Source organism: Physella acuta, unplaced genomic scaffold (genome assembly GCF_028476545.2).
Source record: "Physella acuta isolate Inbredline_101_S28 unplaced genomic scaffold, ASM2847654v3 ptg000175l, whole genome shotgun sequence".
NCBI classification, from domain to species: Eukaryota; Metazoa; Mollusca; class Gastropoda; family Physidae; genus Physella; species Physella acuta.
In genome coordinates this window covers 201,608-345,786 of record NW_026731694.1, presented here as the reverse complement: position 1 = coordinate 345,786, position 144,179 = coordinate 201,608, and the positions used below count along the sequence as shown (strand labels likewise).

Genomic DNA, 144,179 nt, shown 5'->3' with positions numbered 1-144,179 from the left:
AATTGTATATAAGTATATGTATATGTATAAATGTATATGTACATATAGGCCTATATATATATATATATATATATATATATATATATATATATATATATATATATATATATATATATATAAAGTAAAGCGACATAACGCTAAAAAGCACAGTATAATAACGGCATAAATTACTTATATGTGGCCGAAAATGAATTACGTATGTGTATTAATGCGCTTTACTTTGTATTTGTAACTACGCGAGTACAACGAAAATACACATTTACTACAGTTTGTCTCTTATCTACAACAAATCTCATTAACTATGTGACACTTTTACTATTAATTCATTCAAATATTTGTCTGGTTTTTACAACAAACCTCATTCAATATTTCACTCACTTTTACAATTAAGTACACCTACACCTGGATGAGTAATGATTAGAACGAGTAATACAAGAGAATGAAGTAATGTAGGTCTATATAGGACAATAGAGTTCTCTACATCGGAAACGGAATAGGCAAACATTCAAGTATCTCTGAATAAGGAATAGGCAAACATTCAAGTATCTCTGAATGAGAAATAGGCAAACATTCAAGTCTCTCTGAATAAGAAATAGGCAAACGTTGATGTCATATGAGTTAAAAGTTTTATTTTATTTCCAGGCAAAGATGCAACACAGATGTGGTACGCCGAGATTAAAGATTACAAAAGTTATGCTGATGCATCAAGTGCATCTAGTAATACAGGTAGGTTCACATCTGATAGATGTAGTGGTATAGGTAGGTTCACATCTGATACATATAGTGGTACAGGTTGCTTCACATCTGATAGATTTAGTGGTACAGGTAGGTTCACATCTGATAGATTTAGTATTACAGGTAGGTTCACATCTGATAGATTTTAAGGTACAGGTAGGTTCACAACTTATATATATTGTGCTACAGGTAGGTTCACATCTGATAGATTTAATGGTAGAGATAGGTTCATATCTAATAGTACAAGGGAAGCTGGTAGAGTTGGTTTGTATTTATAGATTGTACATTGGGTGTGGGGTGCACATTTGCTAACATTTTTACAGTGGAATATATGTTTATATTAACGTGATAATAACTGTATTTTTATATCTCTATCATTTACATTTATCTCTAATATAATTTAATTAGTAATTTAACTAAGCTCGTCCTGTTAAGACTTTGATTCCGTGGCTTCTTCCTTTAGGTCACTTCACGCAAGTGGTGTGGAAGTCAACAAAACAGCTCGGCATGGGCAAGGCCAAGACCAGTGACGGCAAGGTGTTCGTGGTGGGGAGCTACAGACCCCCCGGGAACTACGTGGGGATGTACAAGGAGAATGTGCTACCCCCCAAGTAAATGCCGCCACCGCCGCCCCTGATGAATGTAGAAGAATTGACTCTATTTTGGCTCTTGTAAGATGGTCGGTCGGCTGGACGTATTGATGCTTCGTACCTTAATTATGTTTTCATGTCTGTAGTCCTTACCCTGGGTATAAACCTTTTCTATTTCTAACACTGACTTTAAACTGTGATACTAAAAAAAACGGATACTATACTGTGATACAATATTGCCCTATCAGTAATTATTAGAGAGCCAGTGTTCACAATATTTATTTAAATCTGTAAACTAACAAGAAATAAATTTGATGCTAAATTGTACATTCACCCCCCCCCCCTTTTCCTCCCGCATTGTGATTTTCTTTCAATAGATCTATCAGTTTATGTATATAGAGTGGGATAGTATAAACTGGGGTAGATTTTATTTTGCTACAACTCGCATCCATTGAATTTCATAATATATTATTCTTATATTGTTATTATTCCAAAAACTGTTCTTGTACGATATCCAACAATAAGCCCTGTAGTAACGACAATTGTAAGATTTAATTTATCATTTAGATTCCTGGTTTGACATTGAATAACAAGGCTTAAATTTGTTCATAATATACCATACTAAAATATCGAAAATATTTTTTGCATTTTTTAGAAGGGAGATAAGGATGTCAAATGATATCAGTGTAGTATTTTGGTTATTTCCCTTCTATTACCAATATGAGAATATTTTTTTTATATTTATTAAGGGCGTATTTTTCAAATTCTCTTTAAGGATTTCTTTAAACTTCTGGTGCTATACATATTGTAAGAATTTTTTGTTGACTTAAACATTCCGCTTCCCTACAGATATGTGATTAACATTTTGTTTTATAATTTGACTTTTTTTTTCCCTTCTGATGTGAAATTGTATGTTATTTTTATTGCGAACACCCTGAAGAAAATAAAAATAAAGTAAATATAATATCCATCTTGTTTCTAACAAAATGTGCTGGAAAAACATTCGTACCGAAAAAATGTTAAGTAGACCTTCTAAAACGTATGTGTCTGTGTATATGGTGTACAACTAAATGCTCAAAATAAAACAATGGTTATAACTTCACTCCCCTTTTCTTGTTGCCTGGATTATTTAATTATATAAATTGGTGGTTTTGTTACCACTTGTTTACAATTAACATTATATAATACTATGAGAAGCTTTGTATTTGTCAATTTCTGTTTTATATATATATATATATATATATATATATATATATATATATATATATATATATATATATATATATATATATATATATATATATATATTCTCTTTTGTGTGACAGTCCTTTTTATAATTTTGAATTGACCTTATCCACATCCTTGTACAATCGTAGACGATTGATCGTAAATTTAAACTCCATATGAAATGAAAGAAAAAAATATGACGAAGTATGATGTCCTTAACTTCATAATTGTTGTGAGGCCTGAAAACGATTAAAGACACTCAAGTTTTTGAAACAATCTGTTAGGGTAATATCCTAACGTTTCAAGACGTCCTTTGATTATTATTTTTTTTTAGATATCTTTTTAGAGAAAGCGAGCACATCTTTTGAGACATCGAGACCCAAAGCTCAACTAATCCAACATATTCAGGTAAGGGGGTCATCCATTTATAACGTCCACACGGAAGGTGGAGGAGGGTCCTTTCGAAAAAAAAATGACTTTTGTGGAATTCCACATGTTGAATTTAACATAGAAGTGCTTACAATTCAAAACGAACATAAATCATATCCTGCATGTAAAATTAAGACGGCAGTACTCGTGTTAAAAAAACAACAACAATGTGAAAATAGAGCACTGGATTTATACCTACACCTTGTCATTCATATCATAAGCGACGTCAAGATTTTTAACGCCTTAACAATTGTTACATCCCCTCCCTCTCCAACGTCACTAATCTTCACAATAAACCAGGACACAGCACCTAAATTGACGTCACGCTTCAGCCTACCACGCCGCTTATAACTGTAACTTGAAAACAATACTTTAAAGTAGGCCTCGATTGATTTTTATTTTCAAATTTTAAAAAAATATCTATTGAAGGATCCTAATGAAGAAAGCGGGGTTGGTCGCTAGCCTTTCTCGAATATTCTTTTATAACACTACGGGGGATAGCAACTCGGGATGTAGACATGATTTTTAATCCAGTTTTAGTTACTTAAACTTTTTAAAATGGAAAAGAATCGTGTAGAAAAAAGAATTGCGCACCAAGTGAACGACAAACAATAGGTGTATAATAGTGCGGAATATTATTACTTTATAAATTCACGTGACTTATTGGCCTATATACTATAGGCATTTTGATTTTATACTTGTTTAGAAAACAAAAACCGAGATACAGTGGCTAACTTTATTGGAGAACTGGACTAAACTGAGGCAATCACACACGTTCACACACACACACACACCTTATATACCAGTAGACGAAACAGGTACAAACCCGACTGACACAACTCATCACACGAGGGTTGAACAGGGACGAACGGGACAGGGTACAACGTATAAACAACATTCACCCCTATTAACCCCCTTCACTCATTCATTTATAACACGTTTATTGTTGTATCGTACTATATGTCGTGAAGACGGACACACTTTTACAGGTGATCCAGCGCTTCACGCAACATATAAGACGAAACTTCCTGAAATACCTTGGCCTTATCTAGGTTTATCGTGGCCCCGCTATTCTTCCCATAGTCAAGGAAGTTGTTCGGTATTAATTGCTTTATTGAATTTTCTGTCCATAATGTAAAGGCAGTGTCTTTCGCGTAATGTAAAAAAAATATTTTGTCAGGTTCCGTATGTTTAATCTTTTAATGTCGCTGTTTCGTCAGATACATTCCAGTAGGGGTTCTAGTGTCAGTATGTATAAATTGGGGGAAAGGGAGCATCTTTGTCTGAATGACTTCTCTAACGCGAATGGTTTGGTTATGGTATTGTTTATTGTTTATTATTAGCTGACTGCGGGCATCAGTGTGAATGATATATATCCTTGTTGTGAAGTTTGCGTGTGGTTGTCTGGGATGTTTGATTTCAAAAAATTTATTTTTTTCCACACAATGGCGCTTGTTAGTGTTACTGTAGACTGTAGAACACTTACTGCTATAGTATAGTAGACCTGTTTGTTTTTTACAAAACCACTATCAAGGTGCACGAAACTTATTTTTTATGAAAAAGAGTTAATTGCTTCCACTCCCCCCCCCCCCCCGCTCTTCGCATAGTTCCGCTCCTGATATGAAGGTGCAAAGATTTTGTTTTAGACAAATGTATCGAAATTGTGTGTGGTTTTGTAGAGAGACACATTGGTGCAATCTTTGGAAAACCGCTACCTGATGTATCTGCTATGGGGTACTTTTAACACCCCTCCCCCTCGCCAAATATATAACTGTATAGGCGAATGGCATCTTTAACACACCCCCAGATACGTCACAGTATAGACTTAGAGCGTTCTAGCCTTGCGGATACTTTAACTCGGCTCTTATTACCAAGGGGTGACTGAGGAAAATATAAAATTATCACTGTTATAATTAACATTCTCAATTAAAAATAACTAATGAAACAAACAGTTAATTGATTGCATCATCTATTGATCAAGGTAAAACTAAATACCTAACGGAGTGATCTGCCCTTTAGACTAAATCGATAGTATATATGCGTTCAGAATTTAGTAATCTATTATTAGAAGTTTTTATTTGTGAACTTTTAGGTCGATATATAATCGAACCATGTGTACGTATGTATGCCCTAGATTCTTACAAGGTATTGGAAAGGGGTCAGCCAGCTTATAAACAGGAATAACTGTATAGCCGTGCTCCGCCACGGTGATTCTTTTTTCAATGTACCAACTTGAGAACAGAACAAAACTAAACACAAACACAAAAGAACACAAACTCAACTCAAAGACAAATACAAACACAACACAAACACAAACATAAACACAAACGCAAACACTAAAGCAAACGCAAACGCTAACACGGACACTAACATGACATTTAAGAGCGAATTCTATACTAATTATTGATTAAAAATAATAATTAGTAAACAGTACGTTCAGTGTATAAAATATACATAAAAGTCAGAATTTAAAATATCCTTGTTTTACCTACCATATCAAGTCATGCTAATTATATTATTCCAACAATAATGCCCTCACTGACTATCGGGGAATTTGCATTCACATTTTTACTTTCTCGTATATACGTAGTATAGAGAAAGTATTGTAATCGTGCAAAAAAAAAAATCGAGATTTTTACAAATCTCGACGTTTTACACCTCACTGATACGGAAAAAATTAATTTTGCAATCTTGTCCGTATGTCTGTGTGTGTGTCTGTGTGTCTGTGTGTGTGTCCGTGTGTAAACACGTTAACTTGAGTACCGTTACAACTAGGTTGATGAAATTTCATATATAAGTATTATATCAAAATCGTAGATCCGTATCAACTTTTGAGCGATTTCCGACAACCGGAAGTGGTACTTTTTCTACTTTGAATTTTTCAAAAGCCTATAACTTGAGTACTATTTCAGATAGATAAATGAAATTTCACATGTAAGTAAAAGATCTAATTCTCTACCTTCTGTTAAATTATGAGTAATTTCCGTTGACCGGAAGTAGTAATTTACGCTACTTCCGATTTCTCAAAAAACTAATGTAAATTTTAAAAGTACTAATAATATTGCGCACTATTATGCGCTTTTTTATTTCGCGTTCACTTGGTGTGCAATTAATTTGTCTACGAGATTTTATTCTATTTTTAAAACTTTAAGTATTTAAAATGGATTAAAAATCATGTCTATAGCCCGAGTTCCCATCCCCTGTTATTTTATATAAAAATATTCGAGAAAGTTTAGGGGAGATCACTCCCGGTTTATTTTTTATTAGCGTTAGTTTAATTTCTTTTTAAATACCCTCCTTGTGATCATTATTGAACATTTTAAGTAATTACAATTTTTGACCCTACTGTTATTAAAATGATCCATTTTTTCTAGGAATCTAAGCGAAAATATTATTTGACAATGATCCGTTTAATACATTTTTAGAAATGTGCGTGCATTTAATATTTTCTTCGCGATATGCAAAAGAGTAAAAACTGTGCTATAAAAAAAACCTATAGAAAATGTAAGTCGTTACATAAATAGACTTTGAAGACTTATAATAAGACACTGCGATGCAAGTAAAAAGCACGGCATAAGTTGTTCACTTTTATGGTTCCAAAATCTATAGCGATGACTGAATGACGGACGGACTGACTGACACACTACCACCAGCCATATATCATAGATATTGGCATTAATATGTTTATCTTAGTGACACACAGCTATACTAGATAGTGATATTCACAAATGTGATATGTTCAACTAGAGTACTGACTGTTACTTTGTTGTGTATCCGGTACCCATAGATTCAGACAGCACGTTGGGCCTGTAAGTTTGTACGTGAAACTTTGGATCTTTATAGATCCATTGTTGGTCTTACACTCAGGCCATTACACGCGATCATTACATAGGTGTGTGTGTAATTTGATTCAGGATTTTGAAAAGGTTAATTCTACGGGAGAATGGGCTGTAATACGGTGAGTTATTCACAATGGCTAGACAGAAGACATTTTTGTGGCATTGATATTGCTAGTAAAATCTTCGTTGCTTATTCGATTTATATTTTTTTCAGGTTAAAATATCTTGACGGAATAAATTGTTCAGCCTTCTTTCTTTAAAACGTTTGTTTTTAACTTGAATCATCAGTCAATCTCGGCCATTTTTTGCATTAGGGATCGTCCATAAATGATGTCACTCTCGTAGGGGGGAGGGGGGATCCGTAATTTTGTCACGGTGTGTGATGAGGGGGAGGGGGGGGGGGTTCAGATCGTGCGACGTCACACTGTTAGAAAACGAATTTTAGACGTTATTTCGCGTTTTAGAAAACTGTTTTAATAGGAATTGATTAAAATACTCTATTTTGACAGAGTTCAGATAAGATTTTGGAAAAATATCGATATTTTAAGAAAAATTCAACTGCAATTTTGAGGGGGGTTGTAGGCCGAGGTGTGACGTCATTTTAGGGGTGGGTCTGGCTTTTTGTGACGATGTGTGATGGAGGGGAGGTGGGAGGTAAAAATCGTCAAAAAAAGCGTGACGTTATTTATGGATGACCCCTTACGTCGAAAATGAAATCCAGCAATCAATTTTTCACCCATTTTCACAATGCGTGATTGTTTCAAGCTTAACATATAGGTTGATCTCTCTAACAAATCATGTAGGTTTATCTAAATGGTGACAAAATACGATGTTTTTAAAAAAAAGTATTTACATAATGATGTTTGGGAAGCAAACTACAGATCATAGCTCAACAAGTCGATGGTCAATTCTTTTACTTCTAGGCTAGAACCAATTATTTTCAATTCAAGAGCGTTTAAAATATTATTACTTCTGTTCGAACGTTTCATTCTACATTATAACATTAAGGTTGTGTTGTAAAATCATTATCGTAACCAAACATTATGGTCCTCAGTTTTACGCTTAACCTCATCAAATTTTTATTTTACTTTTAATTCTGATCACACCAATTTTTTTTCTCACATTTAAAACCGATCAAATAAAACATTTGTCTCACTTTTACAATCGATCACACCAACCATTTGTCTCACTTTTACAATCTATCCCACCAAACAAATGTCTCACTTTTACAATCGATCACACCAACCATTTGTCTCACTTTTACAATCGATCCAACCAACCATTTGTGTCACTTTTACAAAAAAAAACACCAACCATTTGTCTCACTTTTACAATCGATCCCACCCACCATTTGTCTCACTTTTACAATCGATCACTTCACCAGAGCCGGTCAGTGGTGCCAGCAGACGACAGTGACGTCACCAAATCCAGGTCAGAAGCTTTAGAAGCACACAATGAGAACAGGGCGAAACACCAGGCTCCCCCACGTTCTATAAGGTGAGATGTCACCTAACACCTTTTTTTACACCTTTAATTGACAACTTTAGTTGACACCTTTAGTTCACACCATTAATTGACACCTTTAGTTCACACCTTTAGTTCACACTTTTAGTTCACACCATTAGTTCACACCATTAGTCACTCCTTTAGTTGACACCTCTAGTTCACACCTTTAGTTCACACCTTTAATTCACAATTTTAATTCACACCTTTAGTTCAGATGTGCCAGCAGACGATAGTGACATCACCAGATTCAGGACTGAAGCTTTAGCAGCACACAATGAATTCAGGGCGAAACACCAGGCTCCACCACTTACTCTAAGGTGAGTTGACACCTTTAATTGACACCTTTAGTTGACACCTTTAGTTCACACCATTAATTGACACCTTTAGTTCACACCTTTAGTTCACACTTTTAGTTCACACCTTTAGTTCACCCTTTTAGTTCACACCTTTAGTCGACACCTTTAGTTCACACCTTTAGTTCACACCTTTAGTTCACACCATTAGTTCACACCATTAGTCACTCCTTTAGTTGACACCTCTAGTTCACACCTTTAGTTCACACCTTTAATTCACAATTTTAATTCACACCTTTAGTTCAGATGTGCCAGCAGACGATAGTGACATCACCAGATTCAGGACTGAAGCTTTAGCAGCACACAATGAATTCAGGGCGAAACACCAGGCTCCACCACTTACTCTAAGGTGAGTTGACACCTTTAATTGACACCTTTAGTTGACACCTTTAGTTCACACCTTTAGTTCACACATTTAAGTTACACTTATAGTTCACAGACTTATTACACACCTTTCATGGAATCGCTACAACAATCGTTCCTTTTACATCACGTGATATTTTTATCGTCGATTACATCGATTTTTTTCTAAAACGTGTCGGCATGTGGTCTCAACTACTTAAACACTATTGAAACGTTGTTAAACCTAGGGGTTGTCATTCAATTACGTCAAACACTGGGGGAAGGGGAGGGGGTGGAGAAATGAAACATGTGACTAGGCTAGTGTAGGGGTGTCAAAGAAATGTAAGTAGCAGTAATATTTTATACGAGCCGACCCCCGGCGAATCATACGCGTATCATAGTTGTTTTATTTTCTACTTTTCAGTACTTCATAGTTAGTGAATTCGACACTACCCTCCCTTCCATACCTCCCGCCCCCCCCCCCCCCCCCCCCGCCACCGTATAAGCAGCCGTCCGTGACGACAGTTTACGGTTGACACTGAAAAGATCAAGCAGAACTTCTTACCTGTCCTTGGTTTCAAATCGTTTAAATGCTAAATTATCTGCCCCTAAAAGCCGTCACTAATTCGACCCGGCGCTACGATTGTAAACATTCGGGGTGAACCTTATCTCACCAGAATGGTGGGGGTGGGGGTGGTAGCTATATGCCTAGAGAGCGGGGGAGTAACGGCGTGCATTTACGTGGTGTCTCGCATGGTCCCCATGTAGAGAATTATATATATAGATAAGTCAAATAGACAAAAGTACTTAGAAACTTGTCTGTTCTTGATTTAAAAAAGTTAGTTGTAGGTCCGAACTTTTTGAGGTCGTATTTTTGTGGCGACATTGAGGGTTAGGGGATTGTAAGCTTATCAAAAAACTGTGTGGCAGGGTTCTCAGAAGTGCCTACATGGTTCTTGGAATTGAAATGCTGAGCGTAACACTAGCACCCACAGAAGGGAGAGAGAAATCGGGTCAAGGGTTTCAAAATCTGGGTTAAACAGTCTAATGTTGTTGGTTTTTGCCTCTGTCTATACACCAATATCTGAAGTCTACGCGAGGGTTATGAGCTCTAGAGTTTCAATTGACCTGTTGACCAGCTGCTTCATTTCAACCCTGCTCCAGAAACTACCTCCCCCCCACCCCTAATTCCATTTATAATTATTTGATCCGGTCACTAGCTCTATTGTTGTTAAAGAATGAATAAAGATAATAGTTAATGAATATAAAGCTATTAAGCACTATATTTTCTGAATCTAGGTAAAATTCAGTGATGGATCTCAAAATGAGCTTTTTTAAAGAAATAATCCCTGCTGGCGCCCCCAAAGGTTTGGCGGGCCACCAGCGTCCACCCCACACGACATCCTCTTGTTACGCGTCATGCTTTGTCTCCCCCCCCCCCCCCTCTATATTCAGTAAATATCTTTTGCTACACCCTTCCGTTCTTTGATGTTGACTTCCCACCTTATCTCTGCCTCTAAGCCTGTAGAAAACTCACGATTAAAACAAATGCTTCTTCCAGCGATGACCTCAACGAGTACGCCCAGAATTATGCGAACCACCTGGCCAAGATAGGCAAGATGGTTCACAGCGATTGTGATATGAACGGGGAGAGGCTGGGAGAAAACCTTGCCTACAAGTGGACGTCTGCTCCAGGGGGAGCGGACATGACAGGTGAGAGGTGTCAGGGACGTAAAGGGGTACTCAAGGGAGCCCCAGGTTACACTTCCTGTGCGGTCGCTGAAGCGTGTTCTACCTCACTTTTACGTAGAGAAATTATCGTACACTCAAGGCTTTCATACACCACGCTCTGGTGCGTGCTGGGCGGTAGTGTAGACAAACCCCTGTCTCGACAAATATGATCCAAGAAATGAAGCGTAGGCATTGTTTACATTTAAAGAACTCAGTTTTAGAAAACAAGTTCACACTTCTAAAAATATAGGATTGGTACGCATTGATGAAACCCTCTTGAAATTTTTCGTCAGACTTTATTCTATCCCCGCTGCAACGCGCTGGGACGGGCACGCTAGTAGGTCTATAAAAGGCATTAGCGTTGTCTACAGTCCAAACTAAATAGGCATCATTCAAATCTCTCTGAATGAAAAAAAAACTAAATCTTCATGACGGATGAGTTTAATTTTTTTTTTAATTACAGGCGCGGAACCAACGGAGATGTGGTACTCAGAGATTGAAGATTTTAAAAGATATGGAGATGCCTCAAATATATTCAGTGGTACAGGTAGGTTCACATCTAAGAGATCTAATATTAGAGGTGGGTTCGCCTTATAGATGTAATGGTACAGGTACGTTCACATCTAATAGATTTAATATTATAGGTAAGTTCACATCTATCAGTTGTAACGGTAGAGGTAGACTTTCCAAATAGGTATGTTGGCACAATTACCAATCGCACCAATTACGAACCGTATCTGTCAAGTAGAAGTGACTGCAATTTCGCTCCGGCGTTTCGATCTAGACATACTGACGACTGGCAACTGACGACTGACGACTGACGACAGACTGACGAGGAAGTGAGTTAAACAAAAGCTTGTAAAAAAGTAGATGTTTTTAAAAAGACAGAAACATGTAAGCTGAAGTGTGACTTCTTTTAGATGTGAATGATAAAGTTGCCTTCCGCGACTTGGCGGGACACGGGGCAGGTGGACGAGAGTTCATCTGTTTCTTTGATCTCAGCAAATGAAAGGATAGTTTGGTCAGACCCGTACTCAGCAGATATTGGTGTTTTCAAAAGATAATATGTTGTCTGAGGTGTGACATCTTTTGAAATGTGAGGTCTGGGTTTTTGTGACGATGTGTGACAGTGGGGAGAGGGATGGGAAAGATAAAAATCGTCAAACAAACGTGACGTCATTTATGCAGTGATGCGGGGGAGAGGAAAGATAAAAAAAAGTTTTTAAAAAAAAACTTATGTCATATAATGATGACCCCCGAAATCCACAGTTATCCAAAGGATAACGGGTAGTGTAGGGGCTTACATAATTTAATTCATTATTTAACTAATATCGTCCTGTTAAGATTTGAATTCTGTGACTTGTACCTGTAGGTCACTTCACACAAGTCGTGTGGAAGTCAAGTAAACAGCTCGGCATGGGCAAGGCCAAGACTAGCGACGGCAAGGTGTTCGCGGTGGGGAGCTACAGACCCCCCGGGAACTACGTGGGGAATTACAAGGAGAATGTGCTACCCCCCAAGTAAATGCCGCCACCGCCGCTCCTGATGAATGTAGAAAAATTGAATCTATTTGAATCTTGTAATATCGACATGGTATATCAAAGCTTGCTACCCTAATTATGTCTTTATGTCTATAGTCCTTACCCTGGGTAAAAGCCTGTTGCTTTTTACTTTCTCGGATACAATTTTGTCCTTATGTCTGTGTGTTTGTATGTGTGTATGTATGTGTATTTGTGTATGTGTGTGTGTGTGTCTGTGAACACGATAACTAGAGTACTGTTACAGTTAGGTTGATGAGATTTCATTTGTAAGAGTTATATCAAATTTGTAGTCCAGTATCAACTTTTCAGCAATTTCCGGTAACCGGAAGTAGAACTTATTCTACTTTTTGGTTTTTCAAAGCCTATAATGTGAGTACTGTTTCACATAGATAAAGGAATATTCACAAATAAGTAAATGATCTAATTCTCTGCCTTCTATCAAATTTTGAGTAATTTCCGTTGAGCGGAAGTAGTACTTCACGTTATTTCCGATTTCTAAAAAAATAAAAAAATAAACGCATATGAATTTATAAAATACTAATAATATTCCGTACTATTATACATATATTGTTTGCCGTTCAGTTGGTGCGAAATTTTGTTTACGAGATTCAATTCTATTTTAAAAACGTTGAGGTAATTAAAAATTGATTAAAAATCATGTCTATATCCCTAGGTTCCATCCCCGTAGTGGTATATAAGAATATTCGAGAAAGTTTAGGAGAGCTTACTCCCGCTTTATTCTATTTCTAGCACTGACTTTAACTGTGATATCTGGAGCAACAAACACGAGATACTATACTGTGATACGATATTTTCCTGTCCGCAATCAAAAGAGAGCCAGTGTTTACGTTATTTAAAATAAAACTATAAACTACCAGATATAATTGTGGTTCTAAAATTATATCCATTTGTACATGTTTTTTTTTTTTTTGCTTCCTCCCCATTTTTCCCCTCCCGCCTACAGAAGTAAACGCATTGTGATTTTCTTTAAATAGATCTATCGGTTTATTTATATAGAATGGGATAGTATGGACAGGGATAGTGTTTATTTTGCTACAACTCGCATCCATTGAATTTCATATTTTATTATTCATTACGAGCTGACCCGCTGCGTATCATACGCCGCTATTTAGTTTTTTTTTTTTCTACTTTTCAGTAATTTATAATTTGTGAATTCGACAGTACCAATGCTGCCATTGAAAATATTTGCTTAAAAACACTAAACCCCCCTTCCCCCCCCCCCCCCCCACGTGAAAGCAGCCTCCTCTTAGTTACCTCCTCTAAGTTTAAAATCTTTTCAAACTAAATTATCTGCCCCTAATAGCCGTCACCAAACCCGTCTCTATGATTGTAAAATGTAAACCGAGTGAACACCGCTCACCATATCATGTGGGGGTGGGGTGGGGGTGGTAGTGATAGTGATAGAGAGGAAGAGAGAGGACTGCAAAGGCTCGCTTGCAGCTTGTTTTCTAACTGATCCCAGAAGAGAATTATATATATAGATATTGTTTTTATTCAGAATACTGTTCATGTCTCTTATCCATCAATTAGCCCGATTGTTACGAAATTTGTAAGATTCAATTTAGCGATTAGATGTTATGTTTGACAAAGAATGAAAAGGCCCTAATTTGCTCGTACTTGTTTAAATATCGTAAAACACTTTTGCATTTTTTTTTTGAGAAGGGAGGTAAGGATGTCAAATGATATTCGTGTTTTATTTTGGCTACCTCCCTTCTATTACCAACATAAGAATTTTTTTAAATTTATCTAGGGAGTATTTTCAAATTCTGGTTAAGGATATCTTTAAACTTCTGGCGTTATTCATATTGTAATTACTTTTTTTGAATTAAACATTCCGCTTCCCTACAGATACGTAGTGTTGTAAAAAAAATATTTTATAATTTGACTTTTTAATCTGATGATAATGTATGATATCCATTTTCTTCTAATTATGTTCTGTGATATTGAAAAGTTTTCGTAAGAAACATTTTTAAGTAGACCTACTAAAACTTGAGTGTCTGTGTACACTTAAATGCTCAAAATAAACTAAAATAACATAATTCTCCTGATCTTGTAGCCCAGTTTATTCATTATATAAATTAGTTGTTTGTTACCACAAACATGTTACCACATGTTTATAATTACCATTATGTAATACTATAAGAAGCTTTGTATTTGTCAATGTCTAAACACAACTGAAGGTCTAAACAAAACAAAAAGTGTATGTTAAAGATACTTGAATTAGGAAACAAAAACAGCACAATCTATACGTATGAAATCGAGTGTGCAGCTGTGATTAATTAAAACAGATATTTCTCCTAACTTAAGTGCGACAGTTTATCTACTTCAGTACAATGGCTAGACATAGTTTACGCATCCGGAGTGTGAGAGATTATTAATTACCATAGAAACAGAATTGTTTTGTTCACGTTATCAGTACAATAAAAAAATAGAAACTTTCTAAAGTGAATTCACTGAAGGTCTTCACCAACCGGAACTAACTTAACACACGGAAGTATGTTGCAGTTTTGTTATTTTAAATAAAAACAACTCGAGTCGTTAGTGGCCTGAGGCAATGTGTGACCCGAACACAAGGCAGATGACACACGTTCAAGAGGCGCACGTTCAGTCAGTCAGGGAACACGGTAAATCTTGATACGGAACGTGACCGCGTCAATACGATCACGTGACACACGTAACATGTAAACATTGTTGTATTGGGAGTGAACAAACAACTTCACGCGTCGTCACTACACGTGAGTTTGTATACATATATCTATATCTATCGATATATATATATATTATATATATATATATATATATATATATATATATATATATATATATATATATATATATATATACATATATATATATATATGTATATATTCAATATATATATATATAATATCTTTATATATATATATATATATATATATATATATATATATATATATATATATATATATATATATATATATATATATATCACATATATTTATCATATATTTATCTACAGTATAGGCATATATATATATATATATATATATATATATATATATATATATATATATATATATATATATATATATATATATATATATATATATATATATATATATATATACAGGCCTATATATATGTTTATTTATTTAATTTTTCTTTTTATGCGACTGTCTTTTTTTTGTGTTGGCCGTACCCACCTGTTGTACAATGTTTGAGAATATGATTAATTAATTGTTAAGTTAACTGTTGCTGATAAGGTTATGATTACGTTCATGGTAATAGTACTAATGACGTCCTCGCCCCGTGTACTCGTTTTGTTGTACGGGCAGTCGGTGAGTAGCTTAATGTCTATCTGTCTACAGTAAGTAGTTGAACGAGGATATGTAAACCGAGCTAATGATGACAAAATGATGTGGCGTCTTAGTGAAGCTTCGAACAGTCGAAATAAATGAAAAATATGTATAATTTCGAACGTAACGGTCCATGGGCTGGTGAAGCAGAGTTCACCTTTTTTTATCACCTCGGTAAATGAATGAATAGCATGATCAGCACTATGCACTCCCGCCTTTACTTTCCATTACGTTGGCTTTGGGTTGACTCAAGGCGTCCTACGGACTCAAGCACGGGATCCAAACTCGAGATGTGTTTAACAAGACGTCCACAACATAAACAGGGCAACTTTTTTAAAAAATTCGGTCAAGTATCCTGACTGAAATCAGTGTGACAAATTTATTAGCCTGCTATTTTATCTTCAGGTTAAAAAAATAGAAAAGTCGAAAAAATGAAGTCATTTTTCCAGAAGTAAGTTTTAAAATTTTAATTCTATGTTTCAAATATTTTTTTCCTGAAATCAAAATACCTTTTGTTTTCCATTTTAATTGCAAGCTTGAATTTGTTTGTTATATCTTTTCATAATCAAATGAGCGTGTATATAACAAGTCCCGTAGCTCTCAGTAGCAATGATTCAATACACATAACTAATACGGCCGATAACTTCAGATGATGTATACACAAGAACGATAACCACGATTTAAAATTCCACCAGAAACAAGGCCGAGACTGTAAGGTCCTACAGGAGTGAAGAAACTCACGGCACCCAGCGGGTTGTCAGAACAACCACGACAACCACCACCACCAGCGCTGGGAAGACAACCACGTACAAGACAGAGACAACCGTGAAAGAGGTGGTGCCACAGTCCACGGGTGTAAGTGAAGCCGCTGTAAGGGGGAGGGGGGGGGGGTGATCAACTGTGGGCGAGGAAGGGGAGGGCTTTTTGTGTAGAGGGGTGATCAAGAGTGGGAGAGGTACGGGGGGGGGGGCTGTGTGTAGAGGGGTGATCAAGAGTGGGAGAGGTACGGGGGGGGGCTGTGTGTAGAGGGGTGATCAAGAGTGGGAGAGGTACGGGGGGGGGGGCTGTGTGTAGAGGGGTGATCAAGAGTGGGAGAGGTACGGGGGGGGGGGGGCTGTGTGTAGAGGGGGTGATCAAGAGTGGGAGAGGTACGGGGGGGGGGGGGGGGCTGTGTGTAGAGGGGTGATCAAGAGTGGGAGAGGTACGGGGGGGGGGCTGTGTGTAGAGGGGTGATCAAGAGTGGGAGAGGTACGGGGGGGGGGCTGTGTGTAGAGGGGTGATCAAGAGTGGGAGAGGTACGGGGGGGGGGCTGTGTGTAGAGGGGTGATCAAGAGTGGGAGAGGTACGGGGGGGGGGGGCTGTGTGTAGAGGGGGTGATCAAGAGTGGGAGAGGTACGGGGGGGGCTGTGTGTAGAGGGGTGATCAAGAGTGGGAGAGGTACGGGGGGGGGATTGGCCTGTGTGTAGATGGGGTGATCAAGAGTGGGAGAGGTACGGGGGGGGCTGTGTGTAGAGGGGTGATCAAGAGTGGGAGAGGTACGGGGGGGGGGGGCTGTGTGTAGAGGGGTGATCAAGAGTGGGAGAGGTACGGGGGGGGCTGTGTGTAGAGGGGCGATCAAGAGTGGGAGAGGTACGGGGGGGGGCTGTGTGTAGAGGGGGTGATCAAGAGTGGGATAGGTATGGGGGGGGGGGATTGGCCTGTGTGTAGATGGGGTGATCAAGAGTAACTGATGTTGGTGCTACCCAATGATATATAACAACATAATTTAAAACTATCCTTAACACTTTCTTATGGACGATCGATTAGAGTTAGAGTTATTAATTGATATCTAAATGATTACGATCAATGTTTATCATCTTATTACGACCACATTCTAAAGTTTGGTATTTTAATTTGCTGTTATCTATATTGAAGTATTTAATCATTAAGCTGGGGATCAGCATTAATCCTTTCCTGGTTCGCCTGTCTTAATAGCCTTACTAAGCTCGTGATTAAATATCTGAAGATTAGTTAAATCCTTGTTATGAGCCTGCATTATTTGAATACACAAACAACGATTGTTGTTGACATGTTCATAATGAAATGGGCGGAGTTATTTTGTGACAATAACTAAAAAGAAAGCTTAGTGATTAAAAAATATTTTAAAATAAATTCACATCTATGTGAAAATCAAACAAAGTAATCTCATTACTCCTCTGGTTTAATTTTAACTGATTTAGAAGTTTATTAATTAATGCTGAAGTAATAATCGAAGTCCTTCTTAATTAAAACTTCAAATAAAATCAATGAAAATAATATGACAAAGTATGATATCAGGAGGTCTGAAAATGTTTTCAGAATACAATATATTTTGAAATTCGTCTTCTTCCTTCTTAATGTTCAATGAGGGAAGGGATCCCCTCCAACACAATTAAGTGGTACTTGTCATCGTGTTATGAGTCATGTAGGCCGCTGACTCTCATGTCAGCTGCTTCTCTTTTTGGATTTGCTGCCATTGCCTTTGTCCAACCAAGAACAGACTACAAGGCAGCAGTTCTTTGATTTTGGAGTTGTCTCTCCTAGAAGAGTGGCTGTCCCCAGCTATCGAGCCGCCACGGTCTAGGTTTTTTTAAACACTCTGTTATGGTGAAATCCTAACCTTTCAAGGTGTGTTTTTTTTTCCAGATATTTTTGGAGAAAGAGAAAAAATCTTTTGAGATATCCAACCCAAGAGCTCAATCAAGCAAATTTATTCAGGTAAACACAAATGAACTTTTGAAGCTTGTTACTGACCCGGCGTATGTTGGTATAATGTTGATTTAACCTTTTCTTTCATATGAAGTGTTTCTTTCAAACGTTTTTCTTCGTGGGGGGCACTTGATATTTTTTGGGGGACTACATTTTCAGGGGGGGGGGGGGTAATTTTCAGGGGGGCGGACACTGGTAAAAGTTTATATTTATATAGAAATTCCAGTTCGTTCCAAAGGGGGGGGGGCGGTAGAGCGCCCCCGCCCGAAGAGATGCCTAGAAGAAACTCTGTTCATATGTGCTGTCGGATTCGACCGTGCAGGCCTTTAACATGGAGTAATCTAAAATCTATTACATTGAGAGCCGTAGGATTCTTAGACGTGACTTCTCGTAAAGTCTATTGTAGCGACCATAAATAGATAAACTGACTTTGGGGACCAATTCAAATTTGTGAAAAAGAAGTTGACTTTTTTGTTAAATAAAGAAAAACTTTTCCAACAAAATCCAATGAAATAGGTGGTATTCTATTCCCACTTCCTACACCCCTCTATAATTGCCTTTGTGTGCTTTTAACAGAAAAAAAAACACTTTCCAACAATGCAATGTAAACAATTCTTTTCCTCCAGATTTCTAAAGGAAGTGATTCAAGATCGACGCAAGCATCGGAGCCACGACCACAAACATTCAAAGAAACTTTCAAAGTACTTTTTATTTTCGTTGTAAATTTACGGTTTCTTAAGTTTACAATAAATACCACGTCACATCCTGTGCTATATTTAGAATGAAATAACGATTAGGTGTCCAGATAAAAATATGTTTTTCTAACTAACCATGTGTAAACGTTATTAGCCCAGCCAAAACGCTGACAAGATCTTCTCAAGTTTATTTTTTCTTACATTAGTTTGTTTTCAACATTCACTTCGTGGGGAAGCCCTCGTCATTAAATTAGGTTTGATTTGATTTCATTTTGATGGTTAGCTTCGTGGATTGACTGCTGTTCAAAAATTAGGTTCACATGAAATGAGATGAAATCTTAGTTACATAAATCATATATATATATATATATATATATATATATATATATATATATATATATATATATATATATATATATATATATATATATATATATATATATATATATATATATATATATGGGGGGGGGGGCGCCAAACGGAAAGTTCGCCCCGAGCGCCGGGAAGGTTCGCTACGCCTCAACTTTGAGGGTCGCTCTTCGACAGGCGCCAAAACGGTAACAGAATATAATGCAAAAAAAAAAACATTTATATAATTGTAATTTAAATTTTTTAATAATTAATATTCTAATTCTACACAACAGTGGCGTAGCGAGGTGCGGCACTTAATGTTGTCACCCCCCCCCCCATACGGCGTAGCGACCCTTCCGGGGGACAAACTTTCAATTTTCAATTTGCATCCCCCCTTCCTCCTCAAACTATCGATTTGCACCTCTTAAAAGACTATGAGGTCGTCCATAAATGACGTCATACTCGTAGCGGGAAGGGGGGTCCGTAATTTTGTGACGGTGTGTGATGAGGGGGAGGGGGTTCAGATGGTGCGACGTCACACTTTTGCATTATAAAAAAGCAATGTTAAAAAACGAATTTTAGACGTTATTTTGCGTTTTAGAAAACTGTTTTAATAAATTCTAATAACAATTGATTAAAGGACTCGATTTTGACAGAGTTCAGAGAAGATTTTGGAAAAACATAGCTGTTTTAAAAAATTTCAACTGCAATTTTGAGGGGGGTTGTAGGCTGAGGTGTGACGTCATTTTACCGGGGGGGGGGGTCTGGCTTTTTGTGACAACGTGTGACGGAGGGGAGGGGGGAGGTAAAAATCATCAAAAAAAGCGTGACGGCATATATGGATGACCCCTATTTAACACGCGAATTAATCACTTAATTAGGTGGAATTGTCATTTTTCTATAGATTTTTTGCTATTTTTTGCCTTGGTGTCACCCCTCTAAATGGTGTCACCCAGTGCGGTCCGCATCCCCACCCGCCCCCCCCCCCCCCCCCCCCCACTATCGCTACGCCTCTGCTACACAACAACATTATTCATTTTAGACCTAATTACATATTTTAAAATATTATTACAAATGTTCAATTTTAGATTGTGATTGTTAGTTCCCTTTATTACAAAAATCGAAATAGATAAGGGGAGTAACATGCAAATATCTTCACAAAAGCTGTTTTTTTTTAAATTCAAAGGAAATTAATATAAACAGAAAAAATAAAAAAAGGTTATATTTTTTCAGATAAATATACCTATCAAACAATGATATTAATTATTATGTTTAATCTATATGTTAATTAATTATAAAATCATTCTTTATTTATATTTTAATTTTTAAAAGTTTAGCTTTATTAAAAAAAACTTAACGTGTAGACCTATGTCAATATATTAAAGTGTATTCGGTACGTATTTTCTAAAGCGGCTTTAATACTCCAGCATCATCTATAAATTATATTATGTGTACACTAGTCGAGCCATGTGTCGGTTTGAAAGCACTGTAAGAATCAACAAATACATATCCTACGCTTATTTGCGCAACATTTTAGAAAGCTTGTATTGTATTCCTAAACAATCAGATTCTTATTAATTCAGCTTTATTTATTGCATTTTTTTGCCTTAGTGTTATGTAGTATGGGCTATAAAATCAGATATCTAACACAAGTGGTTTTTTTTGGGGAGGCGCCAAGGTTTTGGGGGCAATTATATGAAGGTGCCGAGATTTTGTTTCATACAAATGTGCCAATATTTTGTGGGGTTTTATGGAGTTGATAAATGTTTGGAAACCGCTACATTATGTTTCTTCTAGTCCTTTGTTACTCTCAGCCTAACAAAAATACGTTTTTCGTATTAGTTTTCATGCTTTAATCGTCCTGCGTGCAGAGGCGCAGCGATGGGGAGGGGGGGGGGGGCAGGGGACGACGACATATGTCCCCGGGCGCCGACCTTAAAATGTCATTTTAGCTGAATTTTTGCAGTTTGAGGGGGGGGGGGGGGATGCAAGTCGAAAGTTTGAGGGGGGGGGGGTGCAAATCAAAAAGTTAAGGGGGGGGTGCAAATTGAAAGTTTGAGGGAGAAGGTGCAAATTGAAAATTTGCTCCCGAGGGGGGCGCCAAATTGAAAGTTTGTCCCCGGGCGCCGGGAAGGGTCGCTACGCCTCTGTCTGCGTGTTACGAAATATGTTTTAATCAATGGAGTATTTTAATATATTGTCTAAAAAATATTTTTTGTTAGCCGACAGTCATTTTAACTCCAATAAAAATATATTATTTTAAATATTGAAAATGTACTTTAGATTTTTGCAGAGAAAGACAAAAAGTCAACACCCCAGCCTTCAACAACATTGCAGGCGAGTTAATTATTAATTACTTAATATTTTTTTTTTCTAACTAAACCTGCCTTTTGTTTTACTCGTATATCGCCTGAACAGAATGCACACAACTTAATGATAGACTGCAACATAAATTGTTATTAGAATTTCTACTTTTGTACAACTATTTAGGCAGAATTTTGTTTAAAAATACCAGTGAATATAGATAATTAATTATGTTAAAATATGCAGGTTCTTCTGGATAAAGACAGTAAAACAAAGTTTCAACAGAGCCCTACATTCTCTCCACTCAGGGTAGGCCCTTCATTTTTATCTTAACACATGGCAACTGAATTTAACAATTTTACAAATAGTTTTTCTATATTTATCTTAACATATGGCTACTGAATTTTACAATTTTACTAATAGATTTTTTATTTTTATCTTAACACATGGCAACTGAATTTTATAATTTTAAAACTAGTTTTTCTATATTTATCTTAATTCATTGCAACTGAATTTTACAATTTTACACATATTTTTTTTTATATTTATCCACAATGCAATTGAATTTTTTGTAATTTTACAAATATTTTTTTCTATATTTATTAAATATCAAGATTACTGTAGTTTAAAAAGAATGTGACTACCGAATATTTCACTATCTGCATGATTGAGTTCCATGTGTTTTGTTGATAGACTACAGCTTCAGCGATCGTACAACCGAAAGTTCGAAGTTTGGAGCAGTTCAGACAAGATGCTTTGAGGGCTCATAATGTGCGGCGGGCTAGGCATGGTGTGCCCCCGCTTGTACTTAAGTAAGTTGTCACACGTCTTACATTAAGGTAACTTGACACACCTGTTATATGTAGGTAACTTGACGTACATGTCATATGTAGGTAACTTGGCACACCTGTCACATGTAGGTACTTGAAACACTTGTCACATTTAGGTAACTTGATACACGTCTCACATTTAGGTAACTTGAGACACCTGTCACATTTAGGTGACACACCTGTCACAGTTAGGTAACTTGACACACCTCTCACATTTAGGTAACTTGACACACCTCTCACATTTAGGTAACTTGACACACCTGTCACATTTAGGTAACTTGAGACACCTGTCACATTTAGGTAACTTGACACACCTGTCACATTTAGGTAACTTGACACACGTCTCACATTTAGGTAACTTGACACACGTCTCACATTTAGGTAACTTGACACACCTGTCACATTTAGGTAACTTGAAACACCTGTCACATTTAGGTAACTTGACACACCTGTCACATTTAGGTAACTTGAAACACCTGTCACATTTAGGTAACTTGACACACCTGTCACATTTAGGTAACTTGACACACCTGTCACATTTAGGTAACTTGACACACCTGTCACATTTAGGTAACTTGACACACCTGTCACATTTAGGTAACTTGAAACACCTGTCACATTTAGGTAACTTGACACACCTGTCACATTTAGGTAACTTGACACACCTGTCACATTTAGGTAACTTGACACACCTGTCACATTTAGGTAACTTGACACACCTGTCACATTTAGGTAACTTGACACACCTCTCACATTTAGGTAACTTGACACACCTCTCACATTTAGGTAACTTGACACACCTCTCACATTTAGGTAACTTGACACACCTGTCACATTTAGGTAACTTGACACACCTGTCACATTTAGGTGACACACCTGTCACATTTAGGTGACACACCTGTCACATGTAGGTTACTTAATGCACCCGTCACTTTACTTAATAACTTGATTTACGTGTTAAATCTAGTTACTCCAACTCAAATGATACATTTAGGAACGTTAAATTCCTTAACATCTAAATAAGTTTACACCTCTTATAATCCAATAACTAGACGCACATCGTATATTTAGGTAAGTTGACACAACTCTTATATTAATGTAACTTGGCCCACCTTATATTAAGGTAGCTTGACTTATACTAAGGTGACTTGGCTCGACTTATATGAAGGTAACGTGAATCGATTTATATTAAGGTAACTTGGCCCGACTTATATTAAATGTATATATCTCTCATGTTTAACTGAGATAAATTCTGACAACCCATACCTATTCCACTGAAGTAACTCTCTGTCCCTCAAGTAAAGTAACTCACCAGGTCATGTATACAGTAAACCACACCTTGCTTAATCTGCCGGAAGTTGGACGCAGCGACCTGCGTCTTCATTGTAACATTTAACACATATTATCTTACTGATCGGGAAGTTGAACTCAACAATTCTAATCTAAAACCCTCGAGCCTACTCAGCTGTAATGGATACCGGTCTATAGTAGAGAATAGAAAAGGCCGGTGGTTACTGTGTCCTGATTACCCATGATACCATAGACTAACATCACAGACAGACTCTGCTTCACCTGTACTTTTTTCTATGTCGCTCCGCTTCAGACCAGACCTCAATGACTACGCCCAAAACTACGCCTCCCAGATGGCCAGAACCAACAGCTTCCAACACAGCGACTGCCGTCTGGGTGGGGCTAGGATCGGCGAGAACATCGCCTACAAGTACTCCAGTGCCGGCCTGGACTACACAGGTACCACCTCAGCTAGTGCTAGACACGTACAGCATCATTGCATGTTAGACCCAGCTGCCTCATCACGTTTTATCAGCAACTCATTATCTACTGCGGCCCAATTTCCAATCACCTACTGACAGACCAATCCCAAATCACCTACCGCTATGTAGTTCTACAATCACCTACAGCTACCTAGTTCCACAAACACCTACCGCGATCTAGTACTACAATCACCTACATCTATCTAGTTCTACAATCACCTATCGCTACCTAGTTCCACAATCACCTACATCTATCTAGTTCCACAATCACCTACAGCTATCTAGTACTACAATCACCTACAGCTATCTAGTTCCACAATCACCTACAGCTATCTAGTACTACAATCACCTACATCTATCTAGTTCCACAATCACCTACAGCTATCTAGTACTACAATCACCTACAGCTATCTAGTACTACAATCACCTACATCTATCTAGTTCCACAATCACCTACAGCTATCTAGTACTACAATCACCTACATCTATCTAGTTCCACAATCACCTACAGCTATCTAGTACTACAATCACCTACAGCTATCTAGTACTACAATCACCTACAGCTATCTAGTTCCACAATCACCTACAGCTATCTAGTACTACAATCACCTACATCTATCTAGTTCTACAATCACCTACAGCTATCTAGTACTACAATCACCTACAGCTATCTAGTTCCACAATCACCTACAGCTATCTAGTACTACAATCACCTACATCTATCTAGTTCCACAATCACCTACAGCTATCTAGTACTACAATCACCTACATCTATCTAGTTCTACAATCACCTACAGCTATCTAGTACTACAATCACCTACATCTATCTAGTTCTACAATCACCTATCGCTACCTAGTTCCACAATCACCTACATCTATCTAGTTCTACAATCACCTACAGCTATCTAGTACTACAATCACCTACATCTATCTAGTTCTACAATCACCTATCGCTACCTAGTTCCACAATCACCTACAGCTATCTAGTACTACAATCACCTACATCTATCTAGTTCTACAATCACCTATCGCTACCTAGTTCCACAATCACCTACAGCTATCTAGTTCCACAATCACCTACAGCTATCTAGTTCCACAATCACCTACAGCTATCTAGTTCCACAATCACCTACAGCTATCTAGTTCCACAATCACCTACAGCTAACCAGTTCCATTATCTCTTTCTGACATCGGTTTACTTAATCAACTACTGCTACTTAGGTCACCTATCCCCTACTCTTACCCAGTTCCACAATCACTTAATGCCACACATTTCCACAATCACTTAATGCCAAAGCGTTCCACAATCACCTACTTCCATTCAGTTCCTTAATCAACTACTGCTACTTAGGTCACCTATCCCACACTCTTACCCAGTTCCACAATCACTTAATGCCACTCAGTTCCACAATCACTTAATGCCACACATATACCCAATCACTTAATGCCACACATATACCCAATCACTTAATGCCACACATATACACAATCACTTAATGCCACTCAGTTCCACAATCACTTAATGCCACACATATACCCAATCACTTAATGCCACTCAGTTCCACAATCACTTAATGCCACACATATACCTAATCACTTAATGCCACTCAGTTCCACAATCACTTAATGCCACACATATACCCAATCACTTAATGCCACACATATACCCAATCACTTAATGCCACACATATACCTAATCACTTAATGCCACACATATACCCAATCCCTTAATGCCACACATATACCTAATCACTTAATGCCACACATATACCCAATCCCTTAATGCCACACATATACCCAATCCCTTAATGCCACACATATACCAAATCACTTAATGCCACACATATACCCAATCACTTAATGCCACACATATACCCAATCACTTAATGCCACACATATACCCAATCACTTAATGCCACACAGATACCCAATCACTTAATGCCACACAGTTTCACAATCACTTATTGCCACACCGATACTTAATTACTTAATGCTACAGTTCCACACTCACTTAATAACACACCGTTCCACTATCACCTACAGCTATCTAGTTCTACAATCACCTACTTCCATTCAGTTCCTTAATAAACTACTGCTACTTAGGTCACCTATCCCCCCACTGTTACCCAGTTCCACCCAGCTCCACAATCACATACAGATACCCAATCACTAACCCTAACCCAGTTTCACAATAACAGCTACCCAAGTAGGCCTACCCACTCACCTACTGTTCCTCAATCACTCACAAAAAAGTCAGAAATTCTCTACTTCCCCAACCCAGCGAGAATCTGATGGCTACATCGTGTTACACTAAAACAAGCCAATCATTTCATTTCATCCTTGGATTAGACGCTTTCACTGTGACTTAACATTTGTAGGTGAAGAGGTGACAGAAGGGTGGTACAGCGAGGTCAAAGATCACAGCTATATGTCCGAGGGTTCAACGTATCAGCGCACAGGTAAAGTGCATCATCATGCATGCACATCGTAATCACATCTTTGCACAATCAGCTCTGATTGCCAACATGCAGGATAAAATCTATTGCATATACTGAGATCCATGTCCATTTCTTGGCGAATGACTATGCATTAACGATAACCCTGTGACCAGAAGTAGCCTGGACCCCGACACTAAAATAGAAATTAATGGTGGAACAAATAGAAGACTAGCTAGAAACCAGTGATAAAGAGCACTTTTTTTTCTTTAAAAGGAGAGGAAACTTCATTGACTATATCAACTGATTTGTGTTACGCATGGCTAATAAAATGCACGGTTATTGACCAATTAGCTTTATCGTATTAAATGCTCTTTTAGTATTTAAGTTTGAGAATTGGGGTGGGGGGGGGGTGCTAGAGACAGAAAATTAACCGAAGCCGTTCTTTTGATGATCCTTGTGTAAATTATTGCAGGCCTCCATTCCAGAGGCGTAGCAAGGGGGGGGGTACATATGTCCCCGGGCGCCGACCTTAGGGGGCGCCAAAATGGGTTGGAAAAACAAATTAAAATCACATTTTAGCATTATAAATATAAAATAATATATGGGGAGGAGGGTACAAATGGAAAGTTTGAGAGGGTGGGGTGCAAATTGAAAATTGAAAGGTTCTTCCCGAGGGGGGCGCCAAATTGAAAGTTTGTCCCCGGGCGCCGGGAAGGGTCGCTACGCCTCTGCTCCGTCCTTATCAACGACGACTTCCATTCGGCGGAGATAGGCATTTTTTATCTTTAATACCATGCCAAGTGAATTAATTCGAAGTCTATATCTTAATATCTTAATTTTCATAGCAAGAACACCCAATCATATTTTAGTCACCGAGTCTATACTTTTGTGTTCATGACCGACTAAAACCTCAAATAGAAACATTTCTATTTTTCCAAAATATATGTTCAATTTTCTGACTTCGTTTTGTTTCAAAACAGGTCATTTCACTCAGGTCGTTTGGAAAGACACGAAGGAGCTCGGGATTGGTCGAGCTACAAGCCCAGACGGCAAGGTCTTTGTTGTTGGGAGTTACAGACCCGCCGGAAATGTCATAGGTTCCTTCCGGTTCAACGTTTTCCCGCCAAAACGTTAACATACAAACCAAATGTTGAAAAATTTACGATTGTTGCATTTATTTTAAATCCATGCTTGGTTTTAATCATATAATTTTCATTATTATTTTTTAAATTTCAAAATAAAACTAAAAATTAACATTTCATAACATTCCCAAATATTAGTGTTGTTAATGTTGTTTATTATCTCGTATCAGTAAATTAACGAAATATCTTCTCTTTTTTTTTTTCAAAAAATGTATCTTAAAATGATTAATTCAAAAACGAATTAAGTCAAATTTAATGTCACATTGCATTGTTATCGGTTCTCGACCTCTTGGAAACAATCGGTTCAGTAGAAGCGGTTAACATTTTTCGAACTATGACAGAAAAAAGACAAAAGCTTTACATTACGTACGTACGTGAGAAGTAATTAAATACAAGCTTGTAGAAAATGTTTTATTTCTGGCCATACGGAAACTTCGAAGTTATAGTTTTGTTCAGACAGCTACACACCGATAATAATTCAGACAGCTACTCATAGACAACAACTCAGCTACACACCGACAACTCGTACAACTACAACAGCTCACACAGCTACTCACCAACAATATCTCAGACAGAGACTCATAGACAACAACTCAGACAGTTACTCACAGAGTTTCTTCCAGGCATCTCTTCAGGGGGGGGGGGGGTCCTCCGAAGAAAGTTTACCGCCCCCCCCCCCCCCCACCCCCGAACGAAATAGAATTTGTATAGAAAATATACACTTTTAGTGTAGAAATTTTAGTCTCCCCCACCTCCCGAAAATTTCAGGTCCCCCCCCCCCCCCTCCGGAGAAAAAAATCTGGAAGAAACACTGGTTACTCACCAACAATATCTCAGACAACTACTCATAGACAACAACTCAGACAACTTCTCATAGACAACAACTCAGACAGCTACTCATAGACAACAACTCAGACAGCTACTCATAGACAACAACTCAGACAGCTACTCATAGACAACAACTCAGACAGCTACTCATAGACAACAACTCAGACAGCTACTCATAGACAACAACTCAGACAGCTACTCATAGACAACAACTCAGACAGCTACTCATAGACAACAACTCAGACAGCTACTCATAGACAACAACTCAGACAGCTACTCATAGACAACAACCCAGACAGCTACTCATAGACAACAACTCAGACAGTTTCTCATAGACAATACCTCAGACAGTTACTCAACAAAAATACCCCAGACAGTTACTCATAGACAACAACTTAGACAGCTACTCATAGACAACAACTCAGACAGCTACTCATAGACAACAACTCAGACAACTTCTCATAGACAACAACTCAGACAGCTACTCATAGACAACAACTCAGACAGCTACTCATAGACAACAACTCAGACAGCTACTCATAGACAACAACTCAGACAGCTACTCATAGACAACAACTCAGACAGCTACTCATAGACAACAACTCAGACAGCTACTCATAGACAACAACTCAGACAGCTACTCATAGACAACAACTCAGACAGCTACTCATAGACAACAACTCAGACAGCTACTCATAGACAACAACCCAGACAGCTACTCATAGACAACAACTCAGACAGTTTCTCATAGACAATACCTCAGACAGTTACTCAACAAAAATACCCCAGACAGTTACTCATAGACAACAACTCAGACAGCTACTCATAGACAACAACTTAGACAGTTACTCACAGAGTTTCTTCCAGGCATCTCTTCAGGGGGGGGGGTCCTCCGAAGACAACAACTTAGACAGCTAGTCATAGACAACAACTCAGACAGCTACTCATAGACAACAACTCAGACAGCTACTCATAGACAACAACCCAGACAACTACTAATAGACAACAACTCAGACAGCTACTCATAGACAACAACCCAGACAGCTACTCATAGACAACAACCCAGACAGCTACTCATAGACAACAACTCAGACAGCTACTCATAGACAACAACCCAGACAGCTACTCATAGACAACAACCCAGACAGCTACTCATAGACAACAACTCAGACAGCTACTCATAGACAACAACCCAGACAGATACTCATAGACAACAACTCAGACAGTTTCTCATAGACAATACCTCAGACAGTTACTCAACAAAAATACCCCAGACAGTTACTCATAGACAACAACTCAGACAGCTACTCATAGACAACAACTTAGACAGTTACTCACAGAGTTTCTTCCAGGCATCTCTTCAGGGGGGGGGGTCCTCCGAAGACAACAACTTAGACAGCTAGTCATAGACAACAACTCAGACAGCTACTCATAGACAACAACTCAGACAGCTACTCATAGACAACAACCCAGACAACTACTAATAGACAACAACTCAGACAGCTACTCATAGACAACAACCCAGACAGCTACTCATAGACAACAACCCAGACAGCTACTCATAGACAACAACTCAGACAGCTACTCATAGACAACAACCCAGACAGCTACTCATAGACAACAACCCAGACAGCTACTCATAGACAACAACTCAGACAGCTACTCATAGACAACAACCCAGACAGCTACTCATAGACAACAACTCAGACAGCTACTCATAGACAACAACTCAGACAGCTACTCATAGACAACAACCCAGACAGCTACTCATAGACAACAACTCAGACAGTTTCTCATAGACAATACCTCAGACAGTTACTCAACAAAAATACCCCAGACAGTTACTCATAGACAACAACTCAGACAGCTACTCATAGACAACAACTTAGACAGCTACTCATAGACAACAACTTAGACAGCTACTCATAGACAACGACTCAGACAGCTACTCATAGATAACAACTCAGACAGTTATCAGCAGTAAACAAACACGTCAAACATATCAATCAACATCAAATTATTCCTATTCATCCCACAAACAGTCCTACAGACTGAAGTATATTGCAAGCGTTGATTTATTTTTCAAGTGTCGTAATTTCGTAAAGTGATGCATCGTAAGTTAATTTATTTTAGAAAACCATTTTACCATCTGTCAGAGTGATGCAGTAATTTTTTAGATAAAGTTACTAATGTTATAATGGGGAGGGTAGTAATGATAGGTTAATATTTCGTGACGTAATCATGTAAGGACAGATTCCTAACCTAATCATGTTATATAATATCTGCACTATCTTTACGTAATGGTTCATTGTGTGATTTATGTCTTGTCACCATTTTACTAATTATCAGAAATAAAATATCATGTAATGACGTCATTACCTTATGTTATATACAGACACAGTATGGTGTAAGCTTCACCAATTATTATAATTTTATTCCGAGTAAGATTCAAACAAGTCGCACTAAACCAAAGTACCGTTTATTAAAATAATATTTTTTTTATATTTTAAATGATCACTGTATAGGAGTTCATCTGCTGATCTTTACATTTTAGCTGCATTTGTTGTTCAGTTGTAATACGTTTTTAAAAACAATTATTAAAGAGCTATCAGAAATTTCTGTTAAAGAACCTCTCGCCCTCACATTTCCGTACCAAATAAAAACTTAATAACAATGTTTTTTTGTTGTTGTTGTTTTATTGATCTTATTAAACATGTTTTGCCTTCATAAAATTTTGAATATTTTTTAATGAACGAAATAACTGAGACAAGATCAATGTTTTTTTAAAGTTAAATAACACCGTACTTGTAATATTGTTGATTTGCTCTAGTCAAACTTATATCTTGTCAAAACTTTAGATAAATGTTTTTGTGTAATGAATAAAAAAAACTGAAAGAACTAAAATCTGATCATTTGCTTTATTTCAGTCAAATAACATTGGTTTTGTTATAAGTTATTTCATCTAATCAAACATAGTGTTTTATTGGGTTTTTATTTTTGTAATGTAATGAATAAAAGAATTATGATCAGATAATTGGCTTCGTTTCAGTTACATAACGCTGTTTTTATGTTATTTTATTTGATCTAATCAAACATATATCGTGTAATTACACTTCAATTTATTTATTTTTGTTGACGTAATAAATCAAGATCTAAGATCGGACCAGTGGCTTTATTTCAGTCGTTTATCTCTTTCTGATGCAACCTTGCCGGATAAACAAATTCATCATTTGATAAACTCTAGCAGACTGATCATGGCCCGCCGAATGGCCACCGCCTTTAATGACAACCTGGCAGAGGTTCCCAACCCGGGAATAGAACCCAGACAGCGCGCCATCACCGCCCCACCAAACAGAACGCTTCGAGTCCTGGTATTCCTGCTGCCTCGACCACTCCATAGACAGCAGGCCCGCGTCAACCATTGCAGGGCTGATCAGAGCGTCTTGATCACCGGTGTAGATCAAAACTTTGTACTCCTCCAAGAGTTGAGCCAGTTTGGGTTTTGTGCTGGTTAAGAAATCTTGAACCATTCGATTTCGGAAATTTGTGTTCATGTTAGACAAAAACACAAACTCCCTATTTCCAACGTGAACTAGAGATTTCAAATACTTAGAGTCCATTACTGCTTGCAGTTCGTCATACCGTGGATTTACACCAGAGTAATAATTGTTTAAGAAGAAACTGATTTTCATGATAAAAAACCTATCGAATAAGTCGTCGAAACTATAGTTTAATTTACCGCGTTTTAATTCTTTGAAAAGCTCAAGGATTGATTGCTTATGCTGCTGCGCTTCTTTTGTTGAAATGGCCCCGACGGCAAGCAGATAGTCAGGTACGGCAAGACCTTGCTCGTACGGGTCAAAGAGTGGTCCTTCAAGATAAATACCTGCTAAAGGAAGATTTGATCTTCCTTCTTTGATTTTTAAGTGCAAATAGTAAGCAAAAGCCGGGACGTACTTTCCGCCATAAGACTTTCCACCTATGTATAGCTCTCGTTTCTGGTATTCGGGAAATAACAGATAGAATTGTTCAATGAACTCGTATAGATCTTTAGAATAGCCATCTTGATCTGTTCTGTATCCAGCGCTCCCACTGTCGGAATAGCTGTAGCCGACGCTGACGGGGTTGTCTATGTACAACATTGACATAGTCTCTGTCCACGAAATGTTGCTACGCTCGTACCACGCATCCGTAAGTCGCATCGGTCCGTTCTCATAAAACAACCCCAGTGAAGAAGGAGATCCCGGTCCCCCATTTAGCCAAACCACGAGTGGAGATTCAGATCCGGATATTGAAGGAAAGAGCCAGAAAAACAAATGGTTTCCGAGCTTCTCGTCCACAGTAATGAACCCAGCGTGGCTTGTCGGTATGATAGAATTTTTATCTTCAACAAGGCTGAGTTCCTGCGCCTGTTTGATATGACCCTTGCAAATTAAAGGTGATAACATCAGTTTCTCATTCGGTAGACCGTAAGATGGTAACAGGAGATCAAGCAAGTAAATCAAAATCAGCCGGATTATCTCCATATCAGAAAGCTGAAAACAAGGTGGAAAATTTTAACTAATTACATAATGACACTGCTTTTAAAATTCAAAACTGCCCATTAATGAAATATATAATAATAAGTGTACGGCTTGACTATATAGGATTATTACCAATAAATATTTGAAAAAATAATTTTTGTCAAGTATATTTTCACGTAACACTGAAAATTCTAATACGGCAGTCGGGAGCGACCCCTACATGCCTTGCAAACCAATATCTTCATAAGCCAGTTCGTTGGAGTTTGTTGAGGCCTGCCTGGCTAATAGAAGACGCCTCCTGAGCCAGTTATTTCCATAAAGAAAGAAGAAGATACAGCAGTCTAAGGAAAATACATCAAATAATGTTATCATTTAATTTTAAAATATGTAGTAAAATTAGATCGTTTACATGTTCCGTTCAGAAGTCCGTTCCCTCGTTGGAGCAGTGTGAAAAAAAAAGTTTCTGCTAATGTTTAAATAGATTTACTGCTGGTAAAATGTCTGGGTAATTCGCTTGGAATTAAATACTAATTGGCTGCACGTGGGTATACAACGGGCATAAACTGAAGGGAGATACAGCAAGTGAGGCTAGTAAGTGTAACACTTGATACTAAAATGGGCGCATCATGCAATTTTAGAGTTATTAACTGGTAATAGGGAATGGCGGTTGTTTTATTCTCTCTTATTAACACTTTCATGGACCACGTAATATCCAAGTGTAAACTATATGACATGCTATAATCGAGATTATTGGTGGTACCGAACCGCAGACGTAGCGGAGTGGGGCGGGGGGGGGGGGCGGGGCCACCGGGTGACACTATTTAGGAGGGAGAGGGTGACACCATGGCAAAAAGTAGCAAAATATATAGAGTAAAAAATGATCTTTCCAGTTAAATGGATGATTAATTAGAGTTAAATAGTCTTTTAAAAGCAAAGTAGACAAATCCCGACAAGAGTGGGACGGGGAAGGGTGTGTTGGGGATTGACAACATAACGTGACGATAGAGAAAACAATGCCACATATAGCTGTATTAATAGACGACTATAGATGAACATCGTTAGTATTATCAATTCCCAGTTTAAAGCTGTTACGGGGGTGGGGGTTGAAGACACCAGCAATTCGTTGTAACATTTGCCCAAGGAAAAAGGTTATGTTTAATATGTCAATCGACTTCTAGGGTGGGAGGGGGTGACACCCCATTTAATAATCTACTACAACAGCAATTATTTTATACTTGAATTAATAACTGTTAGAATTAGGCCCATATATGTTGGATTAATATAAATTGACGCAATTAAAAAAAACGTTAGCGGGGAGGGGGGGGGGGGAAGAGGTGACACCAAATACATCGTTTACCGAAGTGGATTGGGATGAAACTACATTGGAAATCTACATATCAATACACAATAAAAAGCGAGCAACAAATAAATAGAACTAGTTGGCTTGCCACATAGACATACTTCGACGTTTTTCGTCATTCGTGAAAAGATTTGCCGAACGGTTTTGAAACAATTAATTCACAACTTAAATCAGTTTGATTTTTACATTTTGTATATTTTGCAATGGAACGTGTAAAATATTAGTAATTTGATTACAAATATAATTAGTATACCCTTAATATGACATTGTAATGAGCCTCTAGCGGATTTGTAAAAATAACTACCCGTTCACTATAATATGTTACTCATTAAAAAAAGAGGATGAAGTTCAGCCCAAAAGTGCGTAGCTTAAAAAAAATAAAAATACATAAAAAAGATATAATAAAATACATATACATACGTATACACACACATGCACACACACACACACATATATATATATATATATATATATATATATATATATATATATATATATATATATATATATATATATATATATATATATACACTTTTTTCGAGGGGGGGGGTGAGACCATTAGATGCCGCACCGGGTGACACCCGACCTAGCGACGTGGATAACATTAGGAGTCAAAACAAAAATTTGACTTCAAAGTTGATGTGTGGCTAGTTAAAAGCGAATTCGCTGGCCTAAAACCATCAGAAATGCTGTTTGTGATGACGCAAGGTTGCGTCGAGCTCAGGTAGATAGCAGAAGCAGGCTATATCAAGTTGGTTAGACTAGTCAGAGAGAGAGACCAATAAAAATACGTGAACTGACCGGACACGTGGGACGGTCAGCTGACCACTGAGGCGTGGGTCAGTAGTAGAGAGATAGGACAGCAGTTGATAGGTAGCTAGCGAGGAGTAGAGAAGGTGTTAGGAAGCGGTTAGAGACGGTTGTAATATGTAGAGCTAGGGAACAGAAAGTTAGTGTTAGGATTGGTCATGGGAGTGCGTAGTTAGTAGTATAGTAACAGTTAGTAGTAGTAGGTAGCATGTGGTATGGACAGTCAGATAGAAGTAGTACAGTGTAGATTAGTTAGGTTGAAAATTGATTATATACATTTGAATAAAGAACTTTGTATTTGGAACTTGAACTGTGTGTTATTGGATTCATTCGTTACGCATCTTAAAAATCCCCACCCTCACAACTGGTGCAACAAGAAGAACCACAAACAAGATCCTTTCGTACCATCACAACTGGTGTAACCATCGTCAAAACACCTGTACACTAACAACTGGTGGAGTGCGGGACGAACCGCGGATCGAGTACGGGAAAGAAATTATATCGGTTTACTCATGACGGAGTAAGACTTATGTATTGCTTTCTCTAACTCATCACAAAGCGGACTTCTTCAGTCGGAACGAGTTTGGAACACAAGGAAACTGTCACCATATTCAAAAAGATAAGTACCTTCCAAATTTTTTTTTAAACGTTTGGGTTTATACCCGTGCTGGACAGTTTGTACCAGTGTTTTTTCTGCCTTACACATTCTTATGTTACGCCCTGTTGCCTTAGTTTTGTTTACTTTCCTCAACACACACACACACACATACACAACCATGGAGGCAGAGTTTCAATGCTATAAACGGGGCATACCATTAGACAAAACAGGAGAAGAAGTTGAAACATTTGTAGAGAATAGGTTAGAAAACAAGATAGTCAAGATAGTAAGAAATGTCAAGAACAAAAGCAGAGTTAGCGTTACAATTAGTGAATCGGAGAAACAAATAGATAACACGCAACTGCCCTAGAACATCAACCCCATGACCAGGAGTTTGACCCGGACCGCCCCCATGAATGATTTTGAACACCGGACAAAAGTGAAGTCAAGTCGAGTGTTTTTTGTTAATCTAAGTAGTCGAGAAAATCGGCGTTAAGTCGTACAGTCAGAAGTCAGTGTAGTCAAATCTGAAGTCAATAGTGTTATTGAAGTCAGTGAAGTATAAGTCAGAACTGAAGTCAAAGAGGTCATTTGAAGTCAGTCAAGTCAGTCAATAAGTTGTTGAAGTCGTAGTTGAGGTCATAGTGACGTAGTTGAAGTCATGTTGCAGTCAAAGAAATATCTTTGAAGTTATATTAAAGTCGTTGAGGTCATAGTGAAGAAGTGAAATCGTCGAAGTTATAGTGAAGTCTTTGAAATCAAAGTGATGTCGTTGAAATCTTTGAAGTCAAAGTTAAAGTATTTGAAGTCGAAGTAAGGTTAATCTAAGTCAGTCGTTGAAGTCTTTGAAGTCATATTGAAGTCGTTGAAGTCATATTGAAGTCGTTGAAGTCAAAGTGAAGTCTTTGAAGTCATATTGAAGTAGTTGAAGTCAAGGAAAAGTCTTTGAAGTCAAAGTGAAGACGTTTAAGTCGTCGAAGTTTAGTCAGTCAGTGAAGTCTATTAAGTTAAAGAGAAGTCGAAGCCAGTCAGAGGTCTATGAAGTCGGTCGATTTAGTTGTCGCAGTGAAGTTAGTCGTCAAAGAAATTAGTCGTCAAGTTGAAGTAGTTGAAGTCGTCAAAGTGGAATCAGTCGTTAATTTGAAGTCAGTCAAGTTACTGAAGTCAAAGTGAAATAAGTGAAGTTACTGAAGTCAGTTAAAGTGAAATAAGTCGTAAATTGAAGTCAGTGAAGTTACTGAAGCCAAAAGTGAAGTCAGTTGTTAAATTGAAGTCAGTCAGGTTACTGAAGTCAAATTGAAGTCAGCCAAAGTTGAATAAGTCAAGTTACTGAAGTCAAAAGTGAAGTCAGTCTATTAAGTCAAGCCAGCCAGTTTTTTGTCAGAAGTCAGATAGTGAGAGCTGCTCCACTATATGATTACGTGTTCAAATGTTATTTGAAACGGCACGATTACTTATATACACTTACATGTCTATTCTTTTGTGAAGCTATTTCTAAGCTCTAGATCTAGTAGTGTTTACGTCTATTGAGTTTATTAGGCTTTACATATTGTTGTTAGATTATAGTGTACTGATTTTTTATTTGGTTAATTTTGTAATGTTATATTTGTATGCTGTATGTACCGCCAGACAAATGTTCAGCACGTTTAGATTTGGGATTGAGATTTTTTTTTAATGGAAGGTACCTCTGTCTGAATACTTGTCTGCGCGGGCACTAAATTGGTCACATAAAGCCATTGCTCATCGTCTCGTAATACAATTTTCAGACCCACTACGCTTATTCAGAATGTGACGAGATAAAGCAGACACTTCAAAGAGTGCCGCCACCTGAAGCCCTGATTACGTTGAATTACCTGGACAGCGGACAGCCCTGCTGAACAGAGAATTGCCCTGGTCAAGACAGCGGACACATCGCCACCGCTTAGCCCCCGCACTGAGGTTGAATAACAGACCGCCAGCTACGTACACCTACGTCGGCACATACAAAGGGTAGACGACCCATCGTCCAAGTTCCCAGCGTCGGAACGTTACGTCATTGTTCGCCACCGCATCAGACAGCTCCAGTTCATCGTATAACCACTCTACGTGGACATCTCAACCAGCGTTGAGTTTGTTGCGTCATCACATTGACCAACGAAAGTTACGCCTACACCCGCCTCACGGGAATTTACATCAAAACTCGCCACAACCCACCCACCACAGAGGAACGCCAGCAATTACATAACACATACACATACACATACACTGCTCGCAGAGCCCGTTCAACCAGTTACACATTCTACTAAGATTAGCTCAAGGCCAGTACACGACAACCTAGCCAGAACTGAGTTACACATGATTGAATTCACACATACCATAACATAGACATACATTAGCAAGCAGAGACACCAGTCACACCACAAGATTTCAGGAACTAGAACAATGACATTTCTTTCAAGAACACAGACACAAGAGTTTATGTTTTTGTAAACTGTGCTGTCCCATTTTTTATTTGATTTATATGATTGATGTTAGGGATAGAATAGAGTAGTAAGATAGATAGTTGTTGATGTATAAGATTAGTAGCAGACGCTGAAAAATATAATTTGTCAGCTACAGAAAGGGAGGGAGATATGTGATGACGCAAGGTTGCGTCGAGCTCAGGTAGATAGCAGAAGCAGGCTATATCAAGTTGGTTAGACCAATAAAAATACGTGAACTGACCGGTCACGTGGGACGGTCAGCTGACCACTGAGGCGTGGGTCAGTAGTAGAGAGATAGGACAGCAGTTGATAGGTAGCTAGCGAGGAGTAGAGAAGGTGTTAGGAAGCGGTTAGAGACGGTTGTAATATGTAGAGCTAGGGAACAGAAAGTTAGTGTTAGGATTGGTCATGGGAGTGCATAGTTAGTAGTATAGTAACAGTTAGTAGTAGTAGGTAGCATGTGGTATGGACAGTCAGATAGAAGTAGTACAGTGTAGATTAGTTAGGTTGAAAATTGATTATATACATTTGAATAAAGAACTTTGTATTTGGAACTTGAACTGTGTGTTATTGGATTCATTCGTTACGCATCTTAAAAATCCCCACCCTCACAACTGGTGCAACAAGAAGAACCACCAACAAGATCCTTTCGTACCATCACAACTGGTGTAACCATCGTCAAAACACCTGTACACTCACACTGTTCTATGGCAACGGACAAATCAACTGAAAGCTAAAGCAGGGATCCTCCGGAGAAAATGGAAATGGATTGGCCACACACTCAGGAAGCCTCTATCCAGCATAACAACACATGCCCTCACCTGGAATCCATAGGGCAGGAGGAGGAGAGGCAGACCAAGAAAGACCTGGAGACGTGACCTGGAAGAAGAAACCAAGAAGATTGGATACACCTGGGGACATTTGGAGAGACCAGAGAGAAAGCTTTTGTTAGCGGCCTATGTCCCAGGAGTGCGACATGTAAACCTAACCTAACCTAGTTAAAAAAAAAAACTCAGCAAGATAATCCAGCCTCCCGATTATGGCTTCTGACCACAGTACAAACCGATGACTGCTACTGTTTTTTAACATGGTTCTTTAAAACGTATAATCCAGCTGTATACAAAATTGTCCTAAAGACACAACTTAAAAATTGGACCATAGTGATTTTCATCTGCCATAAACCAATCTCTAAATTTAGTTTACGTGAGTTAGGGGTCATCCATAAATGACGTCACGCTTTTTTGACGATTTTTACCCCCCCCCTCCCCTCCGTCACACGTCGTCACAAAAAGCCAGACCCCCCCGCCCCCTTAAAATGACATCACACCTCAACCTACAGCCCCCCCCCCCTCAAAATTGCAGTTGAATTTTTTTAAAACATCGATATTTTTCCAAAATCTTGTCTAAACTATTACAATTTATTAAAACAGTTATCTAAAACGCGAAATAACGTCTAAAATTCGTTTTCTAACATTGCTTTTTTATAATGCAAAAATGTGACTTCGCAACATCTGAACCCCCCCCCTCCCCTCATCACACATCGTCACAAAATTACGGACCCCCCTCCCCCCTACGAGTGTGACGTCATTTATGGATGACCCCTTACACTACTTTCAGACGCAAACCTATAGGCCTATAGTATTATATTATTATTTATAGACGGCACAACATTAATGGTTCGCTCCGGGAGACTGAATAGATCGCTACGCATCTGTCCTCAATAAACTAGTTTTAGTGGAAAGAGTTTAGAAATCATCTCTTTACACGAAATGTTACCTAGATTAGTTCTATGTTGATACAAAAAAAAAAGAACATCTATAATAATAGTTTCGCTGTCTGTCTATCTATCTATCTATCTATCTATCTATCTATCTATCTGTCTGACAAGAACGCTCTAGAGAAAACACAAGGAAAATAAAAACATGCATAGTATTTCGAAAAACGAAGTATGACGTCGACACATTTAGCGCACAGAGTAGAAAATAATCTCAAGCCGGATAGTGCACACATTGATATGACGTCATTGATTATCGATATTCAATACAAAGGCAATTTGGTCTAATCTAAGTGGTTTGCGTGAAGAGTTTCTTTCATACAATTCTTCGGGTAGGGGCGAAGCCCCACCCCCGCGTAAGAACGTCTGAGCCCCCCCCCCCCCCTCCCCTACTCAAAAGAAATTTCCTCATCGATACTCTATAATAAAATTACCGCCTAATTAATGTGTCTAATCTTAAAAGTGGTTTTCTTGCAATGGGACGGTAGACATGTTGTTTTTTTTGGGGGGGGGGGGGGGGGGTGGAGGGGTGGGGGGGTGGTGTGTGTGTGTGTGGGGGGGGGGTGGAGGGGCGGGGGGGGGGTGGTGTGTGTGTGGGGGGGGGGGTGGGGGGGGGTTGGTTTCAGTGTTTCTTTCAGACTTTTTCCTCCCCGGAGAGGGGTGGGGGTACTTGAAATTTTCGGGGGCGGGGGTAGAATTTTCTGGGAGGGGGCGGACACTGGAAAAAGTATATAATTATATTTCGTTGAATGGGACGGTAGACATGTTTTTTTTTTGGGGGGGGGGGGGTGTGGAGGGGTGGGGGGGGGGGGTGGTGGTGTGTGTGTGGGGGGTGGGGGGTGTGGGGGTGGGGGGTGGGGGTGGGTTGGTTTCAGTGTTTCTTTCAGAGTTTTTCCTCCCCGGAGAGGGGTGGGGGTAATTGAAATTTTCGGGGGCGGGGGTAGAATTTTCTGGGAGGGGGCGGACACTGGAAAAAGTATATAATTATATTTCGTTGAATTGGACGGTAGACATGCTTTTTTTGGGGGGTGGGGGTGGAGAGGGGGGGGGGGTGGAGGGGTGGGGGGGGGGCGGTGTGTGGAGGGGGTGGTGTGTGTGGGGGGTGGGGGTGGGGGGTGGTGTGTGGGGTGGGGGGGTGGGGGTGGTGTGTGGGGGGTGGGTTGGTTTTAGTTTAGAGAAAAGAGACAGCACTATCAACCTAGCGCCCGGTGTATCCTTCCTCAACGGGCCATTTTTCTCGTTAATACTAATAGTTTCGCTGTCTCTCTATCTATCTATCTGTCTGACAAGAACGCTCTAGAGAAAACACAAGGAATTTAAAAACCTGCACAGTAATTCGAAAAACGAAATATGACGTCGACACATTTAGCGTAGAGTAGAACATAATCTCAAACCAGAGAGTGCACACAGTAATGTAATGACGTCATTGAAACATTGAAAAAAAGGAAATGTTGTCTAATCTAAATGGTTTGCGTGAAGAGTTTCTTGCATACAATTCTTCGGGTAGGGGCGAAGCCCCACCCCCGCGTAAGAACGTCTGAGGGGGGTGGGGGTGGGGGGGGGGGGGGTTGAGTGGGGGGGTGGTTTTAATTTAGACTTTTTCCTCCCCGGAGAGGGGTGGGGGTACTTGAAATTTTCGGGGGCGGGGGTAGAATTATCGGGGAGGGGCGGACACTGGAAAAAGTATATAATTATATTTCGTTGAATGGGACGGTAGACATGTTTTTTTAGGGGGGGGGGGGTTGTGGGTGGGGGGTGGGGGGAGGGGGGGGTGTGTGGGGGGGATGGGGGGTGAGTGGGGGGGGGGGTGGTTTTAATTTAGACTTTTTCCTCCCCGGAGAGGGGTGGGGGGTACTTGAAATTTTCGGGGGCGGGGGTAGAATTTTCGGGGAGGGGGCGGACACTGGAAAAAGTATATAATTATATTTTGTTGAATGGGACGGTAGACATGCTTTTTTTTTGGGGGGGGGGGGGGGTGGGGGGGGTGGGGTGGGGGGGGGGGTGGTGTGTGTGTGTGGGGGGGGGGGGGTGGGGGTGAGTGGGGGGTGGTTTTAATTTAGACTTTTTCCTCCCCGGAGAGGGGTGAGGGTACTTGAAATTTTCGGGGGCGGGTGTAGAATTTTCGGGGAGGGGGCGGACACTGGAAAAAGTATATAATTATATTTCGTTGAATGGGACGGTAGACATGTTTTTTTTTGGGGGGGGGTGGGGGTGGGGGGTGGTGTGTGTGTGGGGTGGTGTGTGTAGGGGTGGGGGTGGGGGGGGGGGGGTGGTGTGTGGGGGGTGGTGTGTGGGGGGGGGGGGTGGGGGGTTGGGGTGGTGTGGGTGGGGGTGTGGGTGGGGGTGGGGGTGGGGGTGGTGTGTGTGGGGGGGGGTGGTTTTTGTTTAGAGAAAAGAGACAGCACTATCAACCTAGCGCCCGGTGTATCCTTCCTCAACGGGCCATTTTTCTCGTAATAAAATGTTTTCCAACATTCTATAAAAAATATTTTAAACATAAATTGTCTAGATATGATTATATCAACTACTTTGACCAAAATTATTTTAATTTTTCTGGCATTTAGCCTACAGGAAGTATTTTATTTACACTCATTTTCAGAAGAGTTGTGCAAATTCAAAGAGAAGCACCGATATATAAATTTTTAGTTTTTAGATTTTAAATAATATCGATCTAGACTAGACTAGTATAAGATCTAGGTCTAGATCTAGATCTACAGAAAATTTTCAGCACATGATTAGATCTATTTAACAGCATTAAAAAAATAAAAAAATGGATAATCCTCCTGAGAAAGACATGAAGGTAAATCTGGATAATCTCTGCTTCTCAAGTCAACCAAGTTTTTTTTAGGCCTAAATCTAGATTCTAGATAGATCTAGATCTATCTCTAGAATCTAGATCTAGCTAGATCAATCTATATTAATTTAAAGCAGAGCACTATGAGTATGAGCCTGGGGCCTTGAGGGGTAATCTATCGTTTTAGTTTTAGGTACGTAAAATCGCCAGCGACTAGTAAATGTGAAAGACAGGTGACTCCTTGAATTTTAATAATTATTTCACATTTTGAGTAGGACTTATGTTTTGAAAAATACAAAAATGATTCCTTGTGTCATTTATGTAGCTGTTTTTAAACAATTGAATTAAAACTTTTCAGTAATAAATGAAGACTAGCGATGTTTCCAACAGATGCAACCATGCTCATTTACTATTCATAGCAGCCATCTTGTTTAAGTTCTTTTTTTGCAAACTTATAGCGTGAGATTCAATGAAAGGCAACTCTATTTAACAAATGGCTGCTTTTTATATAGGAAATCTTGCTCGCAAACACTACTGTTTAAAGTTAATTTCTGGCCTAAATATTGATATATTTAGCCATTGATTTAGGTTTATTATTCATTTATCTATAATATTTGACACAAATATATCACAATATACTTCTATTAAAGCCTTGACAGTGAGGTAACTTTTTCGCACATTTCTAGCCTCGGGCGATTTTACGTAGGCCCTACCCAAAAACGATAGATTACCCCTTGAGGTATATACCCAGTCAACACCCCACCCCCACAAAACCCTCAATAAAAATATTATTTGGCCCAATCTAGATCTACTTCTGTGTTCTGAAGTAACAACCACTCCTGTACGAACTAACTAAATTGTACTTTGATTCTGATCCCTGATGAATGTATTTTAAATATATGATGGCCCACTTGGCTTAGCAGGGAAACAATGAAAAAGGACTTGCTCTTTCTTGAAAAATTCTCACCTCCATAAAACCATTGTGTGATTTTATGACCTTTTTTTCCAAATAGACATAACTTAGGAAACTTCACTTTGTAATAAACCACATGACTTTTTCAAGTCTTCAAGTCTTTAATAGGCCCCCTAACTCCTAGTTGACTTACTTACTTGACTTAATCCTCTTTGTTCCTTATGGAGCATAGATCTCCACCATTTCCTTCCATTTCTTCCGATCCCCGGCTATTAATTTTGCCATCTCCCAAGACATCCCTGTTGGCTTCAGTTCTTCTAGAAGACTCCACCTCCAGGTCTGTCTTGGGCGCGTTCTCTTCTGCTTTCCCTGGGGGTTCCACTCAAGCACTTGGCGTGTAACATTTGGGTTAGCCTTTTGCAGTGTGTGACCCACCCAGCGCCACTTCCTCCTTATTTGTACACCCATAGGCTCCTGCCTAGCTTTCCTCCATAATTCCATGTTCGGCACTCTGTCCTGCCATCTTAATTTCAATATCTGTCTAAGGCATCTGTTCATGAAGGTCTGTATCTTTGCTGTGCTTGCTTTGGAGACTCTCCATGTCTCTGCTCCATACAGCAGAACTGCCTTGACATTTGAGTTAAATATCTTAATTTTTGTGGTAATGGAGATAGCAGAACTTTTCCTTATGGGTGGCAGAACTGTGAAAGCACAGCGGGCTCTAATAATTCTAGCACGTATGTCCTCCTCTGTGCCTCCCGTTTTGCTGATCTTGCTGCCAAGGTAGACAAACTCTTCCACATCCTTTACCCGTCTTCCATCTATTGTCACTGGGTAACTCCTAGTTAGAATAGTTTTATTTTGGTGAATTTTTTATGCACATTGATTGTTGATGCCAAAACAAAATGGCCTACTTTACATTGTCCAGTTTTACCATGCTATAAAGTTTTGATCAATCTCAGAGTAAAGTTGACTGATCAATATCATAGTTGATGATGGCTTCAAAATCATTGATTTTCCCTCTACCACTTAATGAAAACAAATAATTTTGCCATCCTAGTAATTGGCTTCTAGCTCTTAGGCTGTGAGATAATATAAACAAACAAACCCTGAAGTTGTGAACCGAACAGCCTAGACTGGCCTAATAAAAATTAAATAAATTGCAGTTTTGAGTAGCCTATAATAATTTAATTAAAAGCCTATAACACTATAGGCCTAACTATTTGTTAAGTGATTTTGAGACTATAAAAACTGGCTGCTGGTCCTTCTGTGATGTTCATTCCCATGAAATCCAATGATTAAGCTAATACTTTAATCTTTAAATTACTAGGCCTAGATCTATATTCTATATAGGCATACCATATAGTTACTACAAGTAGCCCTAAATCACCAACCCCAATAGGAGTTTTACTAGCTTTGCCATAATCCAAAAATGCATGTTAGACAAATTAAACATAGTTCTACCTTCTCCAACCACATATAAACCTTGATGAATGTTTACGTGTTACAGGACTTTGAATTTATTCAGTTATGTAAGTTTCGAGTTTCATCTCCTGCTCAAAATGTGCCATCACAGCGGTGCAAGTGGCTTGCTTGTTCATCAACCTATGGGCTTCTTATTTATGGAACTTTTGATGGTAGGTTGAAATTGTGCGCAGTATCAGAAATTTAAAAAAAAAATCTTTTTTAAACAGTTACTGTACATGTAGGAACAGAGCTTATTAAAGCTATTTTGATGCTACTCTTTTAGCATCAGTGAAACTAAAATAAAATCTTAACAGTTTACAGCATTGTATTATCAGCGTTTCTCCAGTGAATTGCATATACATATTTTAGAATTTAGAATTCAACTGGCCTTTTTGCTTTGTAGGATTCAGTGCTGTAAAGACAGAGCATTTAATGGCGATCGATGAACAACTTGGCAAGGAAAGGAATAAAAAGGTTATAGATGATCTTCCAGTGGAAGTGAAAGTTAGCCTCAGCGCAAGAGTTGTCAGTTTGGACATCAGTGGGGATGGACTGTACCTGGCCGTTGTGACAGGTGACCAGGGGCAACCTGGTATACTTTACTATGATGTGCGCTCATTTGCTGATAAGGTAAACTAATTCACCTTTTTAATGAGATAACAATTTACTAAATCTGTATAACAGTTCATTATATTAATTATAACTTCGTTTTCTGTAATTTTTCTATTTACTCATAATGCTTTTTAAGTAAAAAAAAATTATAGCCTAGTAGTACTGTTACTAATTAAATAGAAGTAATAATATCTCATTTAGTTATTTTAACATTGTTCTTTAAAATAAATGTATTTTTTAAAAATTCTTAAGTTCAATAAAATTTAGTAGTTATCAATAAAATGTACGTTTGCTCTATTGGAAACTATTCACATAAAAATGTTGCCAGATTATACTTGTGTTCAATGCAGAAATTGTTATGATAATAACTAAACATTAAATGATACTTTTAAAAAGTGTGTTATGGTCCAATTAAAAAAGACTAAATAAATAAGATCCAGAATTGTATGAAAGAATTGAACAAATGCGCATGAACACTATTTATAACTGCTTAAATGTTGGTACTTGATCATTGTTTTTGTGTTTTGAAGACATCAAGCCCTTCTCAATTTGCTGTCAGCCAAGTGGGCTGAAAACCATTTATAACTGCTTAAATTTTGGTACTTGATCATTGTTTTTGTGTTTTGAAGACATCAAGCCCTTCTCCATTTGCTGTCAGCCAAGTGGGCGGAGCTGTAGTGGACATCTCATGGAACCCTTCAGTGTCCACGATGCTGGCCGTGTGTACATCAGACGGGGCCGTGGAGTTGATTGATGTCTCTGACAAACCAAAGATCATGGCCAGCCTCCCTGCATCCACTGGGGCTTCATGCTGTAAGTAAAAAAAAGTAAAGTTCCCTTTTTAAACCTGACGGTCTATAGGGCAAGTGAAGTAGAGTTCACTTGTTTCTTTGACCTTGGCATATGAAGAGATAGTGTGGTCAGCACTATGCCCAGCCACCTTTACTTTCCCTAATGTGAGTTAGGTGCCCATCAGAGTTGGGTGGACTCAGGGACTGTCTACTGACTTGAACCCGGGTTCGAACTCGAGAGACTTACGGGTTAGCAGTCCAGCTCTCCACCGCTAGACCACTCCGTCCCACCATGCTGTTACTAAACAATTCCTTATACATCAATCACTACTCGTTCATGTCAGCTGTAACAATATTTATTTTATATGGGAATATTAAAGAAGGTCCTTCCTGATTCTATTTATTTACTAGTTTGATTTTTTTTTTCTAACGTTTTAATAAAGACATTTCTTTGATAGTTAAATCATGATTTTTTACTTGTAGTGGTTGCATTATTTTATATTCTAGTCATTTTTGCCATTTATATACTTTTGTTGTTTCAGTTTCCTGGAGCCCAAAAGGGAAGCAACTCCTTGTAGGCAGAAAAGATGGCAGCTTGTCCCAGTATGACCATGCACTGGTTGAGAAAAAACGTTGGCCTTGTCCTAATGTCCTCAGCTCCCCTCATGGTGGTATGTCCTCATGCTTATGTCCCTTTTTGCTTTAGCAGTCGTAGTTACGTTTTACGTCAATGTGGAGATCAGTGTGCAGTGAAGGGCTGATGTGCTGGAGTGATTGATCTTAAATGACTCAATAAGAAAAATACAAATTCACGCACATGTTTTATAGTTATTGGGGTAGGATGCTGATAAAATGAAAATATCTATAAGCTGTTAGTCCTGCTGTAGTGCACAAAAACAAATATATCCAATACTGGCGTACATCACTTGACATTACCCACCTAACGCCACCTTATCTGAATTACCTGAGGAGGATAGTGATTCCTAATGTATGAATATATCCCCCCCCCCCCCCCCAGCCTATACTACTTGGACTATGCTATCCTGTTAGATAATTAATAATTTACTAATTAGGGGACTTAAATTCAACAATTTTACTATCATCTAGTTAACAACTACAGAAACATTTTAATTAACAAAGCTCTGTATAAGGCCAAATGAGCATTGCTATTTCTAAAATGAAATAGTTAAACTAGACTTCTAAGACCTGTTACATTTATGTAGATTACAAATAACAATGGTCTTATACATCTGTGAACTTTGCCATTACTAGAGAGCAGGGGTTCTTAACCTCCAGGGGTTTGGTGAGTCAGTCTCAGGGGTTCAGCAAGGTCAACACACACCTAACTCATATGTTTCTAAATCGGTTTTTTGTTAGTGCAGACCTTAGAACTATTAAGAAGAGTTCGGTAAATGCGCATATGAAACTGGTGGGGTTTGGTACCAGCAAAAAGGTTCAGAAACACTGCTATAGAAATTGCTTAGACCACACCACAAACTGGTTAATTATCACCTGGAATATTGATTTCAGTCTTGTAATTTTGTTTTTTAATTTTCTCCCCAGTGGTGGACGTCCTGTGGCAGTCGACCCATGTTTTTATTGCCGCATACCTCCCACAAGGATCAACTGACCAACCAACTGTGGTTCTCACCTCTGCTTCTGTAAGTCTGATTGCTTTTTTTTTTCTTGTGCTTCAACCTTCTTGTGTTTCAACCTTCTTGTGTTTCAACCTTCTTGTGTGCTGATGAAGACCTGTGGTTGAAGCATCAGTAATCATCCTTACAATGTGACATTATAAACATTATGTGCATGACAATATTAATTATTTTAACAATAACTCCAGGTTTACTAGAATACATTTACTCATTTTAAATTTTATTGTAAGCATCCAAATCATTTGCGTGTTTCTCTTTCTTATTTGCAGAAAGATGCAACAGCCCATATAAACTTTGAAGACATTTGTTTTGGTAATGGGAATGAAAGACAGCATCAGTATTTCTTTCACCAAGTCTTGAAATGGTCAGTTAATGTTTGTTTAGCACATGTTCTGCGCTGAACAGTTTCTACCTCCAACTATTAAATGTTGTATTGCAACACTTGTAGCGACACTAAGTAATACACAGACTAAAATTTAGAAAATATAGAAGTTTTTTACTTTTTGTTTTGATTTTTAGGGAAATGATTTTGATGGCATCTAGCAATGCTACAGAGACAACTGTTGTTGGGAAAAATTTGGATGACAAGGTAGGCAACAATTTTACATTACATTATTGTGTAAACAGCTTGTACATAGGCCTAAATACCAAAACAGCTGTTTTTTTTTAAATGTATAACTCTAACCTCCTTACTACAAGTAGTTATAAGACAGTAACATTTGGATGATAAGTGAGTTATAATGCTATACAATCGAAACTGATCTAAATTAAGTATAAGCTTTATCTATTACAGATCAGTTGGGAGCATTGGAATCTGGAGGAGACATCCAGAGCACAGATGCCATTGACAGACCAATCTAGTGATTCATTCCCCATTGGGCTGGCTGTTGATTATTCCCCGTTCAAGCCAATTACAATAAGTAAGTCATTGGGTAATATGGCTGTTCTGAAGAACTATGGCTATTAGTATATAAACTGTTGTAATAGTTACTCGGTACTGATTTGATGTATGGGTCATATTGCTAGTTTAACAAATGCGGTTTATATATATTTTGAAGTAATCGTTGGTTGCCCGGTATTTGTAAGAGTAATTTTGCTAGTCTACTGAACAGCGGCCCATGAAACAAGGTTGTACATAGTCTTTTACCTAGTACTAATGTTGGTTTTTATGGATTATATTCACTAAATTAATAAATGTGATTTAAAAAAAGAAATATTCTTTTACCAGTATTTTTAAAATACTGAAATTTACAATATTGAAGATATGGGATAGCCATGGGGGTAGCTAGCAAAAAGTTTGTTAGTGTTTAAATTTGAATTGTTTCATGATTAAAAAATTTGTTTCTCTGTATGCAAGTCAACTTTTTAATTCTGTGTCTGCAGGTGTGAGCAAGCAATTGCCTGCTTGTCCAGTGATGTATCTGTTGTCCACCGATGGCATGCTCATTGGGTATTACCTGTCATACACGCACAAGGATGCCACACCCACCACAATCCCCCCACAGGTTTTAACTGCTGCTGGTGCTAGGAAAGGCGGTAAGGATAAAAGTTTAAAGCATTTGTAAATAAACTTCTACTGTTGTCAAACACAGCTGCTAACGTTTTCCCCATGTGGGCTAATCCCATTTTTTATTATATTGATCAACTTAATAACAAATACTGCCTCAGCTCTAGTTCATAACATTAGGATGAAATAAGCATGCAGTGATCTAGCCATTTTATTGGTAAGAAAAGAAGGGGGCTGTAACGTAGCAGTCAACCACTCCCATCACTGTTTGGGAAACCACTGCGGTTGGGCATAGTGCTGACCACTATAGTATTCCTTCATATGCAGAGATCATTGAAACATATGAACTCTATTTCATCTTCTGCCATGCGTCTTGGGCACATATACAAAAAAGATGATGATTTAATTAAAGAATGTAATATATTTTGAGGCTGTTATGAACAAACTTACCTCGTATTTGTTTGTAGTACCATTGCCAACTGTTAACTGTACAGGTATTTTTTATGTCTGTCCCAGTACCAGGCCTAGTGAAACCAGCACTTCTTCAGACACCTCAGACAACACCTGCAGTTGTCGCGCCACAGGCAACACCTGCGCAGGTGACCCCACAGGCACCACCAGTGCAAGCCACAGCCACCCCCTCCATTCCTGCTGCTGTCACCCCCCAGATGACATCCATCTTTGGCCTGTCGCAAAATTCTGGGCTATTCGGTAAACAAGGATCACCTGCTGCACCAACTTCCACACCTACAGCCGTACCTGGGTTTTCTACCCTCAACACCAACAACTCGTCCTTTCAGTTTGCTGGGTTGGGCAATAAGATCAGTGCTCAGGCAGGTAAGGTTCACTTTAAATTGTACCTTGTTATTCTAATACTCAACAATTTTTGTTTTACGTTTTATGGAATTTTAAAATTAAAAGTTGTTCACAAATAGGTTTAACTGAGCACACAAATACCTAACGTACACAAAATTACAAATGACCACAAATATACTGACAATTTACTCTAATGCTTGACTTGCCCCAAAAACTTAACATTTAAAATTACTTAACATACTGACCTCTTATAATTGCATAATAGATACACACAAGTACTCTGAAATACTGTGCTTGCACTAAAACACTACTGACTCTTCAGATATACACTTAATTTTATATTTGTTTACACCAGGGGTCTCCAAACTTTTCAGTCTGAGGGCCGCATTAACTATCAAATTTCAGTTCGGGGGCCAGTTAGTTCCAAGCATGTCTTTCATTTTTCTGAGCAAAGCTCCTCAGCCACCTCCAACAAACGTTTTTTCCATGGACAAAAAGATCTCCGCCGGATGAGAGGACCTAGCGGGCCGTAGTTTGGAGACCCTTGGTTTACACAATACACATTGCCAATCTACAGCTAATTCTTTATAATTGTAAACAGAATACACACATTCCCCATGTTCAGCTAACTCTTGTTTACAGTGCCTCAAGCGTCCAGCTTTGGCAGTGTACCATTTTCACTTCCCTTTACCACCAGCACCCCTAGCTCAGACCCAGCCAAACCAGTGCCCCAGGTAATTATACACACCTTTACTTTTAATTATGGGACGGCATGGCCTAGCGGTAGAGTGCTAGAATGCTAACCTGAAAGTTTTGAGTTTGAAACTGTGTTCAAGTCAGTAGTACATCCCTGAGTCCAGCCAGCTCTGATAGGCACTTTACTTAAGGAAAGTAAAGGCAGTTGGGTATAGCGCTGACCACATCCTTTCATATGCTGAGGTCAAGAAACATGAACTCTTCTTCATCTTCCCAATATATCACTAAAGAGGAATCTTTACTTTACTTTTAATTAGTCAATTAATTCATTAGTAAATAATCTTTGACATTCTCCTTGTTTTAGACATATTTCCTGCCATGCTATTTCATAAAACTGGTTTTGATTGTGATTTCCAGCAGGGAATATTTGGATCAGGATTTCAAGCGGCTGCTCCTGCTGCAGGTGTGGGGGTTGCAGGGTTGACACCCAAGACAACCACCACGCTGTTTGGTGTTATTCAGACACCTTCAAGTAGTGAAGGTAATGGATGATTGTAAAAATGTTTAAATTAGGGCCACAACACTATGTTGTTCAAACACCTTCAAGTAGTGAAGGTAACAGATGATCGTAAAAATGTTTGAATTAAGGCTACAACACTATGTTGTTCAGACACCTTCAAGTAGTGAAGGTAACAAATGATTGTGAAAATGTTTGAATTAGGGCTACAACACTATGTTATTCAGACTCTGTCAAGTGACGTTAAAAGAAAATTGTCACAATTTATCAGTAGTATTTTGATATTAATCTTAATTTTGTTTGGTTAAATTTCCTCATGATTTTTTCCTGTTCATACCTTTGACTCTTAGCGCAAATGAAATAGAGCTTATCTGTTTCAATGACCTCAGCAGATGAAGAAATAGTTTGGTCAGCACTATGCCCACCTGCCTTTGTTTTACTAATGTGAGTCAGGTACCCATCAGAGCTGGGTGGACTCAGGGACGTCCTGCTGTCATAAGTCTGAACCAAGATCCGAACTCGAGAGACATTTGGACGAGCAGTCAAATGCTCTAACATTTAACCTTGTCATCCCCCATTGATTAAATTTAATTCATTATGAATCTCTTACAACTTCTGGAACAATTTTTATAAAATCTATAATCAAATACCCACTGTCAGGAGTCCCGCAACAAAATGTTTTTAAAACAAGTTCCATCAAATTTGGCAGTATATCTCCTGCAACATTTAGAACATTTTCATTATATTTAAAATCAGCTAACCCACTGTCAGGGGTCCCGCAACAAAATGTTTTTAAAACAAGTTCCATCATATTTGGCAGTATATCTCCTGCAACATCTAGAACATTTTTATTAAATTTAAAATCAGCTAACCCACTGTCAGGAGTCCCGCAACAAAGTGTTTTTGGAACAAGTTCCTCCACTCCATCTACTGGATTGTCTGCCTTCACTACCAGGACGACCCCACTAGGTCAAGGACAGACGGGGCCCTCTCTATTTACTCCTGCAAGTGGGGCAACACCAACAGTGGTACCTGCTACCAAACCCACTAGCACAGGTAGTTATTACATTCTTTTGTAAGAAAAGAAAATGTATCTTGTAATGTTTTCCATGTACGAGGTATTGAAAGTGGGCAAACAACTTTGTCTAATAAATACTTTGTTTAAATCAACAGCTGTGTCGACACCTTTAAGTCTACCTAAACCAACATTAGCACAGGCAGGCAAAACTTTATTTACTGGTAAGTTGTTTTTGTAAGGGTGTACAGTTTTTAAAAAGCTGGTGTGAATTCTCAGGGTTTATGTACGGTATGGCATTCATAAGATGGCTGAGCATTTACTCAAAACTAAATCAGTTAAATTAGAGCTAAATTTGTGATTCAGCTATGATTGAAATTTTTTTGCATTTCAATGTTTTTGTTAGATGTGTCAAATAATTAGTATTAGCAAGGTTAAGAAATATGGTTTTTATGTGTTTTAAAGTTAGGGATGGAATATTTAGGTTTGGAGTTTGTTTTATAAAGTTAATATGTGTGTGCTAGGGAGTTATAATTAGATGTGTTACAAAGCTATGGTTTAATTTGTTACAGATCTGTTTGATGTGTTACAAAAATAGGTTTTAATTTAATGTATTAAAATTATGAATAGGCGTATTGAAAAGCTAGTGATACAAGTTAGGGTTAGACGAGTGAAAAAAAAAGTTAGTGTCATTGAAAACTAAACTGGTGTGTAGCTTATTTTACATGCTCACTGAATGTTACCTGATCTGTAGGTGGGCCAGCAGCTACTGCAAGTCAACCACAACCACAGGCACCTTCATCATCCATTGAGTCCACTGTAGACAGCGCTTTCACTCAGAATATTTTTGAAGAGGTAACTTAGGATCCGCATTGATTAACTTTTTAGACTGGAACAACTCTCATAAAGTTGTCAGTTTCATATCAAGGACATATCACTAAATGGCCAGTTAGGGTTACTTCTTGCGTCAGTGATTGTGGTATTACTACAGATTAATGACTTTATCACACTAAATAAATGACTCTATATTGTAATTGTAATATCACAATAGATCAATGACTCTAATATCACAATAGATCAATGACTTTATCATACTAGATCAGTGACTCTAATATTGTAATAGATCAATGACTCAAATATTGCAGTAGTTCAATGACTTTGATATAACAATCGATCAATGAATTTATTGTTACAGTAGATCAATTATTTCTAATATCACAATAGATCAATGACTAATATCACACTAGATGAATGACTCTTATATCACAATTGATCAATGTCTCTAATATCACAATAGATCCAAGACTCTAATAGCACAATAGATCAATGACACTCACAATAGATCAATGACGCTATTATAACTATAGATCAATGACTGATATCACATTTAATCCACAAATCTAATAGCACAAAAGATCAATGACTCTAACATCACAATAGATCCATGACTCTGATATCACAATAGATCAATGACTCTAATAGCACAATAGATCCAAGACTCTAATAGCACAATAGATCAATGACTCACAATAGATCAATGACGCTAATATAACTATAGATCAATGACTGATATCACAATTAATCCACGACTCTAATAGCACAATAGATCAATGACTCTAATATTACAATAGATCAATGACTCTAATATCACAATAGATAAATGGCTCTAATATCATAATAGATCAATGACTCTAATATCACAATAAATCAATGACTCTAATATCACAATAGATAAATGACTTTGATATCCCAATAGATCAATGACTCTAATATCGCAATAGATCAATTACTTTAATATCACAATAGATCAAGGACTCTAATATCACAATAGATCAATGACTCTAATATCACAATAGATCAATGCCTCTAATATCACAATAGATCAATTACTCTAATATCACAATAGATCAATGACTCTAATATCAAAATAGATCATTGACTTTGATATCCCAATAGATCAATGACTCTAATATCACAATAAATCAATGACTCTAATATCAAAATAGATCAATGACTCTAATATGACAATAGATCAATGACTCTAATATCACAATAGATCAATTACTCTAATATCACAATAGATCAATGACTCTAATATCACAATAGATCAATGACTCTAATATCACAATAGATAAATGACTCTAATATCACAATAGATAAATGACTTTGATATCCCAATAGATCAGTGAGTTTGAGAAAGAGTTGAAAGAACTAAAGACTCGCTGCAGGAAGAACTTTAGCCAAGTTGGGACAGATAAGGAAAAAGAAAGCCTCAGCAAAGAAACAGAAAAATTGTACCACTTCTGTCAGGAAATACAAGAAACCACTAAGGTTAACATCCTGTTATTCTACTTCACCCTAGGTTTTATTTTGTTTTGATTTCCTGGTTTTTTGTTTACCTAAATAGGGTATAGCCCCCATCAGAGTTCTACTTAGGGACATCCTATAGACTTGAGCCTGGAACCTAAATGTGACCAGGGTTTGCAGGTTTGCTGTATGACTTGACCACTCTATCACAGTAGTCTGTGTGCGGCAAGTCTGTAACATTGTGTTAACTCTTTCTATGCATGAAGCACATGAACAGAAGATAATGTGCTTTCATGCAAGTCTGTAACATTGGTAACAATTTATTTGACAGGAGCATTGGCATGAAGCACAGGACCAGAAGATAACATGTTTTCCTGCAATTCTGTAACATTGTGTTAACCCTTTCTTTAACAGGAGCAGTTGCGTGAGGCCCAGGACCAGAAGAGTATGTGCTTTCATCTCTTCGCCATGGTTGAGGAGTGCAAGATGAAGCATGAGCGAGACGCAGACCCTCATTACCACTCGTTATTACAGGTAACTGCATCATAATTACAGATGCCAGTGAAATAATGTCATGCTGCTTTACATGCAGTTTTGTAGGTTAAGCTTACATATAGGTTAAAAATTTTAAAATATGCTTTTCCCTTCAGAAATAACTGCAATTGCTTCATTAATTTAAAGAGTATGTTTTAATCAGATATTCAAAACCTCTACCTAATCAACTTCTTAGTTAGCATAGAGAGTTTGTTTGAATTGGACTTTCTAAGAGAGGATTAGGATTTACCTAATCCACAACTTCCTAATTAGCTTAGAGAGTATGTTTTCACTCTGTTTATGTTTGTGCTGTAGAGTCGTGTGTTGGACCCTGCCAGTGCCACAAAAATGAAGAGCTTACAGCAAATGGTCCAGACTATAGAGCACAGCATTGTTGAGGTGGACAGAGTCCTTGATGCCAAGTGGCAGGAGCATGTTGAGAAGATGAAGAAAGAAGAGAGGTTTGTTTGTGTCTTTATTTTAGAGTTAATATTCACAGTTGGTACTAGCAAATAGTTCCAAATGGGGCTGGTAAGTAGGTCACCAACCAGTTCTACGGCTCAATAAAACCTGCATGAGCCATAGAACTGGTTGGTGACCTACTTACCAGGCCTATTTATCATTATTAAATTAATAAAAACACTTGAAATAGAGATAATTCCGTTCTCTAAATTTTAACAGGTATTGCTGTTATTAATTTAGAATGTTGTTTTTTTTGTAAAGAAAAGTTGAAATAATTTAGTTTTGTCAGCTGATTATCAATTTAAGTGTTAACTTTTTTTCTGCAATGCTGAACTGTTTTGTGTTTATTTTTGTGTTTTATTTTTTTATCTGAAATATTGGCTCGCTATTTACTTGTTAAGTATTTTTATACTATTAGCCTATCTGAAATACTGATAAGTTTAATTGCGTTGTTGCAGGCTTCACACCCCCACTGGTGACACCATCTACAAGTCCATCAGGAACAACAACATCCTGATTGCCAGCCAGAAGCAGCAGCTGAAGAAGGTAGAGGACCAGCTCAGGAGCCTCAAGCTCAATGCCAAGATCTCCAATAGAGATCTGGAGTCTGTCAGGCTTTTTAATGGGTAATTGTTGTATGGTTCTTTTTTGGATTTGTAATGGGGGATTTTGTTGTAGAGTTTTAATAGGTAATTGTGTTGTGTGGTTTTATTGCGTTGGGATTTTTAATTGATCAATTTGTTTCTCTTCATTAGACAATCTTTTTAATTGTGTTTTATGGATCTTTTTATTGGGAATTTTTCGTGGGTAATTTTTTAAGCCTTTTTAATGAGTAATTGTATTGTTTGGATTTTTTTGCGTTGCGATTTTTAATGGTTGATTTGTGTTTCTGTTCATTTGTCAGGATTTTTAATGGGTAATTGTGTTATGTTGATTTTGGTTCTTATTTTTAGTTGGTTTATTTTTGTGTTAAATTGTTAGACTTTTTGATTAACACTTTTTTGTTATGTTTTTAAAAAGATTTTTCAATCATTAACCTTTTTGTGTTTCTTGTTTGAAATTTATTGGTTAATTTTGTTAATTTGAATTTCTAATTCGTTAATTTTGTTATGTGATTATTTGTAAGACTTTTATTTCTTGAAATATTTTATTTTGTTTTATGTTTGGTATAATTTAAGGCTTTTTTATTGATAATTTTGTCATGTGGATTTTAGTTAAGACATTATATGATTAATTTATTTTGTAAGAAATTTGGTCCTTGTTATACCCACTGAATTTTACTAGCCCCTGTGAATACATATGGCTCAGGTTTGATAGACATTGATGGGCCCACTAAGCTCAGTGGGTATCAACTGAATGATCAGGGCATATGTACTTACTTGAGCAGGTTGTCTCTCCATTTTGATGAACACCTACCCCTTTTAATTTGATGTAAATAACTTCCTTGCCAAAGCAATTTTCACATCTACTAAAACTATGCCACTTTGTATCATAAAGCTTTTTTAAACTGTTTCTTATTATGCAGAGACAAGCTGTCCCCTGGAAAGCCAGAAGTGACCCTGACCTCTAGGGTGGCAGAGGGCATGACCCCTGAAAAAATTTCTAAGTTGCGGGATATTTTATCCCAAAGAAAAGTGCCAAGAGTCAAGTCTACACCCGCAGGTTGATCAGCCTTATTTTTGTTTTCACTTTTACACTTGCATTTCTTTTACTCATGTATAGGTCACTGTTATTACAGATATCACAAAAAAATGAATTTAAACATTCTGAATTTAAATATTTCTAGGTATTTTTTTATTCTTACATTTTAGCTTTCATGTATTTAAAAAACTTTGTTTAATTTGATTAATAAAATTTAGAACAATTTATGAGGTAGTCAGCTCTGATGAATACCTAACACATGTTAGGGAAAGGAAATGCAGTAGGGCATAGTGCTGATCACGCTATCCTTTATATGCTGAGGTCACTGAAACAGGTGAACTCTACTTCACTTGCCCCTTAGACCATCAGGTTTGAAAGGGAAACTTTACTACTTCACTTCCCAAATTGACCATCACGTTCAAAAAGGGAACTTAACTTTCTTTCCTGTGAGGTAGTGTTTAAGGTAACTAACCTGAAATTACTAAAACTTGAAATCCATTGTTATCAAATTAACACAAGTTATCTCTTTACCTGAAACAGGGAACCTGTCGATGTCAAGAATTGTGTACCAAACACCAGGCAGAAGCCCAGGCACAACCAGCACCCCAGAGCGGGTGGAGCAGAGGAAACACCCCCTGCAGACGCCAACTGGGCCTCCTGCATCCCAGCTTACTGCTCCCACAGGAGCCCTCAAGTTTGTAAACAGTAAGTTAACATAGTCCCACAGGAGCCCTCAAGTTTGTAAACAGTAAGTTAACATAGTCCCACAGGAGCACTAAAGTTTGTAAACAGTAAGTCAACATAGTCCCACAGGAGCCCTAAAGTTTGTAAACAGTAAGTGAACGTAGTCCCACAGGAGCCCTAAAGTTTGTAAATGGTAAGTCAACATAGCCCCACAGGAGCCCTAAAGTTTGTAAACAGTAAGTCAACATAGTCTCACAGGAGCCCTAAAGTTTGTAAACAGTAAGTCAACATAATCTCACAGGAGCCCTAAAGTTTGTAAACAGTAAGTCAACATAGCCCCACAGAAGCCCCTTAAGTTTGTAGAGCATGTTCCCACAGGGTCCCCTAAAGTTTATAAACTGAGCATGGTCTCACAGATTATCAGTGAATCAGTATAGGAAGTTCAGCCTATCTGATTTAGAATACAATGAGTAACCATTAGAGCTTTAGCAATCTTGACACCCATTCCCCAGCCGACAATTTACAGCATAATTGGGATTTAAATCATTTTTTTTTGTGGCATTTCTTTTGCTTAGATTTTATTTAAAATGTGGTTTTCTTAACTTATTCTTTTACTGACACATTTTAATATTTTAGGCCAGCAGAAAACTGAAACTCCCAAACAGGAGACTCACTACAACAAAGGGAGAGCAGCCATTATTCCAGGAAGTTCTGCTCAGCAACCGTTCCCATCTGGCCAGCAACCATTCCCCTCTGGCCAGCAACCATTCCCCTCTGGCCAGCAACCATTCACCACTGGACAGCATCCTATAACCTCTTCAAAGCCGCCAATCAGCTCTGTACCTCAGCCTGGTGCCCCAACTGCCTTCTCTGGAGTCCCCCATGTTCAGCCAACCAAGACTGTGGTGCCCTCCCCTCTCGCTGCCAGAATCACACCTGCATCACCTGCATCTTCCGTCACATCTGTAAGTCAATAGACTTGATAAGGTTAAGTGTAGCCATTGTAGTCTTCTTTCTTCTTCTTCGTTCTTAATTTTTAGTGTTGGGAGGGATCGAGCCTTATCTGCCACAGGGTTTGAACTCGAGACTTTTTTAAAAATTTATCAACCATGAGCTTTGCCGACTCGACCATGCTTCCATCACAATTAAGGATTACGTGTCAACTGGTTATGCACATTGAGGCCATTGACTCCAATTTCAGCCTGCTTTTCTTTTTGGATTTGCTTCCATAGCCTTTGTCCAACCAAGAACAAACTACAAGGCAGCAGTTGTTTGATTTCGGAGTTGTCTCTCCTAGAAGAGTGGCTGTCCCCAGCTAACGAGCCTCATCTGCCCGAGGGTTCGAACTCGAGACTTTTCGGTTTAGCAACCATGAGCTTTACCGTCTCAACCACGCCGACCCCATTGTAGTAAAACCTACTCCATTGGCTCCAATTATTTAAAGCCAAGATAAATAAGAACATAATATACATATAAAAATCAACATTGTGGTAATGGTAAATAGGGTGTTGGGGGTTATGATTAGCTATAGATATAAGGTTATGTTCAGGGTTCTTCCGCATGGATGGAGGGGGGCAGAGGGGGGGGGGTGATGTCCTAGACCCTTGCAAACCTGGGTCTGTAAGAATTAGTTCACACAGCTCAAATGGTGTGCTGACTTGCCTCAGGGAAAGCACAGGTGCTGTGCACAATTCTGACCACACATCCTATGATCAATTCTATGCCTAACTGTATTTTTATTTTCGTAACGTGATTTGGGTGCCTATTAAAACTGGGTAGAGTCAAGGACAACCTATGAATTTATAGGGGAACGAAACAAGACTTTTATGATATCAGTTGTATGCTTTTCCTCTTGACCTTCCTGTACCTTGGGTAGTAAATTCTTTATGTTTATGGTTTAAGGAAACAATCAAAATGAAATCAACTCAGTAGTACTTTGGTCATCGCTATTACAATATAATCAACTCAGTTGTATTTTGAACATCACGTATACACTATACAATATAATCAACTCAGTAGTACTTTGACCATCACATACGCACTATCACAATATAATCAACTCATTTGTATTTTGGTCATCACTATCACAATATAATCAACTCATTTGTATTTTGGTCATCACTATCACGATATAATCAACTCAGTTGTATTTTGGTCATCACTATCACAATATAATCAACTCAGTTGTACTTTGACCATCACTATAACATAAAATCAACTCAGCTGTATTTTGGTCATCACTATCACAATAGAATCAACTCATTTTTATTTTGGTCATCACTATCACAATATAATCAACTCAGTTGTACTTTGACCATCACTATCACAATATAATGAACTCAGTTGTACTTTGACCATCACTATCACAATAAAATCAACTCAGCTATATTTTGGTCATCCCCTACACACTAAAAATCCCCCTATAGTTGACTCTACCTAGTTGATCCCACCCACCCAAAGACATTGTACCTACTGTCTTCCTCCCTCACAGAGCAGCCAGTACACCCCAGGCTCCACGGCCTCCTACGGCCTCAAGCAGCAGCCAGATGACAAGACCAAAACACCTGCGGCCGCCAACCTGCAGAGTCAGTTGTACGAGGAGGTGACAGATGAAGACACCAATGATGAGGATGATTATGATGAAGAGGATAATGGATATGAGGATGAGGATGAAGACGAGCCAGGGGGAGCCAGTGACGGTCAGTGTTTATCTTAGAGTAGATTGAAACGTTGGAAAGAATGCCGGTTATCATTATGGTTTAAGAATAAATGCCCCTGTTATCATTGCAATGTTGGAATTAATTGATATGTTATCATTGCCTGACACCATTATTTTGCCATTGTCTTGTATTTCTCATGTGCTACTAAATATGTAATTTAACATGTATTATGTAATTAGGTAAGTTACTTATTATATATTCTAAAATTAGCTCACTTTTACATTACTATATTTAAAAAAAATAGCTGACTTTTACATTATTATATTAAAAAAAAAATTCTGCTTTTATCTCTGAAGAATATTTTTTCATCTTTTGTAGAGGAGTCTGTTGACTTTCTTCAAAAAACAGCCCCTGAACAAAACAAACGTAAGTTTCATTTGCAAAGAGTTGGCATATTAGAACATTGAGCTTATTTATTTCTTTGTAAAGTATTGTGTGTTATTGTTGAAAAATGATATTGAAATGAATTCAATACATATAGATGTGAGAGATTAGAACTTAATAAATCTCCTAAAAAATAGCTAGTTGTCACAAGTGTTTTTAAATAAAGTTTGAGGCCTTTGATACTTTTAGGTGCCAAGACTTCTCTTAAATCTTAACCCTAGAGCCCTGGCCTCCCTGGCCTAATTTCTCCCATTTATCGAGGTCCCAGGGCCAAACCAATTTTCACTTATCTGCTTCTAACTTTGCCTATAACTTTTGAACCGTTTGAGATAATCAAGCCAAATTTGGTATCCAGACTCAGGATCAAACAACAATCCAGCAAGATTCTGAAAAAAAATCAACCGACCTGGAGTCAGCTGATATTGAATCTGGAATATTTTTTACACCAACATTTTCAACTGGTTTGAATGTTGAATCTTTAGCCGAAAAAGAATTATTATCAACACGCCAAGGAGACTGAAGTTTTACAGCACCACGTGCATCAGAACGTACTTGAACAGTTTCATTTGTCATTGTCAATTTCAATGTCACTATCATCACAATATAGACCAGGAATATTATCTTCATCAGAATCAATAAGTAGTTGTAATGCCTGAGATGCAGTCATTCTACTTCTTTTGTTGATATTTCGGTCTTTTGCTTCATCTTTTGCACCAACTTTATGTGTTGAATTCGAGGGCTGTGGCTCAGCTTTTTGTTTCGGCGGCATTGCTACGAAATGTAAACACTGTCACTTTCACTTTTCCTAAAATCTATTTTTAGAATCATAATCCCGCACTAAAAAAACATGTGCAGTTTTAGTCAGTCTTCCGCTAGGAATATGACGCCAGGTCATCGGGCCAGAAAACCGGCATTTTGGACATATATGACTAATGTTGAAGCCAGTTTACTGGCCTGGCGGGCTCAAAGGGTTAAAGTGCTCGCCACTTGACCTATAAGTTATATAACAGCAAAGCCACAATTGTGGCTTGGCGGGCTTTAAAGGTTAAAGTTAACATTTAGGGCTTGATATGAATATTTATTACAGCCCTTCTTTGATTTCTATTTTTACTTGTTGCTAAATTTACAAACTTTTTTTTTTTTGCAGCTGCGGTCCTGGGGTCCACAGGAAGTTCAGCTTTTGGCCGGCTGGGTGCTGGTGCTGGGGGTTTCAACTTTAGCACATCCTCCACCCCTAAAGTAGCCCAGACCACTCAATGTAAGGGGAAACATGTCTGTAATATGTTGTGCTTGGTAGTGTTAGCTCAGACCACTCAATGTAAGGGGAAACATTTATCTCTGTAATATGTTGTGCTTGGTAGTGTTAGCCTAGACCACTCAATGTAAGGGGAAACATGTCTGTAATGTGTTGTGCTTGGTAGTGTTAGCCCAGACCACTCAATGTAAGGGGAAACATTTATCTCTGTAATATGTTGTGCTTGGTAGTGTTAGCCTAGACCACTCAATGTAAGGGGAAATATGTCTGTAATATTGTTGTGCTAGGTAGTGTTAGCCCAGACCACTCAATGTAAGGGGAAACATTTATCTCTGTAATATGTTGTGCTTGGTAGTGTTAGCCTAGACCACTCAATGTAAGGGGAAACATGTCTGTAATGTGTTGTGCTTGGTAGTGTTAGCCCAGACCACTCAGTGTAAGGGGAAACATGTCTGTAATATGTTGTGCTTGGTAGTGTTAGCCCAGGCCACTCAATGTAATGGGAAACATTTATGTCTGTAATATGTTGTGCTTGGTAGTGTTAGCCCAGACCACTCAGTGTAAGGGGAAACATGTCTGTAATGTGTTGTGCTTGGTAGTGTGACAGTCACTCCATCATTTACTCGTTGTCTATGTGGGTTTTTTTAATGTCTGTGTTACCATACCACAATCATTTTGCTAGTTGTTTTTGTCAGGCTTTTGCAGTTTTCAGCATAGGTCAAATAAAATATTATTTTTACGTTAAATATGAGTTTCTATAGGATGTATCCACACTATGATCCTCCATTTATAACATCGAAATTGAGTGGGGGGAGTGTCTAAAACAATGTGTTGCCTGCAGGTTTGGATCCATATTGATATTTGCATGTAAATTTAAGTCCACTTGAAATACTTGAATGTTACAACAAAACAAAAAAACAGTTACACTTCGTTTACACTTGCGCATGTATACTATACATGTCGAGGAAAAAACTCACATTAATGTTATATGAAAAGATTTTTCCCATGGAACAAGTATGCTTACTTGTCGCGAGTTTTTTTTTTCTAGATGTTTAGTAAACATGTTGCAAGTCCAAATACTGTGTTAGCCTGTATATAAAATGTATAAATAAAAATCTATTAATCTTATTCTTTATTTTTTTAGCATTTGCCCCAGTGAAAAGCAACACTGTTGTGTCTGGAGCCTCTAAAGATTTGTTTGGTGCTAAATCTTCTCTTGGAGATAATGGTGAGTCTGGTGCAAGAATAGCAGTTTTTGTGTACTGAGTTGATTTGTTTTCTTTTAAACAGTTTCTTAATATTTACGATATTCTTTTTTTTTTCTTCTACGATCTTAATTTTAATATTGGAAGGCAGTCCCTCTAAAACAATTGATTATTACATGTCAACTAGTTATGCGCCATGTTGGCCGTTGACTCTGATTTCAGCCTGCTTTACTTTTTAAAAATCACTGATATATTTCTGAAATATTTTTTTGGCACTGCTGGAAAGTTTTGTTGTTGTTGAAAAGTGATTACAAAATTCTTGCCTTTTCAGCCAACCCCTTAGAAAAATCAAACTTAGTTCGTACATCTAGTAATGGTTTCACCATAGACAAATCAAACATAGCAGCAAGGAAGGTACTTGTTGAAGAACCAAAAGCTGCTGAATCTGGGGCAACTGTATTTGGTCAGAAATTTGATAAAAATCTGGCTTCAGGTACACAATATCTGCATGCCCAGTCTTTTTTGTTACATTTTAATGCTCAACGCATTCATTAATGCCTGAATGTCCAGTTATGGTGAAAAAGTGCTTGACTTGTAGAAATAAATGATTATTTTTGTTCATCAGGTTTTAAGTTTGGCGATGCAGCCCAGTTCCCTGCTCCACCGCAACAGCCAGTGAATGTCAAGGTGCCGACTTCAAATCTGTTTGGGTCAATGGCCACTCCCTCCAGGAATGTTGGATTCTCTGACCTATCTTCCAAATCAGGGCCTGATCAAGCTGATCCTGATTCAGGTTAGTGGATTTATTCAGCTCTGTGTGTTAGCTTCCCTCCAGCTTAAGGGTTAGATTTAAACAGGCTGTATAAAAAGATTAACATACATTAAGGCTAGCTTTAAAATTGCCAATAGGAAAAAAAATTAACTGACAAAGGGCGTAGGGTAAGTTGACTTTCATCCTTTTGTCTAGATCCTAGTTCATTATTAGTTTTGTCCAATCAATCTACCTTCTGTTAAAATATTTTCAGGCACAACAACTAAAGCTCCCAGCATCTTTGGTGGGAAATCTGTCTCAGGAGGAGGTGGGAAGTTCACATTTGGCATGGCTCCGTCTAGTACATCAGGTTTGTCAAAGAATAATCTTGACTCCATCTAGTACATCAAGCTAGTCAAACATTAGTTGACTTTTTGTAGTATATCAGGCTTGTCTAAGATTAGTTTGACTCTATCTAGTATGTGAGGCTAGTCAAATATTACCTTGACTCCATCTTTGACACACCCCCCCCCCGCCACCTACAGATTTCAGCTTTGCATCATCAGCTACAACACCTCCAGTCTCTGGACAAGCAACAACTCCTACAGAAAGTAAGGCAACACCAGAAGGCCAGAGCCAAGCAAGGGCAGGCAGTAGTGAGGCTTCATCAGCCCAGACTAGCCAGGTGGGTGTGGCACATCTGTTATAGCTCTGATATTTCTATACATTTTTGTTTCTTTTGTTATGTTCACAGCATTTTTAGGTTTATTCTGCTAATTTATTCTAATTACCCATACTCTATAAAAAAAAATAATTAAATTAGCTTTTTTGTGTTATACTTAGTGAAAAACCTCTATGGAATTAAATGTGCTGCCCCTTTCCATGGTTAGTAGTGTTTTTCTAACCAAACACTAAAACAGTGTGTAATACATTTTATAAGAAGTTTACAAATAGGGTCAGCACGGTTGAATGGTAGAGGCTACAACTGCTCATCCAAAAGTCTCAAGTTCTGATCTAGGGATCAAGTTGCTATGATATCCCAGAGTAACCTAGCCCTGATGGGTACCTGACTTAGGGAAACCAAAGTTGCTCGGCATAGTGCTGACTACACTGTCCCCCTGAATGCCGTGGTTGTTTGAACACATAACTCTACTTCTTCTGCCCCATGTGCATTGGGTACAAATGGGAAAAGGAAGCCTACAAGTAGGCCGATTGTTTAGTATGTTTTATTATAATTGTGAAGATTATTTCAACACGCTTACTATCTCTCTCAGGTGAGCAGCCCCAGTGTAATGACCACATCAGCGGTACCACTCACCACCACCACAACAACATCGGCAGACAGCTCTACCACCCAGACCACAGACAGCCAGAAAGTCTCAATCTTTGGGCACAAAAAACATGATGCCAGCACAACATCAGCGCCACAGTTGGTTCAGTCTCCAGATGATTCATCTACTGCAGTGTCAACAGGTACACACACAATAACTTATTGTTTTACAACTACGTTAGGTTAGTCTCCAGGTGATTCATCTACTGCAGTGTCAACAGGTACACACAATTACTTGTTATTTTACAACTATGTTAGGTCAGTCTCCAGGTGATTCATCTACTGCAGTGTCAACAGGTACACACAATTACTTGTTGTTTTACAACTACGTTAGGTTAGTCTCCAGGTGATTCATCTACTGCAGTGTCAACAGGTACACACAATTACTTGTTATTTTACAACTATGTTAGGTTAGTCTCCAGGAGATTCATCTACTGCAGTGTCAACAGGTACACACAATTACTTGTTTTACAACTACAATGTGAATTCCATTTTTTGTAAGGTCATAAAATTGTCCTTACTGTGAGAGCTTTCGATCACTTTCTGTTGCTTGATATTTTTGTAATATTCTTATTAGCTCATTTTAATAGGAGCTGAGGATATTTTTTCAGCAGAGGTATAGTGCCATTATAATGGCAAATATTTAATTTATTTTCTCTGGCCTTCATTGAAATCTTCTCTGGGTTTAATTAAGAAACAACAAGTGCTTGAAAATCGGGAGAATTTTTCCCTTAAAATCAAAAGTGAATCTCCTAAACAGATCATTCTCCTGCACTGTAGACATCTATTCCGTTAAGTAACTAACATACTACTCTGTAAATTATGTTATAAAATAAAATCAGCTCCTCTGAGTCAATAGATGCGCCAAGAAAAAAAATCTCCATGGCACATTCCTGGTCATCAAAAAAAAACAATCATTCTTTGAGTTTGGAGTTTTTTCTCATTGATGCACTGCTGTCCTCAGCTCACAAGCCTCATCTCCCCCAGGGCGCTCTCTCACATGACATAGAAAGTAGTGTTTGTTTTTTCCACTGTTGCATAGAATAGTGTGACCACCTCCATTTTCCCTAAAAAAAAGTCAGGTACCCATTAGACCTGGGTGGACTCAGGCACAGGTTCCACTCCAGATGTTAAGGCTATCAGTCAAGCGTTCTACTCTCCAACCATGCCGTCCCCTGTGTAATCTGTGTAATTAGTGACCAGTATTAAAAGTCATTTAAGCCAATTGACCACCAAGTCATTTAACACTTGTCCTTATCTTGTCCAGGTGTCTCACCAAGTCATTTAACACCTGTCCTTATCTTGTCCAGGTGTTTCACCAAGTCATTTAACACCTGTCCTTATCTTGTCCAGGTGTCTCACCAAGCAGCAGTACATCAGCTGGAGTGGGGAGCCAGAAACCCTCAACTGCTGGACCCACGCAAACATCTAGCACTAATGTATTTGGCACTCCCCAAACAGGTACTAATACTAGTACTGTGTTTGGTACTCCACAAACAACGACCACCAGTGCTGTGTTTGGTACACCATTAACAACGACCACCAGTACTGTGTTTGGTACTCCACAAACAACGACCACCGGTACTTTGTTTGGCACTCCCCAAACAGGTACTAATACAAGTACTGTGTTTGGTACTTCCCAAACCACCAGTAGTACTTTATTTGGCACACCCCAAACAAGTACCACCGGTTCTGTGTTTGGTACTCCCCAAACAACAACCACCAGTACTTTGTTTGGCACTCCCCAAACAAGCAGTGCTATGGGTACTGTATTTGGTACTTCTCAAAGTACTGCCAGTACTGTGTTTGGTGCTTCCCAAACAAGCAGTACCACTAGTACTGTGTTTGGTAATTCCCAAAGCACCGGCAGTACTTTGTTTGGTACTCCCCAAACAAGTACTACCAGTACTGTGTTTGGTACTTCACAAAGCACAGGCAGTACTTTATTTGGCACACCCCAAACTAGTACCAGCAGTACTTTATTTGGCACTCCCCAAACAAGTACTAGTGCTCCCTCTGATGGCAGTAGTTCTGGTATATTTGGCACCACCACCTCAAGTACTGGACTCTTTGGTAAAGAATCTGAAAGTACCTCAGCTTTTGGCACAGGGACCTCTACAGGTATGTCATTTACCTTTATTCTTTTATGAGTTCTGGTGAAAATTATAGTGAAATGCTTGCTATTTGTTTGATAATTAATTAACGAAGCCAAACATTACCTAGATCTAGAAAAAAAGTTAAGTACCCTTTTAGGCCTAAGTGGTAGAGCGCTGGGCTGGTAACCCGAAGGTCTCGAGTTCGAATCTTGGTCAAAGTCAGTAGAACGTCCCTGAGTCAATCCTGCTCTAGTGGGACCTAACTCACGTTAGGAAAAAGTAAAAGCAGGTAGGCAAAGTGCTAACCACACCTTCCCTTCAAATGCTGATTTCAAGAAACATGAATTCTACTTTATCTGCCCAATGGAATCATCTAGTCTAGAGAGGAATCTTTACTTTTACTTTAGAGGCCTAAGAGCCATAGTACAGATACAGTAGACTTGAGTAGAGTCCAACTTTCATTGAGTTCAACACCATGAATGGACTAAGTGGTCAACAGTATTCACAGTCGCCTTTCATTCCCACTTTAGTCAGAGCTAGTTGAACTCCACTGAATTTCTACTTATTAAAACCCAGGCACTGAACTTGAGACTTTTGGGTTGACAGTTGTGCACTCTAGCTCTCAGCCATGCTGTCCATTTCTTGATTTCAGTTGATGAAAGTTGGCCCAGAGAAATCAGTCTGGCAGCTGACTTTGTTTCTAGTTCCAGATCTACTTCACACTGACATGGTGTTATTTTATTTCAGCATTTGGTTCTCCTGGCACATTCAGCTTTGGGCAGGCTGCAACCTCTTCAGCCTCAAAGACTCTGTTTGGACAGCCAGACAATGCACAGGCATCGACATCCATTTTTGGGAAGCCTGTTAGTTCAGCAAGTAGTACCGGATCAACATTATTTGGACAACCTGCAAGTTCCACTTCAACATCAAGTTTGTTTGGACAACCTGCAAGTTCAACTGGATCATCAGTGTTTGGACAACCTACAAGTTCAACTGGATCATCGTTATTTGGACAACCAAGTTCAACTGGATCATCGTTATTTGGTCAACCAACAAGTTCAACTGGATCATCATTATTTGGACAACCAACAAGTTCAACTGGATCATCATTATTTGGACAACCATCAAGTTCAACTGGATCATCATTATTTGGACAACCAACAAGTTCAACAGGATCATCATTATTTGGACAACCAACAAGTTCAACTGGATCAACATTATTTGGACAACAAACAAGTTCAACTGGATCAACATTATTTGGACAACCTGCAACTGCTACAACAACCTCCTCGTTATTTGGGCAGCCCTCTGTATTTGGGCAACCATCTGGAAGGTTTGTATCTTACATCATTAAAATCACTTCAGATTTTTCGATCAGTTAGCATATAACCTGTTTTTCTCCTTTATCATAGTAAAATGTAAGACAAAATTCTTGCAGAATTGTTTAATTAAATCAATACGTTATTTTTAAAAAGAAATGTCAAGTATACCAACAGGCATGGCAGAATTATATATACCACCAGATAGATCTTCTTAGTACATTCACAAAGGGGTTAAGAAAACAATGCATGACCACTGCCTAAAATGGTTTTGAAATTTTACTGATGGAAATTTTGAAGATACAGATTGTAACTCACCATGAACACAAGCAATTGATTTGTGAAAAAATTTAAAAGGGGTTTTTGACTGATTTAAGGCCTTGTTCTATGGCTCCTTTGTATGTTTTGTTTTGGTAAGGTTATTACAATTACTAGGATTTTCATTTATTTTTTTATTTTGTTTGTTTAGGTTTAGTAAGGTTACCACTAGCATTTTCATTTATTTTTTTAAATTTTGTTTTTTTTAGGTTTGGTAAGGTTATCCCTAGCATTTTATTTGTATTTGTACACACTTTTCTGTCCCCAGCTCATCTACCTTTGGATTTGGAGGCCTGGGTGGAAAACCATCAGAAGAAAAGGCTAAACAGAATGTCTTTGGGACCCCTCAAGTATTCGGCAATGCATCAACACAGAGTAATAGTAAAACTGCCACTTTCTTATGAGCTTTTCTTTTAATCTATAGCTTTTCAACTTCATCAGTGAATTGAGATAGAGTAATAGAAAAACTGATGAGATTTATTTAATTTATAATTTATTTTACATCATTAACACAGAGTATTAGTAAAATAGTCCATTTTTCAATATGCTATAGTTAATTGGCATTACCCATCATAAATATTATTATAATGCATTTTAGTTTTTCCCATTATTGTTTACAGCTATAAATATATAATTTTTATAATTAATATATAGGCCCTACATTTATGTATTTATTTGCTAGTTCATGTCTAGAAAATTTTTCTGCTAGTATTTTCCAATGCGTTGCCCATTTATGGAATGTTTTTAAATATGAATTATGTCATCCCATTTTACTAAAGAGGAGTGTTTTGTATTATTAGGTCTCTTTGGAGGTGGCGGCAGCATATCATTTGGTTCTCCTTTCTCTTCTGGCGCTAATTCCGGGGGTTTTTCTGCCAGCAATGCTAGTACAGGAGGATTTTCTGCTGGCGGTGTGGGGGTAGCTGCCACAGGTTTTAACGTCTCCTCTCAGCAAACTACAGGTAAAACTTATTGCTATTAACAGCTGTTTTTCCACTTAGTTAATATTTTAATTTTTACCCATGAGTTCAATTAACAGCCATTTTCTTAACCTTGTTAATTATTTTTTGCATATTTCCCATGAGTTTAATTAAGCACCATTTTTTAGCTTTGTTAATTTTTATTGCATATTTCACATGAGTTCAAATAACCACCATTTTTTTTTCTAAATTTTTGTTGCATATTTCACATGAGTTCCTGTATTGGCCATTTTTTAATTTTTACCCATGACTTCATTTAACCACCATTTTTCAGCTTTATTAAATTTAAGTTGCATATTTCCCCATGAGTTCTGTTCAATGAATACATTTTTATAGTTTGAAATGAAACAACTTCCCACCCTATGATTGCAGGCACACCATCTGCCTTTGGGTCAGCACCAAGTTTTGGGAGCTCTCCTGTGTTTGGCTCCAAGCCAAGTTTTGGTGCCAGTCCATCATTCGGTGCCCCTCCTGCCTTTGGTGCAGCTCCAAGCTTCTCAGGTCTCAACACCGGCTCATTTGGCAGCTCGGGCTCAATGAATACAGGCTTCAGCGGGTGAGCTCTTTGTGGTTGTCAATGGGCTACTGCATGTATTATACTAGTAGCAAGTGATGGCATAAGATAGATATAATAGTATTATGAGTCTAGCAAAAAAAAAAAAAACTGGTTTCACTTTGTTTTGCTCCAGTCCTTGGTTATGACTTTCACACTGATATTGCCAAAAAAAAGCAAGCTAAATCTGGTACTGTTTTGCACTACTTAGTTTTATAAAAACACTTTGTTTATAGTAACACTAAGTACATAACAACTACATCTTATTTGTGATATATTAGAAATCTGACAGTTCTATACTCTAAAAAATTTTTGCCATATTTCCACCTGAGAATTGTAGAAACATGGTGCAGTACATTAAGTGATTTCCAATTCTTTTTATTTGTCAGTAACATCTCTAAATTACCCACCTAGCTTAAATTGACAATGAGCTTTAAAAAAGTTACTTCATATTAAACGTAGATGCTTAAAATTGCTCATGGCCAATAAAACATTAAATGTCAAGAGTTGTATTTCAGGTTTGCCAGCTCAGCTGCCCCTACATTTGACCAACTGGCCCAGGCCTCACCCTCCAGTACAAGCTTTGGTGGGGGTGGATTTGGTTCCCCAGCCAGCCAGCCATTTGGGGGCAGTGCTCCACTGTTTGGACAGTCTAATCCCAGTTCTGGATTTGGTTCTCAGCCACAAGGTAATTTTTTGTTTGTTTTAATCTTTTAAATGCTGATAGTAATTTAAAAAAAAACAAATCTTTAAAATGTTGAAGTGGAATGAACTTAGAGCTTTGGAGAAGGTATTTTATTTTTACTTGAGCTATTCATCTGTAACTTCTCTACAGAGCTCAGAAGTAAATAAACTGAAACTACTCTGAACTGCTAAACATTAATAGATTGTGCAATTCCTAAAATGTATAGTTTGGAGCTGGAGCTAATGAAAATTTGGTTAACACTTAGCTCAACTCAAGCAATGCCTGCTCAATTTCTTTAACTCTCTCAAATGTTAGAGGTCCTTCAATGTTTAATCTTTTATTCATTTTAATACATTACGTTTAATGCAATTCCTTGAAATATATTATCTTGGAAATAAAGATACCATTGAATTTAATTCCAGTTTTAAAATTGAATAAAACAGGATGTCTTTTTGTCCAGTGTCTATAATTTTGTAGAAGTCTCTATTTTAATGTAGCATATTGACATACACAATTTTTAAAAATTCTCATCTTCCCTATTTTTTCAACACAGGCTTCAGTACACCATCATTTGGGTAAGTAAATGTTTTTTATTTTCAGGTTTATAAATGTTCTGTTCAAATGACAAGTAGGAACAAGTATTAACAATCTAAACATTGTTTAGTTTACCCCTTTTTTCTCTCCTCCCTTCTCAATCCTGTTTGTAAAAGGATAGTTTTACATTTAGTTTTTGGTGTATTGTATTATGTTGTAAGAAGATAGGTTGATATTGTTGTGAGGCTTCTATGGTGGCATTAGGGCAGGAAGTCTAGTCTCACAAGGTGGTATGAGCATGAGGGTCAAAGGTGAGGTATTGTTTTCCTGCCTGTGACTTATTTCAAGAGAGCAGTGCTCCTAAGGCATGATTGCATCTAGTGCAATGATGAAGAAAAACCAGTCTGGGTTTATGTCCTGAAATAAAACCTACACACCTGAACCAAATATATTACGTTTGGTTACATTCTAAGAACAGCCTACCAAGTTTCATTCAAAATTTAGTTCTCTAAATTTTCTGCCATAAAATTAAAAAAAATGGGTGACACAATTTTTTATTGAGGCTTAAAGAATATTTTAAATTTTAAGTATATTTTAAAAACAAAAAACATCATTTTTTTTTACCTGCATTCAAAGTTCTAACAGCTGTAAACTGTATTTTTAAAAAAATGCTGTCTTGCTTGTTTTCAAAGGATTATAAGTACCTTTTTCTCTTTACAGAAACAATCCAGCATTCAATTCATACAGAGGATAGACCAAACATTTTCCTACTTCTAGCTTTGATGTTTAAGTAATAAAAGTATTCAGTACCTATGGGAGTTTAGTTTTTTTAATGTTTGGCAATGGTGTTGTTTTTTTTTATGTTTGGCAATGGTGTTGCTGAATGGTATAGCAGTTGCTTGACAGCAATTCTGTTAAGTTATCAGATTCAAAGGTCCACCTAGTGTGGTGAGACTGGCCATTTCCTGGGCATAGTGCTGACCACACAATCCTGTTATAATCAGAAAAAACCTTACTTTTTAGGGTTTTTTTTTTAATTCACTGGAATTAAACTTATTACATAGATTAGAAGAAAATTTGTTTTTAAATGTTGAAGTGTGTTAGTGAGGGATGCTACATGCATTATAATTTGAATATTAATATTCTGTAATGCAGCTACAAACCTTTCAGATACTCCAGTTGTGTACACTATTAAAAGCCTTCATACCCACAAGTGTAAAAATAAATAAAGTGGTAAATGAATCATCCATCTAGAATCAATGCAACCCTTGCTTGTATAATGGAGAAAGCCTAATATTATATCATAAAATGATGTTTTGAAAGACTTCAGTCCTCTACTGGTGGGAATCTTGTATTGATAAAATACTGGCAAAGCCAACAAGGAAGTCTCATTTTCCTAGAGGAATTTGCTATCAAGCATTCCGGACCAACTCTCTACATAGGCTAGCACAATTCCCCCAATTATAACATATAGATTCATGACATTCAACAGTTTGCAGTTTACCTTTAAAAATGAAACAGACACAGTTTACTGACTGCTGAAATAAAGTATTTATTTAGTGTTATGGTGTATATAGCCATACATAAATAGCACATCAATAACTCTTAAAACAGATAGATGTGGTGAGAGTAAATATAAAATATCTGTGGAAAATAATATCACATAAGGCTGATTGCAAAATCTTATCAAAGTAACTTAACATACTGTATGTGTAATAAATAGGTAATATATCTTTACATACACAGCAGTAAAGCTCCTTTATACAATTTCAAAGCAGTAGTCAGCAGTTTTTTTTTCAATTTTTTGTTTTTTTTATATTTTAAATTATCTTTGCTTAAAAAAAAAGTTGGGGAAGGGGGGATGAGGCTAAATGATAATTTAAATTCCTGCAACATATAAATTGTGTAAGGCTTTTATGACCATGTATACTAATTGCCCTGCTGTTAAAATACTCATGAGATACATGGTTTTGGAATATCACAAGCCCTTGTTCCCCTCCCTAATCGGCTTTAAAAACACAGAACTAATATGTTGCTTGAACAATGAAACCTGAAAAACTTCTTTGCCCAGATAACTGATTGTAAACAGTGAAATGAGAATTGTTTTGATGAATTTATCATAACTTAAGCTGAAAAAAAAATGATGGCAAATCAATTAATTACAAGAAAAAGTTTAATCAATTATTTACTTTTAAATTCTTATCCCAATATATTAACAGCATCACCACCTTCATCCAAAAACTATCCTAATTAAAAATTTTTATCAAGCACTGATGGAATATGCTTAATGCTATCTTTAAACCTAAACAGAAAAGGTATTATCTGATCACCAGAGATGGGATATTTTTTTTTTATATGCTTCAAAAATCCAATACGAGAAAAATATCAAATTATAAATCTTTACCAAACAGTAGTACAAGAAAGCCATCCAAATTATGTATACAAAATAATCAAATGACTGAGCTTATAAAATGATGCTGTGACAAACTAAACTAACCCTTCTCATCTTGATTAAAGCGGAACTGTAACTTGACTTCAGCTGTTTTAACATACCCTGCATGATAAGCTTTCACAGTTCTATCTTTTTACTTAAGGGCTGCCACAGCACCAAGAAGAAAAAAAAAGCCAAACTGTTGTAAAATAAATCATTTATCAAAATTAAACTCTCACTAAACGGTGCAATAGCTTAAAATAAAACCGGCCTTTAGTTCTATCACTGTCTCAGCTTCCCAATAACAACAATTTTTTATAACAATGTTGGTTTCAAATGATAAATATATAAATGCTAGATAAAAATAAACCTTGTTCTTTAACAATTATCCATTATCTGAAGCCTTTGATGTGCATCACAACTTAACTTTAACCACATACATTGTTTTTTTTTATATTAAAAACTCCACCCAGCACTCTTGCATATGATGGACTTTTGGCACATTTAATGGCACAATGTTTGAAGGGTAGATATGATGCTAGAAAAATAATTAAATCCAAAGGAATCATATAAAGCTGGTTCAAGGTTGCTAGTTTGATATCGCACACCACAATGAGCCAACATAAATGCCCAAATAATGTTTTTACTGATTGTTTTTCTCATAATAAAATGTTAGTTTTAAAAAAAAATGCAATGGTATTTTCTTAACTTTGGCACCAGGAGCAACTTAAACAGGATTTACAATTTGCTGTCTCTCTTTGGACTTCTGCTTTGACTTTTCCAAACTGGAGGGATAACACACACAGGTTTTCCGCGTCTTGGGTGCCACACCAGCATCTGGGCGGAGTTGGCGCAGGGTGGGGTCAGAGCACATCGCGGGATGGGGACATTGTAATCCAGGATGATGGGCTGGCGGGGAACAGGATTGCTTATAAGAGTTGCTCTCTCACCGAGTGGGCGCCTTGGATCTATGGCTATTTCCAACTGCATGCACCAGGACACTGTCTGAACATGTGAGAAAAAAAAATACTTTAATATTCACTGGTTAGAGAAAATAAAGATGTCTGAACATGTTAGAAAAAAAAACCAACAAAATATACTTTAATATTCACTGGTTAGAGAAAATAAAGATGTCTGGACATGTGAGAAGAAAAACCCAACAAAATATACTTTAATATTCACTGGTTAGAGAAAATAAAGATGTCTGGACATGTGAGAAAAAAAACCCAACAAAATATACTTTAATATTCACTGGTTAGAGAAAATAAAGATGTCTGGACATGTGAGAAGAAAAACCCAACAAAATATACTTTAATATTCACTGGTTAGAGAAAATAAAGATGTCTGGACATGTGAGAAAAAAAACCCAACAAAATATACTTTAATATTCACTGGTTAGAGAAAATAAAGATGTCTGGACATGTGAGAAGAAAAACCCAACAAAATATACTTTAATATTCACTGGTTAGAGAAAATAAAGATGTCTGGACATGTGAGAAAAAAAACCCAACAAAATATACTTTAATATTCACTGGTTAGAGAAAATAAAGATGTCTGGACATGTGAGAAAAAAACCCCAACAAAATATACTTTAATATTCATTGGTTAGAGAAAATAAAGATGTCTGAACATGTGAGAAAAAAAAAACCCCAACAAAATATACATTAATATTCTCTGGTTATAGAAACTAAAGATGTCTGAACATGTGAGAAAAAAAAAACCCAACAAAATATACTTTAATATTCACTGGTTAGAGAAAATAAAGATGTCTGATCATGTGAGAAAAAAAAAAACCCAACAAAATATACTTTAATATTCTCTGGTTATAGAAAATAAAGATGTCTGAACATGTTAGAAAAAAAAAACCCAACAAAATATACTTTAATATTCTCTGGTTATAGAAAATAAAGATGTCTGAACATGTTAGAAAAAAAAACCCAACAAAATATACTTTAATATTCACTGGTTATAGAAAATAAAGATGTCTGGACATGTGAGAAAAAAAACCCAACAAAATATACTTTAATATTCACTGGTTATAGAAAATAAAGATGTCTGGACATGTGAGAAAAAAAACCCAACAAAATATACTTTAATATTCACTGGTTAGAAAAAATAAAGATGTCTGAACATGTGAGAAAAAAAACCCAACAAAATATACTTTAATATTCACTGGTTATAGAAACTAAAGATGTCTGAACATGTGAGAAAAAAAAAACCCAACAAAATATACTTTAATATTCACTGGTTAGAGAAAATAAAGATGTCTGAACATGTGAGAAAAAAAAAACCCAACAAAATATACTTTAATATTCACTGGTTATAGAAAATAAAGACGTCTGAACATGTTAGAAAAAAAAACCAACAAAATATACTTTAATATTCACTGGTTATAGAAAATAAAGATGTCTGAACATGTGAGAAAAAAAAACAACAACATATACTTTAATATTCTCTGGTTATAGAAAATAAAGATGTCTAAACATGTGAAAAAAAAATACAACAAAATATACTTTAATATTCTCTGGTTATAGAAAATAAAGATGTCTGAACATGTGAGAAAAAAAAAACCAACAAAATATACTTTAATATTCACTGGTTATAGAAAATAATGAAGAAAAATACTTTTTACTTCACTGGTGAGAGAAAGCAAAGAAGAAAAATGTACTTTATTTTTCACCAGTTAGGGAAAGTAAAGAAGAAAATATATACTTTATTATTCACTGGCGAGAGAAGGTAAAGAAAACAAAAGGTATATTTTCACTGGAAAGGATCATATTAATCTTTATACTTACTGGTTTTGCTGAAAGAGTTAGGGTAATAATGAGTAAAGCAAAAGACAAATATAGATCTCAATACAAAAACAAAAAGTAAGACAGCAGTTTAATCAAGCAGCACATACATAGCGCAGACTAACAAAATTAGACACACATACCTGCATGACAAAGCTTTTCATTGTAACCATATTCCAGGCCACTAGCCACACGTAGAAACTCTGGTCACGTATGATGTGCGTCAGGTTAGGCTCCAGCTGATGGCGATTGGCTGGGTTCCTCCATGTGACATGCGGGTGGAAGTTATCATTCATGTAGACTGTAGCTGTTTGATAGCGGTCACAGGGGCCTTTGAAGATCACAGTTTCATTCCGGGAACCGTACCAGGGGTAGTGTCGGCCATCACAATCAGATATCATGGTCTGCTTGCCTGAAGTGAGTTCAGGAAACTCCCAGCTGGTGCTATTAAAATAATAAACAGAAACAGTATTAAGCAAAAGCTACAGAGATTCTTTTAAATGGCTGTAGATATGTGACTAAAATACCATTAATATTATTTACATTTGCGAGGGTGACAAAGTTATTGCAACTGTTATTTTTTTAAAAAAAAACTAACTTTCAAAATATCTGTGGAAAGAACCTAAGATCATTAGGTTTTTATGTAATACATATAGTTAAAATATCCTCAAGACTAAATGAAACACAAATTTGAAATTGAAATAAAGTTAAAAAAATGGTGAAAGTATAAAGGAACATTTCAATCAAACACCAAAATTTGAATTCGCAATGCAGGCCAACTCACTATCCCTCTTTCCCATAAGTGTTGTGAAATGTCATATCGGTGCATGCCTGAATCCAACCAACCTTCCAAGCTTCATTGTCAGAGAATGGAGATATTTCTACAGTTGCACTAGCCCTGTTACAGCAATGGCAGTAGTTAATGTTATATGTACAGAGTAGGCTGCTTGTACTTTAAAGTACACTTGTACAGAGTAGGCCAACAGTAGCCTACACCTGAGCACAAAAATACAGAGTAGACCAAAAGTAGCCTATACCTGAGTACAAAAATACAGAGTAGGCAAACAGTAGCCTACATCTGAGTACACAAATACAGAGTAGGCCAACAGTAGCCTACACCTGAGTACACAAATACAGAGTAGGCCAACAGTAGCCTACATCTGAGTACACAAATACAGAGTAGGCCAACAGTAGCCTACACCTGGGTACACAAATACAGAGTAGGCCAACAGTACACCTGAGCACAAATGTAAAGAGTAGACCAACAATGCATCAAGGGTGTACTAGTACTAGCAAAGTTGATCTAATCCAGTCTGGTATAAATTTTGTATCTTTTAATTGAATTATGTTAGCCAACAGGGCAGCAGTGAATGCAGGTTTTGCCCTGATCTCTGATCTACTAACACCAGGCTTGTTAGCTAGTCTGGATTAAGGTAGTTCTACCTGCTAAAAAATAACTTCAATATAAACCTGTTGGCAATTACTGACAATATTTATCAAAAGTAAAACAACTGAAAAAAATAGGATGATTTTGCCAACTGACCAAGGAATAGTTTCTATAGTAATTAAATATATACTATAACTACATACAACATTGGCACTAAGCTTATTATTATTTGTGTACAGTCACAGTTTTGTGGCAAGTTCGGTCAAAATTATGGTGCCAAAAGTAAAGATCTAGCCTATGTTAGATGTAAACATTTAGCCTATCTAGTATCTACTCTCTTTACTTAAAATTATGATGATTCAAAGATTAATTAAAGGGATAAGAATTCAAAACATTGTGTTTTTTTTCTTCTTACCACTACAATTCACTACATATAACTGATAGTGATGCTATGATGAAGTATAAGGTTCCTTGGTTTGTTGAAACTAACTCCATGAAATTAACCAAATCCAAGTCCATACAGAAGGCTTTAGCCTAGCCATATATCTTAATAAAATATTATTTACTAAAGGCCTATTAAATTAATTATATCATCATCAGGCCTACTAACATTGCAATCCCCTATTTATTTTTAGGTGAGTCCATTGGAGTTGACTTGGTACATCTATCTTCCAAACTGATAACAAAACTATTAGATCTAGTAATCTAGTTCAAGTTGTGTTATCAATATTTGTCAATACTCATTGTTTTGTCATAGTTGAGTTTATTATTGTTAGCTTTAAGCCTACAGTACTACAGTTAGCTACAGTAACATTAACTTTTATAACAAGGCTGAGCATAATGATAATAAGACAATGTTGGTCTTTTTTATAATATTAAACTGGTTAAATTAGTTATTAGCTTTACTAGTCACTGAACGAATCAACATTCATGATTAACTTTAACTTAATTTAAATTTAGGATAAGTTACTAACTTTACTACTTAAAGTACTATAATGCGGTCACAATGAACAGATATATTTCTCAATCCAGATAAGTCTAGTGATACAGATCTAGGTCTAGATCTAGCTAGATTTAGAGGAGTATAAGTCTAGATTGGATCCTAGGCCAAAGAGGGGCCTGTAGTACAGGAACAGTTACAGTGTAGTAGATCTAGATCTAGTAGAGATCTGCAGTATAATATTCTAATACAAGGGAGAGAATTGTCTAAGGTTTATAATGACAATACAATGAGACAAACCTGAAATTAGGCGTTCTGTACTTTAAAACTGCGGAGGAGCTTTCATCAATTTGTGTGGGTTCTTTGTCAATCTTTGCTTCTATTTCGAGAATTCGGATGACCGGCCCGACGTTGTCGTTACTGGTCGATATATTTTCATTGCTATTGTTATTTTCTTTATTTAAGGCCCCGTTCCAAACCACTAAGGATCCGTGTCCCATTCCATCCGTAGAGTGAACGGAACGATCCATCTGAAACCAGTGAAGGCCTCCGTGATTATTATTTTAAGCTATTGCGGCATTTGGTACTTCCAGAATCTTTACACGAAGGCCTTAGAGATTCTGTTACCATGTGCTTTTGTTTACGTCAGAATACTCTCAGTAGCAAATCTACCCAAGAAATGCTATTTCCGTTATATAAAACAGTATTGTAAATTTTTATCATATAAAAATATTCTGTAAATTTAACTTCATAAATTGGCAATTTAAAATATGCTGAAAGAAATAGTCGAAAACCAAAATATCACAAATAATTTTTATTTTCGAGTTAAAGAGTATGCATTCCATGTTAGCCGGAAACAGCTGAGATTTTAAGATGGCCCGTGTAAACTTCCTGAATTAATTCTGAAAACTACGATCTATAAAACAACCATTCCTCTGTTCTCTTTATAGAATCTTCTATAAGCATCATATAATTGAAGTATGTTTCTTATTTCGGATTGTAGATCTAGATTCTATCTAGATCTAGCAAAAGATAGATTCTACATGGCTTTTTTAACCGAATAAAAAAATAGTTAAAAATCTCGACTAGCCAGATCAGATTGGGTAATCTATCGTTTTGGGTACGTAAAATCGCCCGCGGCTATTTATGTACGAAAACGTTACCTCATTGTCAAGGCTTTAATAGAAGTATATTGTCATATGTTTGTGTTAAATATTATAGATACATGAATAATAAACCTAAATCAATGGCTAAATATATCGATATAGGCCAGAAATTAACTTTAAACAGCAGTGTCTGAGAGCACGATTTGCTATATAAACAGCAGCCATTTGTAAAATAGAGTAGCTTCCCCCTGAATCTGGCGCTAAAAGCTTATAAAAATAAAACTTAGACAAGATGGCTGCTATAGTAAATGAGCATGGTTGCATCTGTTGGAAACATCGCTAGTCTTCATTTATTACGGAAAAGTTTAAATTCAATTGTTTAAAAACAGGTACATAAATGAATCAAGGAAACATTTTTGAATTTTTTAATACATAAATCCTCCTCAAAATGTGAAATAATTATTAAAATTTAAGGAGTCACCTGTTTTTCACATTACAAATCGCGGGCGATTTTACGTACCCAAAACGATAGATTACCTCAGATTGTTACCAGAATATCTTTTTATTTTTAGACATTGAGATTATCAATGATTTCTAGTATAATACTGATTATCATTTAGATTCTAGATCTAATCTAGATTCAGGTAAAATCACGATATAGCGTCGGAAATTATTGGGTAATGTTCGTTGAGTTTCGGTAACATTCGTTACTGTAATACTGTAAACCATACTTTATTTGACCGGTGAAAGAAAAATAAAGTCAAGTACATTAAATTAATGTTTTAACTTAATTTAATGTTTAACTGACAAAAAATTAGCAAAAATTAGTAAATCTAAATATTTTTAAGAAAGTCGAGTGTAGTAATTAATGTTTTTTTTTAAGAAACAGAAAAAACCTGCAGAAGATTTGCGACAACCAGCTCTAGTTCTGTTAGTAAATAAGACGATTAGGCTAGATTAACTAAAGTTAAAAGTAGTAAGAATAACTAGAATAATGTTTAGTAGCAGCACTTAAAATAGTTAGAAATACAAAATAATTAGCAAAACAGCATTTAAAATGCAACTAAAATCAATCCTTGCACATTTTTAAACATTATGTACTAAAAATAATATGGCGGCAAATAAATGATGGTTTACAGTATTTCCGGTGGTTTCCGGAACGGCTCGACAGACTACGCCATGGTTTTACTGGTTTTTACTGCTGTACAGTTCCGGAATAATAACCGACGCTATATCGTGATTTTACCTAGATTCAGATCTAGATCTAGTAATACTACAATAGTTACTAGATTTCTAACTGTTAGTCTAGTTAGTAGATCTAGTCTAGCTCTAGTAAAAATCTAGTTGATTTTCAAAAAAGTGATTAACTGACTGACTAGCAGCTGATTCAGTGATTAGCTTGATGACTGATTACATCTTTGTTTGGACCTCTACACTACACTCAACTACACTGAGTTAACTCTACACTACACACATTGTTGTACTAGGTATTCTAAATGAGCCGAAAAAAACGTACTGCGCGTAAAAAAATTTGGTCGGGTTGCGCCAACGCTCGGAGATCCGATACCATAATACATACGATTACACTAAAAACTAATATAGAAAGTAGAATGGACGCCCTTTAATATGATATGACTTTGCCCGCTGTAAAATATAATTTAATGCTAAAAATAATAGATTTAAAAGTTTCAAATGATTTTTTTACACGAAAAAAATATTTTACAGCCGGCAAAATTATATATTCAGATCGGGCGTCCAATTTACTATAAAAATGTTATAATTTAATTAACACTTAATGTATGGTATCGGATCGCAGAAATAAAAACGAACGCATACGTATCGTGATGACCCGCGCTAACTTTTGCCGGCTTAAATCTAGTTTTGCGTAATGTCACGGAACACCCGGCTCAAGTTCAAAGCAGGATTTTGTGTTTATTCGCGGATTACCATGGATTTTAAACAATGTCTAGGTAAGTTAAGTGCTTTATAAATTATTAGCTATATTCATTTTATTTATAATAAACTGCTGCTTTAAACCATTTGCATTTTAGTGTCCACTTATCGGTAATTGCTACACGCTTAAAAAAACATTTACCAAAAAATTATCTAGACCTTTTTAAAAGTTCTTTGTATTTAATTTACGATTACCAAAATAAAAAAGGAATGCACAGTTAAATCAAAAAGATGTTTAAAAGAGTGATAGAATTTAATTTGTATTCGTGAATTTTATTAATTACTAACATCGACCGATTAAACTATCAATATATTGTCGATATTTCAAGCCGCTTGTCGGCCATTTTTTTTTTTTTGCCTTCTCGTAATGTTGGATTCAACTATTATATTACGCAGGGTTAACAGCATACTTTCAATTTATTGTAGCATTGTTTATTTTGTTTTTCCTAGTTTAATAGTTAACTATTCTATATAATTGCAGTAATTACATTAAATTTTAGAATACTACGATCGTTAATGTTTCTTATCTCTATGTTTATTGAACTGACGACATTAAAATAAAATGTAGCCCCCCTTCCATAATAGTTTAACCCAAAATTGTTTCTAGATCTACTTAGATTAGTTAGATTCACTATTGCTTTCATGTTAATATTTAGTAGTAGAACTATCTAAAGTGTTTACATTTAATATCTAAAAAAGCATTGAGCAGCCTTACTTTTAATATTATTCTATTTACAGAGCAAGATATTAGCAAAAGAAAGGGGAAACTGAAAGGCCTGTCAAAAATGTGTATTGTTTGTGTAAGCACCAACAGGACTACGGAATACTTTTGAAGGAAACCATATGTCAGATGTTAGTATTTTCTTCACTTTGCTTATTAGTTATAATGATGTAATGTTACATGATTGATATCTAAGTAGGTATAAAGATATACAGACCTACTATATAAGTCAGTATATTGGAAATGCTAATTTATTGTTTTTATTCACAGACATTTTCTCTACTCTGGACCAATGGAAGGATCCCTTACTAGTTTCCAAAATTTGATGTGTGCTGCCAGTTCACAATAATTTATTACAATGCTACTCCAAACCTTGAAGAAGAAGACAAACTCAACCAAGATATTGACTATTAATTACAATGCTACCCAACCTCATAGAGAACTTTCCCAATCAGGATATTGACCTGTCTTTTTTAACCTGCTCTAAGATTTCTGATAATTGTATAAGTTAGGACCTAGGCATTTCCAGAAGTTGACATTGATCAATAACTAACTAGAAGAAATAAATTTACTGATAACAAGTAAATTTAGGCTAAGCATGTCATGGTTAGGGAGCAGAGTAACAAAACTAGATGAACATCACAAAGCTAACAGTTAGGATCATTTATAAAGAATTTTAGTTTAATTAGTTATCTTACTTCATCAGTGTTTAAAAGGCATGAAATTTCTTCTTAGTAAGTATATAAGTAAAGTAATAGTATAGTTATTTAATTTTTTATAACAAAGTAATGCTAACATGTTTCCTACACAATTTATATTACTTTCTTAAAAGTAAGAACACTTTTTGCAAGATGTTAGGTAATGAAAATTCTTGATTTTGGGCGTTAAGGAAGGATGCCTTATATTGTTTTGCAGAATGATTATTTTATGTTTCTGTGTTTATTATATATTAAGAACATCATGTGCTTTAAGATGGTGTAAAATTTATTAAGATACCTTACTTTAATATTTTTTAATCATTTTTTGAAAAAGGGTGAAATTTCTAATTTTTATAAACTGACCTCGCAGAATCTGGTCTCGCTAATTACTTTCTTTATTAATTCTTTACCTGCTTATTTCATATTAACATGCTTTGAATTTCCTTTCTTAGAACATTTATATTATCAATGTGGCTTAATTAGTTTATTTTATATGATTTTTTAAAAATGACTGTAAATTGACTTTTTGTCTCCCTTTTCGTACTTTGGTAAAATTGTGCTTTGGCTCATTTTTAAGTGAATAAATTTTCCATTTATATCTGTCTGACAACCTTGAAAAAAATTGAGTTTGCTATTTGTATTACTGGCTGTGTGTGCAAGAAATTTGTGAGTTCTAACTTAGTTATTTTAGAAGTTAGTAGGGGTCTCAAATAGACCCTTTACTGCTCGAAAAGCGAACACATTTTTCGAGTTTTAAAAAATTCATAACTTTTTTAAAAATGGACATACATCAATAAATTTGGTGTTTCTGTTCTGATGAAAGCAATCCCTATCAGGTGGAAGTGTTAAATTTTATTTAATTTCATTATGAAAATTTCATTTAGAATACCTAGTTGTACTAAGCAAAAGTAAAACATTTTAATTAAAATATGAGTAATTAGGCCTAATACTAATAGGCCTGTTTACTTAGATTAGGCCTACTTTATTTTAAATCTAATATATAAAGCTCAGTTCTGTATGTAATGCATTTGTATGTCGTTGGAATTGTACGATTTTAAGTGTTAGAAAAATTATCGTGCGCATTTGTCTAAATTTATGAGCTAAAAAATTACTATTGAAAGTGTTGGGAAATAATTTTCATTTTTCAAATTATAGTAATAATTGTCGGCATGTTCATTAAACACAAGTTTTAAAAAAAATATTATCTTTTACAAAAATTCTAATTATGTCTTTATTTAGTCCTATAGCACTTACTTCCCTTTGATAAATTAGGAAAAACACAATTACTTCCCTTTATAAACCCATTGTATTCCGTGAAAATAATTTACTTTTTAATTACTTTGTTTTGGTGTTGGGAAAAAAAATAATTACATAATTAGCGGGGATTGATCAAGTGCAAATGTTGTAGGTATTTTACGGATAAGCTTGGAGTATTAAAATTGTTTATTAAATTGAAACAGGCGCGTTCGTTTAAGAGTGCAAAAGACTGTGAATAAGTTGGGGTACTATAGTCGTTCATTAAGCTAAAACAGGTGATTCCGCCCCGGGCGTTTATGTTCGCGTTAGTGTTTTCTTTGTGGTTAGGTGGGTTTGCGTTAGTGGTTGCGTTTTAATTTGGTTCGTTTTTGTTCTTTCTTTTTTCGTTTTTGTTTGTGTTTTTTTTGTTTGGGTTTGTATTTGTGTTTTTGGTTGGTTTTGCGTTTGGATTTGGTTTGTTTTCGTTTGCTTTTTTCGTTGATTTTTTTTTGTTGGTATTGGTGTTTGTGGTTGGGTTTGTTGTTAGGTTTTTGTTTTCGTTTGCTTTTTTGTTTGTTTTTTCTTTGTGTTTGTATTGGTGTTTGTGGGTGTGGTTGTGTTTGTTGTTAAGTTTTTGTTTTCGTTTGTATTTGTAATTGTGTTAGCGTTATGTTTGCGTTTTGTTGTTTTGGTTGGTTGTGGTTTGGGTGGGCAATGCCGGGTTTATGATGATTACTAAACACACAGGTAATGGTCTTTAACAGAAAGGTTTTTCACAGAAGCCAGAGCAGGGCCTGGCCGGGACGGCTAGTATAAACTAAAAAAAAAAAAAAGAAAATTAATTTGCTGGAGGTGACACTCCATTACTAACAATTGAGAATTGAGTAGTTTTTCTTATAGTTCAGTACATATCATAATACAGTTGCTCCGATTTACAGCACCATGTATTACCCAGATTTAGTCTTACCACTGGTAGTAGGCAGTGTTCAGTGATTTTTTTTTTGCATTAAATTAGCAATAGGTGTTTATAAAGTTTATTGTCACTGACTATGTACAATTGCCTTAGTAACATCTTGGGAAATTTGGGTTCATATTTAATTTGTACATTTCACTCACCTTTCTATATTATGGGCGGGACAAATGCCTGAATCATAAGCTAATTAGGAATATTTTTAGAAATCAATTTCCATTCTGACTTTACAGAACAAAATTAATGTTTACAAAACATGAACAATCTTAACTTATAAAATTTCTGATTACCATGAGAATATTTACTCTTTAGGAAAACAAGTAGCAATCAGGGTCTGTTACTTAGAATGTATTTCATTGCTTATTTCCTTTCTGACATTACCAATAAATATAATTCAAATTTGATTTTGTATTTCTATGTTTACTCAATATAAAATGTCTGATGACCATGAAAAATACTCTAGTCTCTAACTTAAAATACATTTATGTGTTGCCTTTTAAGTTATTTAACCTATAATTAAAACTATGGCTATATCTAGTAATATTATTTTCTCAACAGAAGCACCATAGTTATTTACAACGCAATATTTTCCTACAAAAATGCGAAAGCGACCTATTGGCCAAAAGGTGGATGACAACAACCCTCAAGAAGAAGAGACAGCCACCCAAGTCTGCACATCAGCATGTTTGTCACTGTGGGATTCCTTCCTGATGCTGGACCACCAGTTCACTACTCATCTAGCTGTTTGTGCCACCAAGGAGTCTCCTCTAGGCAACCTGAGGCCAGTGATGAAGATTCTAGAAATCAGCTGCCATGGTGTCCCCTGGCTTCTTGGCACTCTTATTTTATTTTTCTTCTCCCACAAGCCCCAGGATGTGGAGGTGTCAGTGAATATGTTTGCTGGTTAGTGCCATCAGAATTTTTGTTTATTATTCAAGTACTAACAGCATGTTAAAGATATAACTTCTAAATTTAATCCAACCCTAAATAAGATCCCAAATTTGACCCAAGTAGCATTATAGAACCTTCATTTAATGAGAGAAAAATCTCAAACCTCTACCTACCCCATATAATTTTCCCAGATCAGTTTCTCATTCCCCCCCCCCCCCCCCCCCAAAACTACTGCAGTAGGACATTATCCTGCCTGTGAAGGAAAGATAGGAATAGGGGTATTTTAGTGATAGGGTCAGATATATGGATAGGTATAAAGTGCTGAATATTTTAATGAGGGGTGGGATGAAATATACTCGAATCTGATTTAATTGTCTATTTATTGTTCTCCCATGGTTTATATAACAACCTCTAATTTTTACTTTGAATAATAATTTATTTTTGTTGTACTTTTTATACTGGTCAATTTATATATCTTTGAACTTTGTTTCGTTCACAGCACTTGTATTTGATATCATCATAGTTGGGCTGCTAAAAATGACGTTTAGAAGAGGACGTCCCAGCCTTAATGTGATGGACATGTTTGCAGCGCCCTCTGTTGATAAATTCTCCTTCCCCTCTGGTCACGCGACCAGGGCGACAATGATGGGGATCTTTCTGTGCCTTCACCTTTTCACCAACAGGTTCTACATGCTGGTGACCTTTCTCTGGTCTATAAGTGTGTGTGTTTCAAGAATTCTACTGGGCAGGCACCACATTTTTGATGTGGTCTGTGGCTGCTTGGTTGGGATGGTGTCCTACTGGATCTTCTTGAAACTGTGGATTTCGCAAGAGACTTGTCTTGTTTATTTGGACACGTACTTTGGCCATGTTCATCTTTAACCAGAGTCTTTTTATTTTTCACTGCCTTATAAAAAATTAAAATTTGGTTATCTCCTTTGTTGTACAACAAATAAAGCTGCTCCATTTATCTCCCTTTGTCTGCATTGAATTACTAATCAAAATAGTTATTGATAAGACTTGTAGTATTGTACCAGAAAAATTGCATTAACAAGTGTTTATTTCATTTTCTATAAAAAAAAAAATAACATTAGTATTTATTTGTACTGTTTGTATTTATTCTTTTTTTTGTGTTAAAAATATTTGATTTAAACTCTTTGTATTATGAAAAAAATGTTTAAGTTATTTTGCAGTAAATAGATAGTTACCACAGACTCTGTATAAAGTAAATATTAGCCTGTAAACTCTATTGGGGATAAACATCGTTTTTGTTTATTGATTTGTTTAAATAATAGTTATTTCTTTTCGATTATAAGAAAATTAACTTTACAGAAAATGAATTTTTTATGTTTATTTGAATAACTTAGGCTTTGGTAGTTTATATAATATAAATTTAAGAATATATTACTTGTATAAATAACATACAGATTGTTAGCTTGTCACAATGACAAAATTTTGTCAACTTTTATGTGGACAAATGAGAAAAATTTCAATGATTTTATTTTTACCTGTTAAAAAAATCTTTAAATAAAAATATAAGTTACTTGTAGGGATTTCTCTTACAATTAGCATTATTTACAGTGGAAGTACCAATCAATAACATCTTTTTTTAAGTAACTAGTATCAGCATAATTAATTTTATCACTTGGTTGTGGATTACCCCTGATGTGGGATGTAGATAAGTTGTATGTCGCTGTAAAAATATACTGCATAGCTGAGTTAGATTTTTTTAATAACTACTAACAAGTTGAACATGAAAATTAATGGTTGATGATGAAACTGTGATACTATACCAGTGAACAGTCTGATGATATGTGAAATGTTATGTATATATCCGTATCAATGAACAATCCGGTACATGTGGTTGGTTTATATGATACAAGTTTAAAATAAGACTAAATTAATAATTCTTCCAGTTAACCTTGTTTACTTAAACAATTATGAATAAAACATTTTTGACTTTGAAAAAAATTTTTGTTTAAAATTTAAGTGGACCATATATTAATTTTTATTTTACTTGTCAGGACCAAATTTTTAAACCATTACTCTCTCTTATGGTTAGTTGCATACTAAAGTAAATAATCTGAAATTAAATCCTGCCTGCAATCGATGTTCAATAGCTTGACGACTAGTAACAGTTTTTCTAACCACATAATTTATTGATTGATGGATTTATACTTCTGCAAATACTCTATTGCTTTGTGCGTCTTACACATTGTGTCTTCAGCTATGTATATAGATATATATATAGTAAATACATAAATGTAATTGTAACATTGCTTCAGTTTTTATTTTGCTTTGAAATTTTATTTATTTCTAAAAAATCTTTTTCTAGTGTAAAAATTTTAAACAGTTGATTTGATTGACTTGAAAATTTTCAGAGAAAACTTCATATTGTCTAAATTTTTCCTCGTGCTCAATGGTGTCGATGTGTGCTTTAGATCATGTGGCTTGTGAATAGCAAACTTTGCAGGCAGCATTGGTAAAAATGTGTCCAAAATAGATCACTCCTCAGGTGCCTTTGACATGAATTATTTCATTTTTAATTTTCCAGTCATAGTTTTTTTATTTTGCTAGATTGAATATTTTGAGGTTTACTGTGTGTTCAGAGTGATCTAACTTGTGTGCAGCTGTAGTGTTTTTAATCTGCCTCAACTGTTGCTGATTTGAGCAAAAATTAACTGAAATCCCCAGCCACATCATTGATTGATAATGCTGTTCATATAATTTGTCATAAATATTTGATTAAAAATACAAGTTTGGTTGTTATGAGAAGCAATATATAGAACTGTGTAAACAATTTTTTTTTGGTGTTGTACACACTTAAAATTTATGTCATTATATTTAGTTGTTTTTTTTCTAGTTTGTAAATTTATTAAAATGAAATAAATAATTTAACACTAACTTATTTACCACTTTAAACAAAAGTTTTAACTTCCTAAGTTCATTACTAGGTAATTGTTTTGCCACCCACCTTATTGCATTTTATATTAAATAACCCAAGAAAAGGTTAAATACTGGCATTTGTCTGTTTAAACATTGACTCCTTTTTTTAAAAAAAACTTTTTTTTGGTTATGTTAACCCATTATTAGAATATAGCTTTGATTCTATTTCTTTATAAGGTGGTTATTTTTTGTGTATTACTGTGTTTAATATAGTTTTTATTATTAAGATGATGTGAAGTACTGGCCGATTAAATGACGTTTTAGCCTTAGGCTTTAACTGATCATTGGCGTTTACATATTTTTATTCATCTGTTGGTTTACTTTTAATTTTATTTTTAAGATTTTATTTGTTATATGAACATCCCAAATGACGTTTGCTTAAGGCAGACTGAAAAGGGACTTCAATTAATTTGTGCCCCCTGTGCAGCTGACTACGCACACTCTCTTGCCACTCTATACGCACGTAACAACATTTCTGATTTAACTTTAAGTTTGGCTAGCATACATAACTTTAATCGTCTTGTGTGGATATAAATAATATAGGTGGATTTAAGCCAGATAATTTTTCTCAGAAATTATAAACATGATCACTGTTTTTGATGTAGAAATGCTATGAAAACAGGTCTAGACAGTCAAAGAATGTAAAAATATTCCATGTCTTTTAGCAATTTTTATTCATTTTTTAAAAATGTCGTTGCTTAAACTTATCAACAGGTTAAATGTTATGAATGATCATTCTGTTTTACATATTTTAAAAATATGTTCGACAAATTTTTTATTTCTGAAGAATCTTGTGATCTACTTTGATTTAGTCTTAAATTCTGTAAGATAATCGCTCGGTTTAAAAAAAAAAGAGCAACAAATTGAAGTTGCTGGCTAAGTGTCATTTAAAGCATTAATTTGTTCCTGAGGGAAATGAAATGAAACAGCAGAAGAAGATGCACATTTAAAAGTGGATTTGACAAGTGATATTTATTTGTAAGGTATCTTGTGATCTGCGTAGAGTTAGTCTTTGATTCTGTGAGGTTTTTGTTGACCATGACATGATCACGCATTACAATTCTGCCATTTTTCTCGATATTAAAAGACCCGGTTTTTAATTTGTTTTTTGTCACATTTTTCCTTTGTCGTTAGTGTTACTGTTCTTTACTTGTGCCATCTAACACATCCATGTTTTTGTTTGTAAACTATAGCACATAAAATTAGCTGACTTCAAAATTATTACATGATATAATATGAAAGTCAATTAAAGATAGAACAGCATCAGTTAAAGTCAGTGATAGATTTATAAGCAACTGACTAAAAATACGAAAAAGTTTTTCAGGTTGTTTAGAAACTTAAATAAATGCAAATCACCGCTCATTTGTAATGTTCTTTATTTGTATATTTGTTTTGTCAACATACAATTTACACAAACCATAGTAACAGTGACAAGTTGAATTATAAAAAAGTTTTTTTTTTTTTGGAAAATATTGTGATGATGTACACACTTAGATGTCAATATAAAGCTGTTCATCATAACTGGAAGATGTTACAATCACTCATGGCAATCTTGCACAATAGTACAGATAAGATAGGATGGATTTTGACCTTGTCAGTGGTAAATCTGCTTTTTTAAATCGATGTTGTGTGTAAAGCTTTCTTGCACTACTATCTGGCATGAGCAATGTCTCTAAGCCAGGCTGATCCATCAAAGAGCAGATCATGCACCAAAATATTGAATGATATTGCCAGCTACTAGATCTGTTGTTTCAATAAGGCTTGTACTCCCTGGTGTCTTACTCTGATTGGTTAGATTGGGGGAGGGGGTAGTCTGTTCTGAGAACAAGCTAATTACAGCTTGGAAGCCGAACTCATGACTTCATGATTATTAGGCATAGGCTCTACTGCTTGACCACACCCCCCCCCCCGAATTATACCTGACAGCTGAAGATATTATTAGATCTCTATTTTTATCTCACAATTTGCTAGTTTTTCTGGTTAAGATACAAAGAGATAAGGGGATGAATGAACTAGCCCCTACAGTCTAGTATATCATTATGAAGCAGAGACCGCTGCATTATTAAAGCCTACATTTAGTCCCAATCCCTTTAAAACATTTGCATACCCCTGATTTATTCTTCATCAATATTTTAAGTTCATGCTAGATGTAAAGAAAGGTCTTTGAAAAAAAAACAAAGGGTTGAATAATTAATTAAAAAACTTGCATTTTACAAAAACAAATAATTATTGTGAATTAGAAATCAACATTTTTTACATTTATTGACCAAAAGGCACTTCAATAAAGTTTAAAGAAGTTGAGAGAGTTGTAAGTCAGATTCCTAAAGTGATTGAACTATACATTAAGTACTTTTAGCTTTTGCCGAAAATAATAATAAACATTTAAAATTATATTTCACTTCAAGGCATAATTTATATCACAGTTTGATTTAAAATGGCTACAAATTCAGCTGTATCACCAGTACAGTTTTTTTCTGTAAAGCCATATCACATAGTAAGATTATAAAAAAACAGTGAACAAGCAATAAATGGGTAACACAGGGATGAGTGCTAACATGAACATCACCAGAGCCTGTTGGGATTATATCTGGAAGCTGCCGGCGCTGCTAGTCTCTGATCTCTCAAAGCACCCATCACTGTCCACGAGGTGTTTCTGTTTGATGGGAGCGCAGGTGCTGCGTAGCTGGGTGCTGATGGTGTTGTCACATGTGGATAAGTGTCTGTCTGACTGTTAAATATTATTTTAAAAAAATAATTAGATTAAATCATTATCTATTAAATTAGCTTTGTGTGTTGAAAAGAATTTTGAAATATTTTTTAAGAAAATAAAGTAATTATTATTTTTCGAGTTAAATAACAAAAAAAAAAACAACAACAAAGCAATGCATAATAATTAGATGCTTAGTATATACATTTTATTAACATAGTTAATGTAATGGTACTAAGCATGCTTTGAACTGAATAACGTAATCAATATTATGTAGCAATTCTGATAAATGAACAAATATGACAACCTTGGAGGCAATGAAAGATGGCCATTTCTTCCTTGATATTGTTGATGCAAATTTAATAACTCCTTATAGCTTGCTGGTGGCTCATTGCGCCTTAGTTCAGGGGGTTCAAAGTTTTCTAAAAAAAAATCAACAAATTTGACACTGGATATAGATGCTATTGGCACATTCAAATAATAAATATATTCATGAATTAATTCCCTTAGTATTAATATAATATTATTATGTTTTAAAAATAATTGTTATATTTAGAAGAGGTAGCATTGGTTTGTATATTTGTTATTCCATAATTATAATCAAGTATTATTCAGAAAGAATTCAGCTGAACTAGAAAAAGCTGTTTTGAAATTTATCACATTTAAACAAAATATGAGTGTAATCAAAACAGCTTAAGATGTAAATTTATTGCAAATTAGTTATACATGTAAGATAGCAACACAAATTTTGACTTTGAGGATGTTAGCATTACTACAAATTTTTACACATGTAATTTATTCACAAAACAACTTGCCGTTTTTAAAAGGGCGTTTTCCACTGGGAGGTAGACCTGTGACTGTTATAACTGGCAACATTGATGCAGTGGAGGAAATGTTATCTGGCATTTGTTTAGGGAACCTTGGGTCAATCACAGTTGGAGGAGTGGTAACTCTTTGCTGGTTTAATGTTGCAGATGGTATAGAGTTAGTGTTCTTGCCAGAGGAGGGTCTGTAGTTTTGATTGCTTTGATATTCAGAAGGCGATGGTGCTTCATTGTTTCTGTTTTGCATATTTTCTTCATGAACCCATTGTGGAGAAACTGTGGCACGGTTTAAATTAGATTCACTCTGAGAATATTGCTGGTTGTTGAAAGCATTATACTGTTGAGCACTGTTTCGACTGCTGGTTTTGATTCCATGTCGGCTGTACATCATATCACCAGCTCCCATGTGACTGGCAAAAAAGTTAAACATAAAAGTCAATTGCTATTGATAACTAGTTTTACATAATAGATATTCAATCTATAAAAAAAATCAAGTAAAAAATTTTACCAATTTAATAAAACAAAAATTTTAATGTAAAAATAATGATATGCACATTTTATACAAGCAGCAGCTTCGCTATAACTCGTTAAGTATGTACTGTAATACAGCCTCTATGAATATATTTATACTACATCTTTCTTTAAACTGTACTAGATTATGTAGTGTGTTTAAGAAATAAATAAGTTTTTAGAAATTTAAAATGTGAAAATAATATTGTACATGTTTATTAGGGACTATAACTTAATAATAACACGTTAACTATTAAGTGTGTTGAATCCTTATAAGCAAAGAAAAAGTCAAATTATAAACAAAGTGTTATTTTATGGGTGGAAATTAGCCAAGGCTTACCTATGAGATTGTGTATAAACACCAGGTACATTAAAGCCTGATTCAGCTTTCTGCAATGTAAACAAAAATATAATTATACCTTATATTCTACCTAATACTGAAAAGTACATTGATAATATTATAAAAGTAGTTTATCACCTAGAACCTACCTTTACAGATAACTCACTGAGTGGACTATTTCTGTAAGCTTGTGCAGGATTTGATTCATAATAATTAGATCGCTGATTTCTTTGGTTACCTAGTATCAAATAAAGATTGCTTATTACAATGTATGCATTTTACAAGCAATATAATGTTAGTCTGAAAAATATTTGTCATAATTTTTATTTTATTTTGAGAGATGAAACAATGTATCCTACCTGAGTATGGTCTATTGTACCCATCATTCCTTCTGTTTCTGTTATTTCCTCTGTCTGTATTAGAATAATTTTATTCAATAAAATATATACATATAAGCTATATATATATATATATATATATATATATATATATATATATATATATATATATATATATATATATATATATATATATATATATATATATATATAGGCCTCTATACAAAAGTAAGATTTCAAAAGTGACAAGAAAGGTTATTTTATCTTCATTAAAAGATGTATTTTTACAATAAAGTTCATGCCAGACCCTATCGTTTTAATGTAATACAAAATATGTAATAGTTTTGGAGCTTTCACTTTTACTTTCAGTAACAGACTTTTCAATTAGTGTCAAGTGTGTATACACATTTAGTTTGTTTCATTAGGCTTTAATGTAAGAGTTATAAGCATACAGGCTTCTAACCAGCAAAAGTGTGTGTACAACATCATTCTGTGTGCAATGATGCAACCTAGAGGAAACATGTGTGCAGTACTTTCTTTACTTTAATCAATTCTATCCATGGATCTAGTCGACCAAAAGTAACTAGTTGATGGGGTCGGCGTGGTCGAGTCGGTTAAGCTCATGGTTGCAAAACCGAAAAGTTTCGAGTTCGAACCCTCGGGCAGATGAGGCTCGTTAGCTGGGGACAGCCACTCTTCTAGGAGAGACAACTCCAAAATTAAACAACTGCTGCCTTGTAGTTTGTTCTTGGTTGGACAAAGGCTATGGAAGCAAATCCAAAAAGAAAAGCAGGCTGAAATCGGAGTCAATGGCCTCAATGGCGCATAACCAGTTGACATGTAACGCTTAATTGTGTTGGAGGCGTGGTAGAGTCGGCAAAAAGCTCATGGTTGATAAATTCGAACAAAGTCTCGAGTTCAAAACTCACTGGCAGATAAATCTCGATCACCTTCAACACTAATAATTAAGAACAAAGAAGAAGAAGAAAAAGAAGAACTAGTTGATGTGTCATTGGCTAGCTAAATAATTTACCTAATAAATTTAGCTTCAACAGATTAAAAAAAAATTATAATTTATGAAAAAAGCTTACAACAAATTTTACAAACCTCAATAAAAATTAAATGCTTCAGTTTTAGATCATCATCAATATCAATAACATGAAACTATTTTTAAAAAAACTGGTTGCTTAACACAAATTAATACAGATATAATTTTTATTAAGAAAACAAAAATGTTATAAATTATTTACACTACCAACCTGCTCTGTTTGCAAAAAAGCCCTCAAATACAACAAAATTGTTCACTTGTGGAATGCTTGCTTCTAGTTTGTAATGTCGTTTTAAAAATGAGAGAAACTTTGGTGAAGGCCTGTCTATGGCTAGATGTTCAACACGAATTCCTTCATTCTTAAACGAAAATAAAGTAGTGAGAAAAAAAGACAACAACAACAGCCAACTCAAACTATTAGTATTATGGATATTTGCAAATCATTGACCATGGGAGACAGATTAACACAAATTTTAACATGGAAAGATATATATGTGAGTATTCTTTCATATCTCAGATCTTCAAAAAATATGTTACGTGCCCACCTCAAACTGCTGATATTTTAAAGTACTTTAGAAAAAAGAACACTCACCTGAGTATAAAATACAAAATATTTTTACCAAGAGTCTATTCTCAAAACAAATGTAACTAAGAGAGAAAAGAACTCTTACCATAAGCATAAAGTCAAAAAGTTTTCTCCCGCAGCCCATTCTTTGCCGAGACTCATGAACATAAAAGTCTAGAACACACAGTGGCTCCATCTCATGCTGTTTCTTGCTGTTGTCGTACACAAAAAGTTTTTTGCTTCCAACTTTCAAAATGCCAATCACACACCCCATCCCACTGAGGAAATAAAAAAACAAAATAATTGTAAGAGTTGATTAAATACTAGAAATACAATTGTGATTTAAATAAAATTTAGATTTGATTGTTTCCATTACCGATTACTATTGTTGTCTTTCATAATGTAGACCCTGTGTCCAGATGTTTCAAGTCTTTTGCCAGTAGTAATGGGCCCATGTAAACTTTGTGCCTATAGAAGAAACAAAGAGCAGTTTAAAAAGTTTTTACATTTGTAGGACTTAAAGAAACAATATAAAAAAAAATTCTACCTTAGCTGATGCTTCACCCATCTTATCCACAATGTCATACAGCATACTTTGTAATTGACGGAAATTTTGCCTGTTCCATTAAAAATAGGTTTTATTATTTTGTTATGCATGAAAACATGTATTAAGTTGTAGATAAATAAAATATCCCCCCCCCCCTCCTCCCAAGAGATGTAGACACAATATGCCTTTAACATGTCTTATTGACAATATTAATAGTTCTCAAAGTAATACATGATGTGTCCCTAGTAGAAAACCATTAGTCTGAACCATCAAATGACATGTTCTGATAAAACATGACTGTCTATATAGTCTTTATAACAGATGCCACTATGTTTTTTAATTATGCAGCAAAGTAATAACTTATTTTAAAATGTAGAACAAAAAGCTAAATTTGTAAACCAATTCATTTTGTTAAAAGATTGACAAGAATACTATGCTTTTCTTAACACACCAGATACTAAGGACTTAGAAGGCAGTTTTATTTAGTCATTTTTACATAAAATGTGAAAATATGCATTAAAACAAAAATGTTAGGCCTGTTTTATAAATAAACTAACCTGTCAGTTCCATTGGCTCTACATAACTGAAGTGTACTGTCAACAACTGATATTTCATCATGCAGCAATTTGTTTACACTAAATGAGAAATCCATGTCCTATATTTATTTAGACAACAGAGCAGAAAGACTGGCGATGATCTTACGTCAGTTTAAAAGGATATACACTGCAGACAATGTAGGTGGAAGTTGTTAGCAGTTTTTTTTTAAGTCTCTGCTTTAGTTAATAAATTCTTAAGGCAATCTCATGGTTGAGCTGGAAAGAGAAAAAAAAACATTTCTATGAGTCATTCTGTAACCTACTGATAACACAAAGGATCGCTCCTTACCACCTCCTTTGGGTTGATCAAGGTTTTCGACCTACAAAAGTTATGCAAAACTGTGGTTTTCTAGTAGAAGTATGTAGCAGAATATGTTGAAATATTAAATGAATAACTACATTAATTGTAGCTTTCATTTGTATTTCTTTATTTCAACTTATACAAAGTGGAGTAATCTCAGTAATAGTAGACTAATGGTACTAGGTAAAGAGATATTGCTAAAAGTAACAAAGAAACAAATGACAAATAAAGTTAATAAAGAAGTTGAAGCCAAACAACACAAGACCTACAAGCTACACAGAGAATATCTTGTCTAGTCTAGTATCTACATCGAAAGTTCTGAACTTCATTCAATTCAGAATAGTTAATGATAATTCAACTTATTAGCCATGCTAATTTAATAGGCCTAATATTATAAAGTAATAATAAAATGGCTAATATTCTAATAATATAGGCGCTAAATTTAAATAAACATCAATAGTTAAATTTTTAAATACTACTAATATTCTAGTACTAAATAATACTGACTACTACTACTATTACTTCTTACTAAAAGCAGTGGCAGTAACATATATTAACATTTTTGATAATCTGTCGTTTTAGGTACATAAAATTGTCTGAGGCTAGTAACGTGAAAAAAAGTTGCCTGATTGTTAAAGCTTTCTTAGAAGTATATGTATATTGTGATATATTTGTGTCAAATATTATAGATAACTGAATAATAAACCAAAATAAATGGCTAATAATATATCAATATATATAGGCCAGAAATTAACTTTAAACGGCAGTGTTTGCTAGCAAGATTTGCTATAAACAGCGGCCAACTTAAAAATTAGAGTGGTTTCCCCTGAATCTCCCATTATAATTTTACCATAAAAAACGGCTGCTAAAGGAAATGAGCTTGGTTGCATCTGATGAAAACATCGCTAGTGTGTATTTATTTGACAAGTTTTAATATTATGATACAATTGTTTAAAAACAGGTACATGAATAAAACTTTGAAACATTTTTCAAAACATATGATTATGATAAATCCTCCTAAAAAGCCTTATAAAAAGGTGAAATAGTTACTAAAATTTAATGAGTCACCTCTTTTCACATTACGAGATCTAGATCTAGTCTCGGCCGATTTTACGTAGATCTAGATTCTAGATCTAGAGACTTAAAACGATGATTTACCACATTTTTTTTCTATTTTTTAGAACGCAGCATTCTGAATTTCAGAATCTAGAGTAGAGTAGAGAGATCTAGAGAATCTAGTTCTAGATCTAATTAATTATCATAGATCTAGATAAAATAGTAATAAGAAGAGCATATGTTTTATATGGATGATATTTTTAAAATGTATTACAACGATAATTGAGATCTATAATGTTTTAAAATGTTAGGCCTAATAATTTTATTTTCCAATATTGAAATTGTACCGAAGTCGCCATGTTTACTCACTAAGGAAAACATTGTAATAACGCACTGAGGTTTCCTAAGTGTTTGATTGGTCCGTAAACCGTGATATTTGTCGATAGGCCTAGTTTGAACATCATGAAAAATTCATGTTTATAATTTATGAATTTGAAAACCACCTCGTCAAAAGATAGTTGATCTATGACAAAAGCGATAATTTAAACAGTAGTAATAGATATAATTATCTTGACGTTTTAGACTAAGTCAGGCCAGGAATTATATATTTGTTTATAATTTGATTTTTTAAAAAAGGAGTTAGGCCTACCAAAATGGCAAATCTTTGGTTATAGTTATCTGGTATTTCCGATCGATGTGGTTTCGCTTTTACTATTGTCTGTTTACTATTTTAAAAGATTACATTTCTGAGTCTTTCTAGAACTTGTGAAACACTCAAGAAGACGTTTCAGAGATATCTGTTTGATATAGATCTAGATCTAGATCTATACTTGATCTATTTCTCATTATTCTCTAGGCCTATCCTATTTTTTATAATTACTCTAGACAATTGTAAAGAAAGATCATGCCTAGAAAAAAGCCTTTCAGTGGCAAACAGAAAAAGCTCCAACTCAAAGACAAAAAAACAAAAAAACAAGGTAGACTAGGTCTAACTTAAGTCATTTAGCCTTGAGCCTTTTTGCTTTAGAATTTAGTGACATTTTGGACGATATTTCGAGTCGACCCTTTGTATACTTGGCAGAATGAAGCCTGTGCCTGGCCTCAACCGACTGGTGGGGCTTTCATTGATTTAAAAATTATAACAGTCAAGGGATGCTGAATCAGAATTATCCACATATTTCACAAACTGTTTAATACCCATTACACTCTTGTTTTGAGGACCTTAAAAATTAATCAACATATTTTTCTCCCTTAATCTAGATGGACCAGCTTATCTTATGGACGACAGTGACTCTGATGGTCATTCCAAGTTTAAAAAACATTCTTCCGGGAAACAACAAAGGAGTAACCACGATGCATTTTCTTTAGATGAATTAGACATTCAAAAGTTAAATGAGCAGCCAACTAAACCAGGCAATAAAAGTGACAAATTTGACATCAACAGGTACTTTTGTTATATTTAGCAAGGCACAACCGTATTTTCTATTTTTTTCAGTAAAAAGGTTAAATCTTTATTATCATCCTCTTTTTCCCGTTACTGCCCAGGACACGGGACAAGCAAAGTAGAGTTCATATGTTTCAGGTACCTTGGCACACAAGGGGATAGTGTGGTCAGCAATATGCCCAGCTGAGCTGGGTGTACTTAGTGATGTCCTACAGACTTGAGCCTGGATCTGAACTTGAGACTTTAAGGTTGGCAGACATGAGCCCTACCATTAGTCCACATCGTCCCATAAGTTTAACCTTAGTGAATCTATTTCTCAAAATATTAACACAAAAAAATAACATAATTGTTTTTCTACTTGATTATCATGTTCACATCCCCTATGTATTTTGTAAACTTAATAATCATACCCCACATTACTGTTTCTCATCTGCAGTTTCAAACTCCACTTTTTTAAAGAAAAGGAGGAAGAAATAATTAAAAGAAAGAAAGAGTCACGACTTCCAATTGTAATAGGTGATGAGGTCAGCAATTTTATTTTCTCAGGTCATTATTTCTAAAGCTAAATATTTTTTTTATAAAAAAGAATGTACCCTTTCTTGTTCTGTAAACTGTAATTACCAGATGTTTGACTCCATTACCATACAATTTCCCATTGGCCTACTTTTGCGCAGAAGCCAATAGCCTACAAACTTGAAGATGTTTACCCCCCAACAGCCAAACTGGATTTTCCTAAGAGACAGCCATGGAACTACAGCCTAACCAAAGAACAGCTGGAACAGCAGGAAAAACAATACTTTAAGGTCAGATTCTTCAAACTGTTTTAAAATACATTTTTTTCTTAATACTTATTTAAAATTGTATAACCAAGTTCAACCACAGTTTTATTTTTTCCCTAAAAATACCTCAGTAAAGCAGGTATTTTTTGCTTGCTATAGACATGTTGAGTTATTTTGGTGCGAGCGAGATTGGATGTTTATTTACTAAAACATTAACATTTGTATTCACAACCTTACTGGCTGAGTTGTTCACACAAGGCCCACCAAATGAGAGTTGGAATTTAAATAGTGCCATCCACACAGGTTGCAGTTCACATGGTTGGGAATGAACCATAGTGACACCACGCCATTGAAGTCTAAGGAAATTGTTAGTTTTTAGCAATGGCTTGAATCTCCTCCTTGACTGAGGATTGGCACCATCCTGCTTTGTCTTTTATGAATGGCAAGATTTCTATAGACATTAGCAAGATTTCTATATATATTTACTCCATAGGGTTGTATGTTGTTGGGAAGTGGTTAAAGTGAATTCCTTCCCAACATAATGTCTAAAACTGACTACTCCTAGCTTGGGCCTTGCACCAATCCGCTCATTGGTTCCAACACATTCAGAAACTGTGTGGGTATAAAATTATCAACAGAATTAAGTCCTAACACAAATAATACCTCATTCTCAACAAAAATGTCTAAAAATGTTTGCTTGAAACAAACCTAAACAGAAAAAAAAGTTTATAAAAAAAATATTATATTTTAGTGTTCACAAAATTGTCTATTTGAATAATTATTTTTTTCTTACTTCCTTTTCAGTCCTATGTATTAGATATTCTGGACCAACCAAGGGCTAAAGATCTCAGTTACTTTGAGCTAAACCTAGAAACATGGCGTCAGTTGTGGCGAGTCCTGGAGATTTCAGATATTCTACTGATCATTGCTGACATTAGATATCCAGTAGGTAGCTCTTAAATATTTTCCTGCCCTCTGTTATAAATTGAGTAATTATTTTTAAAAAATTAAACAAATATATTATCATAACAATGTTAATGTAGTCACTGAGTAAATTGTGTTAACAGTAAAGAGTTACATCAGAACCAAATTGCTCTTCTTCTTTCAAATCAGGATTTTTTTACTGTCTTGTTATATTTATCTTTAAATTAATTATTTCTAAAATTACTTAAATTATTTTTTCATCTTTTTATACTAAAATTTGTTACTGATTTGTTTTGAATCCTGAAAACAGCTATACAATGTATTGGCCATGTGGGCTATACTTCTGTGGGTTGTTTTCTAAGATTACACAATATAATGAATTTACTATTTTCTGAAGTGTCAAAATACTAGAGATAGCTGCTTTGTAAACTATCAGCCTATTTGAGTTACTTTCTTATTAAATGAGAATAATATGGCCTGAACATATTTTAATTTTAGGTGCTGCACATTCCACCTAGCCTCATCAACCATGTTTTAAAAGAGCTTCATAAAGAAGTCATCATCATATTAAACAAAGTAGACTTCGCACCAGTAGTTTTGGCCTTAGCATGGAAGCGTTACTTGCATAAACTGTTTCCTGGCATCCATGTCATCTTTTTCTCCTCGTTCCCCAGGCAAGCACCAGAAGGGGAAATTCAGCTGGACTTTGACCCTTCAGCTGGTGAGTTGTTCTGTCACTTGTAAACACAGCAACAGATCATTTTGGAACCATAATTTTTTTAACATCACTGCCTTGACTCTGATCCAAACTTTAATCCTGATGCTTACATTAAAATCAGAAGATGAAAAAATAAAAAATAAAATACCATTTTGTTTTACCGTTATTTTTAAGGTGTATTGTTCATGGACCTTTATTTAACCTATAGGCCTATAACAATTTTTTAAATTTATTAGTTATACAGCTATATGGAATATAAAGAATTTTAGTTGCTTTAACCAACTCTAACTTAATCTAATGCACATAGAATATATGCAAAGAAACTAATAGAACCCTTTTGGTCCTGACATCTTTTTGGGAAAGTTGAAGTAGAGTTTATCTGTTTTCTGTGAGCTTTGCATATGAACTTACACTATCACAGACAACAGAGAACTGACATTTGGGTGCAATTCATGCTTATGTGTAAATATGTGAGACAGTTATAGCCAATTTAAAGAATAAAAGCACACTAGACACTTCTAGGAGAATATTTTATTGTACCTCTGCAGTCTTTGTATTCTATACTTTTGTAATAATTATTGTCTAATTATACCAGCTTTGTATAGAAGACAGTATAAAAAGAAAGCCATACCTGTTGGTCCCAGTGAGCTGCTAAATGTCTGTAAAGAAATCGTCGCCAGTAAAGGTAAGATTTATTTATTTATCTCATCCTCTTTTCCTGTTTGTGCCCAAGACACATTGGGCTGAAGTAGTGTTTATCTGTTTCACTGACCTCAGCATACAAGAAGTTAGTGTGGTTAGCACTATGCCCAGTTGCCTTAGTTTCCCTAAATTTTGTCAGATATCCATCAGAGTTGGGCGGACTCAGGGACATCTTACACGAGCCTGGAATTTGAGACTTTTGGGTTAGCAGTCATATGCGCTATCATTTGACGACACCATCCCAAATTATTTTTATGAAGTACAGTAATTAGATATCTCTAATGCCCTAAACAATTAGTCTTTATGTTGTGTGAAGTATATTAAAAAATTTGATCTTGAAGAGCAATATTTTTTATTTTAATTTATTGTGTACTTTGTTTTAAATTGTAATATTCCAGATTATTTCTAGTTAACTAAAATAAATTGTGCAAGGCTTGTATTGTATTTCCCCAGATTTTTTTCATGATTCAAGCTTAATTCTTGTAATATGTCAAATTTTTATTGTTAATTTTAGTTGATTTGTCCTTGTGGGAGCAGAAGATTTCAGAAAATGCTGCCTATGTGTTGGAGGATGATGAGGAAAATGAAAGTGAAGATGAGAAGTGTGATGAAGCTACAAACACAAATGAAGATGAACTTTTAGAGCATGAGGCTTATGAACAAGCTGCCCATCCTAAGTATAAAAATGGAATCATGACCATTGGGTGTATTGGTAATGTGAACAATTTAAAATCTAAATTTTAGTAGATAATTCAATTTGATAGTACTAAAATAACTACTGATCAGATAATCTAGCTTTAATGAAGATCCAAATAGATAATTGTAAATAACACACAATAAAATAGTCTCTTAACAGGTAAACTAATCTTATTTAGAAAATTTCTTTTATTGCTTTCATTACACATTTTTAAATACATGCTTATTTCACAGGTTACCCTAATGTAGGCAAATCTTCTGTGTTAAATGCACTTGTTGGTAAAAAGGTACACCAAATTTTACATTATTGAAGTGTTTCATGTTAAGGAAAATAATAATTTTGAACTGCCAATAGCACTGTTGTTGTTTTTTTCTACTAAAACCTTGCTAGACAGAGAGCTAATAAAATAAAAATGTATTACCAATTATTGTAATCTTTTAATTTATGATCCAAAGTATGGATATTTCACCTGCGAGAACATAAAATTTGATTTTTAAATTTTCAAGTTGTTTCATATCTAACATTTAAAATCAGCATTTTTTAATTAAAATGAAATATATTATATTTGTTACTTTACACATCATTCCTGGCTTGTTTCACTGCCCTATGTTTGGCCATATTTTCAGGTTGTTTCTGTTTCCAAAACACCTGGCCACACCAAACACCTGCAGACAATTTTCCTGTCCCCAACAGTAAGACTGTGTGATTGTCCCGGCCTTGTGTTTCCATCTATGGTGCCAAAGTCACTTCAGGTTTGTTTGTGTATCAGTTTATGAGATTTATCTCAAGCTCTGTCTTTTAGATTCTTTTAAAATTAAGGCACTCATTGTAGAAGTAAACTATTTGTACCACCCAGCTTTTAAGAAAGAAACCTGCCTTATCTTGTGCTACATATTACAATCCATGTATGTTGTTTATATTTTGCATATCATTCTTTATAAAGTGCACTTGAAAATCACCCTGATTTCTTAAACAAATAACCATGTACAGACTCTAATTAAATCCTGATCATTTATGTTCTACATTGTGTAACCATGGTTATTCATATTGTACATATTATTGACCTTATTACTTATGCCAAGCATATTTATTTTCTTCTTCTTCTTCGTTCTTAATTATTAGTGTTGAAGGGGATCGAGATTTATCTGCCAGTGGGTTTGAACTCGAGACTTTTGTTCGAATTTATCAACCATGAGCTTTTTGCCGACTCGACCACGCCTCCAACACAATTAAGCGTTACGTGTCAACTGGTTATGCGCCATTGAGGCCATTGACTCCGATTTCAGCCTGCTTTTCTTTTTGGATTTGCTTCCATAGCCTTTGTCCAACCAAGAACAAACTACAAGGCAGCAGTTGTTTAATTTTGGAGTTGTCTCTCCTAGAAGAGTGGCTGTCCCCAGCTAACGAGCCTCATCTGCCCGAGGGTTCGAACTCGAGACTTTTCGGTTTAGCAACCATGAGCTTTACCGACTCGACCACGCCGACCCAGCATATTTATAATATAATACATATTATTTGCTCTACAAATTATGGCACTGATTGTTTTATTTAGATTTTTCTATTATTTATGCTCTATATATTCAGATCATAACTTGGATTCGATTGTTGTACAGATTATAAGCCAGATTATTTGTTGTACAAATTACAACCCTGATTATTTATGTTACGCAGATTATAGCTGGCATATTTCCTGTTGCCCAAGTGAGGGAGCCATACTCTGTAGTGGGGTACCTGGCCAAAAGACTGGACATACCAAAGTTGTTGAAGCTGACCCCACCAGACCTTTCCTACCTGGAGGTTGAAGCAAGATCTCAGTACCAGTGGACAGCTCATGATATTTGTGAAGGTGCTAACATGTGTATTGTACTGTGAAGGTTTTTACACAACCCCACACATTTCTAGAATTGTATACTGAACCAGTGGGTTTGCGTGGCAAGAAATGTGGTTGCTAATAATAGAAAGTCTAGTTAACACCCAGATATCAGAGTTCATCCATCTGTGATAAGTAACTGACAAGCAGAGGGGAGGGGGGGGGGGCATCACAATCCATTATTTAACCCTAAGCACAATTAATAGCCTAAACATCTGAAGTGGTTCTGTGTATTCTATATACCATACTATTGGGTTGTTTCCAGCTTGGGCTATCAAAAATGGGTTCACAACATCCAAGGCAGGGCGTCCAGATGTCTACAGGGCAGCCAACAAACTCCTCCGCCTAGCCGTGGAGGGTCAGCTGTGTTTATGCTTTAAGCCACCAGACTTTGAAGAGACGTCAGGTCAGTTAACTCTCATACCATACATTTATATGAAGTAGAAAAGTCATAACCAGATGTTTCTACACTTCCAATGATATTTAAACTTTTAGATTAATAAAGAAATAATTAAAGAAAAAGAAAGATATACTGGGGCTATAGGCAGTTCTTTGAACATCCCATATAAATTACTATTTCAATCAGGCAGCATGATTTTGTTTTAATAATTTCAATTAGCTGAGAAGGGTCATTGGTATATCTGCTGTGCAATAATTAATATAAATTTTGTAGACATTTTTTATAACCACAATCCTCTTTCTTATAGAGCAATTAGTGAGTGACCCAGAGACCAGCAAACTATCCACTGTACTCAACTCCCAACCTATTCAGCCAACCAACACCGAAGAATCAGATGCCAGTAATGAAAGTGATGACGAAGAAGAGGAGGAACCTCAGTTCACCAAAACCACTGGCATGTTTGATAAGCTGCAGGAGTTAGAGGATGATGATGGTGAAGATTCAGATCCTACCTAGGTACCAGCAAAACTGCACAACATATAAAGTCTCAGGCGATACCTGACCTTGTATGTTAACTTGTGGTTTTGGGAATTATTCTTCAACAATTGCTGTTAAAAACAAAGTTTTTGTGCATTTGTTTATATTTACTTTAAACAGTCTTCCTATAAAAAATAAGACATTCATTGTGCACTGTGAAGATGTTGAATAATTCATAATTGTAAGCAGTAATTTGAAATTAACCAACAGTATTTTATTGTATGTATTGGACAACTTCCACACACCACCTGGCATGTAACAGTATACTAACACAGATTAGACTTAGTTTTAATACTTTATTTACATTACTTTAATTAAATAAGATCAGCCCTAATTTCTATAAATAGCTACAGACAATTACAAACCATGACACAATGAATGTAACAAAATAAATTTACCATTTATTCAAATGTATGTGTAAAAAAAAATGCATATGCTGAAATGTTCTTGAGTAATGATGACCATAGTTAGCTTGTTTATCTGCCTAACTGTGAGGGTGGTGTGAAGAAACCTGTCCCTTGTTTACTGGCAGCACGGGATGGTGCCAGTCCCAACAGCTTTTGGATGTTCTGTCAAATAGAGGCAATAACACTCTATACATTAAAGTAATTGTATTGTTAATTTATCTATTATCTAGTAAATGTACAAGTATGAGGATAATTTTAGCAGAATTCATGAGAACCAATGTGCCTTTTCAGATTGTAAGTATTAAATTTAATTATTAAACAGAATTTTAATACACCTTAATTGTCTTGAGAATCTATTCAAACATTAATTCTATATTATGGATGTATGATTTAAAGCTGTTCACATAAGTTTATCAGTGGTCAATCTTACCTGTCTAATGGACATGGTGCAGAGAATGTAGAGAAATATAAATGAACATTGCGAATAATCCTCCCCTGGAAGATTTCTATGAGAGATGCCTTGGATAAAAGATATGGGAGTGAAAGGTAGGTTGGCAACCACTCGACCATCAAATCTGAGAAAACAGAAAATATTAGCCAGTAGTCCAAAATATTTTGCTGTCTAGTCAATTATGACTGTCGTATGTCCCTTAGCTTTGAAAATTTGACAACATTTGTAAAATCAATGAGTTAAAATTAATGCTATAACAATAAAAAGCTGCCTTATTTTTCATATTTTGGTGATTTCAATACAGATTTTCAATAGCCTGAGCTACTTACATAGAATTAAACATGCTGAGAAGTGCTGTAAATGCAAAACCAATGGCAAACATGGACTTCATTTTCACCTATTGAAAAAAAAAAGAGAAAACCTATTTAGTAACAAAGGGAAATAAGGGAAATGTTTGGTGTGGCCAGGTGTTTTGGAAACAGAAACAACCTGAAAATTCTATTTAATTTTAAACATAGAAAAAATGTAATCAATGAAAATATTTTAAAACTATAGATAACTATCAAGGTTGTGCTTACCAAAGATAAATCCCTACTGTTATTTTTTAACTTTTCCTCTTGTCTCTCTGGAAAAAAAAGGTTTAATTGTATGGGTTAGAAACATTGGTTACTTGTAAATAATCCATAAGACTAGAATGTACTGTAACCCAGTAACATGAATTAATCTAAGTATTTTTGACACAAGCATAAAATTGCAACTTGAGTGTGAAAATCATAAAAATTATGCAAAGAGTTGGAAACTGAAGAGTTTTCTAAAACTTACCTAATTTTTTCTTTTGAACCCTGTCATTTGTTTCAGTTTCCCTTTGCTTTTCCACTAAGAAATAAGTTTTAAAAAAAATGAAACATTTTGGTATGGATTTTTTAAAGCAATATTAAAAGTACAACTGTTTAATTCTAAATCAAGTATCACTGGAATGTATAAGAATAACCTACACTTCTTGCTCTGTTTTTCCACTTCAGCCTTCAATTTTTTGTATTTTTCAGTCCTATATACCATAATCCATGTCAAACCTTTATTTTAAAAAAGAAAGTATCTGATTAATTAGTGGTGACTGGCATAGAAGACATTACATTGATTTGTCAATAAAGGTGTTCTTAATAAAAACTACTTGAATTGTGTAGCTAAATTGGAGTTGAATGAAAGTAGGTAACAACATTAGAGTTTAAAAAAAACAACTAATTAATCAGGGTTAAAAGACAATTACAACTGAATATCAGATGGATATTGTTTATGGCCAGACTGAATCCCTAGAAAAACAATACCCCCAGCCAAACCTTAATAGGTGAAATTGTTGCAACAAGTTTAAAAATATAATACAAAAGAATAATTAATAACACTCTCCTTCAAATAAACCAGACAATATAGCATCATTCATGGGTTGTCAAAGGAAAGCTTATAAATTGTACATAAAAAGAAATTGAAATATACACTATAATATTAACATACATGATAATAATTAATTACTTTATACTGAGACTTGCAAACTAATACTTTGAACTAGCTATCTTTTCAAGAAGCATTAATGACAAATTAGCCTCTACAATAGTACAATAGGCCAAATGTGGCATTATGTGATTATGAGACATGGTATGAAAAAAACTCATTTTGATCTAGCAGAATCTACATTTTGGGACATTCCTCTACAACACACTACAACATGTGGTGGTATGTGGCCTGACCTAGACTATATAAATGAGCTTAGACCTATATTTAATTATTAACAAGTCAGCTGGTTTGAGGCCAGTCCAGGGTTCTTTCTCTTTCAGTGCTTTCAGCTAGCCTAGGGATTGAAAGGGTTAATTTGAAATATAAAAATATTATGGCCCCTATTTGCTTTATTTTAATTGTTAATTAATATGCAAAGATCTATGGGGCAGTCTCAGGACCAGGATTGCTCCAGGTTGTGAGGTAGGCGGTCCAGTATAATATAAGTAATTCATTGGTCCAGTTGTTGAGAGACCCAGGCCCAGCTTTGAGCTTTCTTACTTTTTTGCTTTACTGCTTACTTAGATAAAAATAGATATAGATCTAGACTACATCTATTTATTTATTGAATACAGTACATGAAAATTCGCTTAACTAAACCACAATGCCCCATAAAAAAGCAAATTACCCTCTCCAAGAAAGGCGGTGCATACTGAAATAAAAACAATTAATATGCAATCTGACAACATTTTGCAAAACGGCGAGAGCCAATAGGTTTGCCAGATCATTATGTTCAGATTTTTGCGATTTAGTTTTACCGTATTCCTAGGCCTAATTAAAATAGCTTCAAAATAAACAGCATAATTATTAATAACTTTGAAGATAAATTGGCATTTTCTGCACTTTAAAAATTTAATGTGTAATTGTACGCTTTCGTAACATTTTATTGGTATAGGATACTTTCAGTTTCTTAATTAGTTCAGTTTTAATTTACGAGGACCTATAGATCTATAATCAGTGTTTCTTCCAGACGTTTTTCTCCTGGGGGGGGGGGGGGGCACTTGAAATTTTCGGGGGGGGGGGGCGGTAGACTTTCTTCGGGGCGGCGGACACTGTTAAAAGTATATATTTTCTATATAAATTATATAAATTTCATTTCGTTCGGGGGGGAGGTAAAAAAATTTCGGGGGGGGGGGCAACCCCCCCCCCCCCCCGAAGAGATGCCTGGAAGAAACTCTGTCTATAATTTTCAATAACGTAGGAATAAAACAGCATACTAAAGGCTTAAATCTATTTGAATTAAAAATGCAATCACAATTTATCTAATTTAATCGTCACCCTTTGACATTATTTTTGAAGATTAATACCTATTACAAGATGCAATTTCTGAATATCTTTTTTTTTTAAATATTTTTTCTCTGTGTGGGTTTAACATACATGTATAATGTCAGGGATTTCATATCCTTTGCAGACATATAATTATTTGGTCCATCCAGAGGCGTAGCGACCCTTCCCGGCGCCCGGGGACAAACTTTTCGATTTGCACCCCCCCCCCTCGAGATTTCCATTTGCACCCCCCCCCCCTCAAACTTTCGATTTGCACCCCCATCAACCTTTCAATTTATTTTTCCATCCCATTTTGGCGCCCCCTAAGGTCGGCGCCCGGGGACATATGTCCCCCCCCCCCCTCGCTACGCTACTGGGTCCATCCATATTGTTATCAAGCTTTGTGAACATTTTTTGTGCGCCGGCAACAAATTAAAAAAAAAGAGCCCCCCCCCCCCCCCCAGAAACACACCAATACACAAAATAGGCTGCAAAAAACTATAATAATATGTTGGGGGATTTGGGGTTTTCCGAAACAACGTGAAGCTTTTCAGATTTTTACCTCCCCTCGTTTGACGCATTTCGTCGCAAATATACATTTTTTAAATATAATTATGTTCTTTATGAGATTGTTACTGAGCTCAGCCAGCATTGCGTATGCTTATCAGCTTTTCTTACACAATTTACAAAAAAAAGTTTTTTTTTATTCATTTTGCTTCTTAAAATGCGAAAGCGTCGTGTTCACACTTGTTCTCGTCACACATAGTCACGAAATTTTGACTTCCTCGCCCAACGACTAGTATGACGTCCTTTATAGATGACCCATGGTCCATTATTGTAATTTTGATACATGACAGAATGACAAGTCGGTATAATTAACCTTAGCCTAAATGACACACCTGTCACAGTGAAATCAATTCACTAACACATTTAACCTCCATGCATATTTTCAAATTAGATAGAATCTTTATAACTTGGATTACTAGGCGCACTAATTTCAATTTGTTGACATGTGGAAAATGGCTTCGCAGCCAAAACATGCTCTGACTTTAGAAATTTTAGCAAAATGCTCGAAATCGAAAGCCCGAGCTTGTGCGATGTCGTTACCACATGCAGTTGTGGACACACCCGTCTTTATGCCTGTAGGAACTCAAGGCACATTAAAAGGATTAGTACCAGATCAGCTGAGAGAACTGAACTGTAAAATCATGCTGGGCAACACCTACCATCTTGGACACAGACCGGTTAGATTTATTTTTTAATATTACTAGATCTAATCTAGATCTAGAATCTAGATCTAGATCTAGATATAGACTCCAAAAAAAAAAATTAAAAAATCTAGATTACGTATTCTATTCAAATGTTGTAATGTAGTACTATGTAGGCCCTACTATTTTAAAATATTTAAATTAGTTAGGCCTAAATTTATAAATTACCTCTGGCAGGGTGGGGTGCTGCAGCAGCAGTAGGGCTATAGATTCTAGATTCTCTAGTATTATGTAGGCCTATTATTATTAACGAGCCGGCCCGCGGCATAGCATACGCCGCTATTTAGTTGTTGTTGTTTTGGTAAAATCACGATATAGCGTCGGAAATTATTGGGTAATGTTCGTTGAGTTTCGGTAACATTCGTTACTGTAAACCATAGTTTATCTGACCGGTGAAATAAAAATAGAGTCAAGTGCATTAAATTATTGTTTTAACTTAATTTTTAACTGACAAAAAATTAGCAACAATTACGTCAATTAGTAAATCTAAATATTATTAATAAAGTCGAGTGTAGTAATTAATGTTTTTTTTAAGAAACAGAAAAAACCTGCAGTAGATTTGCGACAACCAGCTCTAGTTCTGTTAGTAAATAAGACGATTAGATTAACTAAAGTTAAAAGTAGTAAGAATAACTAGAATAATGTTTAGTAGCAGCAATAATTAGCACATACACTTAAAATAATTAGAAATACAAAATAATTAGTAAAACAGTATTTAAAATGCAACTAAAATCAATCCTTGCATATTTTTAAACATTATGTATTAAAAATAATATGGCAGCAAATAAATGATGGTTTACAGTATTTCCGGTGGTTTCCGGAACGGCTCGACAGACTACGCCATGGTTTTACTGTTTTTTACTGCTGTACAGTTCCGGAATAATAACCGATGCTATATCGTGATTTTACCGTTGTTTTTTCTACTTTTCAGTAATTCATAATTTGAATTAATTTGTGAATTTGACAGTACCAACGCTGCCACTGAAAATATTTCTTTAAAACACTATAAGAGTATAAGTAAGTAGCTCGTTGAGGACCATAACCCTCCCCCCCTACCCCTCCCCCCTATGTTTAAAATCGTTTCAAACTAAATTATCTGCCCCTAATAGTCGTCACTAAACCCGGCTCTGCTTGTAAACATTTAGAGTGAACACAGCTCACTAAGACCATGTAGTATGTAGGGGTGGGGTGGTAGGGAGCGCGTTTACAGCTTGTTTTCTAGCGTCTCCCAGAAGAGAATTATATATATATAGATTATATATATTATTGTAACTATTGTTGACTATCGATTGAGTCACTAATGACTATGTAATAATATTTTCATTATTTTGTCCTACCTTAATTACTAATTAATCACGCCTAAAATCTAAATTGGCCTAATCACTCAGCAATCACCAAATGATTGAGCTAAGTTACAAATGATTAATTTGGGGCCTACTAGAATCTAATCTAATCATTTACTAAAGAATAGCCTACAGCTAATGGTTAAAATTTTAGCCCTAAATCAATAGACCCTTAAAAATTCATGAATAAAACTCAGAATAAAACGACCAACTACAAGTTATGAGTACTACTACTACTACTACTAAGTAGATTTAAATTCTAGAAGTAGGTTCAAATTTGCGTACTAATCCCATCATTTAGATGATCAAGTTCTTTTTTTTGTAGTCACAGATACATTATCATGTAGATCTAATAGACCTTTTAATAATACTTTTCTATGACTAAATTACTAAATTAGGCCTACTAATTATTTGCAGAAATTATTTATCTGGGGAATTATGTTTCAAGCTTTATCCCTTAGCAACAACTTCAGATAACCACACCAGAATTTTACTATTTTATAGATCTATACTACTAGTTCTCTAACAAAACTAAGATGACCTATGTATATCCATAATCATCCCAAATAAGTTAACAATTTACAGCTATTTGATAACTTTAATGGTCTACACATTTTCATTTCAGGGCCCTGAGCTTTTGGAGAAGGCAGGTGGACTTCATAATTTCATGAAATGGGACAGAGCCTTATTAACGGTAATTAAGTTAAAAATTTTCTTTTAGGATGATAAAAAACATTTACAATTTTTTTTCTTTCATTTTTATAAATTAGGCCATTTAGTTTAAAGGGAACAAAAGTTTAAATAGAAATCCATTTAAAACTAAATAATTAATTAGATATAAAATCTACACTGAAGTAAATGAGTTGATGCTATTTCAATTTGTTTTTGAATATCAACAGTAAATGACACAATTTTTTAAACAGGATAGTGGAGGCTTCCAAATGGTTTCACTGCTGGAGTTAGCTGAAATCACAGAAGAGGGCGTCAGATTTAAGTCTCCACATGATGGCTCTATGATGCTTCTTACCCCAGAAAAATCAATTGAAATTCAAAATTCTATTGGTAAATTTAATTTAATTTAGGTTCTTACTAGTTGAGCACAGCAGAATAATTATGTAAATGGACAAGTCTAATATTTAGAGTTTAATTTAGGGTTGATATATTATTTAAGCTTTTGAATTAGCTGACACACTGTTTTGTTGTTGTAGGTGCAGATATAATCATGCAACTTGATGATGTTGTCCATTCCTCTGTCAGTGGCCCGCGTTTAACTGAAGCCATGCACAGGTAAATTTTTGACCCATTCTGTGGTTGTGGAGACAGGTAAAAAAGTTTCCCTTTCAAACCTGACGGTCTACTGGGCAAGTGAAGTAGAGTTCACTTGTTTCTGTGACCTCGGCATATAAAGAGATAGTGTGGTCAACACTATGCCCAGCAGCCTTTACTTTCCGTAACGTGAGTTAGGTACCCATCAGAGTTGGGTGGACTCAGGGACGGTCTACTGACCTGAACCCGGATTCGAACTCGAGACTTACGGGTTAGCGGTCCAGCTCTCTACCGCTAGACCTCTCTGTTCCATTGTGGAGACAGGTGGTAATAGGATAAATGTGGTGGTTGGTGATTATGAGGGATGGTAGTGGTGATCAGTGTGACAATGAGCCAATGCAAGTTATGACTGCACGTTAAATCAGTCTATTTTAAACAGTTTTAAAAGAGCATTTTTTAAAAATTTTGTAGAACCATCCGTTGGCTGGACAGATGTATCAAAGCCCACAAGAGGCCCAGTGAACAGTGCCTGTTTCCCATTGTTCAGGGTGGCCTTGACGCAGAGCTGAGAACAAAATGTGCTGCAGGTAAATAATGTTTTGTTGCGTAACGCTAATCCTTACAGGCTGTTACTAAGAAGAGCATTAATTTAAGATAAATTACGGGAAATAAGGGGAACTAAAAATAATGCTATTGAATTAATTTGAAATGTAATTTGCTATGACATGGCTACGAGAAAAATTGTGTTTAACTCTCTAGGCATCAAAATCTGCTAAAAATTAAAGGGTACAAATTCAAGCCCAGTTAAAAATGTATTAAATTGATTTTTACCAATATTAAATGCACATTTTAAACAAAAAAAAAGTCATATTCGAATTAAATGAAAATTATTTTAACTATGGTAGAGGCTAATATTTCTGAAACTCTTATTTTCAGATAAATACACTGTTTGGAGAAAGTAGCTTTATTTTAATTTAAATAACATGTCTCTTCTTAACTGTATCAGACATTTTTAATAAAAAAATGATTTTAACAAAACGTTCCCTATCTTCAGAATAAGGCAAAAGTTTCTTTGTATAATTTTTATTTTCCATTGATGTGTGACATTTTGCTATCAACAGAGTTGATCAAGCGTGACGTCGGAGGTTATGCCATTGGTGGACTGAGCGGTGGAGAAGAAAAGGCTGAGTTTTGGCGGATGGTGAAAATATCTACAGATCTCTTGCCAGACAACAAGCCTCGTTACCTCATGGGTGTAGGGTGTGTTGGTACCACTTTATCTATGTTAATCTTATCTCTTTTCTCTTTTGTTTATTTTATCTTAACTTCTGGTTTTTGCTGTATCTTTATCTCTTTTAAATCTTAAATTAGCATTTTCTTTATCTTATTTTTTTTCCCTATTTTTTAAGCTTTATCTCTTAATTTCTTCTATTAACCTTTACTTTATCTCTACTATCAGTATTTTAAGTTCTTTATTTCCTTTGCTGTTTATCCTTTTTTTTTTTTTTTTTTTGCTTTTTAAAGAATTTTTGTCATTTGTTTTTATATTATTTTTAGAAAAAATTTGTCAGACAAACCAACAATTTTTGTTTCAGATTTGCTGTTGACCTGGTTGTGTGTGTGGCTTTGGGATGTGACATGTTTGATTGTGTGTTCCCCACACGCACTGCGGTACAGCCACATAAATTTTTTAAATTTTTTGTGATCCTTAAGTTTGATAAAAAATGACCTATTTATCTAAAAAACAAACAACAATCTAGTTATTTTACAAATGTTACTTTCTGAATTAATGAGTATTGTTTTACAATGTCCTTGATTAAGTATCAGCATAAAGTCCTACAGTCACTCATATGTATACATTTCAAGTTTCCCTTCTAGAATTCTTTTTAAGACTATATTTTCAATAAGACATGGGAAACAGAATATATGTTTCAGCTGTAGAAGCATATAGATACCTTTTGGACCTTGCTATCAATAGGTCAGATGAAGTAGAGTTCATCTGTTTCTATGACCTAGGCATATAAGGGTATGATGTAATCAGTTCTATGCCCAGCAGCATGAATTTACCCTAATGTCAGTCAGGTATCGATCTCAGCTGGGTGGACTCAAAGACATCCTGCAGATTCTAGTTTGAGATTCGAACTTAAGACTTTTTGTTTAGAAGTCATGCACTCTACCATCTGACCACACTGTCCGATTGAAGCTTATACTTTTAACAAATTTTTTTTCTAATAATTTAAATCATGCACTCTAATACTTTATCACTCACAGTCCTAATGTTTTACGTCTTTAAAGCTAGATTATTTTACTTTAATTTAAAGATTTTTTTTTAATCATGATTATTTTATTTCAGCGATTTGGCTGTGCTTTGGTGAAAACTGGACAGCTGAACTTAAAACACAAAATGTTTGCGAAAGATTTTGAGCCCATCGACAGAGAGTGTTCCTGCTCTACTTGCAGGACGTACACACGTGCATTTTTACACACGCTGGCAAACACGGAGCCTGCGGCGTGTAACATTTTAACTGTCCATAATGTGGCATATCAGGTACGTCAGACTTGCAATGTATATTTATTGTAGTGTTGACTAAGTAGAGTGAGATGGTCAGTGTTGGGTTAGTTTATGTTGTCCTGTATCGTGATGGCATTATGGTATTGATAATTTTTTATTATTATTATTTATTTTTTGGGGTAGTTTATGTTGTGATGTATCATGATGGCGTTAAGCTATTGACAATTTTTTATTATTTATTTTTTGGGGCAGTTTTAGTCAGAATGTTTTGTGTAATTCATCCGTTGATGTCCTTTGGCTTTTTGATCTTGTAAGAGTTCGGAGCTGTGAACATGAGTGAGAGGGGAGGGTCTGGCCAATGAGAATGGCCGTATGGCTATTGTATGAAAGTTTAGGCTCTTTTTTGGGGATGACCAAGTTTTAGCTGTAAGTTAGTACACGAGTTTGTTACTGATGACTATGGTGTTTTTTTACCTTGTCCATCTCTATTACTGCCAGGTACCCAATAAAACTGGTTGAGCTCAGACATGTTTTTTTTGTAAATCCATTTTCAGTTTTGTACAATATCATTAACAAAGTCCAGAAATCTTAGGTTAATGATACTGTACCTATGCCCCTCGCAGATATCTTTTATTCTTTTTGTTAACTCACAAAACCGAAGAGTTCTTTTCACTTTTTTCTCCCCAGCTTCATCTAATGAGCTCCATGCGACAGAGCATCATAGAGGACAGATTTCCAGAGTTTGTGAAACAGTTTTTTGAAGACATGTTCCCCAATAAAGATTATCCACCATGGGCCATGGATGCTTTATCCAGTGTCAACATCCATCTGAGATAACACTGTTGAACTTAGCCCTCCAATGGTCTGATTTTAAGTGTAAATAGTTTTACTCTACTATATAATGTAAGATTCTTAAGAAATTTTGTTGTAATCAAATAAATATTATGCTGTAATAAGTGTATGAATCCTGTATTTATTTAATGTGGTGTATTGTATCTCATTTAAATGACATTTTTAATAAGAAAAAGAAAATATTCTGGAGTTGTAAGGCCCAGTGGGGTGGCATGGTGGAATGGTAGAGCATTCGGCTTCTAACTCAAAGATCTCGAGTTCAGATCTCAGTCAGGACTAGAGACAGTAAGACGTCCCTGAGTCCACCCAGCTGTTACGTTCCTGACTCACATTGGGGAAGGTTAAGGCGGCTGGGCATAGGGCTTACCACACCATCCCTTCATATGCAGATGTCAAGAAACATGAACTATAATTTATCTGCCCAATTGATCTTTAGATCTATAGGGGAGCGTTACTTTACTGTAAGATCCAGTGATGTGGTTGCTACTTTTTCCAATCACCACTGTGTGAAACAACACTATCAACCATGATGTTCAACCATTTTGTGTTACAAGACGATAAATATCATCAAACAATAAAACACCATCAGCAAGATCATAAAAAACAACACTTTAATTATTTATAAAAACCTGTTTCTAGGAAGGCTGTTCTGGGATTTTTTTTTTGTTTGGTCACTTTCGTGATTTAGTATACACTCTTGGTTAAAGACGAGTGTTGCTTTGGCAGGGGTCAATACGGTGCTATGGTTCGATGGCATTTGTGGATAGGGGTCATGTTGAAGGTATGGTATTTAGGGAAGTAGTCAAGTTGGTTTCCCATGGGCGTGTCACTTGATGCTTTTGGACAAAAGTCATGTTGGTACCATGGTAAACTTGAAAATAGGGTCATATCTGTGTTCTGAGACTGGGCTTATGTTGGTATTCATGGGCATGGGTAATACTGGTGCGTTTAGTACTTTTGGATAGGGCTATACTCGTGCTATGATGATATTATTGGTCAGTGGTCTTACAGAGGAATACTACGGAGATCAACTAGTCAAAGTGAATGAGGGTTAGGTTGTTGATATAGTCATTACAGAAACTCCTATTACAGCAGTAGTGGCAGGTCGTGTCTTGACCGTTGGGCCCCGCCCCTGACTGGACAACGTCCATGCAATGTTTGTTGTGGAAGGTCTGGCCCCACCATAGGTCACGACACTGTTGTTCAGTGGCGCATCTGGTGGTTATAAAGTAAATAAAGTAGCGCATTTGGTGGTTATAAAGTAGCGCATCTGGTGGTTATAAAGTAAATAAAGTAGCGCATCTGGTGGTTATAAAGTAGCGCATCTGGTGGTTATAAAGTAAATAAAGTAGCGCATCTGGTGGTTATAAAGTAAATAAAGTAGTGCCTCTGGTTGTTATAAAGTAGCGCATCTGGTTGCTATAAAGTAAAGTAGCGCATCTGGTTGCTATAAAGTAAAGTAGCGCATCTGGTTGCTATAAAGTAAAGTAGCGCATCTGGTTGCTATAAAGTAAAGTAGCTCATTTGGTGGTTATAAAGTAGCACATCTGGTGGTAATAGAGTAAGTAGTATTTGTTAAGGAGTTATACATGAAAAACGTCTTTTTTTAAACGATTTTACCCCTCTCCCACTTCGTACCGTCACATATCGTCAAAAAAATCAGACCACCCCAACCGATGTAGCAGAGGGGCTACCAAATACTTACAACTTTGAAATTTGGCGACTTCCATCGGCGCTTTCATACAAAGACGTCATGCAATAACCATCGTGACAGAAAGATTGGGTCGGCTGAAGGAGGCAGCTTAGACCCGAACATGTGAAGCAGATTAGTAAGTGATCTGAAATAGAACATAATAGATTGGTGTGTTATCTGAAATATAACATAATAGATTGGTGTGTTATCTGAAAAACAATAGATTGGTGTGTGATCTGCAATATAATAGATTGGTGTTATCTGAAATATAACATAATAGATTGGTGTGTGATCTGAAATATAACATAAAAGATTGGCGTGAGGTCTGAAATATAACAATAGATTGGTGTGTTCTTTTTGAATTAGCACAGAGCAGCTTGGTGTATCTAGTCTGAAATAACATAACAGATTGATGTAAGATTCAGTAAGGGGAGACAACAGGATAATTATAAAGATAGATCCATCAGCTGGGTGACGGAGTTGTGTTCACGGTGCTTTAATTTTAATGTTACACCTTTTATCCGACCTCATAATGGTATGTTACATTGGTGGATGCACGTTACATTATTGTGTATTTAGAACATTCAAAAACTGTTATCGTGTGTTTGTTTATGTATACATAAAGTTTATGGAGGAGGCTTTTAGTTTGATACTCACCCAACAGTCCGGTAGTTGAGGTCGCTGATGTAGAAGATGATGTGGTAGGAGTTGATGTAGTGGATGTGGGGGTGGATGGTGTGGTGGTTAACGGTGTGGATGTGGTAGTTGATGGTGTGGATGTGGTAGTGGATGGTGTGGATGTGGTAGTGGATAGTGTGGATGTGGTAGTTGATGGTGTGGATGTGGTAGTTGATGGTGTGGACGTGGTGGTGGATGGTGTGGACGTTGTGGTGGATGGTGTGGTTGGTGTGGATGTGGTAGTTGATGGTGTGGAAGTGGTGGTAGATGGTGTGGTAGTGGTAGTGGTAGTAGATGGTGTGGACGTGGTCGTGGATGATGTGGACGTGGTGGTGGATGGTGTGGTTGTGGTAGTGGATGGTGTGGATGTGGTGGTGGATGGTGTGGATGTGGTGGTGGATGATGTGGATGTTGTAGTAGATGGCGTGGTTGTGGTAGTGGATGGCGTGGATGTGGTAGTTGATGGTGTGGATGTGGTGGTGGATGGTGTGGATGTGGTGGTGGATGGTGTGGATGTGGTGGTGGATGGTGTGGATGTGGTAGTTGATGGTGTGGTGGTGGATGGTGTGGTTGTGGTAGTGGATGGCGTGGATGTGGTAGTGGATGGCGTGGATGTGGTAGTTGATGGTGTGGTGGTGGATGGTGTGGATGTAGTTGTGGATGGTGTGGACGTGGACGTTGTAGTGGATGGTGTGGACGTGGTAGTTGATGTTGTGGACGTGGTAGTTGATGGTGTGGACGTGGTAGTGGATGGTGTGGACGTGGTGGTGGATGGTGTGGACGTGGTAGTTGATGGTGTGGATGTGGTGGTGGATGCTGTTGACGTAGTGGTGGATGGTGTGGATGTGGTGGTGGATGGTGTTGTGGTAGAAGTAGTGGATGATGTGCTAAACTGTGTAGAACGTGTGGGTGACATCACTTGTTCTGTGGATATGAAATAATCTCTGAGTACCATCTAGCTTCTATAATCTATAGCGCCCAAAAACCTTTGTTTCAAATGACTTAGTTAAGCCTTTTTATAAAATATCAAGAACTCATTTTAACAAAGCCTCACGCAGATTTATACTTCAGTTTTGTGTTGTAAAAACTATGTCAGATCTACGTTTTTTTTACCCCTCTTAGTCCTCTCTCGGCAACAAATGTTTAGACATCATTGGAAAGAGCAAAACTGATCTATGAGAAGGCCAAATGCGGCTAGGAAAACTAGCGTAAAACGTATTTTAAAATTTCGACGTAATTACCAAAGCTATAAAAACTAGGATAACCATATCTTCCCCCCCCCCCTCACCAATACTCCATTAGGGCTGTATAGTCACTAGCTACTGAGGTGTAAAATATCAACGTGTCAGTTAAATTCTGGTATTTTCACTGATTAGTGTGATATTGAAAATTCGAAACTGGTCCAAATAATTATGGTGCAGTCAATAATTACAGAAATGAGGAAAATACCCATGTAGTTCATTAAACTGTGGTACCTTCACGGACTAGTAAGATATTGAAAATACCAATGTGGTCCAAACAATTATGGTACAATCGCTAACTACTGAGATGTTGAAAATAATAATGTAGTCCATTAAACTATGGTACATTCAAGTAGTAGTAAGATATTGAAAATATCAAAGTGGTCCACACAATTAACTAACGACTAACTGCTGCGATGTAGAAAATATCAAAGAGGTCCAAAAAATTATGGTACAGTCACTAAATTACTGATATTTAGAAATACCAAAGTGGTCCACACAATTATGGTACAGTCACTAAATTACTGATAATTTAGTAATCCCAAAGTGGTCCACAAAATTATGGTACTAACTACTGAGATGTAGAAAATATCAAAGATGTCCAAAAAATTATGGTACAGTCACTAAATTACTGATATTTAGAAATACTAAAAAGGTCCAAAAAATTATGGTACAGTAACAAATTACTGTTAATTTAGAAATACCAAAGTGGTCCACACAATTATGGTACAGTCACTAAATTACTGACAATTAAGAAATACCAAAGTGGTCCAAACAATTATGGTACAGTCACTACATTACTGACAATTTAGAAATACCGAAGTGCTCGCCAAAGTGGAGGTACAGGCATTCGTTGGTGGTACAGCAGTCCCAGACACACGCGGAGTTCTGGTGCCCGTGGGTCACGGGGTGGTCGCAGGGGTGTTGAGCCTTGGTGTGTATGCAGTGCTAGAGAGGAGAGGTTTTATTTATGTTTTTAATTTAATACTTTTATTTGCTATTTAAAACAAGTACATCAGCATCACATTCTTTACATAATTTCGAATATGAAATGAAATCGAAAGGTTTTACAAATGTACATAATGAATATTCACACGATGTCATATATGGGATTATATAAAATTGAAAGTGCTAACAGTAAACGGGGTAAGGGTCAAATGAAAGTGTCGGAGTCCGGGTGGGGAGTGGAAAGGAAATTGTTCAAAGAGCGGGTGGGGTGTGGGGGTGGGGAGAGTCATTGGGACAGTGAAGCATTTCCTATGTAGAGAAAACAAATTATGTTGACTAGTTGAAAGAGTGTTTATTTATATACTGGTCGCGTTGAGTTTTCAAAAGGTTGCTGTGTGAACGATGACGGGAAAGTAGCAAGATTTAGAACTTTATGTAAATGAATAGATATTCGAAATTGATGTTGGGGTGGGTGGTGAGGTCGTTGGAACAGTTAAAAGGGATGTGGGGTTATCATATCTTGGAGAGAGTGGTTGTGTGTGTTTAAGGCAAGCCAAACGTCAAAATCTGTGCTGTGTGATCTAACTGCTGATGTGTTACTATTTATAGTGTGTGTTTGGGGTGGGAGGGGGGGGGGGGATTGACGAACATATTGCTGTGTGAGCGATTTAGCGGGAGGGTGAAAGTTTGGTATGTTTAAGTCGGTGTTTATCTTTATTTAGATGTTTAGTGCCGACAGGTAAGGGGTGGGTAGGCGTGTAGCTATCACGGGGTGTGGGATACAGTGGAGTTATAAAGGTAAAAAAAATTGGTTAACAGTGCTCTCATAAAAAAGTTCAAATAAGACCGTACATGTTATTAAAGTTAACAAAACAATTGTAAGTATTAATTTAGGGATAATAAAAATGAATTCAAGAGGAGGAGGGGTCAATGGGGTAATTTTGTACTGTGTGGACCAAAGTACCGTACGTATATGATAATAGTAAAATAGTGTCAAATAATGTCTTTTTTTTTATGGTGTTACTAGACTTTATCCACTATACAGCAACACGCTATACATTTTTTTTCCACGGGGACGTATCCCATAATCTTCTCATATATAAGAAAGCGATCTGATTAGAATTCGACTTAATCTTCCCATTCCTTTGAATGAAAACAACGAAACCATCATAAATATTAGTTAACTTGAACAAAATACTGCTTATAATCAATCTTGTTTTATATGTCCCCTATAGTATAGGGCCTTTACAACATCTAATACCGTCACAACGATGGACACACTGCGGGATTTGATCACTTAAAAAAAATGTACCCTTGTGTGGTTTATATATATGGACATGCGAGGCTTAGAGGGCAGCCTCGAACTTACTTAAGGGGGCAGTATCACCCAGACATTTGAAAATTGACAAAAAAATTTGCCAAAAAAAAAACTATTATACACACACACACATTTTTTACCATAATAGTAATTATCAAGGAGCTATAAAACAGCACATAAAAGAAAGTTAACGTACGATGCAAACATTTTTTAATAAATAATTTTAACAAACATTTTTTACTAAGTTTTTTTTGGTGCGGTTTTCAAACATTTATGCCCTTCCTGCTGAAAATACTCCAGGAGAAGCATAACAGGCTATCGTTGGAACTAGAACAGGGGTCGGCAATCTTTTGAGACGAAAGAGCCAAAAGTTACAAGTTACAAAATTTCCCATTTTTTAAAGAGCCAATAACATTATTTTTTTCCAATATTTTGGTATTTGATTAGAATTACGTAAATAAATTTAATTGTTTATTTGAAATAAATACCGTTAAATATGAACTAATATTGATTCATAGAAAAACATGTTTCGCACAAAAAGTGTTTTAGATATCAAGTAATATAACTATAGGACAATCCTAAACTTAGTTTTTTCTTTCTTTACGGACACCACTGGCTCAGTAGGTGTCTCCCATAGCCAAGCAGCCCTCAACTCTGACTAATGGCTTAGATATAGGTTTGATTACTGAATCGGTCGCTTCTGTCCTTCGGTTCTCACAGTGCTTATCTTCCACCCTACACTGACCCACAGTCCAATACCTGGCTCCACCGTAGGATACTAATAACTAAAATACTACGGTAGAGGGATGCATTCTGAATAAAATAAAAATCCTGTTTAAAGTTAGTTTTTTTTTACAGTATAATATTTTTATGAGTTTTGAAAATGAAATAATGTAATTATTAATATTTGTGCACGGAAATCGAGAGCCGCACCGTGACATCAAAAGAGCCGCATGCGGCTCGCGAGCCGCAGGTTGCCGACCCCTGAACTGGAAGATATCCATTGTAACAAATTTTGAATTTTTAAGAATTTTTCAAATTTTTTTAATTTTTTTTATTACTTTTATTTGCAATTAAAACAAGTACATCAACATCACATTTTTTACATAGTTTCAAATGAAAAAGAAGGGTTTTGAACATGTACATAATGAATATTTGCGTGATGTCATGTATATGATTATAACAAAAATTACAAAAGATGGCAGTAAAAGGGGTGAAGGTCAAATAAACGTGTCAGAAGTCTGGGTGGGGAGTGGAAAGGATATTTTTTTGAGAATGACAAAGGGCCAGTGGAGCATTTTCAATGTAGGGAAACAAATTAAGTTGACTAGTTAAAAGAGTGTTTATTTATGTACTGGTCGCATTGAATTTTCAAAAGGTTGCTGTGTAAAAAATGAGGGGAAAGAAACAAGATTTAGAACTTTAAAAAGTAAATGAATAGAGGGTGTGATGAAAGGGGGATGTGTCAGTTCGATTAGGCGTTCCAGGTGGCAAAAGCAGTGTAATATGTTCTTTACGTTTTGGTGTTGTTAATTATGGTATATGTGTTTGAGTGCTGTCATTGTCGAGTCGTCTACGATAAATCAAGTCTAGTACGTGTCCCGTAAACTGTACCTTGTCGTGTTTTGCTTTTATTCTGCTGTTCCAAATAGTCTGTCTATATATAGCTACCGTCCTTGCTTTTTGCTCTAGGTCCGTCCTATCTCTTTGTATTGGGATTTTGTTTAGAGTTATGACTATATCGATATTGTAGGTCTCGTTTTTTATTATTTTGTTTTCTAGCGTCTTTTTCATGTTTTGTATGGTGGGGCATTCTAAATAGATGTGCGTTTCGGTTTCGGGTGTGTTTTGTCTGCATAGTGGGCAAAATGGTTTCTGTTGTTTTGCTAGGGGTGTTGAATTGTAGATGAGTCTGTAAGTTATTTCCCTGGCTTTGGGTGTGATGGTTTTGAGGTGTAGGTTTCTGAAGGTGTCCATTGTGTCTGTTAGAGCGTATTTCCTACACCATTGGATTCTGTTGTATAGTGGAGTTGAGAGCTTTTGCACTAACTTTTTGTAAATGTTTTGTGACTTTTTGTGGACAAGTTTTTCCTTGTTTTTTAATATTTGTAAACATTCTGTGTAAAAGGGACTGAGTTTTCCTCCTATGTAATGTGGAGTTGTATTATTGATTTTTGTAAGTTTGTTTAGCTGAATGCCTATATAGTAGTGAGCTAGAGGGTGAAAGTTTGGTTGGCTAATTATTCTGCTAATGTGTGTTAGTCTGAATGTATTGATTTTGGTCTGTATATCGTGCAGGTTTATTCCTCCATGAAGTTTGTCTTATACTAAAGTGTTGTGGCTAATGTTTGAAATTGTGGTCTGAAATATGTACTCTCTAATGATTTTATTCAGATGTTTAATTGTTGGCTTTGGGATTGTTTTAGCTGTGGCTATATAGGTGATTTTTGGGATGACATACCTATTAATTATAGATGACCTAGCAAAAATTGTTGTTGAGCTAAATTTATAAAGTGCTATGGTGTTTTGGATTTTGCTTAAGACTTGTTTCCATTCATCATCGTTGTTGGTGTGTGGGTTACTATAGTGGGTTATGCCGTAAAGTTTTAGTTTGTTGGTACCTAGCATGTTTAGTGGGTAATTGGGTTTGTTGATCCACCGTCCAAGTCCCATAATTTTGGTTTTCATTAGGTTAATTTTTGACCCGCTACCCAGCCCAAAGTCAAGGAACATGTCTGTTATTAGTATGATAGATTTTTCGGTTTGGAGCGTAAAAGCTGTATCATCAGCGTACGCTAGAATTTTTTTGTTTAATTGATTTGGGATGTCGATTCCTCTAATGTCTCTAGTGTTTCTAATGCATTCTAAAAGGGGTTCGAGTGTTAGTATATAAAGGATTGGAGATAGGGGACAGCCTTGTCTGACTGATTTATTTATACTAAAGGGTTGGGAAATATTATGGTTTATCAGTAAGTGACTATGTGCATTAAAATAGATTATTTTTATCCATGTCGTAAAGTATTGTCCTAAATTGTTTGCTTCTAAGATTTTGTGAAGGTATTTGTGAGCTACCCGGTCGAAGGCTTTTTCTTGATCTAAACTGAGTATGCATGCTTGTGTATTTTTCTCGTGTGTGTAGTGGATGATGTCTCTAATTAAGTGATTGTGATTTTGTATGTTCCTACCTATGATGTTGCATTGTTGGTCTACATTTATAATTTTATGCAAGTGCGGTTCAATTTTGGAGACTAGAGCTTTGGATAGGATTTTGTAATCAGTGTTTAGGAGAGAAATAGGTCTATAGTTTTGGGTTAGTTTAGGATCGGTTTTGGGTTTGCGTATTAATGTTATGTATGATCTGTTGAAATTTTCGTGGCATTGTTCTAGCAGAAACATTTCTCTAAAGGTAGCTAAAAGGAGAGAAATTAGGTCGGTTGAAAAGGCTTTAAAAAATTCGCTTGTCAGGCCGTCCGGCCCTGGCGATTTATTTGAATTTAATTTCAGTATGGCTTTGGTTATGTCGACTGGCTGAAAGGGGGTGTCAATATTAATTTTGTCGCTGTCATGTAATGGTTTAATAAACTTAAGGTATTTGTCTTGTATGTCTGTGTTTGTCTCTTCGAACTTATACAGTTGCGTATAATAGTCTCTAAATATTGATTGAATTTTTTCAGGGTCAGTCGTCTCTTGGTTATTGTTATCTATGAGATGTGTGATTTGTTTTGCCCTCTGAAAGCTTTGTTCTAAAATTAAGGTGTGGTGTGTGGGATTTTCCGAGCCTATTTGTTCGATTCTACTTCTAATTTGCGCGCCTCGATATTTGTGCTCTTGTATTTTGGAAAGTTCTGTTTCTGTTGCGTCTATTTGTTCTTTGTTATTATTGATTCCTTTCAGTATACTTAGTTGTTTTTCTAATTTAGTTTCTATGTGGGCCCTTACGCTATTAATGCTACATGCATATTGGATAGATACCCGCTTAATGTCTTGTTTTAAATCTTCCCAATGTTGGATTTTGTTAAATTTTGGTGATGACTGCGTGTAAAATTTTATTAAGTCTTTTATAGTGTTAATGTAGCGCTCGTCTAGTAAGAGTGTATTATTGAATTTCCAATATGTGTTGTGTTTTGGTTTGTTTTGTGTTTGTTCGTTTTTTAAAGTTGTCAGAACTGCTGTATGGTCGCTAAACTGTAGTGTTGAGAATAGGTGTTCTACTTTGTTGATTTTCATGTTCGATGGGGCGTAAATTCTGTCTAGACGGAATCTATTCCCAGATGTGTTACTTCCGTGGGTGGTTTGTATGGTGTGTGGATATTGCGCTCTGTATGTGTCGACTAAATTGAAATATGTTTTAATGTTGTTGATTGAGTTGGCGTGTGGTTTGTCTGCGGTTAAACGGTTTCGAATTATGTCTTTTGGTCCTAAAATGTCTAATCTGTCTTCCACGAAATTAAAGTCCCCGGCCAAAATGATGTCATGTTGGTTGTATCTGTTAGTTAATAAATGTTCCAGGTTTTCATAAAATTTACGAAATTTAAGAATTTTTCAAAGTCAAATAATGTCGTTCACAGGAATAAATTGATGTACAGGGAAAACGAGTGAATTGTTAGTCTAGGTCTATTTTTATTTTGAAAAAGTTTGCAAAAAAACGCATATTATTATTTTCTAATGAGCTAAATATAATCTAAATTAAACATATACTTTGTCTTAGTTTATACCTATTTTACAATCAATTTTTATGCACATAACATTATATCGTATTCATATCTCGAGCCTAATCCCGCAGTAAAGTAATGTAACTTTTCTTAAAGAGTTATCTAACTTGTTGATGTATTAAAAATGTGGTTATCTAACCTGAAACTCATGATTGTTCCTGCACTCTCCCTTCACGACCATTCTGTTGTCTAGACTGACCTGACAAAACTAAACACACACAAAAAAATATAATCAGATGTCGTTGTCTTATTTATACACCTACAGGTGATCACAAGTATGGGATTTACACTGTTAGTAATACTATTACTATAGACACTGAGTTTGTACTTTCTTGTGTACAGAGTAGGGCCTATAGAGAGAGTATTGAAATCGTGCACAAAAATTAAATAACATTTTCAGTTTTTGCCGTTTTACACCTCTCACTTTATCGAAAAATGGATGTATTTTAATCGGGCAAAATGACAATCTTATCCGTCTGTGTACGTGTGTGTGTGTGTGTGTGTGTGTGTGTGTGAGACGAAGTTTGATAAATAATTATTATATCAAATACACGTATGGGAGATTTGTGGTAACAAAAAGTGGTACCTACTCCACTTCCGGTCACTCAAAAGCGTATAACTTGATTACCTTTTATTAGTTAGGTGGACGAAATTCCGAATATAGGTATTAGATTGTATGCGTAGGTTTTTATCAGATTATGAACCTCTTCTTGTTAGATATTATCGTAAACTATCGTAAACAAATATGCTATTGTATTTACTGAAGCAAACTCAACAAGTAAATTATGTTCTTATCTTAAGACTCAGAAGAAACGAAACCTGTTATCTGAAGACTCAGAAGAAACGAAATACCTTCTCACCTGTTATCTGAAGACTCAGAGGAAACGAAATACCTTCTCACCTGTTATCTGAGGTATCAGAGGAAACCAAATACCTTCTCATCTGTTATCTGAAGACTCAGAAGAAACAAATACCTTCTCACCTGTTATCTGAAGACTCAGAAGAAAAAAAATACCTTCTCACCTGTTATCTGAAGACTCAGAGGATACCAAATACCTTCTCACCTGTATCTGAAGACTCAGAAGAAACGAAATACCTTCTCACCTGATCAGCCAAGCAGTGAGTGGCCTTGAGCACACAGGTGAGAATGTCCAGCTTGCTGCACTCCCCTGGGCAGTAGAGTCCGGTCTCTGGGGAGAGTCATTGACGCATTTGACGCTGAATTCACTATTTCAAACTTTTTGCTCGAATTATTATATGTCAAATGTATGAAGTGTGTTTTTGAAATGTAATGTTTCCGTAACAGACTTTAATATTAGACTATTATTTAGGTTGTGAGCAATGTTTTTTTTTTAAATCATGTTTCTATAATTTAAAAAAAAATCTGGCATCGCACCTAAACTTAACCCTGACCCTGGTCCGATTGGTTTCATTACATGTATCCATTTATCGAAACTGTGAGCACAGGAAGTGATAAGTACTTGAATAAATTAATGTTGCGGCTACCATTATGGGGTGCACAATGGGCCAAGCAAGATGTGATATTGAGTAAGATGAAGCTGTGTTCGCACAAAAATGATTGTTGTGTAGGGGACATAATCGGTAAGTAATTTTATTCGATGAATACGTTATTTTATTACCTCCCCCCCCTCCCCCTCATAATCAGGCTATTGTCCTTGTTTGTTACAATCGTATATTTTATTCTTTTAACGTGTTACAATAGGGCTGGTAAGTAGGTCACCAACCAGTTCTACGGCTCATGTAGATTTTATTGAACCGTAGAACTGGTTGGTGACCTACTTACCAGCCCTACTAGCTCATGTTTTACTTTGAGGGAACATGTTTACTGCCTATTCTAAACAACATCATGTACAAAACAGCTGACAGAGTGGAATCTTCTATAGTTGAAGTCACGTGTTTAAATCAGGTTTTTACCTCCGAAAATAAAAGATAGACGCCGTAAGGCTTCACCACAACCCATTGCTTTAATGCTCTAGCGCAGGGGTCTCCAAACTTTTCAGTCCGAGGGCCGCATTAACTATTAAATTTCAGTTCGGGGGCCAGTTTCTTCCAGACATGTCTTTGATTTTTCTGGGCAAACGTTTTTTCCGTAGACAAAAATATCTCCGCGGGCCGGATAAGAGGACCTCGCGGGCCGCATCTAGCCCGCGGGCCGTAGTTTGGAGACCCCTGCTCTAGCCTATCATCTAGCACAACCCCATAGTCATAATCCTTCACCCCCACTCCAAATTTACATAGAAAATATATCCTTTTAACAGTGACCGAGCCCCCGGAAATTTTAGTTCTCCCCCTCCCCCCCCCCCCCCCCCGAAAATTTCAAGTGCCCCCCCTCCCCCCGGAGAGAAAAGTCTGGAAGAAACACTGCTCCAAAGCTGTAATGCCCCCCCCCACCTATTTTACAGACATAATGCTTTACCCCCTTTCCCCCCTTACCGAACGCTTCCAGCAGTAGATGCGTGACGTCATTCACACACTGTGTAGTGTCGCAGCAGACCTGACATCTGTTGGTGTGTGACAGAACCCCGCCCCCTGGGCACGTGCCGATGGAATGGAGGATTTCATGAGCACAATCCTGATGTTATAAACCAGAATAAAAAATTATTATTGTAGATAGATTCATCAGTTATTTTTTATTCAGGCATATTTCGAGTATCTCTACTTCCCATAACCGGACAAAATAGAAAAAATAAATGTATGCGCTGGAAAATATTTAACTGTGTAAAGGGAAGCAGCTACAGAAATACCGAATTAAGAACGAGCAAGGTAGAGTAGAAGGAGATAGAAAAAAACAATGATAGAGATAATTTTCAGATTTAAACATTTTTGCTTTATTTTCTCTTTTACGCCAGTCTTAAGACTAGCCTTACTGCTCATAAATTGAAGCTTTACTTTAAGGACAATTTGGTTTTGTTTGTGTAAAAATTGAAATGTAAGCCCTCCTACCCCGTAGAAAATACCTGAAAGAAACACTTGACGAATAGAAGACACATGTACCACAAGGCTCCACAAATGACAGACTCACCTGCTCTCGCTTGCACGTGAGGCTCGGCTCACCTTCGCCATACACGATTGAACACACCTGTTTGTAAGGTCATTAGGTGATACTATAATTTGATTAGCGGTACAAGCTATTGCATTAACATGAGAGTAATGCTAATCAATATTATCCTAAATAATTCTATAGTTGACTAGTGATATTTATATAGCTAGGTGCCCACCTGTACACACGGTGGAGCGACTAAATATTAAATGTACTGTATAGTGATTTAGTGACATAGTAAAGCGACTAAATATTAAATGTACTGTATAGTGATTTAGTGACATAGTAAAGCGACTAAATATTAAATGTACTGTATAGTGATTTAGTCACATAGTAAAGCGACTAAATATTAAATGTACTGTATAGTGATTTAGTGACATAGTAAAGCGACTAAATATTAAATGTACTGTATAGTGATTTAGTGACATAGTAAAGCGACTAAATATTAAATGTACTGTATAGTGATTTAGTTACATAGTAAAGCGACTAAATATTAAATGTACTGTATAGTAATTTAGTTACATAGTAAAGCAACTAAATATTAAATGTACTGTATAGTGATTTAGTGACATAGTAAAGCGACTAAATATTAAATGTACTGTATAGTGATTTAGTGACATAGTAAAGCGACTAAATATTAAATGTACTGTATAGTGATTTAGTCACATAGTAAAGCGAATAAATATTAAATGTACTGTATAGTGATTTAGTCACATAGTAAAGCGACTAAATATTAAATGTACTGTATAGTGATTTAGTGACATAGTAAAGCGACTCAATATTATATGTACTGTATAGTAATTTAGTGCCGCGGAGAAGGGATTAAATATTGAATATACTGCATATTAATTTAGTCATATTGACTAAATATTAAATGTTTTGTATAGTAAAACGACTAAATATTAAATGTACAGTATATTAATTTAACAGTGTGAAGTGACCAAATATTAAATGTAATGTACAATAATTTTGTCAGGTTTACTGTGCGCACAGGAGCAAACTACAAGGTAACAATTGTTTTATTTTGGAGTTATCTCTCCTATCTGTGTTGCTGTCCTTAGCTTCTGCCATAGGGTCCGCACTTGGGGCTGTTGGAGTTAACAACCATACGCTATTCCGTCCAACCACACCTACCCAATTATCACATTTATCTGCCTGAGTTTTCCTTTAATGTTTACCCCGTTCTAAAAAGTTACCTAATTCTCTTTAGGAAAAGTATAGGCGACGAAGCATAGAAATAACCTATCGCATCATATGCCAAGTTACCAGAAACAAATAAAACTCTACTTCATCTGCCCTATTGACGGCTAGTTCTAAAGGGTAACTACTTTACTTGAACTTTATATTTAGACATTAAAATTGTATTGTATAACGTCATTTCAACAAATTACTGCTTCGTATTAGAGAATTATATAACAGTATTGCTGTTGTTTTGAATAGGTTGAGTTATGGCCAGGGTCAAGGTTAGAGTGGGCTGCCAGTGTTTTGATTTTCCAAAACCAAAACACGAATACGTCCTTCTGTATTAACATTATATGTTAAGCGAGTTTTATTCAACCTTGTTAGGTCGTGAGTTCGTAAATCAAGGATTGAGCGAGGTAAAAAAAAAATGTATCACCACTCACCTCACCAGCCGCACAGGTGACGTGTGTGGTGAGACAGGTGGGGAAGTGGTGACCATGTCCGTCACAGTGGTGACACCCCACCGCTTGTTTCTCCAGTCCCAGGTGGTTTTGTCCCTGCACCAACTCTGTAAGGAAGTTGTTACAGTTTCTACATTACATTAGTAGGGCCTAGCTACAACATTATGGCTGAACTCTGTAAGGAAGTTGTTACAGTTTCTACATTACATTAGTAGGGCCTAACTACAGCATGATGGCTGAACTCTACTGTATCGTTTTTAAAACAATAAAACTGTAAGCGGTACGAATATTGTAAGCGGCACCAATAGTGTAAGCAGCAGTGTAAACAACAGTGTAAGCAGTACGAATTTACAAAGGTTTAAAAAAAATTGACTATAGGCTTAACCATGATTTCCGATTTGGCTACAATTAAAAAAACTCAAAAAGGTAAACAAAAAAAAATTGCAAACATTTTTTAGATAAAAAATTAGATTGACAGTAACATTTGGGTAGGTTAAAATTAAACTGACGGCACCTTTTGGCAATGTTAAAAATCAAAGGGACGACAACTTTTAATAAGTTAAAATCTAAACGACGGCAACTTTTGATAAAAATCTGGCAATATCGATATAACTACCTGCAGTCCAGACTATCCAAATCAGAAACAGAAAAAACATCTTCAACTCTTTCACTTCTACCTTCGACATTTGACTGTCTGCATTGTTTAGGCTTTCTATTTTTAACGCGAGATAACTCTTTGGTCACATGGGTTTCGAGACACGATTATTTGACCCTTTGTTATGTAGCGTTGATGTTCCATGTTGGGTACAAAGTGTTGATTTAGGCACACGTGTATTAGATAAGCTGGATCTGACATATAACAGGACAGCCAACGGAAGTGAATTATAATTACCTAGCTTTAGCAAAGTGTATGCCCCAACATATTTACATTTTCAGAAATATAACATGGTTTTAGATATATCTTAGATCTAGCGCCTTTGTATACTAGATAGTTACTGGGTATTAGTATACCGTCTAAAACGTTTTTTAATTAATCTATATAGTATAATGTATTTAAACATACCTACTTTAACTAAGTATTGTTCTAATGTATTTAAGTTGTAAAGAAAATGAATATGGCTATTTAGCTTTTTTTTTTTTGGTTTAGTATTAGGGTTTCATTTTAAAAAAGAAACTTTTATTTCTATCTGCTTTATTACATGAAAAATTGTACATGGAAGGGTTGTTTGGCCTTTGAACACGAAAGTCTCGAGTTCGGATTACGGGCTTTAGTCCGTTGGATCTCCATAGACCTAATAACGACTTACGGACGAGAACCGAACACCTATAATTGTGTTACCAGTCTATCTCCCGAACGCACTTTTCCATTTTTTATTAATCAATCTGTTATGGTTATATTTTTTCTAATACAAAAATTACCAGAACACAAAAAACAACAGCCAAATCTTGTCAAGATAAACATAGCGACACGATATTGTACTTGATAGGACATTCACGCATGCCTATAACGTACACACACACGCACGCACACACACACACATCTAAACACACATTTACCTTTAATCGGAACTGGCTTGTTATCAGTGATCGATTATCTAGACATGATACGATTGATTTATCTCTTTCACGCAAACATTGACGCCAAAAAAACTACCAGAAGGACCTTGGAATATTCATGAATTGTGTTGATCTGCTAAATGATTGTAGAGACGAGTTTTAGATTAGCGAAAACCAATTCATGATACACATGGACCTTCCTAACGTAAGGTTAACAAGTCTTCAACCCCCCCCCCCCCAAACAGAACCAGACGATACCTATGGTATGTTTATTATAGGTCTATGGTAGGTTTATGATAGCTCTATGGTAGGTCTATGGTAGGTTTATGATAGCTCTATGGTAGGTCTATGGTAGGTTTTTGATAGCTCTATGGTAGGTCTATGGTAGGATTATGATAGCTCTATGGTAGGTCTATGGTAGGTTTATGATAGCTCTATGGTAGGTCTATGGTAGGTTTATGATAGCTCTATGGTAGGTCTATGGTAGGTTTATGATAGCTCTATGGTAGGTCTATGGTAGGTTTATGATAGCTCTATGGTAGGTCTATGGTAGGTTTATAATAGCTCTATGGTAGGTCTATGGTAGGTTTATGATAGCTCTATGGTAGGTCAATGGTAGGTTTATGATAGCTCTATGGTAGATCTATGGTAGGTTTATGATAGCTCTATGGTAGGTCTATGGTAGGTTTATGATAGTTCTATGGTAGGTCTATGGTAGGTTTATGGTTGGTTTAGGGTAGATCTAGAGTACAAGTCTAATACAAGTCTACAGCAGACATAGCGCAGGTCAATGGTAGGTTTAGCGCAGGTCAATGGTAGGTTTAGGGTAGGTCAACGGTTGGTTTAGGGTAGGTCTATGGTAGTTTTAGGGTAAGTCTTAAACAGATCTACGACACGATTATCAGACAAAAAAATTACCTGGGATTAAAAAAGCAACGGTTTATGTGACCAAGTTTCAGGACATGAAATGTTTCTCATCAAGTATTGATCCGCCATCACTATGTGAGGTCAGTCACTCACCAACGCTGGGTTATCACGTGACACCTATTGGTGATCGATGGACAGGTATGTGTGTAACCTGCAATCTTATGTTTGTTACTAAACACCAGTGGGGGGGGGGGGGGTCTACATCGTCCACGAACACCGGTGTATAGCAGAAGGAGAAATGTGTAGGTGGGAGAGGGTGGGGTCACCGTTTAGATGGTAGAAGTTGCAGACAGGTTGAATTTTTAAAAAAAATGTTATTTAGTTTTTATGTTTTCAAGACATAATCTGTATTATATGTTATAATATATTACATTTGTGATTGGATACATGTTTGCTGTAGGGAGGGTACGCTCGTATAATAGATCGCATGACTGCTAAATAGTGCTAAACCAAAGGGCTGGGGTTCGTATCTTAGGCTCTGATAGGTACCTAAGTGCTGACCACTCTCCCACCCCCTTCATATTCCGAGATCACTAAAACAGGTGATCACTACTTAACTTGCCGTATAGACGCCTAAATACTCTCAACACAAAATAGTACTTTGGTTTGCCAACTAAGAAATCTGATCGACCTAAAACGTTAATCCTATGCTAAGTTTGTTTGGGACTTAAACAATCTCCTAGCTCTGTTAGGCCACGGTGACTTTCATGTCATAATGCAGGTTAAATATGCAAATATATGCAAACTTGAAGACACTCACAGTTAATAAATTATTGCTCCGTGATTGTCTTGAGACAATTGCCCGAATTACAAACCTCTTCTCGTGTAAATAAAGTTTCATTTTTGACCCGTCACGAGTTGAATACATTTACACTGGCAACAGTTTGACCTGTCGTAATTTGCATAAGTTAAAACTGACAATGTGACCCGAAATCGTGAGAACGTCGTGTGTTTCTAGAGACGAGAAAAGACTCGACTGTGTTACAGTGGTCTCATCGTCTTGTTGTTTCCATACTGCTGAATCTTGTCAGTGGCGTCGCCAGGTCGGGTGTCACCCGGTGTAGCACCTTAGGTGTCACCCCCCAACTAAAAAAAGTAGTTTATATATATATATATATATATATATATATATATATATATATATATATATATATATAGCTGTAGGTAAAATTTTCTCTATAATTGGCAGATTTCCGTCCAGGTGTCATCCCCTCCCCCAATCTTTGATTTGCGCTCAATAAGACTCGAATCAATAATTTTTTAAACTGTCAAAAAGCATTTTCCTACTGTACATTTTTTAATTATTTGTCTTGGTGTCATCCCCGTAAATGGTGCGGTGCGTACCCCTCGCCCCCGCCTCGCGACGCCTCTGGTTCTTGAATACATTCTGGAGCTATAGTTTCTATGGTACCGTGCCTAAATATGAAGTTAGCGGGTTGTCAATGTATGGAGTATGGGACGGCGTGGCCTAAGCGGTAGAGCGCTAGGCTGCTAACGCGTAACTCGTTAGTTCGAATCCGGGTCAATGTCAGTACAAAGTCTGAGCCCACACAACTCCGATCCCGGTTAGGGAAAGTAAAGCCGCACTGGGCATAGTGCTGACCACACCCTCCCTTCATATACCGAGATCATGAAACATATGAACTCTACTTCATCTGCCCAATGGATCACTCGGTCTAAAGAGGTTTCTTTACTTTTTTTATATAGTTATAGTAACCATATATCTATGTTCTCTGTAGAAATTTAACGGGCTGTCTAGATATATTAACCATTCCTCTGTGCTCTCAATAAGAATTTAACGGGTTTTCTAACGATATTAAACCCTGAATCTATGTTCTCAATAGGAATTTATCGGGCTGTCTAGCTATATTAACAACGAATATTTGTTTCCAATAGGAATTTAACGAGCCTTTTAACATCTCTGCTATTATTATTTCCTAAACATTGAATATGATTTCGTTAAAAAATCTAATTTTGGTTTTAAAAGTTCAAAATTTTTAGACTGCTAATTTGTATATTGAATTTCAATATCATATCATAAATTAGATAATGTTGCAGTTTAAAAATATAAGCATCAACTACACACGTAGGAAACAACAACACGAAAGGGGAAACAACTGCACAGAAAAGAAACAACTACTCAAATGAACTCAAATTAAATAAACAGACAACATACAAACACATATACATCATCTAAGCGAATGGATAAATATATAATAGAATAACAAAGGGGGAGGAACTAAGCTAAAAGGACGAAACAAAACAAACCAACAACAACCAGAACTATGAATGGGCCACACACCAACACGCCCCCGCCCCATTCAAGGTCGCCTAGGCCAAAAAGAGGTTGGCCTATAGTCTAAGGTTACGTTATGTGATTTGATTAACATAATTTAGTGTCAATTTCACTTAGTTGGATGTCATGACATAGAATTGCCAACAGACTTCCCAGGCTAATTGACAGTGAGGAATTTGGTCAGAGCATGTTGCAGCATATGTTCCCACGATGTCTATCATTGTTTAACAATGTGGGGGAAGGGGGGGGGAGGGGTAAGGAAAAACACGTGGCTTATCGCGTGGCTTATACTGTGCCGTGGACCAGGCTTTAAATAGTGCTGAGTGACTGCTCCAGGGCAGATAACTCTAGAGTCAACATGACGCTGAAGATGTGGAACTTATCTGGACTTCTGGTATTTGGCACCGTAATGCTGGCTGCAAATGTGACTGGGAGCCCCCTTCATGTACCGCTCAGGTTTTCTTTTACCTCAAGATGTTTAGTCAAAAGAAGTTTGAATTAGGATACATTTTAGAGCCATAGCATAATGTTTTTTTTTAACTTAAAATTAATATTTTATATGTAGGCAGTTAAATATTTTGATATGTGAGCTTTACTTGATGTAACAGTCTTTAACATGATAGCTTTACTTGATTTTAAAGCAATCAGCATTATTAATTACTTGATTTTAAAGCAATCAGCATAGCTTTACTTGATTTTGAAGCAATCAGAATTATTAATTTACTTGATTTTAAAACAATTAGCATGACAGCTTTACTTGATTTTAAAACAATCAGCATTATTAATTTACTTGATTTTAAAGCAATCAGCATAGCTTTACTTGATTTTGAAGCAATCAGCATTATTAATTTACTTGATTTTAAAGCAATCAGCATAGCTTTACTTGATTTTGAAGCAATCAGCATTATTAATTTACTTGATTTTAAAGCAATCAGCATGATAGCTTTACTTGATTTTGAAGCAATCAGCATTATTAATTTACTTGATTTTAAAGCAATCAGCATAGCTTTACTTGATTTTGAAGCAATCAGCATTATTAATTTACTTGATTTTAAAGCAATCAGCATGATAGCTTTACTTGATTTTGAAGCAATCAGCATTATTAATTTACTTGATTTTAAAGCAATCAGCATAGCTTTACTTGATTTTGAAGCAATCAGCATTATTAATTTATTTGATTTTAAAGCAATCAGCATGATAGCTTTACTTGATTTTGAAGCAATCAGCATTATTAATTTACTTGATTTTAAAGCAATTAGCATGACAGCTTTACTTGATTTTAAAACAATCAGCATTATTAATTTACTTGATTTTAAAGCAATCAGCATCGCTTTACTTGATTTTGAAGCAATCAGCATGATAGCTTTACTTGATTTTAAAGCAATCAGCATTATTAATTTACTTGATTTTGTGCCTTTAGGATGACAGCTTGTTTTGATTTAAAATATTTGAAATAACAGCTAAAATCGACCATACATTCTTTGGCATGATATCTTAAATTTTTTGGTATGAAAACTTAAATTAACAGACAATCTTTAATAAGATAAGTTTTATCATCATCTTTACCTGTTCGTGCCCAAGACACATCGAGCTGATGAAGTAGAGTTCATCTGTTTTAACTGCATCGGCATACATGGGGATAGTGTGGTCAGTACTATGCCCAGTGGCAATGAGTCAGGCAGTGACGGCGCCAGGTTATCTAGCGCCCTAGGCAAAAACTCATTAAAACGCCCACTTTCACACAAATTAATTACTAAAACATATGTATAAGAAAACAATTAATTAAAAGTGACATATACATTTATTATCAATTGCCTACACGTTATAAGTAGACATCAAAATCTAATTTTACTTGCCTCCTTCGTCTCAAAAGTTTGTACTAATTCCTTCGATTCCAGTTCGCAAGTGCAATTACATTTTATTGAAATTGTTGCTAAGTGCACGAGTCTACTTTGTACTTTATAACATTGCCACCCCCCCCTCCCTGCCCCCCCCCCCCCGTTTACCTTAGAAAATTTTAAGTGTTTCCCCTCCTCCCCCCCCTCCCGGGAGAAAAAAGTCTGGAAAAAAACACTGAATCAAAAAAAAGTTCTTGTAGTGTTGGGCTCTCTGCAGTCCTCCCAATGTGAGTTCCAAAACGGAACTTACCTGTTTTAAGCTTGACTTTCTTTAGTTATAATTGTAAAATGTCTATATTGTGTGATTATGTAACGATTTTTCGGTTTTTGAAAAATAAAAGGTTATAAATAATATAGATTCCAGTCTAAAATTGTTATATATGAATCCTTTAGAAGAGGGTGAAAAATATGAAAAGACAACTAATTAGATGTTTAATTTACGACTAAGACTGTATGTCTACTAACATTAAGTATTGCAATCTGTAACGGCTACTGATATACTTATTTTTCAACTTGATAATGATAAAAAAAACCTACCAAACTATTTTGTTTAGAACTTAAACTCTATATAATTTTTACAGTAGCAAATAATAACTTACAGTTGTATTTATATGTAAGCGGTCAACCTAAGGTGCAGGAATTTGAAATGAATGTAAAGTTAAGCAACGAATTATCTCCCATTTGAAAATGCAAACACCAATATTTTAATCAAGGGAAATAATTTTCACAAGAATCGCTAAAATAACCAAGTGTAACTAAGACATGCTTGAAAAACATAATAAAACACTTTAAATTTCATTACGTAATAATTATAATAAATCTTTTATATTATCTATGTAACCTTGTGAAAACAATATATTCTACAAATTGAATACTTAAATTTAGGTTTTGTTTGAAAGTCTGAAAATGTTAGCTTTATTATAAATACACCTATCCAAGTTCGATTACATACTTTTTATCGTGTTTGTAATTTACAGTTATATGTAAAATTTTGGATCCCCTTTTAAAGGGACGCTATCAAAAAATCAAACACGGGTAACTGTTTTAGGCATTGCTGGAATTATTGATTAAATATAAAGAAATTATAATTTGACTAAACAAAGTTTACGATTTGTTATAAATTCCATCCTATTTAATATTATATATTAATACTTTAAGAGCGGTAATATAGATTGCTAAAAAAAACTAAAGATTTTTCAACTAGAGAACGCCTACCTTGCTTTGTAGTGTGCCGTACTGAATTAAAATAATCTAACTTACGATAAACTCGACTACTCGATATACTCTACTACATTTACAACACATATCAAACTTCGATACATAAACATAACTAGAATCGATCCTCCAGAACTACGACACCACCTCGCTTAACTTCACTAAGCTCTACAAACAGTACTCCCAATCAACAAGGATTTCATTGGACTTACCACTACACTTTAACAGTCAATAAATAATGTAAAGTTAAGCAACGAATTATCTCCCATTTGAAAATGCAAACACCAATATTTTAATCAAGGGAAATAATTTTCACAATGTGACCTACTTAGGTCGAGTCATTTTTATTTTGATATTGTATAATTCCTTATATGGAATGATGGTGTAACACCTGGGGTTTTTCCACTGACTTATTAAGGTGTTTGAGACATAGAAATTTTCCATTAAAATCTGATTGAATGATTCTGATCAGATGATTATCCCAACCAATGGCGACATGAGTTGAGGATAACCTCCCCTGTCACAGAAGTCTTTAATTGCACTGCACACTCGCAACACGAGGCAGTTTTTCTTGACCTGGCAGTCTACGGGGCAGTTTTACCTCGTTCAGGCAGCCGTCCATATTGTCCGGCTATAGACTCTGACCATTTGAACGTGAGAGTACTTAAGACCTGTGTGTGCCTTGCTTTCTTCAGTTGATTTAGTCTTCTAGTTTAATATTACTTGTCGCTAAGTAAGTCTTGAAGCTACAGCAGTGTTGTGTGGCCTGTAGCTGTTCTTTAGACAGTGTAGAAATCTGTGATAGAGATTTTTCCTGCATTTTGTAAGTTGGGTTTTTGATATTTTATACATTAAATATTTTATCTAGTTCATCTTTGTGTTCTGCCACAACTGAGTTCGCTGATTAAAAGGTCGTATGTAGATTGGATGAGTGTTAATTACAATAGTACCACTAGCTTCCCTAGACATTAAATTCGAGCCCTAGTGGGTCGTTGTGTTAAGTGTTCATCCACTTAGGCCGTAAGGCATTTGCATATGACCCCGAAAAAAGAATCCGGGGACGTTCTCCTTCTATTTAGCTGATAGATAGGTTAACGTTACAAAGTGGGGTCTCGCCGAGATTTAATCTGTCGTTCCAGTTGTGGGTTATATCAGTTGAATATTAAGGTTAGTTGGATTTAGTTGTTTTTATATCCAGTAGCGCAGTGTTCTTACAACGCGCGCTCAGGCTAGAGTATCTAGGTCAAATTAGCAGACGTGTCACGTCAGACATTTAGAGGTCAAGTACACGGCCCAACACGGTGTGTTAATTTAAAGAATCTAGGCTTGTTGTGATTTTCAAGTTAGAGTTATGGAGTCTTTTTTGGCTAATCCTACTGTTGAAGATGTAGAAAAGTTGAGTAGAAAAGTTTTGGTTAGTGTTGTTAAGGAATTGAAGTTGGATTATTCTGTTACGCAGAAGTCAGAGGTGTTGAGAGATAAAATTGTTGTTCATTTCATTAATGAAGGAGTATTTGATGAAAGTTTGTTGGCTGGTGTGTTGCTCCGCGAGGAGAAAACTCTAGAGAAGGTAGAATTAGAAGCTAGAATTGCTTTAGAGAAGGAGAAAATTACTTTAGAGAAGGAGAAAGTTGCTTTAGAGAAGGCTTTAAAAGAAAAGGAGTTTGAAACTAAAATTGCTCTAGAGAAGGAGAAAGTTGCTTTAGAGAAACAGGAGATAGAGGCTAAAATTGCTTTAGATAAGAGGAGGTTGGAATTAGAGTTTGGTCAAGTTAGTGATGTCACTTCTCTGGTAGATCCAAAAAAGTTGTCGGTAGGGCAAGTGATTGCCAAATTTGGGAAATTAGTTCCTAAATTTGATGAAACAGATTTGGTCGTTTTCTTTAACTCGTTTGAGAGTTTAGCGAAGACATGTGAATGGCCCGAAACTTCCATTACTGCTTTATTGAGCTCTGTCCTTACTGGGAAAGCTGCAAAAACATACCAGGCACTCTCTCACGACGTTCAAAATAACTATAGTTTGGTCAAGACTGCCATTTTAAAGGCCTACGCACTGACGCCCGAGGCCTATCGGACAAAATTCCGAACACTCCGCAAGTTACCCACACAATCATATGTGGAATTTCTCTTTGAAAAGGAGAAAATATTCTCAAGGTGGCTACACTCTGAGGAAGTTTCTGAGTTTGAGAAACTCAGGTCACTTATCCTAAGGGAAGAATTCCTATCGTCCCTGCCTGAAGAGATACGACTACACATACTGGATAACAAGATAACTGACATCCAGAAGGCTGCTGAGTCGGC

At 36.1% G+C, this 144,179-nt stretch overlaps 11 protein-coding genes across 13 annotated transcripts in view; 6 read left to right on the top strand and 5 right to left on the bottom strand.

Moving 5' to 3' along the window:
• Window positions 1-1,490, top strand: part of LOC131936329 (Golgi-associated plant pathogenesis-related protein 1-like) — a 20,898-nt gene extending 19,408 nt beyond the window's left edge. For all 3 annotated transcript variants that reach the window (XM_059293257.1, XM_059293256.1, XM_059293258.1), the window contains 2 exons: window positions 643-726; window positions 1,199-1,490. In XM_059293257.1, the coding sequence (XP_059149240.1) occupies window positions 643-726; window positions 1,199-1,350 (236 nt within the window). In that variant the 3' untranslated portion in view covers window positions 1,351-1,490. The remainder of the gene's footprint in view (window positions 1-642; window positions 727-1,198) is intronic.
• A 5,204-nt stretch (window positions 1,491-6,694) lies between these two features.
• Window positions 6,695-28,111, top strand: LOC131936348 (uncharacterized). The gene is made up of 16 exons (XM_059293285.1): window positions 6,695-6,939; window positions 8,205-8,317; window positions 8,536-8,643; window positions 8,921-9,028; window positions 10,583-10,734; window positions 11,216-11,299; window positions 12,125-12,272; window positions 16,345-16,504; window positions 18,314-18,385; window positions 19,003-19,077; window positions 21,706-21,759; window positions 21,973-22,035; window positions 22,420-22,538; window positions 24,160-24,305; window positions 26,707-26,787; window positions 27,747-28,111. The coding sequence occupies exons 1-16, from the start codon at window positions 6,925-6,927 to the stop codon at window positions 27,899-27,901; spliced, it is 1,653 nt and encodes a 550-aa protein (XP_059149268.1). The 5' UTR covers window positions 6,695-6,924; the 3' UTR covers window positions 27,902-28,111.
• A 3,319-nt stretch (window positions 28,112-31,430) lies between these two features.
• Window positions 31,431-33,704, bottom strand: LOC131936326 (putative serine carboxypeptidase CPVL). Its single transcript, XM_059293253.1, has 2 exons — window positions 33,669-33,704; window positions 31,431-33,271 (listed from the first exon to the last, which is right to left on the bottom strand). Exon 2 carries the CDS (start codon window positions 33,260-33,262, stop codon window positions 31,922-31,924), a length of 1,341 nt encoding a protein of 446 aa, XP_059149236.1. The 5' UTR covers window positions 33,263-33,271; window positions 33,669-33,704; the 3' UTR covers window positions 31,431-31,921.
• A 9,150-nt stretch (window positions 33,705-42,854) lies between these two features.
• On the top strand, window positions 42,855-73,616 carry LOC131936347 (nuclear pore complex protein Nup214). The gene is made up of 40 exons (XM_059293284.1): window positions 42,855-43,063; window positions 45,481-45,607; window positions 45,841-46,067; window positions 46,679-46,862; window positions 47,383-47,511; window positions 48,404-48,501; window positions 48,765-48,859; window positions 49,015-49,084; window positions 49,289-49,415; window positions 49,879-50,031; window positions 50,519-50,839; window positions 51,461-51,552; window positions 51,932-52,055; window positions 52,899-53,087; window positions 53,205-53,270; window positions 53,801-53,901; window positions 55,228-55,377; window positions 55,768-55,887; window positions 56,203-56,348; window positions 56,808-56,975; window positions 57,875-58,011; window positions 58,531-58,695; window positions 59,311-59,639; window positions 61,166-61,373; window positions 61,713-61,760; window positions 62,926-63,036; window positions 64,178-64,261; window positions 64,570-64,731; window positions 64,864-65,031; window positions 65,264-65,359; window positions 65,535-65,674; window positions 66,264-66,462; window positions 67,673-68,440; window positions 69,163-69,748; window positions 70,321-70,433; window positions 70,853-71,014; window positions 71,405-71,588; window positions 72,104-72,273; window positions 72,824-72,845; window positions 73,525-73,616. Exons 1-40 carry the CDS (start codon window positions 43,034-43,036, stop codon window positions 73,556-73,558), a joined length of 6,603 nt encoding a protein of 2,200 aa, XP_059149267.1. The 5' UTR covers window positions 42,855-43,033; the 3' UTR covers window positions 73,559-73,616.
• A 1,964-nt stretch (window positions 73,617-75,580) lies between these two features.
• On the bottom strand, window positions 75,581-81,004 carry LOC131936327 (protein FAM78B-like). The gene is made up of 4 exons (XM_059293254.1): window positions 80,655-81,004; window positions 78,812-78,925; window positions 78,171-78,471; window positions 75,581-76,240 (listed from the first exon to the last, which is right to left on the bottom strand). Exons 1-4 carry the CDS (start codon window positions 80,882-80,884, stop codon window positions 75,974-75,976), a joined length of 912 nt encoding a protein of 303 aa, XP_059149237.1. The 5' UTR covers window positions 80,885-81,004; the 3' UTR covers window positions 75,581-75,973.
• Window positions 81,005-81,205: 201 nt separating this feature from the next.
• LOC131936319 (polyisoprenoid diphosphate/phosphate phosphohydrolase PLPP6) lies at window positions 81,206-92,195 on the top strand. Its single transcript, XM_059293246.1, has 3 exons — window positions 81,206-81,332; window positions 87,597-87,941; window positions 88,429-92,195. The coding sequence occupies exons 2-3, from the start codon at window positions 87,638-87,640 to the stop codon at window positions 88,809-88,811; spliced, it is 687 nt and encodes a 228-aa protein (XP_059149229.1). The 5' UTR covers window positions 81,206-81,332; window positions 87,597-87,637; the 3' UTR covers window positions 88,812-92,195.
• A 38-nt stretch (window positions 92,196-92,233) lies between these two features.
• Window positions 92,234-100,075, bottom strand: LOC131936346 (alpha-tubulin N-acetyltransferase 1-like). The gene is made up of 12 exons (XM_059293283.1): window positions 99,982-100,075; window positions 98,312-98,566; window positions 97,755-97,824; window positions 97,584-97,675; window positions 97,314-97,485; window positions 96,854-97,001; window positions 95,616-95,669; window positions 95,406-95,494; window positions 95,257-95,306; window positions 94,398-94,816; window positions 93,890-94,004; window positions 92,234-93,603 (listed from the first exon to the last, which is right to left on the bottom strand). The coding sequence occupies exons 2-12, from the start codon at window positions 98,404-98,406 to the stop codon at window positions 93,438-93,440; spliced, it is 1,470 nt and encodes a 489-aa protein (XP_059149266.1). The 5' UTR covers window positions 98,407-98,566; window positions 99,982-100,075; the 3' UTR covers window positions 92,234-93,437.
• Window positions 100,076-100,406: 331 nt separating this feature from the next.
• LOC131936317 (guanine nucleotide-binding protein-like 1) lies at window positions 100,407-108,519 on the top strand. Its single transcript, XM_059293244.1, has 13 exons — window positions 100,407-100,684; window positions 100,968-101,151; window positions 101,588-101,675; window positions 101,826-101,954; window positions 102,735-102,875; window positions 103,353-103,575; window positions 104,168-104,257; window positions 104,789-104,986; window positions 105,205-105,257; window positions 105,598-105,723; window positions 106,643-106,817; window positions 107,107-107,247; window positions 107,549-108,519. Exons 1-13 carry the CDS (start codon window positions 100,612-100,614, stop codon window positions 107,755-107,757), a joined length of 1,830 nt encoding a protein of 609 aa, XP_059149227.1. The 5' UTR covers window positions 100,407-100,611; the 3' UTR covers window positions 107,758-108,519.
• On the bottom strand, window positions 108,160-110,905 carry LOC131936320 (calcium load-activated calcium channel). Its single transcript, XM_059293247.1, has 7 exons — window positions 110,813-110,905; window positions 109,632-109,709; window positions 109,459-109,512; window positions 109,215-109,261; window positions 108,966-109,033; window positions 108,616-108,760; window positions 108,160-108,347 (listed from the first exon to the last, which is right to left on the bottom strand). Exons 1-7 carry the CDS (start codon window positions 110,871-110,873, stop codon window positions 108,255-108,257), a joined length of 546 nt encoding a protein of 181 aa, XP_059149230.1. The 5' UTR covers window positions 110,874-110,905; the 3' UTR covers window positions 108,160-108,254.
• Window positions 110,906-112,457: 1,552 nt separating this feature from the next.
• Window positions 112,458-118,753, top strand: LOC131936325 (queuine tRNA-ribosyltransferase catalytic subunit 1-like). Its single transcript, XM_059293251.1, has 9 exons — window positions 112,458-112,694; window positions 114,687-114,755; window positions 114,985-115,123; window positions 115,270-115,348; window positions 115,799-115,914; window positions 116,449-116,587; window positions 116,923-116,998; window positions 117,681-117,875; window positions 118,527-118,753. Exons 1-9 carry the CDS (start codon window positions 112,461-112,463, stop codon window positions 118,674-118,676), a joined length of 1,197 nt encoding a protein of 398 aa, XP_059149234.1. The 5' UTR covers window positions 112,458-112,460; the 3' UTR covers window positions 118,677-118,753.
• Window positions 118,754-119,306: 553 nt separating this feature from the next.
• On the bottom strand, window positions 119,307-134,707 carry LOC131936316 (mucin-2-like). The gene is made up of 10 exons (XM_059293243.1): window positions 134,602-134,707; window positions 133,968-134,092; window positions 132,325-132,381; window positions 131,736-131,874; window positions 130,386-130,471; window positions 129,421-129,489; window positions 123,122-123,251; window positions 121,042-121,986; window positions 120,397-120,529; window positions 119,307-119,906 (listed from the first exon to the last, which is right to left on the bottom strand). The coding sequence occupies exons 1-10, from the start codon at window positions 134,669-134,671 to the stop codon at window positions 119,723-119,725; spliced, it is 1,938 nt and encodes a 645-aa protein (XP_059149226.1). The 5' UTR covers window positions 134,672-134,707; the 3' UTR covers window positions 119,307-119,722.
• Between the last annotated feature and the right edge of the window lie 9,472 nt (window positions 134,708-144,179).

Excerpts from the sequence above, each read along its gene's own strand:
- LOC131936348 (XM_059293285.1), top strand. Across the intron at positions 8,644-8,920 it reads GCTCCACCACTTACTCTAAG|TTCAGATGTGCCAGCAGACG; the intron begins GTGAGTTGACAC and ends TCACACCTTTAG. Across the intron at positions 11,300-12,124 it reads AAATATATTCAGTGGTACAG|GTCACTTCACACAAGTCGTG; the intron begins GTAGGTTCACAT and ends TTGTACCTGTAG.
- LOC131936326 (XM_059293253.1), bottom strand. The coding sequence starts at position 33,262 with ATGGAGATAATCCGGCTGATTTTGATTTACTTGCTTGATCTCCTGTTA.
- LOC131936347 (XM_059293284.1), top strand. The coding sequence starts at position 43,034 with ATGGATAATCCTCCTGAGAAAGACATGAAG. Across the intron at positions 71,589-72,103 it reads ATGAATACAGGCTTCAGCGG|GTTTGCCAGCTCAGCTGCCC; the intron begins GTGAGCTCTTTG and ends GTTGTATTTCAG. Across the intron at positions 72,846-73,524 it reads TTCAGTACACCATCATTTGG|AAACAATCCAGCATTCAATT; the intron begins GTAAGTAAATGT and ends TTCTCTTTACAG.
- LOC131936327 (XM_059293254.1), bottom strand. The coding sequence starts at position 80,884 with ATGGATCGTTCCGTTCACTCTACGGATGGAATGGGACACGGATCCTTA. Across the intron at positions 78,472-78,811 it reads ACTTATGGGAAAGAGGGATA|CACCAGCTGGGAGTTTCCTG; the intron begins GTGAGTTGGCCT and ends TTATTTTAATAG. Across the intron at positions 76,241-78,170 it reads TGAAAAGCTTTGTCATGCAG|ACAGTGTCCTGGTGCATGCA; the intron begins GTATGTGTGTCT and ends TCACATGTTCAG.
- LOC131936319 (XM_059293246.1), top strand. The coding sequence starts at position 87,638 with ATGCGAAAGCGACCTATTGGCCAAAAGGTGGATGACAACAACCCTCAA. Across the intron at positions 87,942-88,428 it reads GTCAGTGAATATGTTTGCTG|CACTTGTATTTGATATCATC; the intron begins GTTAGTGCCATC and ends TTTCGTTCACAG.
- LOC131936346 (XM_059293283.1), bottom strand. The coding sequence starts at position 98,406 with ATGGATTTCTCATTTAGTGTAAACAAATTGCTGCATGATGAAATATCA. Across the intron at positions 97,825-98,311 it reads AGAGCCAATGGAACTGACAG|GCAAAATTTCCGTCAATTAC; the intron begins GTTAGTTTATTT and ends TTAATGGAACAG. Across the intron at positions 94,005-94,397 it reads AAAACGCCCTTTTAAAAACG|AAAACTTTGAACCCCCTGAA; the intron begins GCAAGTTGTTTT and ends ATTTTTTTTTAG.
- LOC131936317 (XM_059293244.1), top strand. The coding sequence starts at position 100,612 with ATGCCTAGAAAAAAGCCTTTCAGTGGCAAACAGAAAAAGCTCCAACTC. Across the intron at positions 104,258-104,788 it reads AGAAATCGTCGCCAGTAAAG|TTGATTTGTCCTTGTGGGAG; the intron begins GTAAGATTTATT and ends TGTTAATTTTAG. Across the intron at positions 106,818-107,106 it reads AGCTCATGATATTTGTGAAG|CTTGGGCTATCAAAAATGGG; the intron begins GTGCTAACATGT and ends GGTTGTTTCCAG.
- LOC131936320 (XM_059293247.1), bottom strand. The coding sequence starts at position 110,873 with ATGTTGTCAGATTGCATATTAATTGTTTTTATTTCAGTATGCACCGCC. Across the intron at positions 109,262-109,458 it reads GGTTCAAAAGAAAAAATTAG|AGAGACAAGAGGAAAAGTTA; the intron begins GTAAGTTTTAGA and ends TTTTTTTTCCAG. Across the intron at positions 109,034-109,214 it reads ACAGTAGGGATTTATCTTTG|GTGAAAATGAAGTCCATGTT; the intron begins GTAAGCACAACC and ends TTTTTTCAATAG.
- LOC131936325 (XM_059293251.1), top strand. The coding sequence starts at position 112,461 with ATGTGGAAAATGGCTTCGCAGCCAAAACATGCTCTGACTTTAGAAATT. Across the intron at positions 112,695-114,686 it reads ACCATCTTGGACACAGACCG|GGCCCTGAGCTTTTGGAGAA; the intron begins GTTAGATTTATT and ends TTTTCATTTCAG. Across the intron at positions 115,349-115,798 it reads TTAACTGAAGCCATGCACAG|AACCATCCGTTGGCTGGACA; the intron begins GTAAATTTTTGA and ends AAAATTTTGTAG.
- LOC131936316 (XM_059293243.1), bottom strand. The coding sequence starts at position 134,671 with ATGTCGAAGGTAGAAGTGAAAGAGTTGAAGATGTTTTTTCTGTTTCTG. Across the intron at positions 131,875-132,324 it reads TCACGTGCAAGCGAGAGCAG|GATTGTGCTCATGAAATCCT; the intron begins GTGAGTCTGTCA and ends TTATAACATCAG. Across the intron at positions 121,987-123,121 it reads CCACTTTGGCGAGCACTTCG|AACAAGTGATGTCACCCACA; the intron begins GTATTTCTAAAT and ends TCATATCCACAG.